This window comes from Salmo trutta, chromosome 29 (assembly GCF_901001165.1).
Source record: "Salmo trutta chromosome 29, fSalTru1.1, whole genome shotgun sequence".
Taxonomy (NCBI): Eukaryota; Metazoa; Chordata; class Actinopteri; order Salmoniformes; family Salmonidae; genus Salmo; species Salmo trutta.
Window position 1 is genome coordinate 31,001,343 of NC_042985.1, and position 141,974 is coordinate 31,143,316.

Genomic DNA, 141,974 nt, shown 5'->3' on the forward strand with positions numbered 1-141,974 from the left:
TGTTATCATGCTCACTTCGTCCATTTGTGACTCAACCATATAATGGCCTCAACCCTGGGCTCATTCAGGTTAGTTGCCTGTCTTTGTTTCCACCATGACAATAGCTGACTGTCATTCATATCACACATAAGTACATATCCTCTGTTATGTACTTAGCTACTGTAACTGTGAGCAACAGGAAAAGGTCCTAGTCTAATATTATGTTACCACTTCTTTCTCCAGCAACTGCTACACAGACCCATGAGTCCCGGATTGACTGCAGTAAGTAAGCTACTGATCAAGAACAGCTTGTTCAAAAACCCTGTTGGCCTGTGGAATATTTTAGGTAAGCAGCCACCCCCACCCACTCATTTGAAGATGATCTAATATTTCCCAGTCTGATGACACTGACTCGTAACCTATCATTGCAGGTTCCACAAATAATTTCAGCACATCTCAGTCTAAACAACAAGATCAAAAGAACAGTGATGGACCCAAGGGAAAAACTCCAGAGGAAGATGAAGGTCAGTAAGAAACCTCAACACAGCATTGCATTCAGGCTACAGTCCTTTATACTAGCTATCTTGTGCCATGATGACACAGGTGAGTTGTTAGCTGCCTCTCTTAGTTCCCCATTGTCTTTCAGAGGAGAAGAAGCGGCGGGAGCAAGAGGATCAGATGTACAGGGAACGTCTGCGGACTCTCTTCATCATCGCCCTCGTCATGAGCCTCCTCAACTCCATCAATACCAGCGGGGGAAACATCTCCTGGAATGACTTTGTCAATGAGATGCTGGCCAAGGGTGAGGTGTCTCGTGTGCAGGTGGTCCCGGAGAGCGACATCGTGGAAATCTACCTCCACCCTGGAGCAGTCATCTTCGGAAGGCCTGTACGCTCCTTTTCCTCATTCTGTAATCTGGACACTGATGTACAGTATACCACCAAGCAGAATCAAGGGGTTTGCCAGTTAGTTTTTTTAGAAAGATGAGCTTGGTCTAATGCGTTTTCATTTGTTGAATCAATATCTAAATTTAGCTTTTTAATTAATTAGAAAATCAATAGTTATTGCTGGTTGCTTATCAATGTTAGCTGGCTAACTCATTGATCCTACTTTGTAGTCTACCCCTCAGCTTTTAGAATCTTGATACATTCCATCCCCACTTTAATGTTGCGATGGCCATGTCACCTATTTATAAGCACAGGAATCTAGATGTTCAGTGAAATATGCCCCCCTTCACACGCTTCCTCCATCCATCTGTGTGCAGAGGCTGGCTCTGATGTACCGTATGCAGGTGGCCAACATTGACAAATTTGAGGAGAAGCTCAGAGCTGCAGAAGAGGAGCTGAACATTGACGCCAAGGACAGGATACCAGTCTCCTACAAGCGCACTGGCTTCTTTGGAAAGTGAGTACCTGACTCTCAACCAACAGATGTATCTGTGATGTGATCATGAAATAATGAATATCACATGGATGCCATGGTTAGGTAATATGTTTATACCGCAATAACATGTAATATGATTTTCCATGGCATTGGTACAATGCTGCTTTTGTCTCTGTGCACTTTACAGTGCACTTTATGCCCTTGGAATGGCTGCCATTGGGGTGGCAATCCTGTGGTATATTTTCCGCCTGGCCGGCATGGGTGGAAAAGAGGGCGGCTTCAGTGCATTTGTAAGTAGGGGCTGTTGAACAGTTTTTTTTTCTTTACTAGTGGTCTTAGCCATTTTGTTGTGTTTCTCATGCTCGTCTGTGACGTGCTCAACAGAACCAGCTGAAAATGGCCAAGTTCACTATTGTGAATGGCAAGTCTGGGAAGGGTGTGAGTTTCAAAGATGTGGCGGGCATGCACGAGGCAAAAATGGAGGTGAAGGAGTTTGTTGACTATTTGAAGGTAAGATGGAAAATGTAAAGAGGTGATATGTGTGACGGTATTAGCAATGTCAACAGGTACCTCAGTGTCTTGCTGACCCCTGATCTCTCTTGGCAGTGCCCAGACAGGTACCTCAACCTGGGGGCCAAAGTCCCTAAGGGCTCCCTGCTGCTAGGGCCCCCAGGCTGTGGAAAGACTCTGCTGGCCAAGGCTGTGGCCACAGAGGCACAGGTGCCCTTCCTGGCCATGGCAGGCTCTGAGTTTGTGGAAGTCATTGGGGGTAAGATTTGCACTGTTTCCAATCAGAAGTCATATCAGTAATCACTTAAGTTGTCCAAAGAAGACTGCAAGGTGGACAGAAAGTCAAAGCAATAATAAAGTATCTTTTGTCTGTAAGTGCAGGTCTTGGTGCTGCCAGGGTGAGGAGTCTGTTCAAAGAGGCGCGTGCTCGAGCCCCCTGCATCGTCTACATAGATGAGATTGATGCTGTGGGAAAGAAGCGCTCCAATAACATGTCTGGCTTCTCGAACACGGAGGAAGAGCAGACCCTCAATCAACTGCTGGTGGAGATGGACGGTGAGGAGGGGGTTTGTTCTGAGTTAACCCAGATTAGGGTTACACAAATGATAGTTTTCCGTTACTTCGTCACGGTTATCAATCTCTTTTATCATAACTGACATGTGAAGGTTTAAGTATTTTTTTTTTGGGGGGGGGACATAATATATGTATCTCATGTCTTTTTTTTTTTGGGCTATTCAACAACATTGTTTGCACTTATATACTGTTTATTACCGTTCTCCCAATAGGAATGGGCACTACTGACCATGTGATAGTCCTGGCCTCCACAAACCGGGCGGACATTTTGGACAATGCTCTCATGAGACCAGGGAGACTGGACAGGCACATATTTATCGACTTCCCCACTCTGCAGGTACAGTGCCCTGTCCTCTGAAGGTATCTATGTCCAGAAGATCTCCAACGTATTACCTGTGCATGAGCTGTTTCCTTCTTGTGCATTTCAGGAGAGGAAGGAGATCTACGAGCAGCACCTGAAGATACTCAAGCTCACCCACCCAGCCAGCAGCTATTCCCTGCGTCTGGCAGAGCTCACCCCAGGGTTCAGTGGTATGTACACACATGGCTGAAGTTAATCAGTGGGTCTCTCCCACACTCACAAATACAGACTATTATAATCTGGGTGGTTCGAGCCCTGAATGCTGATTGGCTGACAGCCATGGTATAGCAGACTGTATACCACGGGTATGACAAAACATTTACATTGGTAACCAATTTGTAATAGCAATAAAGCACCTCGGGGGTTTGTGATATATGGCCAATATACCACACCTCCTCGGCCTTATTGCTTAAATAGCACCCCTCTAAAATAACTGTATATTCACCTTCTTGTATGCTGTCACTGAACATAGGCTCACAGTTTTCAGAATACACTGATTTACTAACGGGATTGTGTATTACTCTCTCAGGGGCAGACATTGCCAATATCTGTAACGAAGCAGCCCTGCACGCTGCCAGGGAAGGTTACAAGTCCATCGACACCTTCAACTTTGAGTACGCTGTGGAGAGAGTCCTAGCCGGTACGAGTTCATTACGATGTCTATGAATGTCTGCCACCATGGAACTCACTCGCCAAATTTATTGTGGTAGAGATTGATTTCTGGTCCCTTATTGACTTTCTCCGTTTGTGTACAGGAAGTGTGAAGAAAAGTAAGATCCTGTCCAAAGAGGAGCAGAGGATTGTAGCGTTCCATGAGTCTGGCCATGCCCTGGTTGGATGGCTGTTAGAGCACACAGAGGCACTCATGAAGGTGACACCACCTCCATAGCTGTCTGTCCACTAATGTCAGTGTGCCTTTGCTCAATGCGATATTGTTGAATACTATGGAGAAATGAACAGGACCAAGAACATAGTAGATGGCCATATATTGTACAATAGTGATATATTCGCTGGTTGTCTTGTTTTCCAGGTGTCCATTGCCCCCAGGACCAACGCTGCCCTCGGCTTTGCCCAGATCCTGCCCAGAGACCAGTACCTGTTCTCCAAAGAACAGCTGTTTGAGAGGATGTGTATGGCTCTAGGAGGAAGAGCCTCGGAGGCCATCACCTTCAACAAGGTCACCACAGGTAGGCTGTCTGACCATTCATCACAACATACACACACCTATAGCATTCAGTCTGTGAGACGTTTTTCTCTGCACTAGGTGCCCAGGATGACCTGCGCAAGGTGACTCGTGTGGCCTACTCCATGGTGAAGCAGTATGGCATGTCCTCCAGTGTGGGTCAGATGTCCTTCCCTGAGACAGAGGAGCAGGGGGCTGTCGGACGCAGGCCCTTCAGCCAGGGCCTCCAGCAGCAGATGGACCACGTAAGTCTGCACCTGCGAAACAGTACGAGTAGAAGATGCCCCTGTTGTAAGTTGACCTGTAGTTCTGTTCACTGGAGATAACCTTGTGAAGGATGGCTTGTATTTTGGTTCTTGCAGGAAGCTAAACTGTTGATAGCACGTGCCTACAGACAGACCGAGAAACTGCTTCTGGATAACAGAGACAAGCTGATAATGGTAAGACCCTCATTCCACATTTGTTAGCCATATTTTTGTGTGGCGTGGTGTCTACATAGCTACCATCTTTAAACACTCATGCATTATATTCCATTGTCAAACATAACTTTGCGTTCACAGTTGGCTTTCTCTGTGTGTATTTTCAGTTGGCCAATGCTCTTCTGGAGCGGGAAGTGGTGAACTATGAGGACATCGAGGCTCTGCTGGGACCCCCTCCCCACGGGCCCAAGAAGATGATCGCCCCTCAAAGCTGGATCGAAGCGGAGAAGGACAAGCAGGACACAGGGGAGGATGATGAGCCACGCCCACGTCCTCGTAGGAAGGACGATAATGATGAACATCTGAACCTGAGGCCTGTATGACCCGGTCAGTCTCAACACTCCTCTGCAGGAATCTGTACACACACTCCTCCAGCAATATAATGTAGGAGGACCAGAGTGCCTCTCTGTGGGGCTGCAAGTTTCCAGTACACAAATCACTATAAACAGTTAAGTGCCACCTCACCTGCTTTTCCTGGTGGATATCAGTTCAGTTTGTTGATCAATGTCCATTCACTACAGTGAGGTGTGTCTGTTAGTGGTGAGGAACAGTGAACTCATAGACCTTTTGGGACCAAGGGTCCTTTTTCACTTCCTTGGTGGGCCTTTTTTTAGGTTTGAAGAGTATTTCAACCATACTCCGGGTAAGTGGCACTGAAAAGGATGCTTCTGTTTGATTAACTTGGTCTGGGTCAGCCTTAGCATGGCATAAATGGTGAACAACCTTTATTGGTACATTGCTGCAGTGGATATGCAGTTCATTGTATTATGGGCAGAATCCTACCTTGAGTTGTAAAAATGGTGATTTGCTCCAAAATCCCTGTGATGCTCAGGAGTGTTTAAATAAAGCTTCATTTCAACTGTCCTTGAGTTGCCAGCGCCATCTTGTGTTCTGTTTACCAGACTTCAATATGACTTCAAGACAATGTCCTCTATTTTGACTATTTATAAATGAATAGTAATATGAGACAACTGCTTTGAAACATTTTTATGTATTATGTAAAGATGTCAGTAAATAATTTATACATGTCAATCAAGAAAACAAAAGTGTCACATCCAAACCATTTGGGTCTCACAGGAGTTTGAGTATTGCATGATGTTGGAAGGAAAAGCGTCCACCAAGCCATATCTCCTCAAATGTAAAGGCGTCGGTTATTGGCTTCAAATGGTATAATTGTAGGTGTCAAACTGAAATGGCAGGAGAATTAACAAATTATCAAACAAGTGTATAGACCTCCCAAGTGGATTTTGTTTTAGGAGTTGAGGATTAATGTAATATTGTTAGGGGGAAAAAACTAAAAGAAGTGGAAAATATATGTACAGAAATATTTATAAAAAAGGAAAACATAACACTAACAGCATTTAGAAAATCAAAATGTTTTCAAATGGTAGTGGTCACATAAAGTATTTAAAAGTTAATACCAGACATGGGTATAATCCCACAGACGTTCTTTGTCCCTTAGCATGCTTAGCCCTTTCTGCTATCACTGTTCAAGTACATGGTCAACCTTTCTCTACATTCCTCCTACATATAAAGCTTTCTACAAAACACAAACCAAAAATGATTAGAGAAACCTCAAGACAACACACCTGACTGGTAAATCCACTGTGGTTTGAAGTGGCTCTATGGACTGACTGACTGGAGGACTACAGTGCATATTTCTCTCCTCATTGGTATGCTCTACCATGTTTCCTTCCCTCCCGTCGCCATTCACCCGCATACATACCACTCAGCACAAGGTGATCCATTCATATGCTGCAGAATGCTGTGTGGTTGTCTCATCAAACCTGTCAGAAACTCACTGAAATGTGAGGAGAATATCAACATTACCCATGATCGTCCTGAAAATGACAACGGTGACCTTTACAGTTGCAAACAGAGGGATTGGAGGAGGACAATATGTAGTGTCAAAAGAGCCTAAAGAATTGAGCTAATGCACTGCTGGAGACCATTGGAAACATGAAGGAATAGGAACACAGAGATCTGCTCTAACCTTCTGCCAATCAGTCAAAATCCTACCCTGTCCTTCACCGAGGGGATGATATCAGGTTCTAGCTTCAAGAAGAAGAGGGAGGATGTATGATGAAGAATAGGGAGTTGGGGGGAGTTTAGGAGAAAATAGATGGCATCTGAGGATAAAGCTACGGTGAAGTGTACTGGTCGCTAAATAACCAGGCAGTCTCCTTAGCGTGGGTCGTACATGTTGGCCAGTTTCTTAAAGCGTGGTCCCCAGTCGTTGAGGTAGTCATAGTCCTGGTCGCCGTCTGAGCTGGCTGAGGCGATGGAGCTCAGGCTGCCTGCCAGGGAGCCATCACCCTCGTAGTCATAGATCAGAGCTGTGTCGTAGGGCGGGATGTTGGGGTCATGGTCTGCTGCCTCCAGGCCCTGTGGAGACACAAATAGGCAAGAAATACATTTGTTTCTCTCTGGGGATTTGGACCGTTCTTATTTCAACTGACTAAAACAATAGGCCAGGGCCATGATGGAATCCTTTCTCACATCATTGATGAAGTCCTCAATGTCAGTGGGGTCCGCTGGGGGTTTCCGTGGATACGAGGGGGAGGGCAGGTTGTCTGGGTAGTCTTTCCTGAGTGGCTGCTTTCCCCTGGGGATGCCAGAGACGGGAGGGTAGAAGGATATTGGGAGTGGTCCCACATCCGCTGGGTTCCTCAGTAGGTCAATGTTGAAGGCATTCTAGTGAGAGTAAAGGATGAGGAATATGAAGTGTCTACAGGACAGAGGTGATATTGTCACCAGATAACTTGGTTCTGCCAGCTGTAACATGTTATAATGTCTGACCTCATCCTCCTCTCCACCACCCTGCTCGTCGTAGTTCAGGACGTTGTCACGAATGTCTTCGTCTGAATCCCCCACCAGCAGCCCCTCTCCTTTCTTCATATGATGCCGTCTGCAGTTACCCACGGCTACAGCCAGGAGCAGCAACACTGAGAACACAGAGACCCGTCTCACTGCACAGAAACATTTGGGAAAATGTGTGTGTTCGTGTAGCGATGTGCTTTGTTCAGGTGTTGTTCAGGTTTACATGAGGTATAGCTTACAGAGCAGGAGTGCGATGCTGGCCATGATGACCAGTAAGGCGATGAAGCTGACACCAACTCGTGTTCCAAATATGGCAGCAGCTTCGGCCTTACATTCACCGTCTTTCCCACACGGACACACCGTCACATTGACCTGAGCGTATGCACTGAGACTTGGGGTGCCAGAGTCAGTCACCAACACAGTGACAGCATACTCCCCTGTCTCCAGCTCTACCAGGGGTCGCAGCACTGCATGAGTCTCTAGAGAGAGAACAACACAAACACCGAGAGAGAGAGAGGGAGTTGGAATGAGAAGACATAACATATCCTGCGTGGACTATAGGAGTGTCTAATTCTGTCCTTACCATTGACCTGTATGATGGTCCAGTTGGCAGACACATTGATGTCTTGCAGGTGGAAGGTGAAGGGTTCAGCATGAGGGGGCAGGTCCTCATCCACAGCAGTCAGGAACAGACCAGATGTCTTCCGGCCTGACTCGCTGCACACCGTCCCCATCAGGGGGAACAGCTGAGGGAAGAAGTCATTGGTCTCCCGCAACGTGATCACCAGAGACGCTGTGGTCGAGATTCCACCAGCATCTAGGAGGAAATGGCATCATTATTCACTGTCACTTCCTGCTTGACCTGATGTCTCATGTTATGTGAGGTGAAGCAGTGGCTAACTCGGGATACTCACCTGTGTCTGTGACTCTGATGACTGCATTGTAAATGTTGTTCTTGACGTGAGGGGAGCGGACATTGAACGGTTTCCTGGCTGCGATTTCTCCAGTCTCGTGATTGATTATAAGCCATCCCTCAGGATCTCTGAGTATGTCATACCTGATTGATATGACAGCAATGTTTTCATTTCCTTATAGATGCAGATAGTATATAAACTTATATTCTTATATATTCAGTGTAAACACAAATGAAAGAGTTCTCCAGTGCACCAATCTTACTTGAGTTTTGCATTATCAGGATCGTAGGCGATGTTACTGGCCAGCACGGTGCCAGGGACCACAGACTCAGGAACCAAGATCTCTATGGGGTCTTTAATAAAGCGTGGGGCCTCGTTCTCATTCACCACGGTCACCACCACTGTGGCACTGCTTACGGGGTTCTTGGGGGCCTTGATGCTGAGAGGGTTCACATTCTCCACTGTCAGAGTCAGAGTATACACCTCTTGGGACTCGTAGTCCAGAGCCTGCAATAATAAAAAAAAGGCAGAGGTTTTGAAAGACAGCTTGGATAGTTAGTCACCACTAGATGGGGTAACAGTGTCATGTATCAAGGCCTGGCTCTGACCACTGTGTGTGAACACATGCTCTATACTCTATATAGGATCTATATAAACTGGATTAACTGATTGTCATGTTTGTCATTCTAACATGGAGCCAGAATGTCTCCCCACACAATCCCTCCCGTCCTCCTGCCGGATGGAGAATAACTTACCTTCACCACTGACAGAATACCCTCATTGGTCACAGGGTCTGTGCGAATGGCAAAGTTCCTAGAGGGGTTGCCCTTGGCGATGGTGTATTTTGTCTCCCAGTTTCCTGTCCCTGGCTCATCATTGTCTGTGGCGTTGACCCAGCCAATCACGAAATCTACTTTGTTCTCCACAGCTGACATAGTGTACTGTATTCAGGAAACAGAGACACAAAGGAGTTGTGTTTAGTTTATATAAACACATGTGAATGTGCATGTCTATATTTTGAAGCTGGTCTGAATGATGTGTCCATATCGTTTATATCATCTGATAAAAGTCAATTGATGGAAGGGAGCTAACAGTTTCTGAGATTAAACAGTGAAACTCACCAGGTATGGGGAGAATCGTGGGGGATTGTTGTTGATGTCAATCACATGTATGACAGCATTGGCAAAACTGGTTAACCCCATGCCTGACATGTCAGCAACCTGCAGTATCAACCTAAAACCTTTAACCACCTGTACGGAATGCACAGACGTTCACAGTCATTTATGGTATATTATTTCACATGAATTAGTTTTTCCTTTCAAACACCTTTCAAAATATTGTGCTTCTGTTGAACCAGAAAGGGCATGACCTAAATAATGGGTCAATGAAAAGGCAAAGGAAGAGCCCCTACCTCCCAGTCTAGCCCCACGTCTCGTGTGTAAATGGCCCCTGTCTCGTTGTTGATGCCAAACATGGTCTTATTGATGCGGAGAGGCGGGATGCTCTCCTGGCCAATGATGGAGTAGCTCAGGATAGCGTTGTCTGTGGTTGGGTCGTCAGCATCAGTCGCAGTCACAGACATCACAGATGTGCCTGTTAAAACAACATCAATCACTCTCTCAGTTCACTACCCAATCAGTTGACATTTTGTGTACCGACTGCGTGTACATCCACCGTGTGTGTAGGTGATGCATCTGTTTACCTGGTACGGAGAATTCATAAACGGATCCAGCAAACTCTTTCTGGGAGAAGTTGGGCCGGTTATCATTTTGATCCAGTACTACGATCTCAATGGTGGAGGGATTCTCCAGTCTCTCTCCACTGGGCGACAGGGCAAAGGCTTTCAGCTATAGAGAACAGAAACAGGACATTACTCACATGTTTCTCGACATCCTCTTTTCATTCATAGTGTTTGCTGCTCTTACACGATTCTCAGTTTATTGACTGTGATTTGATTTGGGTCGATATTCAGCTGCTCATGTATACCTGCGAAGAAAACAACCCACTATAGTAACCTACTTCCTTCCTTCCTCACTCAACCAAGACAGTCAATTTAATAAAATCGCAGTGGTAGATGTTTAGTTGAAAAACATTGAATGACATGCTAACATTGAATAACATGCTATTATGTCATGTGACATTCCTTGTTACCCAAACAAAAGAAGGGTTCTGGCTGACCTGCAGCGACATAGTATAATTTACGTGTCAAAGGCAATAGTGCTAATGTCTCTCCTGTGAGTTGTACCGTGAAGCTTCTGTATTTCTCTCTGTCCAGGGGAATCATGCTCCTGATCCAGCCCGTTTTATCGTCTATCTCAAACAGGTTCTTAGGGTCCTGGTCAACCCCTGGTCCTTCCAGCTTGTAGATCACTTCTCCGGTGAAAATCTTGTCTGATTTGATCTGGAGGAACAAACAACACAGGAGGATGTCTGGGTGAGAATCTCCTTGGAAGGGTGAGAGGAGAGTGAACTGAACAGAACAGCACATAGAGTACCAGATGTGAGTGTGGTCACTGATGGGAACAGAGAGGGAGAGCAACAGCACATAACTGGTTAGTGGTTCTGCAGGTCAGAGAGGCCAGCGTGGCTCTTTCATGCTCAGTTTAAAGGGCTGTCTGTCTGGACAATAACCATGTTCACTTTAGTCTGAGAGCAGTGGGTTGTCTTGATCACGTGACTGATCTTACATACCGTGTTTGGTAAGATCACTTTCACTGGAATAAAGTGTCAGTGTTACCCTAACATTTACGTTGTAGTCACTTAGCCAACACTCTTATCAGTTAATGTGTACAATATAGAGGCCCTAACATCAGTATAGATGAGATGTCGTAATACAGTACCTGGACCAGGTTTTCAGGGACTTGCTTGCTGTTCTCCAGCACCCTGATTGGAGGGATGATCCAGTCCCTCTTCACCCTGCTCAGACCCCCACTGCTCCTCTGTCTCCATGGATACAGGACCGCTGGGTTCAGGTCCTCCCTGCCCGCTTGGCCGCTGCTCCCGACCTGGGGGCAACAGAATGGGATTCATTTAAGAGAGCCAGTATACCCAATTCATTCAATGACAACTTCCATTTAGATGGTCTGAGTGAGGGCCATACATTTCTGGATGAATGAAGTCATTGAAATCATGATTCACATTCTTCATGTCAAGGAGTACAGAACCCAAATACATTTGTATATTTTTGGTAGTCGTGTTGTGGCTACTAATATCAGTTGGTGAGGGGTGCAGCAGCTGGCCTCTCTCTGTGGCCTGGTGGTGGTTGAATGGTGACCCCCCCCCTGCCCCGTCCCTAAAGTGGGTGAGGGGGTGGAGAGGCATGCGTTCAGTTTTCACACACTACATCTCCAGCGCTTAATTTGTAAAGTGGGAGGTGCCGGAAACAAAAAGAGGGGGTGCTCTGGGGGGGTGCTCGGAAATACCAGAACGTATGAAAATAAATCACTTTTATAATAAAGCAAGGTGCTTGCATAAGTTGCACATATGGGGACAATTTTTTTGTAGCCTAGCATCCGGGGAAAAATGTGGCCTTTTATAAGCGCATTTCATGCAATTCTACATACCGTAAATTCCCGGACTATAAGCCGCAACTTTTTTCCCAGCTTTGAACCTCGCGGCTTAAACAATGACGCGGCTAATATATGGATTTTTCCCGTTTTCAATTTTTTTTTTTTTTTTTTTAAACACATTCTGTGACATGCTCAGTTTTTTGGCGGCATGAAGCTTTCATTAGACCAATGAAATTGTCGAACGGGTTAAAATTCAGTGGGTGCGGCTTATATTCAGGTGCGCTTAATAGTCCGAAAATTACGGTAATTTTAGATGACTGGAGACTTTACCGGAGACTTTACCTCACAAATGATCTAAATGACAGGCTACTTTTACAATGACAGACACAATCTGAGATCAATAAAAAAATGACATTGTCTTGAATCCCTCAATAGCCTAGGCCTAGGTGTGTGGAGACACACTGAGTATACCAAACATTAGGAATACATTCCTAATATTGAGTTGCACCCCACCCCCCTTTTGGACTCGATTCATCGGGCATGGACTCGACAAGGTGTTGAAAGTGTTCCACAGGGATGCTGGCCCATGTTGACGCTAATGCTTCCCAGAGTTGTGTCAAGTTGTCTGGATGTCCTTTGGGTGGTGGACCATTTTTGATACACACGGGAAACTGTTGAGCGTGAAAAACCCAGCAGTGTTGCAGTTCTTGACACAAACCAGTTTCTCCTGGCACCTACTATCCAGCCTGGTCTCATAGACTAGACGTAATATAGTAAATGTAAATCCTGGACACTCAAATTAGTATGATATGTTACGTTTGGCATATGGTTACTTAAGGCAAAAACGAAAGTAGAGTGGTTGGATAGGTGGAACAACCTTAGCATTTTAGCTAATTAGCAACTTTTCAACTACTTACTACTTTTTATCTACTTTACAACTACTTAGCATGTTAGCTAACCTTAACCTAACTCCTAAACTTAACCCTAACCCCTAGCCTATCTAATGTTAGTCAGCAAGCTAACATTGGCCACCTAGCTAGAATTCGTAATATAGCATACATTTTGCAAATTAGTAGTATATACAGTTGAAGTTGGAAGTTTACATACACCTTAGCCAAATACATTTAAACTCAGTTTTTTCGCAATTCCTGACATTTAATCCTAGTAAAAATTCCCTGTCTTAGGTCAGTTAGGATCACCACTTTATTTTAAGAATGTGAAATGTCAGGATAATAGTTGAGAGAGTGATATATTTCAGCTTTTATTTCTTTCATCACATTCCCAGTGGGTCAGAAGTTTACATACGCTCAATTAGTATTTGGTAGCATTGCCTTTAAATTGTTTAACTTGGGTCAAATGTTTCAGGTAGCCTTCCACAAGCTTTCCACAATAAGTTGGGTGAATTTTGTCCCATTCCTCCTGACGGAGCTGGTGTAACTGAGTCAGGTTTGTAGGCCTCCTTGCTCGCACACGCTTTTTCAGTTCTGCCCACACATTTTCTATGGGATTGAGGTCAGGGCTTTGTGATGGCCACTCCAATACCTTGACTTTGTTGTCCTTAAGCGATTTTGCCACAACTTTGGAAGTATGCTTGGGGTCATTGTCCATTTGGAAGACCCATTTGCAACCAAGCTTTAACTTCCTGATTGATGTCTTGAGATGTTGCTTTAATATATCCACATAAATTTCCTGCCTCATGATGCCATCTATTTTGTGAAGTGCACCACTCCCTCCTGCAGCAAAGCACCCACACAACATGATGCTGCCACCCCCGTGCTTCACGGTTGGGATGGTGTTCTTCGGCTTGCAAGCCTCCACCTTTTTCTTCCAAACATAACCATGGTCATTATGGCCAAACAGTTGTATTTTTGTTTCATCAGACCAGAGGACATTTCTCCAAAAAGTATGAACTTTGTCCCCATGTGCAGTTGCAAACCGTAGTCTGGCTTTTTTATGGCGGTTTTGGAGCAGTGGCTTCTTCCTTGCTGAGCGGCCTTTCAGGTTATGTCGACATAGGACTCATTTTACTGTGGATATAGATACTTTTGTACCTGTTTCCTCCAGCATCTTCACAAGGTCCTTTGCTATTGTTCTGGAATAGATTTGCACTTTTCGCACCAAAGTACGTTCATCTCTAGGAGACAGAATGCGTCTCCTTCCTGAGCGGTATGACGGCTACGTGGTCCCATGGTGTTTATACTTTCGTACTATCGTTTGTACAAATGAACGTGGTACATTCAGGCGTTTGGAAATTGCTCCCAAGGATGAGCCAGACTTGTGGAGGTCTAGAATTTTTTTTCTGAGGTCTTGGCTGATTTCTTTTGATTTTCCCATGATGTCAAGCAAAGAGGCACTGAGTTTGAAATACATCCACAGGTACACCTCCAATTGACTCAAATTATATCAATTAGCCTATCAGAAGCTTCTAAAGCCATGACATAATTTTCTGGAATTTTCCAAGCTGTTTAAAGGCACAGTCAACTTTGTGTATGTAAACTTCTGGCACACTGGAATTGTGATACAGTGAATTATAAGTGAAATAATATGTCTGTAAACAATTGTTGGAAAAATTACTTGTGTCATGCACAAAGTAGATGTCCTAACCGACTTGCCAAAACTATAGTTTGTTAACAAGAAATGTGTGGAGTGGTTGAAAAACAAGTTTTAATGACTCCAACCTAAGTGTATGTAAACTTCCAACTTCAACTGTGGTATGTTTTGCAAATTCATAACATATTGTACGTTTTTCAAATTCGTGTCATATAATACGAATTGTATTTCATAACATGTCATACGAAATAGGTGATGGACATCCACAAATAAATACATACCATACGAAACGTAATATACCATACTAAATGGAGTATACCATACTAAAAGCAGTATCTCGGATCACGTACAGAATAATACGAAATGGTCTGAGACCAGGTTGTACTACCATAACCCATTCAAAGGCACTTAAATCTGTTGTCTTCCCCATTCAGCCTTTGAATGGCACACACACAAGCCATGTCTCAAGGCTTAAAAATCCTTCTTTAACCTGTCTACTCCCCTTCATCCACACTGATTGAAGTGGATTTATTAAGTGACATCAATAACGGACCAATTCACCTGGTCACCTATGTCATGGAAAGAGCAGGTGTTCTTAAAGTTTTGTATACTCAGTGTATATTGTACACTGAACAAAAATATAAACGCAACATGCAACAATATCAAAGATGTTACTGAGTTACCTAATCTATGGATTTCACATCTAGGAATACAAATACAGTATGCATACAGTGCCGTGAAAAAGTATTAGCCCCCTTTCTGATTTTCTGTACTTTTGTATATTTTTGATACTGCATGTTATCAGATCTTCAACCAAAACCTAATATTAGACAAAAGGAACCTGAGTTTACAAATAACCCCAAAAATATTATACTTATTTTATTTATTTCATGAACAGCTATGCAACACCAAATTCCCCTGTGTGAAAAAGTAATTGCCCCCTTACACTAAATAACTGGTTGTGCCACCTTTAGCTGCAATGTCTGCAGCCAAACGCTTCCTGTAGTTGTTGATCAGTCTCTCACGTCGCTGTGGAGGAAATTTTTCCCACTCTTCCATGCAGAACTGCTTTAACTAAGCGACAGGGTTTTCAAGCATATACTGCTCGTTTCAAGTCCTGCCACGACATCTCAATTGGGATTAGGTCTGGACTTTGACTAGGCCATTCCAAAACCTCAAATTTGCTGCTTTTTAGATGTAGAACTTTTTTTTTCATGTAGAATTGATTGTGTTTTGGATCATTGTCTTACTGTATGACCCAGCTGCGCTTCAGCTTCAGCTCACAGATGGATGGCCTGACATTCTCCTGTAGAATTATCTGATACAGAGCAGAATTCATGGTTCCTTCTATTAAGACAAGTCATCCAAGTCCTGAGGCAGCAAATCATCCCCAAACCATCAGACTACTACCACCACCATGCTTGACCGTTGGTATGAGGTTCTTACTGTGGAATGCAGTGTTTGGTTTTCGTCAGATATAATGGGACCCATCTTGTCCAAAAAGTTGACTCAAGTTTGCCAAAAAGCACCTGGAAGCACCTGGATGATCATCAAGACTCTTGGAAGAATGTTCTATGAGTCAAAAGTATAACTTTTTGGACGACATGGGTCCCATTATGCCTGCCGAAAACAATTACTCTCATGTTCATTCTCATTCTCTATCACGCACGCTCTGCCTTTATCTCAAGCACACACTCAGACACACACACACCAGCTGTCACCTATAGATTTAGTTCCCATGCTTTCCCACCCTCTCTCTTTCTCACACTTACAGACTCCCCTTTATGTTCAACTTTGCACCTGACTAGGGGTTGGGGGTCACCTTACGAATCCGCTCTGACAGAATTCTTCACCCACACATTCAAACACACATTCCTTAAGAAAGACACCGCCTGTCATCACTCCTCAGAAGAAAAATCTCAGCATTTAGTGGTAACAAGATGATCACGGTCATTGGCAGATGTCTATATAAAAATTTGCTTGCTAAAAAGATACAGGAAAGATAACGCTTTTTGTTCTCATTCAGCTTTTCATCGTCAATCTTGAAGTCTGTAGTAACAACTTGTAATTACAGAGTAATAACATGCTAATACAACTAAACAGAATATGGAACATTGACCATAGCCCATTCCACATGTGACTCTTTCCATACATAAAGACACTGATATGCGAAATACATTATTAGATTGAATCACTATTGTGTATTGGGACATGGTGGCCCTTCCCTGTCTCTTAGGCCTGGAGACATGGCACACTGGCACTTTGTCACGCTGCTGTAACGTACAGTCTGAGGAGAATGTCAACTATGAGTGCCATGTGCAGGCTGAGTTAGGAGCAGACTATACTTAGAGTGCTCTATATTCCTGACCCCGACCCTAAGCCACTGGTGTAGCCTCCCTACGCTCATACAGAGATGTTTACACTCACATACCAGGCTAGACAGCAAAGCCTTCTCACCTTCCACTACCGCTCTGATCACAGATCAGAGATCAAGCTACGACCAGTCAGAGGCAAAAGGCCCTGTTCAATCAAAATCTGTAACTGGATGACGCGGTTAAGGCTGAAACTACATTCCTGTTGAATTCCTGATTCATCCGCTCTGCTCGGCAACTTATGAATTCAAACTGGCTTTTTTTGTTGTGGGGTTACTGGTTTTGATTGAATACAACAACAGCCCAGGAAGAATAACTCAAGTAATAGCATATACTATCAGAATTAGAGAAATAGATGTTGCGGGCTAGCCTTGTGAACCAGAACTGACCACTGTGATCCTGTTTAGTTTCGTGAGATCAGGTTGTTGAATGGGACTCGAGGTCTAATTTGGAAAGAGCCTGCGACATTCTGAAGAGGATCGGCAGACAGACCCAGTTAAAATCATTGTGTTATCTCCTGTGGTCTCCACTCCATCTGGGTGGCCAACAAACCCAGGAGGGCTCTGTAATGTTTCCACCTCTTTTCCAGTTCAGCAGGGACTGGGCTACACCTAGGAGTCATCTTACCAATTAGCACCAGTCACCTCTGACAGCTAGGGTGAAGGACAGCAGACCTTGTCTTTCTTCTCACCAACATTAACTGTTTTAGGGACTTTTTCCCGATACTTTTACACCTTGGCCTCTCACCCTGTGGCCAGCAGTTGCCTGGTGTCTCTTGGGGGTCAACACCCCCGTTAACACAGTGAGGAGTACTGCGCTCTGAAGTAGGTAGATAGAGTAAGGAACCTTCTATGAGTCTGCTGTTGACATAAAGTGTCTCGCGGTACCAAACCAGATCATACTTTATACACAACCTTTCATTTGTTTATTTGCTTTGATTTGCAGCCTGGTTAATGATGCGGCCAAGAGGAGGGAATAATCTGGCAAACGTATTGGGGAAGTTAAAGTATCAGAACAGATGTGTTATTGCAGTCAGTGTTGCTGAGATCAAGGTCAACACCAAGCTTGATATACAACTATGCAGAGTATCTCAATAAATTAGTATTTCAAAATCACTGTGTATTTCACAATCAAAACATCCAGGATGGTCCCGTGTGGCTCAGTTGGTAGAGCATGGTGTTTGCAACGCCAGGGTTGTGTGTTCGATTTGCACGGGGGACCAGTACGGAGAAAAAATGTATGAAATGTATGCATTCACTACTGTAAGTCGCTCTGGATAAGAGCGCCTGCTAAATGACTAAAATGTAAAAATGTAAATGTATTCGCGGTGTGTGATAACGTTGACAGTCAAAAGGTTTGCGGCAACGTTTCGACATAATAATCGGTTGCTGTGACGAAAATACTGCTCAGACTGACCCCACACTGAGGAGCTGAAGCGAGACGGTCACACTGTCATGGGTAGTGCCAGCAGCAAGGACCCTTGGCAACACTCTCGGGTTGTCTCTAAAAATAGCTTTGAAAGTGTGCCAATCTCTCAGACTCATTTAGATCCTGCATTTTGTGAATGAAACTTAGCTGCTAAGAGACCAACATCTGTCCCATGGAGTGGACAATTATTTACTGAGGCTTGGTAGATAGAACATTATGCCGTTGTCTACTATAGTATCAAGGATGAAATGATTCCAATTCATGCTGTTGAGTCAAGGATGCTCAGTTGGGGGAGGGATTTCAAATGATAAACAACAACAAAAAACAAGTGCCTTGAAAATGAGAGAGAGAAAAAGTTACACACACACACACCCATGGATGGGACATGGTGGGGGAGCATGACTGATGCCCTTCCCTTATGTTTTCAGAGCTATTACAAGCTTGCACCAACTGTATGAGGTATGTCATGAGAGTAGTAACTCTGTTTGAAATGTATATTTTTGGTTTACAGTAGTAGCTGCTGTGTGATAAAACACTTATTTTTGCTTAATTCACTCCATTTACCGCGGCTGGACATAGGGTCATAGTCAGTGCAAGAGACACAGATATTTGCCGTTACTCATACATATCTAGACAGAAACATAAGGCTTTTATAATTACAATATGATTTTGCTAGAGTTCCAATTCTATGTCTGCTTTGTTACAGATTCGAACAGTAAGTCATAGCTTTAGAGACTTGCCTCTCTAAAATAGAATAGAAAATAGACCCCTGAGTCAGCCATGTGCTAGCTGAGTGGAGGTACAGTCTGTGTATGGGAGCTGGCCAGAGTGCCACAGCATGAGCAGGAGGGGAAGAGGGAGAGAATGCAGGCAGCATGCCTGACAATCCCTCAGGCCATGGGGTGGAGGGTCAGACAGGTGCCCCTGTTCCCCTCATGGTCCCCCTTCGTCACTGTTCCACAGGCTCATTCATTGTCTTGTAATGAGCATCTACCTCGCTTCCCACCCCCTCAGCTATGGCTTCTTGGGCCTCCTATTTTTGGGGGTACGGGCCAGGGTTTCACAAAAGCAGATGTCTGAGCTTCATGAATGCTGACCTAATGGGAACGATGAGAGTTACTTAGGACTCCGCTCCCAGAGTGTGGGAGTGAAAATAGCGCTTGTTAATTTGGCGTGCAATTTTATTAAAACCTGGGAGGTTATACCAGGACCGAAACCACTTCCTCATCTCATGATGTCATCGTTATTTCTCTCTCCCAGCTCTGGCTCTGGAGTCTTCCCACCACCACCACCCTCACCACCACTCCTACCACCACCACTCCCACCACCACCACCCTCACCACCACTCCTACCACCACCACTCCTACCACCACCCCTACCACCACCACTACTACTACCACCACCACCACCCTCACCACCACTCCTAACACCACCACCCTCACCACCACCCCTACCACCACCACCACCCCTACCACCACCACCTCTACCACTACCCCTTCTTCGCTCCAGGGTCAGTCCTCTTTCAGAGGGTCATGATAGAAGTCCAAGGAGAGACCATTACTGTGCCCATTAACACTGCTGTTTTTGTTCCATCGGCCTTGTCTGCCACTGCCATGCCCTTATCTCATTCAAAAGAAAATACATTACCTTTTGTGTCAGAGAGAAAACATCCTTTGATGCAAGGCATCAGGTGCTCTGAATGAGATGGGATAACAAGTGTCCCATTTCAAAAATGTATTTTCCTGTTCCTTTCCATGTAATGTTTGTCACATCTGTTGTGAATGGAACATGAACACAAAGACTAAATGGAACCTGTTTTCTAACAACATGAAGAGAGAGACCCTATCCTTTGAAGGGTCACTAATTGGTCAATGACTCAGCTGGTGAAAATGGAGGTAACACCAAAGCCTGTTACAACATTGTCTCTTTCCTAATTTGTCTTTCCTTCATCTTCGTGCCCTTTCTCCTCACCTCACATTGGAGGGGAAGATCCAAGGCCTATCCACTCAGATCTTTGAGAAAGAGGTGAGGAGAGTGGATGCCAGCAATCAAGGAAATATGAATTGGGAAAGAGCCCTTGCGAAAGATAATCTCTGGTAACAGTGCACTGGCATAGTGGTTTTAATGTTGATTCTGCCCCTGTAGTGGAGTCCCTTCCTGTTCCTGAAACCCAAGTCTGTGTAAAACAGAAAGCATCCACACAGACAGAACAGGCCTGTGATTCAGACGCTGAGCAGCTGTACTGAGTGATTTCTTCCAATGAGCATGAACTCAGCACCGGCTGCTGCTTTATGGACGGATTTGTCCCTGATTTCATGGTTTAGGGAGTGGCCGACTCCTCTTTCCGCTGCGGGGATTACTGAGCAGGACAAATGGCATCAAGATCGCATCTGCGAACAGCTGCTGGCCAACATGACCGCCTCTATGAACAGAGCCCACGCTCTGTAGGCAACACAACCCTCTTTCCCAGGGATATTCTCAAAAACAACACAGCCTTCCTCCCATTGGGGTAGATGTAGTAGGTGTTTGTGAAATCTCACCAGCCACTTTCCACTCACTGGGTTGTAACACCTCAAACTCACATACAGTCGTATGAAAAAGTTTGGGCACCCCTCTGAGGCGGCATAATAATTTACTCTGTCGTCACAGAAAATGATCACAGTGGCATGCCATTCATTTTCTAATAAAAGCTGAGTACTGGGGTATTGTCCAGACAAAGATTTTTAGTGTAGCATTATTAAGTTGTATGAAATTAAATCAGATGTGAAAAATAGGCTATGCAAAAATGTGGGCACCCTTGTCATTCTGTTGATTTGAATACCTGTAACTACTTAGCACTGATTAATTGGAAAACACAATTGGTTTGGTGAGCTCATTAAAGCCTTGAACTTCATAGACAAGTGCATCCAATCATGAGAAAAGGTATTTAAGGTGGCCAATTGCAAGTTGTTGTTCTCTTTGACTTTCCTCTGAAGAGTGGCAACATGGGGGCCTCAAAACAACTCTCAAATGACCTGAAAACAAAGATTGTTCAACATTATGGTTTAGAGGAAGGCTACAAAAAGCTATCGCAGAGATGTAAGCTGTCAGTGTCCACTGTGAGGAACATAGTGAGGAAATGGAAGACCACAGGCACAGTTCTTGTTAAGGCCAGAAGTGGCAGGCCAAGTAAAATATCGGAGAGGCAAAGGCGAAGGATGGTGAGAACGGTCAAAAACAGCCCACAGACCACCTCCAAAGACCTACAACATCATCTTGCTGCAGATGGTGTCACTGTGCATCGTTCAACAATTCAGCGCACGTTGCACAAGGAGAAGCTGTATGGGAGAGTGATGCGGAAGAAGCCTTTTCTGCACACACGCCACAAACAGAGTCGCTTGAGGTATGCAAACGCACATTTGGACAAGCCAGCTTCATTTTGGAATAAGGTGCTGTGGACTGACGAAACAAAGATTGAGTTATTTGGTCATAACAAGGGACGATATGCATGGCGGCAAAAGAACACAGCGTTCCAAGAAAAACACTTGCGACCCACAGTAAAATTTGGTGGGGGTTCCATCATGCTGTGGGGCTGTGTGGCCAGTGCCGGTACTGGGAATCTTGTTAAAGTTGAGGGTTGCATGGATTCCACTCAATATCAGCAGATTCTTGGGAATAATGTTGAAGAATCAGTCACAAAGTTGAAGTTACGCCAGGGCTGGATATTTCAACAAGACAACGACCCAAAACACTGCTCAAAATCTACCCGGGCATTTATGCAGATGAACAAGTACAATGTTGTGGAATGGCCATCCCAGTCCCCAGACCTGAATATCATTGAGAATCTGTGGGATGATTTGAAGCGGGCTGTCCATGCTCGGCAACCATCAAACCTAACTGAACTGGAGATGTTTTGGAAGGAGGAATGGTCCAAAATACCTTCATCCAGAATCCAGACACTCATTAGAGTCTATAGGAAGCGTCTAGAGGCTGTTATTTTAGCAAAAGGAGGCTCTACTAAATATTGATGTGATTTTTCTATTGGGGTGCCCACATTTATGCACCTGTCTAATTTTGTTTTGATGCATATTGCACATTTTCTGTTAATCCAATAAACCTCATTTCACTACTGAAATATTACTGTGTCCATCAGTTATTTGGTAGATCAAAATGAAATTGCTGATCCAAACACCCAATTATTTATAAATGGAAATAATGGAAATTGTCAGGGGTGCCGAAACCTTTTCACACGACTGTAGGTTAAACTTACACACAGAGCTAAAATAGTTATCTGATGTGCTGTATGTAACCAGAGTAACTAGGATCCTCTGGTATGAAGGATCTTGTTCTGTGGTTTTAGGTCTCTCACATCGGTCCACTCACAGATAGATTACTGAAATAGATTACATAATTCTATTCTCCCGATTCCTGCTTGCCAGCAAAAATTAAAGCAGGAAGCACCAGTGACTCGTTCTATAAAAAAGTGGTCATATGAAGCAGATGCTAAGCTACAGGACTGTTTTGCTAGCACAAACTGGAATATGTTCAGGCATTCTTTCGATAGCATTGAGGAGTACACGACATCAGCCATTGGCTTCATCAATAAGTGCATTGATGACATTGTCCCCACAGTGACCGTACGTACATACCCCAACCAGAAGCCATGGATTACAGGCTACATCCGCACTGAGCTAAAGGCTAGAGCTGCAGCTTTCAAGGAGCGGGACTCTAACCCAGAAGCTTATAAGAAATCCCGCTATGCCCTCCGACGATCCATCAGCAAATAACACTGAAACATGCATGAGAGCACCAGCTGTTCTGTGTGATCACTCTCTCCGCAGCCGATGTGAGTAAAACCTTTAAACAGGTCAACATTCAAAAGGTCGCAGGGCCAGACTAATTACCAGGACATGTACTGCGAGCATTTGCTGACCAACTGGCAAGTGTCTTCACTGACATTTTCAACCTCTCCCTGTCCGAGTCTGTAATACCAACATGTTTTAAGCAGACCACCATAGTCCCTGTGCCCAAGATCACTAAAGTAACCTGCCTTAATGACTACCGAACCGTAGCACTCACGTCTGTAGCCATGAAGTGCTTTGAAAGGCTGGTCATGGCTCACATTAACACCATTATTCCCATAAACCCTAGACCCACTCCAATTTGCATACCACCCTAACAGATCCACAGATGATGCAATCTCTATTGCACTCCACACTGCCCATTCCCACCTGGACAAAAGGAACACCTATGTGAGAATGATATTCACTAACAACAGCTCAGCGTTCAACACCATAGTGCCCTCAAAGCTCATCAACAAGCTGAGGACCCTGGGACTAAACACCTCCCTCTACAGCTGGATCCTGGACTTCCTGACGGGCCGCCCCCAGGTGGTAAGGGTAGGTAACAACACATCTACCACGGTGATCCTTAACACAGGGGCCCCTCAGGGGTGCGTGCTCAGTCCCCTCTTATACTCCCTGTTCACTCATGACTGCACGGCCAGGCACGACTCCAACACCATCATTAAGTTTGCCGATGACACAACAGTGGTAGGCCTGATCACCGACAATGACGAGACAGCCTATAGGGAGGAGGTCAGAGACCTGGCCATGTGGTGCCAGGACAACAACCTCTCCCTCAACATGATCAAGACAAAGGAGATGATTGTGGACAACAGGAAAAGGAGGACTGAGCACGCCCCCATTCTCATCGACGGGGCTGTAGTGGAGCAGATTGAGAGCTTCAAGTTTCTTGGTGTTCACACCAACAACAAACTAGAATGGTCAAAGCACACCAAGACAGTTGTGAAAAGGGCACGACAAAACCTATTCCCCCTCACGAGTCTGAAAAGATTTGGCATGAGTCCTCAGATCTTCAAAAGGTTCTACAGCTGCACCATCGAGAGCATCCTGACTGGTTGCATCACTGCCTGGTATGGCAACTGCTCGGCCTCCGACGCAAGGCACTGCAGAGGGTAGTGCGTATGGCCCAGTATATCACTGGCGCTGAGCTTCCTGCCATCCAGGACCTCTATACCAGGCGGTGTCAGAGGAAGGCCCTAAAAATGTTCAAAGTCTCCAGCCGCCGTAGTCATAGACTGTTCTCTCTGCTACCACACGGCAAGCGGTACCGGTGTGCCAAGTCTAGGTCCAAGAGGCTTCTAAACAGCTTCTACCCCCAAGCCATAAGACTCCTGAACATCTAATCAAACGGCTACCCAGACTATTTGCATTGCCCCCCCACCCCCTCTTTTATGCCGCTGCTACTCTCTGTTATTATCTATGCATAGTCACTTTAATAACTCTACCTACATGTACATATTACCTCAATTACCTCGACTAGCCGGTGCCCCCGCACATTGACTCTGTACCGGTACTCCCTGTATATAGTCTCATTATTGTTATTTTACTGTTGCTCTTTAATTACTTGTTCCTTTTATTTCTTATTCATATTTTTTAAACTGCATTGTTGTTTAGGGGCTTGTAAGTAAGCATTTCACTGTAAGGTCTACACCTGTTGTACTCGGCACATGTGACTAATGACATTTGATTTGAAGTATATGGATAATTCAAATCATGAATATGTATGTATGGGCCTTCAGGTGTGGAGTGGGTATTGGGCTATAGTCCATTGTTGATGATCCTGGTGTTCATGTTCTTTGGTACGTGTTTGTACTTAGTGTATTACTTTCAGATTACACATTTTGTGATGCAAGCTAAACCCCATAGGTTGCGTCATCACATACCTGTTCCTCTAAATCACAGAAAGACACATGGCCGATGGCCGGCGGCAAACTGTAACTAACTGGCATTCCCCGCGGCTGTTTCAATGATCTATTACGACCATCTTCTACGGCTGATGTCATTTACCATGTGCTTCTCGAATTGGATACACTAATAAAGAAAATGTGACTCAGATAGTTGCCCTTACCCATTTCAGAACTTTGTCATTATACAAATATACAGTAGGCTACACACTCTGCCATCATCAATTCAAAGTCATTGCTTAGAAAATAGTTTGAAGTGTTGCTATCCATACTTTTGGAAATGAATTAGCTGCAAACCTGCAACATCCATAATGATTTCAGGCCATTCAATAGAAGAGGTTACTGAGGGCCAATTGTCTAAGTCTCCAACCTGGGTTCCATTACATGTATAAACAGCCCTAGTGACTGAATGAGTTTTGAAGTTATGTTAGTAAAATGTCTGTTTACAATGTCATCCATTATGTGTCTTATAAATGGTGTTGATGACAAGCCTGCTAACAGTCGAGCCCTGATTTCCGCCTGATGTATAAAACATCAGCATTCGTTGGTCATTTACAAGAGTATTCATCATCTGATCTACAACGGTTCTGAAATGTTTAGATTAGCCAATAGCCACATTCACCTCTTCACATGATGTTTATCACTTCTATTGATGAAAATCAGTTTATGTTAAACAAAGCATATTTCATAAATTCAAACATAAACCATAGATTTACTAAATAAACAGCTAAAAGTTTGTCCCAGAACAGCTAACCCCTAACTGTGGAAATATAGAACAAACACAGCTAAAACGACTTAAATCACATTTAAACTGCAAGTCTGACAAGCAGACTGTGAGAAAATATCAAATGTAGCCCTTTGTAGCTCAGTTGGTAGAGCATGGAGCTTGTAACATCACGGTAGTGGGTTCGATTCCCAGGACCAGCCATATGTAAAATATATGCACGATGACTAAGTCGCTTTGGATAAGTGTCTGCTAAATGGCATATATATTATAGCCTGAAGTTGAAATGGTTCCAATTCTGTGTGATTTAAGAAAGTGTAGGCCATGAAGCCCATAGAGTGACACCACAGTACTCAGAGTAGTATGATGTTTCCTACCTGACCAAGGCCAGCCACCAGCACACACAGCACTGCCAACCCCCTTGATGCCATCTCCTGTGCCAGCATGCGATCTTCTCAACGAACCCCAAAACGTACTGTACCCAATGACCACGGTGGATCCTCTTTCTCAAACCAGTTTTAGGAGAAGCTCAGGGTTCCTGACAGTACTGGGCAATGGAACCAAATGTCTCAAATCCAAACCCCCTGTGTCTCTCCCTCTCTCTCTCTGGGCAGTGAGTGCAGAGGCGATTGAGTGACAGCACATGTGCGCTGGGGTGCATGGGAGGGCTGAAGTCTGAAATTCTAACCCCCTAGCCCTCCGAGTCTCCAACTGGGACACACCCCAGCTATGGGCAGGGAAATAGGGGGGTTCACTGGATGCAGAGAGAGAGATAGGGAGAGAGAAAAGGCAAGAGAGAGAAAGATGGATATATAGAGAGAGATTGAGATAGCAAGAAAGAGAGCGAGAGACAGAGAGAAAGAAAATGTAAAGAGAGGGACAGAGGGGAGAGAAAGAGTAAAGGAGAGATGGAGAGAAACATAAAGATAGAAAGAGAATGAGATAGTGAGGGAACGAGGGACAAAGAGGGAAATAAAGGAGTGTGGAGAGGAGTGTGGAAGAGCAGCTGGTGGCTGTACTGTGGAGAGAGCCCTGGGGAAGGTCAGTCCTCAGCAGAAGTGTTCAGTCTGTCACTGCTCTGCTCTGGCCTGCCTGCTGTCCCTTACCCTGGGCCACACAGCCCAGGAGGAGCCTCTACTGTATGTACACACTCGCACTTAACACTGCACTCACCCTCAATGTACTAATAAAATATTAATTGTCGCAAACAGAACACATGTCCACAACCACGTCATCTGACTGAACTCCCTCAATTCAGTTAGTGAAGGTCCTCTCTCTACCGTTCTGAACAGGTCATCTGCTTTTCACTAACTCTGGCACAGACACAAGCCTGTTGCCCAGCTGGAGGTAATTAAATGTCCTAAGAGTGCATATGGAACCTTTACTGTCCATGCAGTTCTGTTATGTGTATGTTGGGCCCTCAGAAATACAGACCATTTTCCCAACACCCTTTCATTTTCAGCTGTTTGGAGCACCATGTCAAAACAGCGGGTGAAGAAGATCTACTGCTCTCTGTGCATTATAGTATGGCACTTCTTTTATGGCAGTGGGGGATCTTTCAATGTGCTGAATCTCTCAAAAAGCATCCTTGAAGGGTGCCTGACTCTGCTGTTGTGAGGAGTCTTTAAAGAGCAGAGAGGAGGAGGTAGTGTTACGTTTGTGGAGCTAGGCCTCTCACCCAGTCCAGACTGTTGTTTTTCTCCTCAGAGAGTGCTGCTCACTTACTGATCTCTGTTTTTCACCCTGTGTGCTGACTGCTGATTGATATGAGGCGGCCAGAGGTGAGGAGAGGGGAGACTGAGGGGAGAGCGGGGGAGCCGCGAGGGATCTGAAAACCAGACTGTTCTCTACGCTACTCTCAATGTTCATCACCCCTGTCTCTGAGTGTTCTCTAGGGTCAGACGTTAAAATGAGTAGTTGGGAGTAAACACATTACACCTTTACACCAGGCACTTGCACAGATAGTAGTCAACCTGTGTCCAGCACATGCCCCCTTGTCCTCCCACTCATCCTTTTGGGTGGTGGTCTAATTTTTGTTGTATAAAGTTTTGTCGTTGTTGCTCTGAACCCATTGCCCACAAATCGTTGTGGCGTTGTCAAGTTCATAACCCCCCACCCCATCCATTGCTACCCAAGCCGGCTGGTCATTCGTTCTATCGGTTTGGTTGCTAGAGACGCGACCCAGTCGTTCAGTCTTTTTGTTCTGTATCTATGGACGCGACACAGTCGTTCGTTCTAAATGTTCCTTGCTATACTGGCTGGAAACGTTCTTATCCCTTTCTTGCTAGCTAGCCAACTACAGCTAATTTACAGTCACATCAAAAAGTGCAGCCGGAATAACAGCAAAGTAACTGCATTTGCATTTGTTTAAGCGGTTTTCTAGTGACATTTATTTGAATATATCCATAACAATGAGCTAATGAGGCGCGATTCCGCCTGGCATAGAAAATGTGCTCTCTCGTTAGGACACTGTTGTTCAGAGGAGTTAACCAACAACACAGCTAACACAATCACACAGACTGAAGCTGGAAAGACTGCAAACTAGCTGCACTTTGTTTTGTTTGACCTTTTTCAATTGACATTTATTTGTATATATTCATAAACATTATGCCAGGCTGAGAAATGCTGCCTGCCTGTCTGTCTCATCCCGACTCCCGACACATTCATTACTATGGGACAGCTGGAGATGGAATTTGAAAATTGAAACAATGTTGCAAATGTTGGAGAAACAGACAGCAAGGTTTACACAAATTCTCCACTGTTGAAAACTAAATGTTAGTCTAAAAGAAATGTGAGATAATGTCTAGATGCTTTTTATAGTGGAGATCATGTTTATAACTTCCCTGCCTGGGCTGATGAGACAGTGGATTGCACAATCAGATGGAACAGAGTCAATAGGCATTTTAACGTCATAGATTTAGCCGGCGGTAACTTGTGGAATAGACAGTCACCAGCTGGAATGTGGTTTTAACCAATCAGTATTCAGGATCAGACCCACCAGTTAGTTGTATAATATTTGATTAGCGCTTAATATACTGTACATCATCATGAATATTCGGTCTGATTCGCTGACATGTGCAGCAGAGAGAACCAGAGCGACCAGCCTGGTCTCATAGACTAGATGTAACATACTAAATGTAAATCTGGGACAGTCAAATTAGTATCATATGTTACGTTTGGTATGGTTATATACTAAGACAGAAGGTTACTTAATTTACTGCAGCAAGGTAAATCAGGGTCACACATTGTGTTTATTGGTAGTCTTAAACAAATCTACTTGGAAATAAAAGTAACACCTTACACTCAGGGTTATGGGCAACAACAACAAAAAAGAAGACACTTGTACCATGTCAGATGTAGAGTTGAAATGTATTCAATTTTGAGTTTGCATCCCAATATAACACTCTATATACATCACAGAAATATAACTAAACCGTTTGACATAGAAACACTGGATATTCAGAGTAAAAAAAAAAGAATGTTTATTAATTATGAAAAAATTCATAACATTCCACCAATGAGGCTAATAGAGGGTGATTTGTTAATTTGACTGCAAGAAAGGGCGACAGCAAAAATGAAAGGTGGGTGGTTGGCGGGGGTGGATTGGTGGGCATATAACGCAAACGTCTAGCAACCCATAGGTAAGCGTTAGCCACCTAGCTAACGTTAGCCACATCAAATTGGAATTCATGACATATGTATTGCAAATTCGTAACATATTGTACGAATTGTAATTCATTATATATCATACGAAATGGATGATGGACATCAGCGAATTAATACATAACACACAAAACGTAAAATATCAAACAAAATGGAGGCAGACAGATTTACATTTACTCTGTTACATTTACACCTGAGTCCAGGTTCCAGCGACAGAGGAGAGCGGCTGCATCAACGACCCTCCATCCGACCCAGCTCCATTCCTTCCTCAGTCGGCAGCAGCAACACAGGTAGGCCTAGTCTATACTAAAATATCCACACAAGACACTAACCAGCCAGCCATATATCTTGAGTTACAAGATTATGAATATTACATTCTGAAGTTAGAGAGAGAGCTTTGAAGATAAAGAGCTTTGAAGATAAATTACAAAAACAATAGGCGCATGCCCTTTTTTCAGTTTGAGTACCTGTCCCCTGAAATGTCTGTGCACGGCCCTGCATTACACCATGTTTCCCAATGTACTAAAGCTGTCCATCCAACATGGTTCTGGGAGGCAAGATCCACAGCTACACTGTGGTTTAAAGGTTGTTTAAATGTACTTGTTTGGGGTAGTGGAATTATTATGGAAATAATAAGGTGATTTGTAGCAAAAGTGTGAAACAGACTATTGAAACTAATGTAACAGTTGAAGTGTGTTAAAGTTGAAGTATATACCCACTGGGCACACACTGGTTGAATCAACGTTGTTTCCACAACATTTAAATGAAATTTCTTTGAACCAAAGTTGAACAGACGTTGAATTGACTTTTGTGCCCAGTGGGTACAGAAGGCCTATAACAAGAGTGAAAATAGCTGGTGTGTTTGTTGGCTAACCCTGGTATGTGCAATGAATGAATGTCTGTCCATGAATGTGTCTCTGTATGTGTGTCTGTGGAAGTTCCTGGGCTGACTGAGGAATGAATGTGCAGCACCTGTCTCTGTCACGTTAGGGGAGCAGCTGGCAGGAGCGTCCCATTCCCCGCTCCTCCGCCCCCGCATGCCCTTCATCATGCCCACAACACAAACTCTATCCCCCCATTCCTCAGCCAGACCACGGGGAGTGGAGAGGAAGTGGTTGGATTCCCCTCTGAACACAGGGAAATAGTCTACTGCCCACTTCTGGCCATCCATGGTCTCACGCCAACTCTACATTTCGCGTTAGATTCGCGAGTTCCATTGCTTTCTCATTGTACAAAGTATAACCCCAAAATGCCGGTTATTTTTTTGCAAGCAATACAAAAAGAAGCTGTTCTTGTCACAGATAATTTCAAAAATATACAGTACCAGTCTGAAGTTTGGACACACCTACTCATTCAGGAGTTTTCTTTATTTTTACTATTTTCTACATTGTAGAATACTATAAAAGACATCAAAACAATGAAATAACACATATGAAATCATGTAGTAACTAAAAAAGTGTTAAACAACAAACATATTTTAGATTCTTCAAAGTAGCCACACTTTGCCTTGATGACAGCTTTGCACACTCTTGGCATTCTCTCAAACAGCTTTACCTGGAATGCTTTTCCAACAGTCTTGAAGGATTTCCCACATATGCTGAGCACTTGTTGGCTGCTTTTCCTTCACTCTGCAGTCCAACTCATCCCAAACCACCTCGATTGGGTTGAGGTCGGGTGATTGTGGAGGCCAGGTCTTTTGATGCAGCACTCCATCACTCTCCTTCTTGGTCAGATAGCCCTTACACAGCCTGGAGGCGTGTTGGGTTATTGTCCTGCTGAAAAACAAATGATAGTCCCACTAAGCGCAAACCAGATGGAATGGTGTATCGCTGCAGAATGTTGTGGTAGCCATGCTGGTTAAGTGTGCCTTAAATTCTAAATAAACTACAGACAGTGTCACCAGCAAAGCACCATCACACCTCCTCCTCCATGCTTCACGGTGGGAACCACACATGCAGAGATCATCCGTTCACCTACTCTGCGTCTCACAAAGACATGGCGGTTGGAACCAAAAATCTCAAATTTGGACTCATCAGACCAAAGGACAAATTTCCACTGGTCTAATGTCCATTGCTCGTGGTTCTTGGCCTAAGCAAGTTTCTTCTTATTATTGGTGTCCTTTAGTAGTGGTTTCTTTGCAGCAATTCGACCATGAAGGCCTGATTCACGCAGTCTCCTCTGAACAGTTGATGTTGAGATGTGTCTGTTACTTGAATTCTGTGAAGCATTTATTTGGGCTGCAATCTGAGATGCAGTTAACTCTAATAAACTTATCCTCTGCAGCAGAGGTAACTCTGGGTCTTCCTTTCCTGTGGCGGTCCTCATGAGAGCCAGTTTCATCATAGTGCTTGATGGTTTTTGAAATTTCCCGTATTGACTGACCTTCATGTCTTAAAGTAATGATGCACTGTCGTTCCTTTTTCCTTTTTCAGCTGTTCTTGCCATAACATGGACTTGGTCAAATAGGGCTATCTTCTGTGTAGCACCCCTACCTTGTCACAACACAACTGATTGTCTCAAACACAACTGATTGTCTCAAATAAAGAAAGAAATTCCACAAAATAACAAGGCACACCTGTTAATTGAAATGCATTCCAGGTGACTACCTCATGAAGCTGGTTGAGAGAATGCCAAGAGTGTGCAAAGCTGTCATCAAGGCAAAGGGTGGCTTCTTTGAACAATCTCAAATATAAAATATATTTTGATTTGTTTATCACTTTGTTGGTTCCTACATGATTCCATATGAGTTATTTAATAGTTTTGATGTCTTCACTATTATTCTACAATGTAGAAAATTGCAAAAATAAAGAAAAACCCTGGAATGAGTACGTGTGTCCAAACTTTTGACTGGTACTGTATGTATTAAGGAAGAAGTAGTCGAGCATTTGAGAAGAACAGAAAAAGTCCATCAAAAAGCAATAGAGAAAATGTCCAGCAGCAACGATGAGAGCAGCCGTTTGTGGTGTTACTCATGCTAGAGAACTCTATTAAGAGTATGGCTCACCTCTACTCTCATCTGTCCTTGTGGAGCTCTTACATGCAATGCCCATGGAGGTGATAATAGTGAGAGCAGCCTGTGGTGGTTTGGGGCTCATTCTCTATGTCATTATACTCTACCGGGGTGACAGGTGGCTCTGACCATTCTGAAGCAGCAATAAGAACAGTAACAAGCATAGTAACCTTTCTCCGCGTCAGGTCCAGAGATAATGAGACAGACAGTACAGGGGTGTGTCATTAGGAACATACTCTGGATGTCCTCATTATAATTATACTGCCTTAGGTGGATACGATGGTGCTGGAAATAAGAAGGCTTTGTGAATGGACACCACGGTTTTGTGTCTGCTCTCTGGATTGATCTCTAGCAATTGTTCAATAAAACATAAAACATCTCTGTATATTTAATGTGTGACCAATTCATATTCTGTGTTGATATGATTAGGGGAGTTTGTTCTAGTTGGCATGTAAATAATAAAGGAGGAGTTCACACTCACCAGAAGAGGGCAGTAGAAGACTATCTAACAGACACATTGGGCTACAGAGATGCTCCTTCACTGGTCCTAACACATCTACTGCCTCCTATTGCTTATCAATAAACCATATATTTCACATGATCTTGATCTTCTTACTCCCCCCTCTCTTTCTCAGTGGCTATGAAGGATAACGTTAATCAGTGGTAATCTTCATCACCCCGTTTAGTTTCTGTATCACCTCAACTATGAGATACAATATCCAGGTTCAGCAAGCCCTATTTAGGATGAATGATGTGACCATTCATCCACAGCCTGTTGTAGGCATATAGCCTAATGATCCTATTTGCAATCAACTGTAGATACAATAGAGCAGGGTTACTCAAGTAGGGGAGACCGGAGATGGTCGTAACACTTTTAGATTTTTTTGGTCAATTTCTCCAAGATTGTTTGTTACTACCTTCAAAATGTGATAACCCCCACTTGCAGATTTAAAACCCATGTCCCACAACCTCCATCTGTCTACTACAAACTCGTATTGGTATTATCTCTCTAAATCAAACAGACACGGTGCGACTTTGTCTCAAATACAAGGAGTGAAATGTTACAATTTACCCCACCTCCCGGGTCAGTTGTGCTTGGGGTGAAATGTAACAGTTTAAAATCATGCTTAAATCATGACATGCAACAACATACTGAAAGCCTTTATTGAGAACACGAGAACAACACTGCCATGTTTGACATTTTGTGTTGCGTAAATGATGGTCAAAATACAAATCATTGTGTGAGTGAGTGAGTGAGTGAGTGAGTGAGTGAGTGAGTGAGTGAGTGAGCGAGCTGTGGTAAATGTGTGTGAATGTTGGACATGTTCACTCAATCAGAGTCACAGTTGTGACCGTGTAATGGTAGTCCTGGGGTACAGGCTTGGTGGGCCCACCATTTGTATTCCCAGCACTGCACCCAGACCTCATTAGGCTTGTTACAACTAAACCTGACCCTTGCAGCCATTAGCTAGCTTCAATTTTAGCTACATGTTAAAACTTTAGCATTGCTAACTTACATAAAATATATCTACACAAACTGTTTATAAACCTGAAATACGTTTGGTGAATCTAACTACAAACCAGGTGATGTCATCACAAAAACAAATTTAGCCCCCAAAATTACTTTTTTACTTCAAAATCAGATTTTTGTCAATAAAATCTGCAGTTTATCAAAGTTATCTTGCTTCTTCACATGAGGGTTGAGGACTAAACTGAGCATGTGCACAGTGAGTCACATGATTTTAGCTTGTTCCTGATTGGAGATATTGAGAGTGTTACAACTATTCCGTGTTACAACCATCCCGGTCTCGCCTACAGTACTATTTGAGAAGGTCCGGTCACACAGATTTTCTAGGTGGCAAAGGTCCGAATGGATATTGTCGTCTATCGGCATAGTAACAAACCCCCACCACACAACCCATGCGACCCCAAACTGTTCACACCTCTTTTGTTGGCAGAGAGAACAGCTTGCAGATTTAAAACCCATGTCCCGCAATTCTACACATTTTCCATGGGGCAGAGATTTCTTTTGCTGTTTTAAAGCTCATATCCGGCAATTCTACAAGTTTTTCCATGTCTTATGTGTGTTTATATGATACTAGGGGTCAAAGTCTGACCAAGTTTTTGTAGTCGGGAACAGCGGTTTGTATTGACCCCATTCAGCCAGTATGGAGGCAATAGAGATGTGATAGCTCACCAATAAATTCAGTTTGAGATTATTGGCATCAACCAACAGTTAAAAAAAGAACAATAAAGTGTTAGAATTCTGCAGTTTCATGTTGTTGAAGTTGAGTCCATTCTAAGGTTTCCAGGAAAATCTGCCCGTTGATACTTATCTTTGTTATGAGAGCCCATTTAGGTCTATGGTCCTGAACGAGCTCAGCCGAGGTGCTTTCAATGTCTTTGTTAGATTCCCTTTTAGAAATGAACAAACGTTACAACATCTGTCCGCATTATACATAATTATCATTATCAGCATTAAGAAAAATATGGTCTGTCATTAGATTTTTTTCCAATAATTGTATGATTTTATAACAGGATAATAAAGACTAAAAATGTACAAATAACAAAACATCATATGCCACAGATCTTCAAGTTAAAATATATTATTAATAACTAGAGGAGCCTCCAGTTATGGGGAATAATTCATAAACAAATTTCAAATCAATCCTGCTCTGTGAAGTGTCAAATCCAGTGTGGGTGTGGTGCAGAAAAAAATATGCTTTCTAGCAGTGATCAAAGTCTGTTTGTTCTGCTCCCTCTTTTTGATTCATCCTTTAATGACCTCCCTGAACAGGAGAAGAGCAGAGTGAGAAAGGAATAGAGACACCCAGACCCAGGAAAGATCAGTCCATTCTGACATGAATCACTACCCATCTGAATAAGATCAGTCCATTCTGACATGAATCACTACCCATCTGAATAAGATCAGTCCATTCTGACATGAATCACTACCCATCTGAATAAGATCAGTCCATTCTGACATGAATCACTACCCATCTGAATAAGATCAGTCAGGATCAGGAGGGTCAAACAGCTATGGGAATTAAACACATGTAAAACCAAACTATTAACAATGACATGGGATGAAGCTGTGGGTTTTGAAGAGGGAGCACTGTATTATTGAGAGACAGTGGTGGGCAGACAGACAGGGGAGGTTGAGCTAGCTGGAGCTCCACTAGCTAGAGCCAATTAAAGCTAACACGTATGACACACTTGACTCCCCCGTTTGAACCGTGGGCAGGGATAATGGGCCTCTTCCTGTAGCTCAATCGATGACACCGAGTCCCTGGGCGGACATCTACCTCACTACACCACCAACACACACAACACCGCCGCATCTACCGCCTGTCAGGAAGGCAAATGTCAGCTCTCTCTTGTACACGTGCACTCAATCAATCAAATGTATTTATAAAACCCTTTTTACATCAGCAGATGTCACAAAGTACTATACCAAAACCCAGCCTAAATCCCTGAACAGCAAGCAATGCGCACACACACACACACACACAATAAATTGCATGAAAACAGATGGACAGACAGACACACACAAATACATACTCACAGATAAACATACACAAATAAAACAAGAGCCTTTCAGAAAGTTGTTCCATTCTACAGCCAGCCATAAGCTACAAAGCATGCCTCCATCTATCCCCAGAGGGGGTTTCTGGACTGTCTGAGGGCAGCCGTGTCATGCGGATTACACACATATTAATGCATATGTAATATACTGTGTATATAAGCCCACTGCTATAGAAAGGCCTCTGTCTGTGAGATACTGTTACTGACTGGGATCAGATACCTCTCTGCTGTTATTAGTCAAGACGCCGTCATATGGTAATGTAGTACTATAGAATAACCATACCATGCATACTCATGAGTCATTTTGAAATAGGCAACATGAGAAGAAAACTAACCAAATCCAAGGTAAGTTTTTCCACAGTAACTCCAGTGCTGGCTAACAGTGTTGTGAGAGCAATGTGACAGAAGAGTTGATTTGTGACTGGGGGGTGGGGGGTATGTGTGTGTGTGTGTGTGTGTGTGTGTGTGTGTGTGTGTGTGTGTGTGTGTGTGTGTGTGTGTGTGTGTCAGTGGAGGACCATCCTCCTCAGTGAAAATCATAAGAATTAAAATAGTGAAACATTAAAAAAGATCAAACTAAATATATTCATATGTCACCAAATAATTGATTAAAACAAACTGTTTTGCAATGAAGGTCTACAGTAGCCTCAACAGCACTCTGGGTTTGCACCATGGTGTAGCCGGAGGACAGCTAGCTTCCGTCCTCCTCTGGGTACATTCACATTGACTTAAATACAAAACCTAGGAGGCTTATGGTTCTCACCCCTTTCCATAGACTTACACAGTAATTATGACAACTTCCGGAGGACATCTTCCAACCTATCAGAGCTCTTACAGCATGAACTGATATGTTGTCCACTCAATTAAAGGATCAGAGAATTAATCTAATACTGAAAGCATAAGCTACAGCTAGCTAGTACTGCAATGCATAAAATGTCATAAAATGTAGTAGTTGACTCAAAGAGAGAGAAAAACAATAGTTCAACAGTTTTCAACAAATTAATTTCTTCAAAAATGAAGGAGAAGCAAGAGAGAAAGAGAGTTAGCTATATTTCGTTGTACTTTTTTAAAAACTTTCACTTACTTAGCTAGGGAATGCAGCTAGCTCGTTTAGCCTACTCAAACACCCGGCTCAAACAGAGAGGGATGCTATGTTAGCTAGCTGGCTATGGCTATCCAACACTGGAACTTTTCTAAGTCAAGGTAAGCTTTTGGTTTTATAAATTTATTGCCACCGGGGTCCACTGATGTAACTGCTAAACTGCTTGCTGTACACTGTACTGCATGATTGTAGCGGGTTTACTAACATGTTAGTTCTAGTAGCTTTGTTGACTATGAGGTTAGCTAATATGGTGACAACGATGCAGGCTGTGTGTAGTGGCTAGCGGTTATGATATGAAGGTTTGACTTGGAAAGGTTTTTTCACCTGGTCACAGACAGCTGTTGTGTAGGGCAATTCAGTCCACAAGCGAAAGGAAAAGGTGAGAGGAGAGCGCGTAGATTCGAGAAGGAATTATACAACGAGCAAAGTGATCATCCTGTTTGTATGTGGCTGCTATGAAAGTGAACTGCATTTGCGGGTGATCAGGGGTGTATTCATTCCGCCGATTCTGTTGAAAAACGTTTCTTAAAGGGAAGCAAACGGAACGAAACAGGGATAAACATACTTGCATTTGTCCAATAGACAATAGACTCTTGTTTGCAACTGTTTTGACTAATGATTACACCCTAGATCAACTAGATGCAGGCAAAATTGTGCAAGACGGTATTGAATGTGTTACTGTCTGTTACCTTGACTACTACAATTTTTCTCTTGACCTGTGCACTTACATTGTAAACTTTTATTCTTATTGTAGCAACCTCATGATGGGTTTAGGGAAAATTAGAGTATCATGTAGTAGCCTAAACCTATCAATGTTAGATTGAGCTGGGTGAGTGGAATATGAATGACAGTCATCAAATATGCTATAATAGAAATAAGGCCATGCTCGTGTGTGTGTGTGTGTGTGTGTCATCAGTCACTGACTCTTGCGAGACTAGAGACTGCCAATTTACCTTATATTTAAATTATCAGCATGCCTTGTTATTTTGCCATCATCTCTATTTATGAGAGCCTTTCACTCAAGTGAGCTGTGTGTTACAATGATTGCATTTGCCTAATTTCTGACATCCTCACGTGTGAAATTGAATTGCATTAACTATTTGTTCACTTGCATGGTGTGCTGTGATCTCCCAGATAGACATAAACTACATTGACTTGAGTCTGCTTGTGCCAATTCCATATCACCTCCTCCCTCCCCAAACTAATTGCTAAACACGCCTCAGAACTATAGTTAAAAGGAACTGAAACTTACCTTCAGGCGTCATTCGAACGTCCACATCGTTTTGCTGCTGCTCATCTCCGTCTGCTGTGGGAAAAAGACACCAATTACAACGCTCTCTACAGCACTACTAAAGGAAAGTGCTTGTTTCAAACGTCTCAGCGTCACTCCAATTGTTGGCCAGTATATGCTGTTATTTGATGTTTTGTGTCCCCCATGGCTGTAAACACAGGGGAAATGCCTAATGGAGCTGCGAGAGACTACATCCAACACTACAACCCAGCAGGCCCGGCGCAAATCGAGAGACAGTTTTAAGAGCTCAACTCTTAAAACGCTCTCCATAGCACTGCTAAAGGAAAGGGCATATTTCCAGTGAGTGAGTGTGACTCAAATATTTGGCCAGTACATCCTCTAATTGTATGTTTTGTGTCCCTCGTCACTACACACCACACGCCCGACGCAGCTGCGAGATGTTACACCCAACACTACCACACAGCCGGGCTAGTGTGGAGCGAGGGACAGCCGGCGATCTGCCATTGACCACCGAACTAGCCATCGACTAACGACCCCTCTTCGGAAGGAATTACCGAACCCTGCTCCGGTAGAGCCGAATGAACTAACATTGGCCACCACTCAGTGAGTGAATCAACTGTTGCGTTAATTTTCCCCAGTGCTCATAGTTACCCTATAGCCCCAAATACTAGCCCCTTGACAAAGCAATACGGAGTGCCTGAATACAGCCCTTAGCCATAGTATATTGGCCATATACCACAAACCCCCGAGGTGCCTTATTGCTATTATAAAAGTGGTTACCAACGTAATTAGAGCAGTAAAAACAAAAGTATTGTCATATCCATGGTATATGGTCTGATATACCACGGCTGTCAGCCAATCAGAATTCAGGGCTCGAACCCCCCCAGTTTAAAATTGTATACAGTGCCTTCACACTCCTTGACTTTTTCCACATTTTGTTGTTACAACCAGAATTTAAATTGTATTAAATGTAGATTTTTGTTGGTCACTGGCCTACACACAATACCCCATAATGTCAAAGTGGAATGATGTTTGTTTGTAATGTTTACAAATTAATTAAATTTAAAGCTGAAATGTCTTGAGTCAATAAGTATTCAACCCCTTTGTTATGGCATGCCTAAATAAGTTCAGGAGTAAAAATTTGCTTAACAAGTCACATGAGTCTCATGCGCAATAATAGTGTTTAACATGATTTTTGAATGACTACCTCATCTCTGTACCCCACACATACAATTATCTGTAAGCTACCTCAGTCGAGCAGTGAATTTCACACAGATTCAACCACAAAGACCAGGGAGGTTTTCCAATGCCTCGCAAAGAAGGGCACCTATTGGTAGATGGGTAAACATTATTTATTTTTTAAAGCAAACACTGAATATCCCTTTTGAGCATGGTGAAGTAATTCATTGCACTTCGGATGGTGTATCAATACACCCAGCCACTACAAAGATACAGGTGTCCTTCCTAACTCCGTTGCCGGAGAGGAAGGAAACCACCCCAAGATTTCACCGTGAGGCCAATGGTGACTTAAACAGTTAGAGTTTAATCGCTGTGATAGGAAAAAACTGAGGATGGATCAACAACATTGTAGTTACTCATAATATCAAATCAAATGTATTTGTCACATACACATGGTTAGCAGATGTTAATGTAAGTGTAGCGAAATGCTTGTGCTTCTAGTTTCGACCATGCAGTAATATCTAACAAGTAATATAACCTAACAATTGCACAACAACTACTTTATACACACAAGTGTAAAGGAATGAATAAGAATATGTACATAAAAAAATATATGAATGAGTGATGGTATAGAACGGGATAGGCAAGATGCAGTAGATGGTATAGAGTACAGTATATACATATGAGATGAGTAATGTAGGATATGTAAACATTATATAAAGTGGCATTGTTTAAAGTGACTAGTGATACATTACATCAAGATGGCAAGATGCAGTAGATGGTATAGAGTACAGTATATACATATGAGATGAGTAATGTAGGGTATGAAACATATAAAGCAACATTGTTTAAAGTGGCTAGTGATACATTACATCAAGATGGCAAGATGCAGTAGATGGTATAGAGTACAGTATATACATATGAGATGAGTAATGTAGGGTATGAAACATATAAAGCAACATTGTTTAAAGTGGCTAGTGATACATTACATCAGGATGGCAAGATGCAGTAGATGGTATAGAGTACAGTATATACATATGAGATGAGTAATGTAGGGTATGAGAACATTATATGAAGTGGCATTGTTTAAAGTGGCTAGTAATACATTACATCAAGATGGCAAGATGCAGTAGATGGTATAGCGTACAGTATATACATATGAGATGAGTAATGTAGGGTATGAGAACATTATGGCCAAGGCTTTCGACCCTGTCAATCACCACTTCTGGCCCTTCTTTGGACACTGTGTTAACTAACCTCTAGACGAGCTTCAATGCCATTCAACTCTCCTTCCGTGGCCTCCAACTGCTCTTAAATACAAGTAAAACTAAATGCATGCTCTTCAACCGATCGCTGCCTGCACCTGCCCGCCCATCCAGCATCACTACTCTGGACGGTTCTGACTTAGAATATGTGGACAACTACAAATACCTAGGTGTCTGGTTAGACTGTAAACTTTCCTTCCAGACTCACATAAAACATCTCCAATCCAAAGTTAAATCTAGAATTGGCTTCCTATTTCACAACAAAGCATCCTTCACTCATGCTGCCAAACATACCCTCGTAAAACTGACCATCTTACCGATCCTCGACTTTGGCGATGTCATTTACAAAATAGCCTCCAACACCCTACTCAACAAATTGGATGCAGTCTATCACAGTGCCATCCGTTTTGTCACCAAAGCCCCATATACTACCCACCACTGCGACCTGTACGCTCTCGTTGGCTGGCTCTCGCTTCATACTCGTCGCCAAACCCACTGGCTCCAGGTCATCTACAAGACCCTACTAGGTAAAGTCCCGCCTTATCTCTGCTCGCTGGTCACCATAGCTGCACCCACCTGTAGCACACGTTCCAGCAGGTATATCTCACTTGTCACCCCCAAAGCCAATTCCTCCTTTGTCCGCCTCTCCTTCCAGTTCTCTGCTACCAATGACTGGAACGAACTACAAAAATCTCTGAAACTGGAAACACTTATCTCCCTCACTAGCTTTAAGCACCAGCTGTCAGAGCAGCTCACAGATCACTGCACCTGTACATAGCCCATCTATAAATAGCCCAAACAACTACCTCTTCCCCTACTGTATTTATTTATTTATTTTGCTCCTTTGCACCCCATTATTTCTACTTCACACACTCATCTACTGTCAAATCTACCATTCCATTGTTTTAATTGCTATATTGTATTTACTTTGCCACTATGGCCTATTTATTGCCTTTACCTCCCTTATCTCGCCTCATTTGCTCACATTGTATATAGACTTGTTTTTCTACTGTATTATTGACTGTATGTTTGTTTTACTCCATGTGTAACTTTGTGTTGTTTTATGTGTCGAACTGCTTTGCTTTATCTTGGCCAGGTCGCAGTTGTAAATGAGAACTTGTTCTCAACTTGCCTACCTGGTTAAATAAAAGTGAAATAAAAATAAATAAAATAAAAAATAATATAAAATGGCATTGTTTAAAGTGGCTAGTGATACATTTAATTACATCAAGATGGCAAGATGCAGTAGATGGTATAGTGTACAGTATATACATATGGGATGAGTAATGTAGGTTATGTAAACATTATATAAAGTGGCTAGTGATAAATTGATTACATCAATTTTTCCATTATTAAAGTGGCTGGAGTTGAGTCAGTATGTTGGCAGCAGCCACTCAATGTTAGTGATGGCTGTTTAACAGTCTGATGGCCTTGAGATAGAAGCTGTTTTTCAGTCTCTCGGTCCCCGCTTTGATGCACCTGTACTGACCTCGCCTTCTGGACGATAGCGGGATGAACAGGCAGTAGCTCGGGTGGTTGTTGTCCTTGATGATCTTTTTGGCCTTCCTGTGACATCAGGTGGTGTAGGTGTCCTGGAGGGCAGGTAGTTTGCACCCGGTGATGCGTTGTGCAGACCTCACTACCCTCTGGAGAGCCTTCCGGTTATGGGCGGAGCAGCTGTCGTACCAGGCGGTGATACAGCCCGACAGGATGCTCTCGATTGTGCATCTGTAAAAGTTTGTGAGTGTTTTTGGTGACAAGCTGAATTTCTTCAGCCTCCTGAGGTTGAAGAGACGCTGCTGCGCCTTCTTCACCACGCTGTCTGTGTGGGTGGACCATTTCATTTTGTCCGTGATGTGTACGCCGAGGAACTTAAAACTCTCCACCCTCTCCACTTGTCACGATCGTCAAAAGGAGTAGACCAAGGTGCAGCGTGGTAAGTGTTCATCCTTGTATTTATTTTAAATCAGAACACTAAACACAAAATAATAAACAATGATAACGACCGTCACGTCTTGCAGGCTTAACAAGCAGTACAAAAATAAGATCCCACAACTACAGGTGGGGAAAGGCTGCCTAAGTATGGTTCCTAATCAGAGACAACGATAGACAGCTGCCTCTGATTAGGAACCAAACTCGGCTCAACACAAAGAAATAGACACCATAGAATGCCCACCCCACACCCTGACCTAACCCCATAGAGAAACAAACCGTCTCTCTCAGGTCAGGGCATGACAGTACCCCCCCCCCCAAATGTGCGGAATCCCGGCCGCAAACCTGAACCTATAGGGGAGGGTCCGGGTGGGCATCTATACTTGGCGGCGGCTCTGGTTCAGGGCGTAGCCCCCACACCGCCCGCTGATCCCCCCGCTTCTGTGTCGCTGGAGGAACCAGACCGCGGATCATCGCCGGAGGCTCTGAACTGCCGACCGCCGCTGAAGACTCGGGGCTGCAGACCGTCGCTGAAGACTCGGGACTGCAGACCGTCGCTGAAGACTCGGGGCTGCGGACCGTCGCTGAAGACTCCGGACTGGGGAGCGTCGCTGGAGGTTCCGGACTGGGGAGCGTCGCTGGAGGCTCCGGACTGAGGAGCGTCGCTGGAGGCTCCGGACTGGGGAGCGTCGCTGGAGGCTCCGGACTGAGGAGCGTCGCTGGAGGCTCCGGACTGGGGAGCGTCGCTGGAGGCTCCGGACTGGAGAGCGTCGCTGGAGGCTCCGGACTGGAGAGCGTCGCTGGAGGCTTCGGACTGGAGAGCGTCTCTGTAGGTTCCGGACATGGGACCATTGCTGCAGGCTCCGTGCCATGGATCATCACTACAGGTTCTGCGCCATGGATCATCACTGGAGGCTCCGGGCCATGGATTATCACTGGAGGCTTCGTGCCATGGATCATCCCTACAGGCTCCGGGCCATGGATCATCACTGGAGGCTTTGTGCCATGGATCATCCCTACAGGCTTGTATTTATTTTGTATTTATTTTCATCCTTGTATTTATTTTAAATCAGAACACTAAACACAAAATAATAAACAATGATAACGACCGTAACGTCTTGCAGGCTTAACAAGCAGTACAAAAATAAGATCCCACAACTACAGGTGGGGAAAGGCTGCCTAAGTATGATTCCTAATCAGAGACAACGATAGACAGCTGCCTCTGATTAGGAACCATACTCGGCTCAACACAAAGAAATAGACACCATAGAATGCCCACCCCACACCCTGACCTAACCACATAGAGAAATAAACCGTCTCTCTCAGGTCAGGGCGTGACACCACTACTGTCCCGTCAATGTAGATAGGGGGCAGCTCCCTCTGCTGTTTCCTGAAGTCCACGATCATCTCCTTTGTTTTGTTGACATTGAGTGTGAGGTTATTTTCCTGACACCACACTCCGAGGGCTCTCACCTCCTCCCTGTAGGCTGTCTCGTCGTTGTTGGTAATCAAGCCTACCACTGTAGTGTCATCTGCAAACTTGATGATTGAGTTGGAGGCGTGCATGGCCACGCAGTCGTGGGTGAACAGGGAGTACAGGAGAGGGCTGAGAACGCACCCTTGTGGGGACCCAGTGTTGAGGATCAACAGGGTGGAGATGTTGTTACCAACCCTCACCACCTGGGGGCGGCCCGTCAGGAAGTCCAGGACCCAGTTGCACAGGGCGGGGTCGAGACCCAGGGTCTTGAGATTAATGATGAGTTTGGAGGGTACTATGGTGTTAAATGCTGAGCTGTAATCAATGAACAGCATTCTTACATAGGTATTCCTCTTGTCCAGATGGGTTAGGGAAGTGTGCAGTGTGATGGTGATTGCGTCGTCTGTGGACCTATTGGGGCGGTAAGCAAATTGGAGTGGGTCTAGGGTGTCAGGTAGGGTGGAGGTGATATGGTCCATGACTAGTCTCTCAAAGCACTTCATGATGACGGAAGTGAGTGCTACAGGGCGGTAGTAATTTAGCTCAGTTATCTTAGCTTTCTTGGGAACAGGAACAATGGTGGCCCTCTTGAAGCATGTGGGGACAGCAGACTGGGATAAGGATTGATTGAATATGTCTGTAAACACACCAGCCAGCTGGTCTGCGTATGCTCTGAGGACGCGGCCGGGGATGCTATCTGGGCCTGCAGCCTTGCGAGGGTTAACACGTTTAAATGTTTTACTCACGTTGGCTGCAGTGAAGGAGAGGCCGCAGGTTTTGGTAGCGGGCTGTGTCAGTGGCACTGTATTGTCCTCAAAGTTGTTTAGTCTGTCTGGGAGCAAGGCATCGTGATCTGCGACGGGGTTGATTCTTCTTTTGTAGTCCGTGATTGACTGTAGACCCTGCCACATACCTCTCGTGTTTGAGCCATTGAATTACTAACCTAATTAACAGTGAAAAGAAGGAAGCCTGTACAGAATAAAAAATATTCCATAACATGAATCCTGTTTGCAACTAAAGTAAAACTGACAAAAAAATTGACAAAGCAATTAACTTTTTGTCCTGAATACATAGTGTTATGTTTGGAGCAAATCCAACACATTACTGTGTACCCCTTTCCATATTTTCATGCATAGTGGTGGCTGCATCATGTTATGGGTATGCTTGTAATCAATAAATCTGGGGAGTTTTTCAGGATTAAAAAAATAATCGGAATGTAGCTAAGCGCAGGCAAGCCTGGTTCAGTGTGCTTTCCACCAGACACTGGGAGATGACTTCACCTTTCAGCAGGACATTAACCTAAAACACAAGGCCAAATCTAGACGAGTTGCTTGCCAAGAAGACAGTGAATGTTCCACTGAATGAGAGGCCGAGAAGAAGACAGTGAATGAGAGGCCGAGTTACAGTTTTGACTTAAATATACCTCAATCTATGGCAAGATCTGAAAATGGTTGTCTAGCAATGATCAACAACCAATTTGACAGAGTTTGAAGAATTTGGAAAAGAATAATGGGCGAATGTGGAAAGTTCTTAAAGACTTACCCAGAAAGACTCACAGCTGGAATCGCTGCCAAAGGTGCTTCTACAAAGTATTGACTCCGGGATGTGAATACTTATGTAAATGAGATTTCTGTATTTCGTTTTCAATACATTTGCAAAAATGATGGGGTATTGTGGGAGAAAAAAAATATCCTCTATTTAATCCATTTTGAATTCAGGCTGTAACACAAAATGTGGAATAAGTCAAGGGGTATGAATACTTTCTGAAGGCACTGTAAGTGTGTGGCTGCCTGCGGCTTTTTGGGGTTGACAGTTGCCAGCGAGCGTGAGCCTAATCTCCTCCATCAGCTGTCAGAGCATGGGACGTCAGGGCCAGGGAGGCTCCACTCCTCGCCTCTCCTCGCTCTCTCACTCCACCGGCAATGTCATGTTGTCAGCCCACATATGCTCGTCTGCACTGGGGGAGATGTGGGGGAGACATGGGGACACGGGCAGCTTCCGTCTTTCTCCTGTCGCTCCAAACTCATCTCTATGCTCCAACACGGCTGCTCGCTCTCGCCTTTAACCCCTACTACTCTCCCCCACTCATGTTCTATCTGCCTCTCTCTCCCACTCTCTGTCCAAAAACACATACATTCATGCTAGAATAGTTCCTCTGCCATTCATTTTACAGTGCTAAAGTAAAACAAAAAATGCATTTCAAAATCATCCTGATACCAGCTTTTCTGATAATAGTCCTAGGTTTTTCACACAATGTGAATAAACGGTAGGTCTGTGTCCTAAATAACAGGAAGGCCCATATGCCAATGACAGCAGAAGGGCATATGTCTGTGTTATTTGACTAAGGCTGACCCAGTGAACTGCCCCCCAGCACCAACCACAGGGGTGGTAAGGGAGGCAGTGTCAATCACACATAACACATGCAAGGCCCCTCCCTCAGTGCACAGGGCATTGGTGACTCATTATATATGAGCCTGGGATAGAGACACACATACAGTTAGGGAAAAAAGTATTTGATCCCCTGCTGATTTTGTACGTTTGCCCACTGACAAAGAAATTATCAGTCTATAATTTTAATGGTAGGTTTATTTGAACAGTGAGAGACAGAATAACAACAAAAAAATCCAGAAAAACGCATGTCAAAAATGTTATAAAATGATTTGCATTTTAATGAGGGAAATAAGTATTTGACCCCCTCTCAATCAGAAAGATTTCTGGCTCCCAGGTGTCTTTTATACAGGTAACGAGCTGAGATTAGGAGCACATTCTTAAAGGGAGTGCTCCTAATCTCAGTTTGTTACCTGTATAAAAGACATCTGTCCACAGAAGCAATCTATCAATCAGATTCCAAACTCTCCACCATGGCCAAGACCAAAGAGCTCTCCAAGGATGTCAGGGACAAGATTGTAGACCTACACAAGGCTGGAATGGGCTACAAGACCATCGCTGTTATTAGAAATGTATCTTTTTTTGGTATGGTATGTTAAGAATCCAATTCATACACAATTTTACTAATTTTCTGTGCTTAAGATGCCGGACGTCATTTTTAAAGGACCCCACCCCAGAGGAAGTTGCCGCCATTATTTCAACATAATTTCCTGTCCTAGAGATGAAATGCACGTTTAGGTTCCACCCCTCCGAAGAATGACAAAGGCTACTTATACATATTCAACAATTGGGTGTGAGAATTTCCACATGGTGTTGATGAACATCAACAAATAGGGCACTGACAGCTGTCAGTATAGCTAGCTAGCTATCTTGATAACCTTATTTAGCTAGCTAATGTTATCTGTAGTTGCTGTTGTACACTGTATTCAAAGGATTAGCCCGCTGGCTATGGCTGATTCTGGAGCTGGATTTGTTGTAAGCATTGATTTGGGAAAACTTCGACACAGATGGAAACCACTGGCCTATCTTTGACTTCGCCATCTATTGTTATCTCCAAAGTTTTGGCATCTTCCATAAATTGCGGCTGCAAATCCGCCATAGAAATAGTTAGAAAGAATAAGATGAAGCTCTGATAATATGGATAAGTATAAAGATGGCTGATATGCATTTTTTTTACATTGTAATGGGAAGGGTGCAAACTTTGGTAGGCTGCTGGCAGGCTTCGGCTGCTGTACAGCAAAGCCAAGTCAGCCTGTGCTCATGGTTTTCATAGGGGAAGTGAAATGATAGACTACAATGACTTTGCTCATGATCATGCCGCAAATGGCATGTAACTATAAGCAGTGATGTAAAGTACTTAAGTACAAATACTTTAAAGTACTACTTAAGTCATTTTTTGGTGTATCTGTACTTTACTATTTATATTTTTGCTACTTTTACTTCACTACATTCCTGATGCCCAAAAATACTCGTTACATTTTGACACGAAAATGTCACAATGGTACAGCGATGGGTGGGCCTGGGAGGGCATAGGCCCATCCACATCCACATAGGAACCAGGCCTAGGCAACCATAATTCGTTTTTAGAGTGGCCTTTTATTGTCCCCAGCACAAGGTGCAACTGTGTAATGATCATGCTATTGAATCAGCTTCTTGATATGCCACACCTGTCAGGTGGATGGATTATCTTGACAAATAATAAAATGCTCACTAACAGGGATGTAAACAAATTTGCAGTGGTGGAAAAAGTACCCAATTGTGATACTTGAGTAAAAGTATAGATACCTTTAATAGAAAGTATATTTACTTAAGTACTTTACACCACTACAAATCTGTGCCCAAAATTTGAAATAAGCTTTTTGTGTGTATGGAACATTTATTTTATTTCAGCTCATGAAACATGAGCACTTTATATGTTGTTTTTATATATTTGTTTAGTGTAGTTTTAGTCTTAGGGACAGAAAGAAACCTATGCGTGGGAAGCTCGGAGCCAGTTTTTGTTTTTTGGGATGTTACTTTTTGCCACTGTGGGGCAGTAATGCGTAAGGTGATGGGTCAGGCCATAGGATAGGTTCGGTTTAAAGAGTGACTGCCACTAACAACCAACTAATCCCTTTGAAAACGGCCCATGTGGCATTGATATGAGTTAGAAAAATGTATTATCAAAATAGACTACAAAGTGTAAATAGGATCATTTTGGTCACAAAGTCAGTCTTGTCTAAAATGGAGTTTGGAACCTGAGTGCGTCACAATTAGTAAATTAAGGTTCATACCTGTACATAGCCCATCTGTAAATAGCCCATCCAACTACCTCATCCCCATACTGTTATTTATTTATTTTTTGCTCCTTTGCACCCTCTACTTGCACATTCATCTTCTGCACATCTATCACTCCTGTGTTTAATTGCTAAATTGTAATTATTTCGCCACTATGGCCTATTTATTGCCTTACCTCATTTGCACACACTGTTTATAGACTTTTTCTCTATTGTGTTATTGACTGTATGTTTGTTTATTCCATGTGTAACTCTGTGTTGTTGTTTGTGTCGCACTGCTTTACTTTATCTTGGCCAGGTCGCAGTTGTAAATGAGAACTTGTTCTCAACTAGCCTACCTGGTTAAATAAAGGTGAAATAAAAATAAATTGAAAAAAGGTTGCGTTTAGTTAAAATGATGTCAACAAATCGCCCTTCCACGTGCAAATCGCCCCCTCCGCCCACATCACGTCCCTTCATTGAAAGGAACACGGTTGTTTCTTTGCCACCAACCAACGCTTTCAAAGGGGCCATTTGAGACTGAAAAGCCATACACAGATTGTTTTATGTAATTACATTTAAAAAAATTCCACCTTTGTTTGATCATGCAATGCATGCTTCCAGAAGGATACACAGCCAACAACTATGGCATGCCCTGCCAAAGGAACCTATCACGTGGAGTAGGTGGTTGGAGTTTGTTGGTCCCCAGTGGTGGTGAATCTACCAGTAGCTAGACCATAGATTGCTGGTTATGTATATTGATAATCATTATCACTAACATCGCTAGCATAGCTGACATTAGCTAGCTACCTAACTAGCTCACTAGCTAGCTGACTGTTAGCCTACCTCAATACAACTCGGATTTGGCTTGGAAACACGATAACATTTCAAAAGAAGGCAAATAATTAGTAGGAAAACTTGTTGTCATTGTGCTATGGTGGTACTAGCTAACTCATGTCTGAGTACAACAGTGTACTAACTAGCAGCAACAAACTCAAACCAACCCAGTGCCATAGCAAAACATGTCACAGTTGGTTGCATAGTGTAACGGCGTCACCGGACTGAATCTAATCCAATCTGGAACAAGTCAGTCTACATCTGTAAAGCATAGAATTAGCTTCCAAACAAGGTTACGTTATTTTTCGAGCTATGTTTATAATTGAGGGATGACAACAATCGTCAACCCCTGTTTTTCTGTTAGACAAAGTGCACAGTTGGGTGCCAGACCGATCTTCTGGTCATGAACAGATGCCAGGACCTACCAGAGGGAGCAAAGGTTGGCATCATAACATGTCCAGCAATGTGATTGCAGTGGTTTAGCGACCTTAAACTCCTTTCCTTTACTGTTCACTGGCTATTTTCACTGCTTGTCAGGCAAGACCTCAAAATAAAAGTTTGTCTTGCAACACAAGTACCCTTAACTCCTATGAAAGTCTCCCTCGACTTCTATTAAAAGGACATGCAATCATGAGGCCTCTGATAGTGACCCGAGTTAATGCCCTGATTACACAGATGGCTTCATCAACAATGACAGGTAATGTGTGTTATGTGAAAAGATATTTTTTTAAAACCTGGTTCATAAACTAGTAGGCTAATTCCCCAGCTAAGCAGATACAACTAGTAGAGTCATATTGGTTGGGAAGTGCATTAGCAAAAAGCTTTGTTTTTTCTTTAGAACAAAATGCAATTTACCACTTGGCTGCCTATTATATCACCCTGTTACAGGCCCTCCCAGTCAACACCACCTCGTAAGATTCCCAAGTGGCACAGTGGTCTAAGGCACTGCATCGCAGTGCTAGAGGTGTCACTACAGAGCCGGGTTTGATCCCGGGCTGTGTCGCAGCCATTTGCAACCGGGAGACCTGAGGCGGCGTATAATTGGCCCAGCATCGTCCGGGTTAGTGGAGGCTTTGGCTGGCCGGGATGTCCTTGTCTCATCGTGCTCAAGCGACTACTGTGGTGGGCTGGGCGCATGCACATGGTCGCCAGTTGGACGGTGTTGGATGGACAGTGTGTCAAAAAGCGGTGAGGCTTGGCAGGGTTGTGTTTCGGAGGACGCATGGCTCTCGAACTTCGCCTCTCCCGAGTCCGTACGGGAGTTGCAGCGATGGGACAACACTGTAACTACCAATTGGATTTAATGAAAATTGGGGAGGAAAAGGGGTATAAAAATGACATAATAAAAGATTGCCTGTTGAAGGTGTTTTGAGATATGACCAGTTTGAAGCCGAACATGCATTATAAAGAAGACCAGCAAGAGGGCCCTGTTCAGCATCATGCAGACAGGCCCTTGCTGTGAGTATTCCTTGAATAGAACAGTCAGCCACATGTTGGCAAGTATCCGGCCAGCAACCTTCACCTGTCAGCGGCAACAGCTTTCACAGGCTCATCATTTGTACAAATACAGAAGGTAACCCTCTTCATTACTTTGATACATTTGATAACCCAATTGTGAAACATAAATTATGTAACCTGATGTTATTTGTTGCTTATTTTCTACTTCTTAGTTGCATATAATGTCCAGGGCATTGTGTGTGTGTGTGTGTGTGTGTGTGTGCGTGTGTGTGTGTGTGCGTGTGTGCGTGTGTGCGTGCGTGCGTGCGTGCGTGCGTGCGTGCGGGCGGGCGGGCGTGCGTGTGCGCGAGTGTGAGAGACTGACAGACTGACCGGTATCTTTGAGGGGCCAGGAGCTGATTTGCGTTTCTATGCCCATGGCTCTGGCAAAGACCTCCCCTCCAGCCTCACCTATTGCCTGCTTACCAATGATTGTTGATGGAGAGAACAGAATTAGGTAGGTTTACTCTGACCTGTTCCAACTTCAATATAGTACCTGTTTGTGTGTCAGATATTATTGTACCTATCCTAACTGCCAATGGTAATAGAACAGTGACTATGTGTTCACAGAAACATGTATAGAGCCAGCACAGCCAAACTTGCAAGATGAAGTCCAGACTGACAGACAGGCTTGATACTGATGTCTCGGAATGGAGAGAGAGCTCGCACTCGGCATTAAAATTTTACTAGACACAACTTTTATTATTGAATGGTATCAGTCAATACGGGGAGGGAGAAACCCTGTGTATTCTGGATCAGGGAACTGCTGTTGTATATGGGACTCCACACATGTAGGTATGACCACTCTGACATGTTTGGCCAGCCTGGTCTCATAGACTAGACATAACATAGTAAATGTAAATCCGGGACGCTCAAATTATATGTTGTGTTTATTTAATTTTAGGCAAAAACGAAAGGAGGTTGGTTGGTCATGTTGGGTGGGCATATAAAGCGAACGTTTAGCAACCCAAAGGTTGCATGTTACAATCTCATCACGGACAACTTGAGCATTTTATATAATTATCTACTTTGCAACTACTTTACATGTTAGCTAACCCTTCCCCTAACATTAACTTTAACCTAACTCCTAACATTAACCCTAACCCCTAGCCTAGCTAATGTTAGCTACCTAGCTAGCATTAAGAACAACAAATTGGAATTCGTAACATATCATACGTTTTGCAAAATCGTAACATATTGTACAAATTGCAATTCATAACATATCATACGCATTGTAATTAGTAACATATTTTACAAAATGGATGTTGGACATCCACAAATGAATACATACTAAATGAGGTATCTAGGATATACGTACAGAATAATACGAAATGTTTTGAGACCAAGTTGGTTTGCCAAGGTAGCCCCATTACCACCAGACAAAATGCAGATAGGCACAGTACCTGTATCGGCTGGGAATGACAATGAAAGATGAACGGTGCACATTGTTATATTAGCAGAACACTGCTTCTTTGGTGTTATGAAAAGGGTTGTTTATTTTATATGGACCTGTTACTACATTTGAAAGTTATTAAAACACTTTGTTTGGAATATCTACAATACCAGTCAAAATTTGTACACACCTACTCATTCAGGGGTTTTTCTTTATTTTTACTATTTTCTACATCAGTTGTTTTGAACATGCATTCATCCTGCAGCCATCTCCTGCATTGTGGGAGGCTCTATTGTCAACCAATCATGAGGGTGTTTTGACCTATGTGAACGTGACCAAAGAGATGACAGAAACAGGAACTGTTGTGATTTATGTGCAGTGGTGGAAAAAGTACTCAATTCTCATAAATGACTCAAGTAAAAGTGAAAGTCACCCAGTAAAATACTACTTGAGTAAAAGTCTAAAAGTATTTGGTTTTAAATATACTTAAGTATCAAAAGTAAATGTAACTTCTAAAATGTACTTAAATATCAAAAGTAAAAATATTAATAATTTAAAATTCCTTATATTAAGCAAATCAGACAACACAATTTTATTTTATTTAGTGAGTCCGCCAGATCAGAGGCAGTAAGGATGATCAGGGATGTTCTCTGATGTGTGATTTGGACCATTTTCTGTCCTGCTAAGCATTCAAAATGTAACGAGTACTTTTGGGTGTCAGGGAAAATGTGTGGAGTAAAAAGTACACAATTTTCTTTAGGAATGTAGTGAAGTAAAAGTAGTCAAAAATATAAATAGTAAAGTAAAGTACAGATACCCCAAAAAACTACTTAAGTAGTACTTGAAAGTATTTTTACTTAAGTACTTTACACTACTGTTTATGTGTGCAGGTTGTCGAGATTTATGTGCAGGGGTGAAAGTAGAATTAATTTAAGGGACCTCCTATATGTACTTTTTATGGGCCTAATCATAGAATTACATATAGAATCCCTATGAATTCAATAGGATTTCCGTGGGCCTAGTCCTAAAGACTTGTCATTTAACTTTTAAAATGTCTTACCTTTTACAGTGGCATAAACACACCCAGTCACAATGTTTTTATCTGATTCTCAAACATTCACTTCAAAGGGCTAATTTACTAGGCTACCCATGAACATTTATCCACTCGCAACATATTTCCAGCCTCCAAACTGTGGTGAATGGGAAGAGACATACACAAAACAAGTGCAATGACATTTGGCTATTGTCATTAGGCCATAATGTATGCGTTCACTGCTGTCTCGGTGTCGCCACGCATCTCTGCCTTGGAAAAATGTCAGTGTTTTTGCGGAACCACATCTCATTTTGGAGCGTAGGCTATACCACCTGTTCAAGTCCATTCACACATTTTTCATGCCTCTGACATGTGGTAATGATAAAAAGTGGTGTAATAGGCTACAGTTTTCGTGACATTTTGTTTTAATTATTGTGATAGGATTCCACTTTTACCGATACAGCGTACCCCAACTATTTATTTTGCCGGGACGCCGTACCGGACCATACCGCCTTACTTTCACCCCTGTTTATGTGTGCTCTATCACTAATTCATTTTACAATGTACATACATAATATTATATTATGATTTCAGTTTGTGAGTGTGTAATATGGGGATTAGATACATGTTTATTTCAACATTATATAAACAATGGCAACACTGCCATGTTGATCTGAGTCTTGCTGTTGGAAAACCACATTGGTTTCCGACTTTCGTTCCAACTTCATTCCTCGACTTTGACTTTCGTCTACAGTCGGTCGCTTTAGCCTTACCACTGAAACACGCACAATATCTACAGGGCACCTCGTGCCATCGTCATCTCGCTGAGTCTACCTATATATTAAGTACATCTCAATGTGACCCGCCAGATTCAGAAGCTTGAAAACCCCATTGAAATACCCAATTTGATTTTTGCCCCCCCCTCAAATTTTTTTTTAACCTAAACATAATTCATGATGGTTTTTATTTTAGTTAGTTATGGAGTCAACGTTCATAGTTTCAGTATAGTTTTTCCAATGGGTTTGTTCATTATTTTATTTCGGTTTACTAAATTGTCATGATTCGTTTTTGTTTCAGTTTTCGTTTAATATAATAACCATAACACGCAGACAGAAACGTGCACACACACATGGATGGGCCCTATGAGTGCCCTTGCCCTGGGCCTGAAAACACTGCCTGCTACCTCCTGCAGCCCTTCTGCTCCCAGAGATAGTGGTCTCTTTGGTAGGGAGGCTGTCTAAATGCTTTATGTGTGCTATAACAGAGTAATCATTGTCAAAGGGAAAAAGATTTGTCAACATGGTGATACCCAAGGCAATTTTCCAGTATATATGGATATTGGCCCATCCTGGGCCTATTTGTGGTTTCCTTTCTGGGAAAAGATAGTACTCCTGTTGATTTCTCCCCCCTCTCTTAGATTGCCTCGGCTCTGTTTTATCCTCCTCCATGCGGTTTGAAAACAATAAAAGAAAAGTAATGTGTCTTGTTCAGCCACTAAATAGCTGTCTTGTTCCCCCCCCCCCTGAGGTGGCTGCACATCACTGCCTGCCCCATTTATCAGGTCCACGCAGGGCCCTCAAACTTCCAGGAATAAAGATGATAAATACCTCACCCACTTCTGCCTGTACAGAGGTAAAGGGCAAGGAGAGATGGAGGGAGAGAAGGAGAGTGGGAGGGAAAGAGAAATGGAGATAGAGAGAGACCCTGAAAGTGGAACTAAAATGTCCTTAAAGCACACCTGCCTCCCCAGCGCTCAGCCTCCCTCTTCCTCCCTCTTGCTCCCCCTCCTCCCCCTTTTGATTAAATAGCATTTTCTCACTCCTTATCTGTCGCTGTTCCTGCATGAGCGAGCTATCTGCAGCCTGACTGACAGACGCCTGGCTGCTTGCTCTGATAGGATTCCACTTTGGTTAGATAAATAGGAATTTAACTGAACTGAAACAATTTAAACAGTCTAAATGCAGAGATTAAAACTGGTCAAACAGTGACTGAGCACACGGCAGCATCATTTTCAGGGCGGTTGCAGCATTGCCCGAGAGAAACACAAACATAGATACACTCTGACAGAACCAAAACCAGAATAGCCTGGGAGACCTTGGATGTTTTTGAAGCCCTAGTGCCCCCTGATCCGGGTCCACTCCAGTTCATCCCCATGCCTGTCCATGTCCACAACCCCCATGCCTGACCATGTCCACCATCCCCATGCCTGTCCATGTCCACCACCCCCATGCCTGTCCATGTCCACCACCCCCATGCCTGTCCATGTCCACCACATCCCCATGCCTGTCCATGTCCACCACATCCCCATGCCTGTCCATGTCCACCATCCCCATGCCTGTCCATGTCCACCACCCCCATGCCTGTCCATGTCCACCACCCCCATGCCTGTCCATGTCCACCACCCCCATGCCTGTCCTTGTCCACCACCCCCATGCCTGTCCATGTCCACCACCCCCATGCCTGTCCATGTCCACCACCCCCATGCCTGTCCATGTCCACCACCCCCATGCCTGTCCTTGTCCACCACCCCCATGCCTGTCCATGTCCACCACCCCCATGCCTGTCCTTGTCCACCACCCCCATGCCTGTCCATGTCCACCACCCCCATGCCTGTCCATGTCCACCACCCCCATGCCTGTCCATGTCCACCACCCCCATGCCTGTCCATGTCCACCACCCCCCATGCCTGTCCATGTCCACCACCCCCATGCCTGTCCATGTCCACCACCCCCATGCCTGTCCATGTCCACCACATCCCCATGCCTGTCCATGTCCACCACCCCCCATGCCTGTCCATGTCCACCACCCCCATGTCTGTCCATGTCCACCACATCCCCATGCCTGTCCATGTCCACCACCCCCATGCCTGTCCATGTCCACCACCCCATGCCTGTCCATGTCCACCACCCCCATGTCTGTCCATGTCCACCACCCCCATGCCTGTCCATGTCCACCACCCCATGCCTGTCCATGTCCACCACCCCCATGTCTGTCCATGTCCACCACATCCCCATGCCTGTCCATGTCCACCACCCCCATGCCTGTCCATGTCCACCACCCCCATGCCTGTCCATGTCCACCACCCCCCATGCCTGTCCATGTCCACCACATCCCCATGCCTGTCCATGTCCACCACCCCCCATGCCTGTCCATGTCCACCACCCCCATGTCTGTCCATGTCCACCACATCCCCATGCCTGTCCATGTCCACCACCCCCATGCCCAAACACACAAAGGGAGAGGGGCAGGCAGGATGGACCACAAGACAAGTTTCCGCTTGGACGCCCCACCACAGCCAGCTCTACCCAGAGGCCTTCCCAGACAGCCCACTCGAGTGAGCGACCTACCCTGACTCTAACACTGTGTGGCAGGGGGACCGAAAGACAGATGTTCTCTGCCACTGGCATGGTACTGGAGAGGAGATTTCAGCATGTGTGAGTGTGTGTGTACATGTCTGTGTTGCTTGGCTTTGTGCTTGAATGGCAGTGTGGTGAAGGGGGATGGTGGTGGTATAAGCAGGAGAAATAAATCAAGTCAAAGCAATTTGTGCCCAGGACGGCTGCAGTGTCATTAGAAATCCTGTCATGCAGCCTTACTGACAGATCACGCTGCTTACGCAGGTCGACAGTGGGCCAAAGAGGAATTTTAATTTCCCCTCCAACACTGCCATTCCTCTGCATTAAAGATGTCATGGGCTAGATGGATGGGGTTGTGGAGACAGTGTTATTTAGAGATATGCATCTATATATCAAAGATTGATCTATTGTATATAACGCGTACGTACAAAAACCAACATACACAGATACAGGAATGCACATACACACGAACAGTACCGAAACACAGGAGATGAGATTTACCAAAACCTTTGTTCCATCGGTGCTCTGGTACTGTCTGTCTGTCTGTCTGTCTGTCTGTCTGTCTGTCTGTCTGTCTGTCTGTCTGTCTGTCTGTCTGTCTGTCTGTCTCTGTCTGTCTGTCTGTGTGTTCGTCCTGCATTGTGGAGGAGATTGTGGTAATGACCCTGGCCATTGCCGCACAATGCTGCATATTTCTCCTCCCAGCTGCCACTTTAATGAGCAGATAAAATGGGCGCCGCTGAATAATTAATACCCAGACCCATTAACGAGGCATTAGAATGCATTTTACCTCTTATTGATTTTCCTCTTCTTATTGAAAACTAAAAAACGTTGACGTGGTTCGTGGTACACTTTGGGTCTGGTGCTGGGCTGGAGAGGGTTGAAATATGGCTGGTCCTGTTTAAATGTCAGCTTTGTAATTACACATAGAGCCCCAGTGTGGCGATCTCAATGCCCCCTCTGATTTATGATCAGGACTAAACGACAACCCACCCGGCTCGGCACAGACACTCAGCTCAGCCTTAGTGGAGAGAACAGGCATGACATTACACATTAAGAGGCACAGCCCGTGACTCATAACCATGGACAGTCAAGCAGCCAATCTGCACTAAGGCCTTTTACATTGTGAGACCCCCATAATATCCTTGCAATTTTTGGGGGGAGATAATACTACTCATCCACATGCACCAATCCTCCATGTATCCCTTACCCCAGGCCTGCCTGAGCACCTTACTGAAGAGACTGTCCTGCCCCTGTCCTTACTGGCTGTATGTCTGAGGAACAGAACACGACCGTGCATCATGCTCTGAGAGCAGGACTCATCAGTCAGATACCCCGCACAGATAGCTGCACAGAAAATCAATCCATATCTGGATGGATGAGGACGAGAGGCCAGATCAATGTACAGATATTGATACACGCACCCATGCAAGGAGCTGCTACCTACATCCCCTGTACTCATTCTCCCTCCCTCAAATACAGATTGTGAATCTAGATTAACTGCTGAGTAAGGGAGGAACGGGTGTGAGAGAAGTAGAGAGAGAGAGAGACTCGTGGGAGATAGATGTTACCAACCCAGAGTTTAGTGTCAGAGCAAACGGGTCAATAATGAATAGCTCCCTCCCATTTCTCCAGTCAGTGTGTGCGGCGTTACTCCAGCACCTGCTGACTCCCAGATTTACCAGCAGATTTGTCCTGTATCTATTCATCAGCCAACAATGATCCTCACAGTGGGCCTCTCTGCTACACAGCAGCACACTCAGAGACCCAGCCACACAGCAGTCTAGCTTAACCACTAGAGAGAGAAACAAAATGACCGTTTCTTTCACACGCTAAAGGGATTCCACACCACAGCCATCTGCCCAGCAGGTTGGTCTGATAGAGACGCCTGTTTGTTTGTGAGGAGTTTTGATTGGACTGAAGAGGATACCGAGAGGAGAGGAGCATCTCTGACCAGGATAACTCACCTTGGGGCTGGGGCTGAGGCTGGGGATGACGGGACGGCCAGGTGTTTTATAGTATTTGTGGCTGTGATCATCCATCAGAGCGATCGATCACGCTCCCAGCAGCTTTTATTAATGATCTTGTCAGCCGCCCAGCTCCTGGGTGCATGCGCTTGTCCAGAATGATAGATCATTAGCTAGTCTGCCTGCTATTTATTCTCCCATGACCTTGTCTCTCCCCATTGTTGAGAAGACCGAGTTATGAGTGCTGGAACATGATAATTCAATATTGATCCGTTTTGCTCCTCAAAAAGTTTGCAGCCCAGATCCTCTGTCCATTACAGATAAAAAACTGCAACGACACACACAGACACATTCGGGCACAGAGGCACTTGCATACGCACACACCCACACACAGACATACAGACAGACAAACACACACACCCACTTGAATTCTCACGTATGCAGAAAGGAGAAATATGGAAATGGAAACAATTAACCTCTAGGAATGGACGATGAAGAAAACATCAAAAACAAGATAATACAATCACAGTATGTATTTTTCTTTACAGTATGTCTTTTCCTCTATCATTTTCAATCCCTTATAGAATTGATAGACAATTTCAAGACATTCTTAAATCAGTTAGGACACTTTATTATTGTAATAAAGTATACTTTACATCCAATCCCCATGAGAGCTGAGCCAGTTGTAACATTGTGTCAGTGGTGATGAAGAGTCGATCGCTCTCTGTCCCTTTAAAAGAGATCCCAAGTCAGCAAGAGTTTAATGAAAACCAAGCCTTGGGCAGAGCCACAGAGGTAGAACAAAATAAACATTAGCATGCAAACAGCAGCACTGTACTGCCTGAGTGAGCTGGCTTCCACAGCACATAGCCCAAGCAGACACTGGGGGGTGAGCGGGGAGGTGAGGGGTGTGTGCCCCCCACCGTGTCCTGTGGCTGGAACGAGGCTGAGGGACAACATGAGGCCTGTCATCCTTCCATCCCTCACTCCGCTACATTTTATTAGCTCTGTCACATGAATCAATTAGCCACCAGCTTGGCACTCGGGCACTGCAATGTTCTTTTGAACACAGCCTTTTGTTATTGTCAAAAGTGTGTACGTGTGCACGTTTGACTGTATATGTTTGCAGGCTGTTTTTTTCTCCTCCTCTCCCTCCCTCTCTCCCAGTACATACCATCTATGTACTATGTTTTTAATACATTTCATTCCCTGACTTATTCTTTGTTGTTTTCTGTATCTCACAATTACTTCAAACAGTCAGACCTGTTTACTCTGCAGTAGGACTGTTCAAAGAAGATCCAGCATGAACCTCTCTCTCTCTCTGAATCATTTATGATGGATCCCTTTTATGTGCCGAGTGACTTAGAAGACTCAGAAGAGAGAAGTTTGAAAAAAGAAACATGGAGGGGAAAATGAAGAAACACCTTGAGCTCAACAACTGAGTGGAAATACAAAAGCTCTCAATTAGCCAGGTATCAATACAAAGCAGCAGGGCATTCTCTTTGAAAGCCCACACTCTTTCAAATATTAAACCCCCCTCGCTCATTTCAATTCAGTGTTAGATTGCGATGGCATTTGGCTTGCTCTAGTCTCCTCCCTCTCTTTCTTCTCCCCGTGTGTTAGGGGAAAGGCTGTCTGTCTTTCTGCATGCAGCTATAGCAGTATTCATCGCAGGCAGGCAGGCGTGCAGAAGACGAGATGAGCCCAGTGAAACGCGGCAGAGGCGGGCGGCGCTTGCCATTCTCTCCGCCTTCTCTCCCTGGTGGCCCCTCCGGGCCCTGGAGCCCAATAAGCAGCCATCTGCAGACAACCTCCACCACCACGCTCCAGCGGCCACACAGCCAGTGGGGTGGGTGTGTGTATCTGTGTGTGTGTTTGGGAGAGGAGGGGGGAAAAGAGGAGGAAGTAGTCCAAGGGCACAAGCACTCCATCACGCCAGAGTCCTGGGAGTGACCTCCCACCACCTGAGTGCTGGGCCCACCCTGAGTGACTGCCATGCTGGCCAGGCCCAACCACGGTGTGGGCGCTGCGAGCATAGAGCCTGTCCACTGGTGCCCCAGCAATCCTCCCAGCACATCCATCCTGCCCTGCCAGCCCACAGATCGATAGACCTGCTCTTTTAATCAGGTCTCTGGTGACTGCGGGTAGAGGAGGAAGGCTAATTCCTTCCACTCTCTCTCCCCACCTCTTTACCACTCTCTTGTTTTCCTATTTTTTTCCTCCCTTCCTGTCCATTTACTCCATACTTGTTATATTCCTATTTCTCTCCTTCTCGTCCACCCTCTCCACACTGTACTGGACCTCTCTCTCCATGCTGTACTGTAGGTGTCTGTTGTCTTCCTCTCTGTACTGTACCTCTCTCTCCATGCTGTACTGTAGGTGTCTGTTGTCTTCCTCTCTGTACTGGACCTCTCTCTCCATGCTGTACTGTAGGTGTCTGTTGTCTTCCTCTCTGTACTGTACCTCTCTCTCCATGCTGTACTGTAGGTGTCTGTTGTCTTCCTCTCTGTATTGTACCTCTCTCCATGCTGTTGTAATCAGTGACGTCACTCGCTCTGAGACTTGAAGTAGGGTTTCCCCTTGCGTTGCAAGGGCCGCGGCTTTTGTGGCGCGATGGGTAACGATGCTTTGTGGGTGTCAGTTGTTGATGTGTGCAAGGGTCCCTGGTTCGAGCCCAGGTTGGGGCGAAGAGAGGGACGGAACCTACACTGTTACATTGATGCTGTTGACCCGGATCATTGGTTGCCGCGGCTTTTGTGGCGCGATGGGTAACGATGCTTCGTGGGGTGTCAGTTGTTGATGCGTGCAAGGGTTCCTGGTTCGTGCGAGGGTTGGGGCGAAGAGAGGGACGGAACCTACACTGTTACACTGTACTGTAGGTGTCTGTTGTCTTCCTCTCTGTACTGTACCTCTCTCTCCATGCTGTACTGTAGTGTGTGTCAGTGTTAGCAGGTTGCCAGGTTTCAGGGAGCCAGTATCCCAGGTTTGCCCAGCAGCACCACTGGCTCCCAGCCTGATGCTGCCATGCTCCAGCCCTGCCTGCCTGCTGCTTGGCACACACACTGTAATTGTGCTGATTTATTGATATGGAGCTGCGCCATACCGTAACATAATTTATACAAGATCATTCCCAAAGATGCAAACACAAAGAGAAGGAACGTTGGGGCTCTGATACATCAGCTAACTACACGGATCTCCCCCTGCCTTCGACACCAACTGAATTTTACTCTGCTATTTTCAAGGGTGTGTACAGACTATCAAATTGTATATTAAATGATATACAAACTCTATATTCAAATTGAACAGGATGTTGCCTCTGGCTGCCCTTAACAAGCCAACACATCAATGGAAGGAGTACTATTGAGTCTGTCTTCCTCAGAACCCATGGAGTCTTCGCGTACAAAAATATAACATGCAACAATTTCAAAAATGTTAAGTTACAGTTCATAGAAGGAAATGAGTCAATTGAAATAAATTAATTAGGCCCTAATCTATGGATTTCACATGACTGGGAATACAGATATGCATCTGTTGGTCACAGACACCTTAAAAAAAAGGTAGGGGCGTGGATCAGAAAACCAGTCAATATCTGGTGTGACCACCATTTGCCTCACACATCTCCTTTACATAGAGTTGATCAGGCCTGTGGAATGTTGTCCCACTCCTCTTCAATGGCTGTGCAAAGTTTCTGGATATTGGCGGGAACTGGAACACGCCGTCAGACACGTTGATCCAGAGCATCCCAAACATGCTCAATGGGTGATGTCTGTTGAGTATGCATGCCATGGAAGAACTGGGACATTTTCAAGCTTCCAGGAATTTTGTACAGATTGGGTCCATGTAACATGGTTCCGTGCATTATCATGCTGAAACATGAAGTGATGGCAGCGGATGAATGGCATGACAATGGGCCTCAGGATCTCGTCACGGTATCTCTGTGCATTCAAATTACCATAGATAACAAAAAATCTGTTCCTTGTCCGTAGCTTATGCCTGCCCATACCATAACCCCACCGCCACCATGGGGCACTCTGTTCACCACATTGACATCAGCAAACCGCTTGCCCACACGATGATACATGCTGTCTGCCCAGTAGAGTTGAAACCGGGATGCATCCCTGTAGAGCACTTCTCCAGTGTGCCAGTGGCCCTCGTAGGTGAGCATTTGCCCACTGAAGTCGTTTACGACACCAAACTGCAATCAGGTCAAGACCCTGGTGAGGACGAAGAGCACACAGATGAGCTACCCTGAGACGGTTTCTGACAGTGTGTTGAAATTATTTGGTTGTGCAAACCCAGTTTCATCAGCTGTCTGGGTGGCTGGTCTCAGACGATCCCGCAGGTGAAGAAGATGGATGTGAAGGTCCTGGGCCGGCGTAGATACATGTGGTCTGCGGTTGTGCAGCCGGTTGGACGTACTGCCAAATTCTCTAAAACGATGTTGGAGGTGGTTTATGGTAGAGAAATGAACATTACATTCTCTGGCAACAGCTCTGGTGGACATTCCTGCAGAGAGCATGCCTAATTAACGAGTCCTCAAAACGTGCACATTATAGAGCGGCCTTTTATTGTCCCCAGCACAAGATGCACCTGTGTAATGATCATGCTGTTTAATCAGCTTCTTGATATGCCACACCTGTCACATGGATGGATTATCTTGGTAAAGGAGAAATGCTCACTAACAGGGATGTAACCAAATTTATGCACAAAATCAGAGACATTTTTGTGCGTATGGAACACTTCTGAGATATTTTATTTCAGCTCATGAAACATGGGACCAACACTTTACATGATGCGTTTATATTTTTATTCAGTATAGTATATGAAATGTCACCATTCTGCTAAGGGGGAATGCTCATGTTATCCGTTCTTGACCCATGATGATGGTGTCAAACAACGAATGATGTAGTCACTGTCTCTCACAGTAGCCCGTGGGAGGAGAGATGAAAAGAGAGGAGGATGATGGAAAAGAGAGGAGGAGGAGGGTGGAGGATTTCCAGCTGTGGGAGACTTCTCTATCTAGACTCCTTCCTCTCTGCCTCTAGGCTCTCATCACACCTGTGTACCCACAGCTGCACACACCTACCTACACACACCTACACACACCTACACACACACACACACACACATACACGATATGTCAACCTTACAAGGTAGCTGAATATTAAGCAAGGCTGCAAGTCAATAAGCCAAACACCAAAAACGGCATGTCCATACATCACCCATTTTATTACATTAAAATAAACTTCATTGCCAATTCAAGGGCATCCATCTGGATTGTAATTATGAACAATTTAACAATGCCCTGTATTCCCTTCTTCTTCTTCTGTGTATAATGTCAAGGATCTCTTGCTGCTCTTATCATTTTCAAGGATTCTTAATGTACTTGTGTGTTGGCATAATTATTCATGTCCTGATCCCCAGTCATGCTAATGATCGCAGCACTCAGTCTTTAAAGAAGGCACCGCAGCCTTATCGTCTTAAATCAGTTCTCTGTCACAGCAGCCAAACTAAATATATCTCCACAGCAGTTGAATCACGTGTAAGACAGCACTGAGCTCAGTGCCTCCAGGCCCAGCAGTGAACAGTCCGACGGTAACTCAGAGCTGAGTGGGGTCAGTGGTGTAGTTAGTGGGATCCTCAGTGAGGTCTCTTCATTCTTCCCCAGACCACTGTCTGGTGAGTCAGTCACTTGGAGCTCATCTCGATGGTTCACTGTAGTATGAGGAGGGTCTCTGCTCCTGTTGGAGGAGAGGTGTCATGGAGGAGGTGGGCCGTGAAAGGAGGTGCAGGCTTCTCTACTAGTTAGCTGGGGAAGAAGTGCTTGACTAGGTCCTTCTTGTTGACCTTCCCCATCTGGTTCCTGGGCATCTCCTCCACAAGGACCAGGTCATGTGCTCTCAAAACACAACACATGACAATTAACACACAGGACTGAAACACCCTATAAAGGCACGTGCATATTAACTCTTCTACTGCTTAACACACAGACAGGCACACACAGGCACACACACACACAGGCACAAAGCCACGAGACACTACTTGAGCGTACACACAATAACAATTACAGTGGAACAAAGGCTGAGCCCCTGGTGTTGCAGTCAGTTTGAGAGATAAGAGAACGTCCTTCATACGCACTAGAGCGTCTCTCTCCCTCGGTAATATCCCCCAGACTGCTTCAAGACATTTCCTATTTGGTTAATACAAAACAACACAATCAGCATGAAGTAAAAACAAATAGTCAAGGCAAAAACACAAGGCTGAGCTAATTAAATGTCTGCCATTTTGAATGCATGGTTGTTATGTCGAGTCGTGAAGCCTGCAGCGTTTTTTATTATCTAATGGCTGTGTTGTGGCGATAGACAGAGAATAGTAAATCAACAAATCATATTGTAGCATAGCGTACTTCTGTCCCTCGTAGCAGATGGGTCTGTCTCTCTCTCTCTGCATTTCTCTCTATACATGTGCCTGCATGACTGTGTCAGACAACTATGTGTGTGTGTGTGTGTGTGTGTATGTATGTCTAATGGGGCTTGTTCACACACCCATCTCTCGGAGGCTCTGCCTGTTGTGTGTGTGTGTGTGTGTGTGTGTGTGTGTGTGTGTGTGTGTGTGTGTGTGTGTGTGTGTGTGTGTGTGTGTGTGTGTGTGTGTGTGTGTGTGTGTGTGTGTGTGTATGTATGTATGTATGTATGTATGTATGTATGTATGTATGTATGTATGTATGTATGTATGTATGTATGTATGTGTGTGTGTGTGTTAATGTTTGTATGCACTAGCTAGTGAGGAACACAGCGCTTGACACAGATACAGGGTGACAGCTGAAGCCGGGGCACTGAGGAGTGAGCATCCATGCACTTGTTTGCCCCCCCTCCTCCTCTGCCTCCCTTTCTGTTCATCCTCTCCATCTCCTTCACCCTGGCTGGCCCTGCCTTGGGCCTGTGCTTGCCCGTCCGCAGGCAGCACCTGTGGGTGGGGGGTGACAGGGTCATTGGCAGACAGGCAGCGCTGCTAATCCACCATGCAGGACCAGCAGGGCACAGCAGTAGGGCCTGCACACCCCCACACCATATGGAGCCCACAGCACACACACACACACACACACGCACACGCACACACGGGGTGGGCAGAGAGTGATAGAGAGAAAGACAAAGACAGATGGAGGGAGAGAGACTGAGAGGGAGACAGAAATATAGAATACAGACAGCGAGTAAGAGAGAGAGGGGGGGGCACAAGGAGGGAGAGAGAGAAGGGGAGAGACATGGCCTGAGCAATTCCACAGAAAAGGACGTGTCTTCTGCCAGTGTTGGGGGGCAAATAAAACCACAGTGACATTTAGAGAAAAAAAGAAGCCAAGACCAAAACACCAAAACAGCAACGGCTTGCCTGCCTGACAGACCTCCATCATCATCCCTGATTTCCTCATCCTCCCTCTCTCTCTATCCTCTCCTCAGCTCCCTTCATCAGTCCACATCTGCCCTTGGCCCCTTCAGTTAAATGAGAGTGGCCTCTATCTCCAGTAGTTAGGTTGCTATTGATTTTGAGGCTTCAGCAGCAGTTACTATAAACAAGTCTGGATGACTCCCCGGGGGACTGAGCAGTGAAGTCTTCCTCAAATTCAATAAATGCGGTGGACAAAATTCTATTTTCAAAAACACACAATATAAGGTTTTCGCATGTTCCCAAATAGTAAAGCCACTGAACCATGAACACAAACTGGTTGATGGAATGGAGTAGCATGACAAAGCATAGCTAGCTAGCAGACATACCAACACATCTAATATACAGTAGATCTATGATTTACAAGCACCTTTATGGAGTGGTTTTGAAATAAATACCTCTACATTTATTGGGAGTTTTAATGTTTATATATATATATATATATATATATATATATATATTTTTACTAATGCTGCTTCATGGCGCTATACAGTGGGGGAAAAAAGTATTTGATCTCCTGCTGATTTTGTACGTTTGCCCACTGACAAAGAAAGGATCAGTCTATAATTTTAATGGTAGGTTTATTTGAACAGTGAGAGACAGAATAACAACAAAAATATCCAGAAAAACGCATGTCAGAAATGTTATAAATTGATTTGCATTTTAATGAGGGAAATAAGTATTTGACCCCCTCTCAATCAGAAAAAGATTTCTGGCTCCCAGGTGTCTTTTATACAGGTAACGAGCTGAGATTAGGAGCACACTCTTAAAGGGAGTGCTCCTAATCTCAGCTTGTTACCTGTAAAAAAGACACCTGTCCACAGAAGCAATCAATAAATCAGATTCCAAACTCTCCACCATGGCCAAGACCAAAGAGCTCTCCAAGGATGTCAGGGACAAGATTGTAGACCTACACAAGGCTGGAATGGGCTACAAGACCATCGCCAAGCAGCTTGGTGAGAAGGTGACAACATTTGGTGCGATTATTCGCAAATGGAAGAAACACAAAAGAACTGTCAATATCCCTCGGCCTGGGGCTCCATGCAACATCTCACCTTGTGGAGTTGCAATGATCATGAGAACGGTGAGGAATCAGCCCAGAACTACACGGGAGGATCTTGTCAATGATCTCAAGGCAGCTGGGACCATAGTCACCAAGAAAACAATTGGTAACACACTACGCCGTGAAGGAGGTCCCCCTGCTCAAGAATACATATACATGCCCGTCTGAAGTTTGCCAATGAACATCTGAATGACTCAGAGGACAACGGGTGAAAGTGTTGTGGTCAGATGAGACCAAAATGAAGCTCTTTGGCATCAACTCAACTCGCTGTGTTTGGAGGAGGAGGAATGCTGCCTATGACCCCAAGAACACCATCTCCACCGTCAAACATGGAGGTGGAAACATTATGCTTTGGGGGTGTTTTTCTGCTAAGGGGACAGGACAACTTCACCGCATCAAAGGGACGATGGACGGGGCCATGTACCGTCAAATCTTTGGTGAGAACCTCCTTCCCTCATCCAGGGCATTGAAAATGGGTCGTGGATGGGTACTCCAGCATGACAATGACCCAAAACACACGGCCAAGGCAACAAAGGAGTGGCTCAAGAAGAAGCACATTAAGGTCCTGGAGTGGCCTAGCCAGTCTCCAGACCTTAATCCCATAGAAAATCTGAGGAGGGAGCTGAAGGTTCGAGTTGCCAAACGTCAGCCTCGAAACCTTAGGGTTTCGATTTGCCACCAAGTACTAAGTCATGTTTTGCAGAGGGGTCAAATACTTATTTCCCTCATTAAAATTCAAATCATTTTATAACATTTCTGCCATGCGTTTTTCTGGATTTTTTGTTGTTGTTATTCTGTCTCTCACTGTTCAAACAAACCTACTATTAAAATTATAGACTGCTCATTTCTTTGTAAGTGGGCAAACGTACAAAATCAGCAGGGGATCAAATACTTTTTTTCCCCCACTGTAAAACTAGTGTGACAATAATGTCCTTTGTGTTGCCTGTTACCTGCCCCAGGTCTTCAGCTCTGACAGGGTCATGCTCCGTCCCCTCTTCAGCTGCACCACCGCTGTCACCTTCTGTTCCCAGGTGGCGTCCCGAGCGCCAATCACAGCCACATCTGAGAGGTCAGGGGTCACCACACATGGACAGCACCTTGAAATAAGATACACCCTGAAAGCTACTGTAATATGTCAACGAGTAAAATGATGAATGTTGTTTAAACCCACCAATCTAAAAATGGTGCTAATCTAATGGTGCCAGCCATGGAGTCTTTAGGCCAAGCACCAGTGTATGTCCCTGCAGTGGAAAAGCACCATGAAGGAGCCAATGGAGGGGGTGTTTACCTGTGGTATCAGGGTGGGCTAGCAGGTGTCGCTCCACCTCCAGAGCACTGATCTTATAGCCTCCACTCTTCATGATGTCCACAGAGGTGCGGCCCATGATCCAGGACACCCCATCCTTATAGACTGCTGTGTCCCCTGCAGGACACCATACAAACAAGGGATACTGGGCTTAGATAGGAGAAACACAGAAAAACAAGCCCACGCTAAACAAAAATTGCTTAACAGTCCTCATTTATCAAAGGCATGCACATCTACCATGTACGGAAAAACGCACACACTCCATCATTCAACCCCTACTCCCACCGGGTTGTCACATGACTTGGCATATTGTGTGTAATATAGGCTTGTGTGTGGAGGAGGGAGAGAGGGTGGGTGGCATAACAAAGCAGGCCTGCTCAGTGTGTTTGAGACTCACAGTACCACAACGCAGGCCTGCTTGATTAGTGTGTCAGAGAGTCAGAGGAACCACAGTAAACATGGCCAGCACAGTCCACAGTCCACAGTCCACAGCAGAACAGCTGAGACTGAGAGCTCCATCAATCAGCAGGTGAATGGCAATATCCTGGACGCTACACCCCAGGCATGAAAACACACACACACACCCAGGCTGCTGATGCATTCAACCTGCTTTGCCTCTATCTCTTGAGAGAGAGAGAGGGAAGAGAGAGAGAGCAGCTCAGCTGGAGTTCCCCTTAATTACCTCCCCCATGCCCACCACTGATTAGCAGCACAACGCCAAGACTCAGGTGTGCTGAGCTGTCTCAGTGGCACTGTAAGAACAACAGCCTATATAATATATAAAAACACAAACAACCGTGGACCATATCTGGGAGCTGGCTGACATCCAGGCCACCTGACACCTCATCACTAGGTAACACTTTCTCTCAGTGGAAACACCACACCTACCAGCCAGGGCTCAGAGAGGGGCTGAGGAGAGGAACACTGACTGTCTGTCATACTGTGACCTCAGACAGAAGAGCCATGCTAGACACCTACTGGTGTTACCCCGGGGGAGTACTGGAGGTGTGTGTGTGTGTGTGTGTGTGTGTGTGTGTGTGTGTGTGTGTGTGTGTGTGTGTGTGTGTGTGTGTGTGTGTGTGTGGGGGGCTGGTTATTGAGTGTGATAAGGTGCTGGTTATTGAGTGTGAGGGCTCAGCTGGGGCTGGGGGATGATGAGGAGGGGAAGTGGGTCATTGTGGTGGATGAGTGTGGGACTGAGAGAGGTAGAGAGGGCGAGGGGGAGGTGTGGAGAGAAGGCGAGAGTCCTGGTGGATCATTAGAGTCCCCAGCTGAGGCAGAGAAAGGGAAATGAAGGCTGTGTGAGAGGTTTGGGGGTGTATTGGGATATGTGAGAGGTGTGGGGATGTATTGGGCAGCGTGAGAGGTGTGGGGATGTATTGGGCAGCGTGAGAGGTGTGGGGATGTATTGGGCAGCGTGAGCAGCGTGAGAGGTGTGGGGATGTATTGGGCAGCGTGAGCAGCGTGAGAGGTGTGGGGATGTATTGGGCGGCGTGAGAGGTGTGGGGATGTATTGGGCAGCGTGAGCAGCGTGAGAGGTGTGGGGATGTATTGGGCTGTGTGAGCAGCGTGAGAGGTGTGGGGATGTATTGGGCAGCGTGAGAGGTGTGGGGATGTATTGGGCAGCGTGAGAGGTGTGGGGATGTATTGGGCAGCGTGAGCAGCGTGAGAGGTGTGGGGATGTATTGGGCGGCGTGAGAGGTGTGGGGATGTATTGGGCAGCGTGAGCAGCGTGAGAGGTGTGGGGATGTATTGGGCGGCGTGAGAGGTGTGGGGATGTATTGGGCAGCGTGAGCAGCGTGAGAGGTGTGGGGATGTATTGGGCAGCGTGAGAGGTGTGGGGATGTATTGGGCAGCGTGAGAGGTGTGGGGATGTATTGGGCAGCGTGAGAGGTGTGGGGATGTATTGGGCAGCGTGAGAGGTGTGGGGATGTATTGGGCAGCGTGAGCAGCGTGAGAGGTGTGGGGATGTATTGGGCAGCGTGAGAGTGGTGGGGATGGATTGGGCAGCGTGAGCAGCGTGAGAGGTGTGGGGATGTATTGGGCAGCGTGAGCAGTGTGAGAGGTGTGGGGATGGATTGGGCAGCCTGAGCAGCGTGAGAGGTGTGGGGATGTATTGGGCAGTGTGAGAGGTGTGGGGATGTATTGGGCAGCATGAGCAGCGTGAGAGGTGCGGGGATGTATTGGGCAGCGTGAGAGGTGTGGGGATGTATTGGGCAGCATGAGCAGCGTGAGAGGTGCGGGGATGTATTGGGCAGCGTGAGAGGTGTGGGGATGTATTGGGCAGCGTGAGAGTGGTGGGGATGGATTGGGCAGCGTGAGCAGCGTGAGAGGTGTGGGGATGTATTGGGCAGCGTGAGCAGTGTGAGAGGTGTGGGGATGGATTGGGCAGCCTGAGCAGCGTGAGAGGTGTGGGGATGTATTGGGCAGTGTGAGAGGTGCGGGGATGTATTGGGCAGCGTGAGAGGTGTGGGGACGTATTGGGCAGCGTGAGAGGTGCGGGGATGTATTGGGCAGCGTGAGAGGTGTGGGGATGTATTGGGCAGCGTGAGAGTGGTGGGGATGGATTGGGCAGCGTGAGAGGTGTGGGGATGTATTGGGCAGCGTGAGCAGCGTGAGAGGTGTGGGGATGTATTGGGCAGCGTGAGCAGTGTGAGAGATGTGGGGATGTATTGGGCAGCGTGAGAGGTGTGGGGATGTATTGGGCAGCGTGAGAGGTGTGGGGATGTATTGGGCTGTGTGAGCAGCGTGAGAGGTGTGGGGATGTATTGGGCAGCGTGAGCAGTGTGAGAGATGTGGGGATGTATTGGGCAGCGTGAGAGGTGTGGGGATCTATTGGGCAGCGTGAGAGTGGTGGGGATGGATTGGGCAGCGTGAGAGGTGTGGGGATGTATTGGGCGGCGTGAGAGGTGTGGGGATGTATTGGGCAGCGTGAGCAGCGTGAGAGGTGTGGGGATGTATTGGGCAGCGTGAGCAGTGTGAGAGGTGTGGGGATGGATTGGGCAGCCTGAGCAGCGTGAGAGGTGTGGGGATGTATTGGGCAGTGTGAGAGGTGTGGGGATGTATTGGGCAGCATGAGCAGCGTGAGAGGTGTGGGGATGTATTGGGCAGCGTGAGAGGTGTGGGGATGTATTGGGCAGCGTGAGAGTGGTGGGGATGGATTGGGCAGCGTGAGCAGCGTGAGAGGTGTGGGGATGTATTGGGCAGCGTGAGCAGCGTGAGAGGTGTGGGGATGTATTGGGCAGTGTGAGAGGTGTGGGGATGTATTGGGCAGCGTGAGCAGCGTGAGAGGTGTGGGGATGTATTGGGCAGCGTGAGCAGCGTGAGAGGTGTGGGGACGTATTGGGCAGCGTGAGAGGTGCGGGGATGTATTGGGCAGCGTGAGAGGTGCGGGGATGTATTGGGCAGCGTGAGAGGTGTGGGGATGTATTGGGCAGCGTGAGAGGTGTGGGGATGTATTGGGCAGCGTGAGCAGCGTGAGAGGTGTGGGGATGTATTGGGCAGCGTGAGCAGTGTGAGAGGTGTGGGGATGTATTGGGCAGCGTGAGAGTGGTGGGGATGGATTGGGCAGCGTGAGAGGTGTGGGGATGTATTGGGCAGCGTGAGCAGCGTGAGAGGTGTGGGGATGTATTGGGCAGCGTGAGAGTGGTGGGGATGGATTGGGCAGCGTGAGAGGTGTGGGGATGTATTGGGCAGCGTGAGCAGCGTGAGAGGTGTGGGGATGTATTGGGCAGCGTGAGCAGTGTGAGAGATGTGGTGATGTATTGGGCAGCGTGAGAGGTGGTGGGGATGTATTGGGCAGCGTGAGAGGTGTGGGGATGTATTGGGCTGTGTGAGCAGCGTGAGAGGTGTGGGGATGTATTGGGCAGCGTGAGCAGTGTGAGAGATGTGGGGATGTATTGGGCAGCGTGAGAGGTGTGGGGATGTATTGGGCAGCGTGAGAGTGGTGGGGATGGATTGGGCAGCGTGAGAGGTGTGGGGTTCTATTAGGATTTGTGAGGGGGTTAAGCAGGTGCTGGAGAACAGGGCCTGGCCCAGGACTGGTGGGTGGTGACTGGTGGAGGACAAGTGGAAGGTGCAGCAGGTGACAAATCCACAAGGTCATTCAGCCTCTCTCTCTCTCTCTCTCTCTCTGTCTCTCTCTGACTGCCTTCATTAGAGATCCAGCATCAGAAGAGAACTACGACATGACCTTCTATTCAGTCTCACTTCTACCAGACGATATAGTCACCTCTACCTTCTATGACTCAGATCATATCAGTGTACATTATCATATGCATAGTATACACTTGCCATCGTATATGGTATCAAGGTAAGGAAATACTAGATAAAGACTTGAGCATAAATCAAAACCAGTTTAGTTACAGTCTCTCATCTCCTCTCTATCATTCGGGCACTTAATCATCTCAAACTCCCAAAATACATTCATCTTTCCTCTCAACTCTTCTCTACATCCCTCTATCCATCCTGCCTCTTTCAGTACTGCGACTCCTCCATATCTCCCCTTTCTTGCTCTCTCTCTCCCCTCCCCTCTCCTTTCTACAGTGTCTCTTCCTCTCCCATTGCCTCCCTCCTCTCTCTCTCTCTCCTCCTCTCTCTCTCTCTCCTCCCTGCCTCCGCCGAGCACAGCATCAATAGAGGGCCCATCTGTTCCCATACATCACGCACTTCATTTCAGTTTATTAGCCGGGATAAATCATAAATATTTCATTATACATCACGGGCGGCTGTCGCAGGGACGCCGCAATTTATCACCGCTGCCCTCTCTCCCGGCTCCGCGCCGGAGCAATAAGCTTTCCAGTCTATTAAACAAGATTGATACAGTGTGTAAATTTAGATATTGGGAATTTCTTCACAGACCACTGCTCTGCACTGATAGGCCGGGGCAACGGGGGAGGAGAGGAACTGGATGGGTGTTAACATCAGTAATAGTGTATTTACAGTTTCCCCTTCCTTCCCTTCGGTTTTAAGGAAGAAAACCCCAAAAGCCTGGAATAATTTAGTCACAGGCGTGTAGCCCCGTTCTCATGTAAATAGAAAGTAGAATGAGAACATGTTTTACATGACTACAGATGCCTGGAATGCCATGGGGTTGGAGGGGAATATATGCATAGCTTTTCACTTCACCCCTCTTTACTGCTCAATGATGTCTGAGGGGAAAGCGGTCTACACTCACAGCAGACAGACATATTACTAACATACAGTACAGTCACACACACTTCAGCTGACTTTGAGACACTTGGTACTCACTTGACGATGGCTGTTGTGACCTTCTGTCTTTGAGGAAGGGGAAAATAAGGAGAGAGAAACAGCGCTTGTTTGGAATGAGGGACCACTGGGAATAGTGATTGGAGAAGAAACCGATAAAAATGGAGAGGGGGGGCTTTTGGAAGTGTGTTACCAGGACACACTGAAGAATACTTGTGATTTGGCATCCCAGTCTCAGTACTGTTGTGGAGGACAAGTGGAGGAGGAGGGAGATATGGACGAGTGGCTTTCTTAATTAAAACGATAAGAAGCCTAATTGCGCTGGGCTTTCATCTCCTTCGTAGGCATGGGGGGGAAAGCGATGGATGGAACAGAAGAAATGAAAAACAGTGGAATAGAATAGAAGATGGAGTGCGGAGAAAGTTCCTGGTCTGCAGTGGCATGTCTCCTCTCCACTCAGCACCTTCCCAGTGTCTGTCTCCCCCTGCCTGCCACCATGATCTCAAACCTGGCTGGAAGTCTGAGACAGGGAAAAGGGCAAGGAAGTGACAGTCAGCACTGCCTAAATCCAGAAAAAACACAGAGGAACAAACATCCACCCATACTTGTCTTTGGGTGCTCTGGTAAGGTTACACCGTAGGAGGGTTTGGTGTGTGTGTGTGTGGGGGGGGGGGGGGCTCTAGAAAGGGCAGAGTGAGACAAATGACAAAGGCCACGCTCAACGTCACACGCACTTCTGTCAACTCCAGGCGCCGCTGCTCTAGGTGTTAGAGAGGGACACATGGAACAACGTCTGTGCCAGTTGAAGGACATCCAAGTCGGTCCTGTATCCGTCAGCATTTTCACCTCACACAAGACGCCATCAACTAACTAAGTAACGCAGTGATGAAGATACGCCAGTAGCCATGTTCTCAGTGAGAACGTCCAGCATCGCAGTAAGAGGAGAAGGCCTTATCGGAGCTGGATGAATGGGGGGGAGGGGGGTCTGCTACTCTGTTCACAGCCATCTCTCTTTAAGAACAACAGTCAACACAAAGCAGGGAGACATTAATATTAATGCCAACATTAAAACCCAGGCGGCTAAATGGAACAGCTAATGAGGATGAATAACAGACAACCGCTGACAAAAATCACCAGCTCTGATGTTATTTATCATCCTTAACTTTTGTCACAGCTCCTTTTTGCGTAATTAATATCGTACAAGAAAGCGGCTTCGCACTTGGATGAGTGATCTAATTTGTTTAATACAATGCAATTAAAGGGAGAGAATTGCTTTATGTTAATGTTACTGACTATGTTGCTCGCGGTTGATTATCGTCTTGGCGAGATAGCAAACAAACTTTTACGATTGATAACCTCTCCCGGGAGATCTGGCGTGTACTTAAGCTAACTACTTGACTACAGTTTGCATGCAACTGTTCGCCATGTTTGACACGCAGAGCCGGTGCAGTAGCAAGCACCCTAGAATCTAAACCGAAACCATTTATACCAAGACATAGCAGAGATCAACATGGCAGCACACTGCCTACACTGTGGTGGTAATGCTGGTATGCCTATCAATGTACTGTTGGCATTTCCCTGCCTTATCAGCGAGTCTAAAAATATTTACAGCCTGTTCCATCCATCCTACTTATACCTCCATCCTGTCCTCTCATGGCCAACTCTATCAGAACAACACAAAGAGGTCCCTCCATCCCTGTCCATCTGCCATCAGCCACAGCATGCCTACAGTTGACAGCCAGCTCAGAAAATACTCACTACTTATCTATCAGTCTTTCCACTAAAAAGAGAAAATCAATGCCAAGACAAAAGTAGAGTAGGTCAATAAATCTAATGTGGGCCGTCCTCCTGGAGTCTTTGTTGCTTCTTTGGGCACACAGAATGTTTATAGCATTTCAATGTAGAACTGGTGGTTTACCACATATCCTGCAGACACAAGTGCTTACTGTGTTGAATTGCAATACCTGTACCAGAGTATTTGGATGCACACGAGTCCCGGATGTCAACACCTTGATTGGGACATATCATTAGAATGGACGTGTAGCCGTACCATAGGGGAAATGGAACAAGGGAAGGGTGAATGGTAGAGCCGTGAGGGGAACATGACATGGGAGGGGCACTGCATTGTGACCGGAGGTGAAATGTGACATTGGGGAGGGTGAGAGGGAAGGAATGCTTAAATCACTAGTGATGGCTGCCTGCCTGGAAAATAAGGCCCACTGCTGGCTGACTGTCTGTCTGTCTGTCTGTCTGACTGTCTGTCTGACTGTCTGTCTGTCTGTCTGTCTGTCTGTCTGTCTGTCTGTCTGTCTGTCCTGCAGACTCTAGTTTCACCTCAGCTGAGAGGTTAAGACTGACAAAACTTTAAAACCTAACACGCACTGAGCACACACACAAATGTTAAAAATATTTGCAGATTGAATGACAAATCCGGCCATCGAACAAACTTCACACAAAATCAACGGACCACAGACTGATTGTGGAAAGAAATCGATAAATGAGAGTATCGCAATATTATTTGGGACGATATTATATTGATTCTATAACTCCAAGTATCATAAATAAAAATCAAATATACAGTATATGAGGAAAGTATTCAGACCCATTGACTTTTTCCACATTTTATTACCTTACAGCCTTATTCTAAAATGTATTAAATAGTTTTTCCCTTCATCAATCTACACACAATACCCCATAATGACAAAGCAAAACAGGTTTTTAGTAATTTTTGGAAATGTAATCAGTACTTTGTTGAAGCACCTTTGGCAGCGATTACAACCTCGAGACTTCTTGGGTATGACGCTACAAGCTTCGCACACCCACTCTTTCTCCCATTCTTCTCTGCAGATCCTCTCAAGCTCTGTCAGGTTGGATGGGGAGCGTCGCTGCACAGCTATTTTTAGGTCTCTCCAGAGATGTTCGATCGGGTTCATGTCTGGGTTCTGGCTGGGCCACTCAAAGACATTCAGAGACTTGTCCCGAAGCCACTCCTGCGTTGTCTTGGCTGTATACTTAGGGTCATTGTCCTGTTGGAAGGTGAACCTTCGCCCCAGTCTGAGGTACTGAGGGCTCTGGAGCAGGTTTTCATCAAGGATCTCTCTGTACTTTGATCTGTTCATCTTTACCTCGATCCTGACTAGTCTCCCTGTCCCTGCAGCTGAAAAACATGCCAACAGCATGATGATCAATGGAAACAGGATGCACCTGAGATCAATTTTGAGTCGCATAGCAAAGGGTCTGAATACTTATATAAATAAGGAATCTGTTTTTTATTCTTAGTAAATTTGCAAACATTTCTAAAAACCTGTTTTCCCTTTGTCATTATGGGGTATTGTTTGTAGATTGATGAGGAATAAAATCAATTTTAGCATAAGGCTGTAACGTAACAAAATGTGGGAAAGGGGATTGAATACTTTCCGAATGCACTGTAGAGAGAGAGAGAGTGTGTGTGTGTTGTGTTGTGTTGTGTTGTGTTGTGTTGTGTTGTGTTGTGTTGTGTTGTGTTGTGTTGTGTTGTGTTTGTGTTTGTGTGTGTGTGTGTGTGTGTGTGTGTGTGTGTGTGTGTGTGTGTGTGTGTGTGGTAAAGTAATGGTAATGAGCCTGGCTCTGTGAGAGGTTCTGCTCTCCTCTCTGCCCTGAGATGAGCTGAGGGAGAATGAGCTCCACTCCTCTCCTCTCCTCCTAGTTAACATTCTCCCCTCTCCCTCCAGTGGCCTGCACACCCACATCCAAGCCTGCCTGTTATTTACGAGCACAGCAAGGCTAATGTGCAGTCCCCAAACAGTGCTTACCCGAGCACTGGCAACTTTTAGGATGCCTCCATTATTCATAAGTATGTGCACGCAGCATTTGGAAAATTGCTAATGCTTTCCCTCCCAGCCAGCTTTATTTATTGATATATTTATTTATTTATTGTTTTTCAGCGCATAATCCATTCCCGGGGAAAAAGAGTGAGCTGTCCTGCTAGAGCGCTGGAGACCAGCTGAACCCCACTTCTCCCAGTCTCTCCCTCTCCCTCTCCCCATTTCTATCTCTGTAGCGCTACCGCTAATAAAATGAATGGTCTTGTTTACGAGGGACAATCTTAAGGACTCCACTGGCACAATGGAAAAACCTTATTAGTAAGAGCCTAACCACACAGGCAGGCAGGCAGCCTGCACACAAACACCAGAGGCAGACGAAATCTGACCACAACAGTCAATATCTCATGGAGCGAGTCGAAGATAACGATCCATCCACAACATTGGTTATGAATGCATGATGGCGTTAGGCCTTGGCATGATTCCTCACACCGGCTGTGTGCTTGTGTGTCACCAGGTTGAAATGACGTTAAGATCCTGATAGAGGGATGAGACTAGTGGAGGCAAGGTTCCAGTTACTACGTCCAGAGACTGGCTCATCATTAGTGCTGTACACTTGGGAGGCCATTGGCATGGTAGACCCCAGTCAAACAGTCAGTAACTCTAAACCAGTGTGAATGATCTGCTCAAAAGGTGGCCTGGAGCCCCTGGCCAGTTAACGAGACTGACGCACACTGTCCCTCTCCTTGGTAGGTAATCTAGCAGACACAGACAGCTGAAAGGGAGCTACTGAGGAGTACGTTTGAAAGCAGGGCAGATTGGAGGAGAGGAGAGGCCCGAGTGAGTGAGTTGACACAAAGAGAAGTGAGGAAAATCAATGGGAACAAACGTGGTGTGGAGATGGGCGCAAAGTGAGCGCTCAACAGGGTGACAGCTTATCCATAGAGGTGTCAGTCAGGCTACAGCAGGGCCACACTTACCCAATTAAAGATACCGCCAGGCAAACAGAAACCATGTTGACCTCTTGGCTCTCCCTGTTCTTTTCTCTTCCTCCCTCTCTTCCTCTCTCCTCCTCTCTCCTTCTTCCCTCTCTCCTCCCCCCCCCTCTGTCTAAGGGAGTCTGTGTGTGTGGTAAAGGGTGAGCACACCGGGTCAAATCCAATAGGAGGATGAGAGGGTTAAGAGTTGAGATGGTGAGAGACAGACAGCTAGTTCAGGTGAGGGTAAAGAAAGGGAGGGAGGGAGGGAGGGAGGGAGGGATGGAGGAGTGTTAGATGGAGAAGTGAGCTGGCGGAGGGGGAGTAGGTGTGAGGGTGAAAAGGGTATGAGTGTGAGAGGACGTCGGTGGAAGTGAGGGAGAGTGTAAGTAGTGCTCGTCTTGAAACTCACACCTTTTCACCCTGCCAACCAACAGAGCCAAGATCACACACAGTGACAAACAAAGAACCATACACTGGATAGGGAATAGCATTGTGAAAACTGACACTGTGTCATGAGTTTAACATTACAGTAAGGCCCTCAGCGCACATTCTCCAGCCTCCCTATTCAAATACATGAACTGGCCACAAGCCTTCAGAGGAGGTGACATCAGATCTGACACTCCTAACACCTAGATGGGCAGCAGAATAGAGTGAACAGGCCTGGGCATATAGGGTATGTCAAAGTTAATGTAAAGTAGTGCTGTAGTGAGCAGAGGAGGCTACTGGGAGGAGCTATAGGAGGAAGGGGTCATTGTAATGGCTGGAATGGAATAAATGGAACAGTATCAAACAAATCCAACAAATGTTGGACTCCGTTCCATTCATTCCAGTCCAGCCATTACAATGTGCCCGTCCTCTTATAGCTCCTCCCACCAACCGCAGCTGGTAGTGAGGATATAGCTCCCAATGGAGCTGGTGGATGCAGGGTCGCCATGGCAAGCAGGCTGCCTGAGGTGATGGTGCGTGTGACTGTGTGTGTGTGTGTGTGTGTGTGTGTGTGCATGTGTATGTAGGATGGAGCAGGCAGGCGGGTGGGCAGGCAGGCAGGCAGGGTGCTTGGCAGTAGCAGTGGCTGGCTAGGGGACTGACTGGCTGGCTGGTCTGTCTGCTGGGAGCTGATTGTGCTGGCTCTCATTATCCGGCCAGTGGGCCTAATGGAGTGTGACAGCAGCGTGCGGCGCACTGGAACTCTGTCCTTCCAGCCCTAAAAGCCAATTAAACCCACTCCACCCTGCCAGCACCCGCCTTCCTCCCTGCCAGCTCTCCCTAACTCTCTCCCTCTCTGCCCCTGCAGCCCCCTCTCCTTCCTCCCTGCCAGCTCTCCCTGCCTCTCTCCCTCTCTGCCCCTGCAGCCCCCTCTCCTTCCTCCCTGCCAGCTCTCCCTGCCTCTCTCCCTCTCTGCCCCTGCAGCCCCCTCTCCTTCCTCCCTGCCAGCTCTCCCTGACTCTCTCCCTCTCTGCCCCTGCAGCCCCCTCTCCTTCCTCCCTGCCAGCTCTCCCTGCCTCTCTCCCTCTCTGCCCCTGCAACCCCCTCTCCATCTGTACCTCCCCCACTCTTTCTTGCCCACTTCTCTCCATCCTTTATCCCTGCCCATCTCTCTCTCTCTCTCTCTCTGAGCAGCTCCTCTCTCCCTGTAGCCCTGTTCTAAAGCAGGGCTCCTTGGGGGAATGTACTGGGCCAGAGAGGGCCTAGTCGGCCTCTGCACCACTGACAGCTCTGCTCTTCTTCTCCCCAACCCACAGAGGAGTCACAACCACTTAGAGAGGAGAAATGCCTCCCAGCACCAAAAACACACATCCTCCATTTATCACAAGCCAGTCACTGAAGGGGAGCGAGACGCCTTCTTCCTAAATGTTTAAATACAGCTCCTGGAGAAAGAGAGGTCATGACAAGCGTAGTTCTGACAATGTGCCTCATCCAGTGTTCTGGGTGTGATTGGTGAAGCAGAGAGAACATGGTGAACCCTAGCCAATATTTCACATGAGCTAGTGGTCATGTGAAATATTCACTAGTCTTTCACAGCCCTCTCGTAGTATTGTATCATCAGGCTGTCCCTCAAGTTATGAGCCTGTGTAGCTGCATACCAGTCAATAAATCATGAGATGACAGTGTGTTCCTGACAGACAGTGTACTGTACTGTACCCGTTTTGAACCAGCAGTCCTCAGTGAAAGACTCCCTGGTGGCCTCTGGTTTGTTCCAGTACTCTGTGAAGACCTGGTCTCCTCGCACCATCAGCTCCCCCTCCTTCCCCTCCAACGCACCTAAAGAGACACACACGCACGCACACACACACAACTCACACACACACACACGCACACACACACACACACACGCACACACAACTCACACACACACACACACACACACACACACGCACACACACACACACACGCACACACACAACTCACACACACACAAACACACACACACACACACACACACACACACACACCTCACACACACACTACAGTGGGTGGCTAAGACAGACAGGGTCCTGGACATGCTAACTGTATATGTTTTTAACAACATGAACATTCTCCTTAGACAGATCTTTTTTTCTACAGAATCTGGAAGTTCTACTGTATCTATGGATGTGAGTGTTTCTGACTGCTGAATACCTGAGTTTCTCTGCTGTTTCCCTCGGCGACGGTGCTGCTGGCTGCTTTTGTCATGACGATGCAAACCTCCACTCCTGGAAGAGGGACACCGACTGCACCTGCACACACACAAACAATGCTAAATACTCACATCATGCATACACAATGGAACTAATTACACTCTCACAATTAATGCAAATGGTTTTAAAGAAAACCATTTTCACGCCCAAAATATTTGCATCAACAAATACAACTGAAAATATAGTAATTTAATGACAATCCTTCTCCTACACATATGAATGCACACACATTCCCCTCTCCTGAGGCATTTTCTCCTTCTGTCTGACCTATAGAGCGATAAGCTCTAATGACTGCCTCCGCCAAAAGAGAAGGAAACCTTTGTGCAGCCTGCTCTCTCTCTCTCTCTCTCTGTGTGACACTGTGGGCCATGTCATTTCACAGGCCACTGCTCTCCCAATAAAGAGCAGGGCAGACAGGCCATGATTACAAAATAACTCCCTGCTTCATATTGATCTAATCAACTTTAGCCCTGATTGGCAATGCCAATCAAACACACTCCGTTTCCACTTCATCAGCAGAGCGAGAAGCACAGAGATACAAACTCTCTTCCCATCGTTTCAAAACCAGACCAGCCTAGTTTATCTCTGTCAAGTCAGTCTTCTCTCTAAAGCCACTTCCTGTCCTATCCCTCCTGCCACCGTCCCCTTAATTCAAGGGTTTTTTTTGTGTGAGAGGATGACGTCCATCTCAGTGCCTGTCTTTTTGTTTTTCTCCCAGGGTTGTTTCCCAGTGAGCTGGGTAATCGTCAGCGTGTCCTCATTCCTCCTCACCCTCCAAACACAGCAGAAAGCTGCCAACGACGGGGTGATAAAAAGAGCTTTCTCCCCTCAATCACAAAACTAACCAAAATCCATTTATACTTGAGCCCGAGCAATCTCTTGCTCTTCCCCTCTTGGTCTCCCTCACTTTTTCTCTCCATTCAGGAAGGAGGCCAGACATATTTTGGAGCCATGTAACATTCAGGTCACCGTTACTTTGCTGAGAATTGAGATTGACTGCCACTTCAAAGGCTACAGGCAGAACAGAAAGACTGGAGGGGAATTACAAAAAGGGGACGAGGGCTAAACGAGTGACTAGAAACTCTAAATAGAAGATAGAAATATTACAGAGCCGTGTTCTACCCACAATCCACACAGGGAACAATTACTAACCATGCAGGAGAATGAGGACAGCATTGAGAGGGACATAAGGTCGTTGAGTGACAGCTGGAAATGGCTAATGAACTGATACGGCCAACATCAGCCCTCTGCCGAAAATAGCAGAAATAATAAATTCAAACAATAACAACATTCCAGTGGTATTAGGAATAAGATAACATCTTATTATGCTGACGTCCTCATTACTGCCCTTTTCTTCATGCCTATTAAAGCAGAGTTGAATTAATATAGCTTTCTAGATATACAGTAAGTGTGTGTGTGTGTGTGTGTATGTGTAGTGGAATGTAGCCGGCCCTGTGGCGACAGCCCTGTCAGAAACACAATGGCTCCCCTGACTGCACAGAGGCCCATTAACAAGGCTCCATCAGTGGGCCCATCTGAACCTCTAATTACGACTGCAGCATCAGCCATGCCAGCCAGCCACACACTCAACCAGCCAGCTAGACTTTTCAAATGAGACCAGCCAGGCAGAGAGGAGGAGGAAAAGGAGAGGCGAGGAGGGAGGGAGGGAGGGAGGGAGGGGAGCAGAGAGCCGTGTGCGGTGCAGCTCCAAGCCTGCCTTCCCCATGCATAATTCAGCAGCCTTCCTTCACGCTGTGCTCTCTCTGGGCTGCCCTGGGGAGCTGACAGCCCTGCGCCCCCTGGAGCCCTGCTGGAGCACTGCTGCTCAAACCCCCCAACAACCTCCCCACAACCTCCCCCAAACACAAAGCACAGGGAAGGGAGAAAGTGAGATGGAGTGGGGAGAGAGAGGGGGAAAGGGGAGAGGAGAGAAGGGGGAGGGTGAAAGGGTGTGAAGTGAAAGGGTGGGGGTTGAGATGCTCAAAGTCATTCTGCTGAAAGGGGACATGTGTCTCCTGCCAGGGCTGGTGTTAGAGGGGGAAAACAAAAGAGGGAAAAAAAACAGAATGAAAGAAAAAAATACAAATGAGATGGAGATGAATAGATTAAGAGAGAGACATAGCTTTAGGGTATAGCCTACTCCTCAGTGTGAAGCCAAACATGAATCAAATTACAACCACCAACATGATACAAATATGACCACTATTCTTGTATTATCACACAACTGTGTGTATACTCACTCATAAAATAACGATACATGTCTTTAATAGATTGTCATAAATAAACTCATAATAAAACACAAGTTGATTAGTTAACAGTTGACAGTTGTTTTGAAGGGGTGGACTGCCGTGGAGGAAGGAGGGGGGGGGGGGGGGACAGGAGTGTTATTTTCTGAGAGCTCTATGGTTGTTATTGATTTGTTTTACCTACTTTAAAAGGAGACGGCATCGCACACGCTTTTCCACAAGTGTCTCATAGACTGCTGCTGGAAAGACGTCGATACGACCGCAACGTCTCAGAGCTGGTCTTAATAACCACCTCCCGGGATTAAATAGAACCTGCCTCTTTATTTCAATACAAGCGCTCACAACAACAGACACCGCATTAGCTGGGCTACTGACAGTCAAATTACCCTGCCTTGTCATACCGCTGCTTTGAAGATCCTCCACTCAAAAGACTAGAAGGGGAATGGAAAGACTAGAGAAAGGAACACAGCCCCCCAGTCACCTGAGGATCGAACCAGAAACAACAACAACAGCATAGAGCTTTGATACTAAACCACCTGGAATAAGAACATGGGTAAACCAGACAGAAATAGTCTGATCACAACCATGTTCCTCAGACAACTGAGACAACTGTCAGACAGGGCAAAAAGATAGCGCTCCAACAGAGCCTAATGACTATCTCTGCCTATCTCTGTCATGCCGTAGCGCTCCAACAGGGTGTGTCCTGTGATCTCCTCCCAGCGCAGCAGGGTGGGCTGAGGCAGGGCGGACGAGCCAGACAGCATCAGCCTGGGGTTAGAGTGGGCAGTCTGGGTCACACTCAGTAAAGGACCAGGCTCTGATGAAGTCATCTATTTTCAATGCCCTTAGCATTGACTGGAGTGGCTTCAGGTGGGAGTAGGGTTGCAAAGGGAGGGTATATTACTGTAAACTTTCTAAGTTTACCAGTGAAATACCAGAATTTTGGTGACTTTCAAGTTTTTGGGTGAATTTTACAAGATGACATCTAGTGGCCTTTTGGGGTATTTCAGATTATTACATGTGTCTAATTATCTCTGGCCCTGTGTGGCCTTATCAAATTATGACAAAGCTGTTAAACATTATCCTAAATCAGGATTCCCCAACTGGCGGCCCATGAGCCAAATTTGGCCCGTGGGTGGTTTTATTTGCCCCCCACAACCAAGGTTTAAAATTATTATGTTTTAGTGAAATATTATATCTTTTTGGGTTACTTGCGGTCAATTTGCAGTCTACAAATTATTTGTAATTATGTTTCGGCCCCCCAACCATCCACTAAAAAAAAAAAATATCGGCCTGTGGCCTAAATATAAACCATCAACTTAGTAAATACCATTGATGTTTGAAGAGCAACTGCCCCTGAAAAGCAACTTCTCGCTTTGAAAACAGCCTATGTGGCATCAATATGAGTTAAAAACATTTATTCTAGTGTCAAAATGTACTACAAAGTGTAAATAGGATAATTTTGGTCATAAAGTCAGTCTCATCTAAAACGAAGATTTGCGAGATGATAGGATAAAATGGTATGTTACAGAATGAAGGGTACCGTACGAGTTTTCCGTGGGTTAGATTTATTTTAATCCTGCCCACATGTCCACAGCTGGCAGGACCCAAGTAATCATCAATTCAGAGAACAGCTGCACGCGATCCAATCATAACGCCCATGGCCAATTTGGTTTGACGTTCAATATCCCTATGGGGCTAGTGAAGGAGCATCAATAAATTACATGGGACAATATTTTTAAATGACAAAAGCTCCAAATTTCAATTACTTAAAAACCTCAAACCAACTATAAATTATAGAAATAAATTTACAATATTGAAAGCATTTAATGTGCAACATGATAATATTGTCCTAATATTGTCCTATTTACATTGTCTTTTACATTGTACGTAGATGGAATATCTACCCCATATTAATGCAAACAAAATCATTACATCCCGATCACAATATGTAAAGCAGATGGAATAGGGTGCCATGGTATTGTGAGATCACAATATGTAAAGCAGATGGAATAGGGTGCCATGGTATTGTGAGATCACAATATGTAAAGCAGATGGAATAGGGTGCCATGGTATTGTGAGATCACAATATGTAAAGCAGATGGACAGGGTGCCATGGTATTGTGAGGTCACAATATGTAAAGCAGACGGAATAGGGTGCCATGGTATTGTGAGGTCACAATATGTAAAGCAGATGGACAGGGTGCCATGGTATTGTGAGATCACAATATGTAAAGCAGATGGACAGGGTGCCATGGTATTGTGAGATCACAATATGTAAAGCAGATGGACAGGGTGCCATGGTATTGTGTGTACATTATTTACAGTGAATGAGGAGCGAGGCGAGGGCCTGGCTGAAGATGAAAACTGTCAACAGGCTAGTTTATTCCAGAAACGTTGACAGGATCGGTAAAGGTCAGTCTAACAGCTTCCTAAAGAGGAATTCAACAGGAATGTTATTGAGGTCAGTCATAACGCTGGGGCACGTTGCCTTTTAAAAATACCTTTGGCCTGCTATTTTTTTTAATATATTTTTTATTTTTACAAAATGTGTTCCAAGAGCATTTGTGAAGGAGCCAAAAGCCAGTCGCCCTCCTCCTTCTCTTTCTCAGTCGTACACAGAGACGGTGGCACATAAACAGAGACTGACACATGGCTACACATTTATACATAAGCGCTTCGCATACACTCACGCAAGGACAAAGCTACTTACACAGTACCCACACATACAAACACACACAAACACACACACACACACATATTACGAGTCCCTCATACACACCCCCGGCACGCCTGGCTGCACCCCCAACACACTGTGGGAGGACAGTGTGAATTAATTGAAGGTGAACGACAGATTCTCCTTGGCTCCGTCCCCCCTGGGAGGCACGCGCACGTCTCTCCCTCCTAGAACCTCCTCCTTTATTCTCCCTCATCCTCTCTCACACACCCTCACTCTCTCCATTTCATAATTTCCTGCTTCACTGCCCCTACTCTTATCAGTCTTCCGCTGCCTGTCCCTCTCTCCATCACACCCCACACCGATTCCCTCCTCATCTGCTACCCATTCCTCAACTTCCCCTCCTCCCTGTCCTCTTAAATCACCCTCTTTTACTACCTACTCCCTTTAGCTTTCTTCCCATTCTCAATTGACCTGCTTCGTCATTTTATCAACCCCGCCCTTTCGCTCCTCTTCCCTTCATCAAGCTCTAAATATTGCAATATCAAAATAGATTAAGGTTTAAAAATGATGTGTCTATTAAATAAACAGGCAGAAGCGTGGACTATCCCACAGAGACCCATCTATTCACACAAACTCACAAAACTTTATCTATCTGCTCAGCCACACACATCCACAACCGCGCGCACACACGGACAGACTAGATAGCGGGGTTCAGAGGGGAATATTATTTCCTGTGTCTGTTCTGGGCATTCTGGGCCGTGTCTATCAAGCGCAGTGGAGCGCTTCCCCCAGCAGCCACTCAGGAGGGGGGAAAAGCCAATTTATGTCCGTCAAAGAGCTGCCCTCCACCTGGGGGAGTGTATGTTGGAGACCCTCGGCTGCAGCCTGCATCCCAAACAGCCCTTAACCCAGCAGCATCCAGCTACTCTCTACTAGCCCTGTAGCCAGTACCTTTTCTCCACCACCACACAATGATGCAGTTCAGTTCAGTTTTGTGAGGATGGATCATGAACTCCCAGCCATTAACCTCTGGTCCTCTGCTCTCCTGGCCTCTGGTCCGTGACTCCAGTCCTGGTATGTTATGTTATCTCTCCTACTGTACTCATGGACATTAAAACCAGTAGATAGTGATCGCGATGACGTCATCCACGTATTCCTATGGAAAACTCCCGATGACGCGTGAAGCTGGAAGTATTTGAAGCGCGCATTATTGCTGAATGAGACTGAATGGTACCCACCAAAAAATCGATAAGGATCATGGTTAAAGTGGCCATAACTAGCAAAGGATCATGGCCGATGTAATCGTTTTCGTCTTGCCGGAGAGAGTCAACCTTAATGTCTCCGGCATGAGGGCGCGAGCCTCCTCATAGCCTGCCAGCCCATAATTGGTCTGTCAGAACGTGATCCTGTGTGCTGACAAATGTAGACGTCAGAATAGAAATATATCTCGATTTCATACGAATTAAAAATATAAAATCACCATGGGGGTCGGAATTGTTTTTGTTTGGCCGTTCTGGCGATCGTAATTTACATAGGTTTTCTAAGGCAGACCAGGGCTTTTGGTACTGCTAGGTTGCTACACAGTAGCCGACCAGCATGAGATTTCACGCTCCAGACTGGACACTGGGGGCCTGCTGGAGCCACACACCCACTCCCCTGCTTGATCGACCGAACTGAGCATTCCTTCCTCTGGGGTCAGAGACAGTCATGCACAGGGACCTCCAACCAACCATCCCTCCATCCATCTCTTCATCAACTCACACAGACACACCAGGGTTTCCGTTAGGAACATGCTGCGCCGGACAACGTAACTGGGAATATTTTTATTTACCCACCATTTGAGAAATTTACCAAACCCATATGCATTTGTTGCGTAACCCATTAGGTCGTCCACCCACGGTGCGCAGAATGAAATAAATCACATTTAGATTATGGTAATTCATCCAAACAGAACATGCAACTCCTGTAATAAAGCAGCCAATGCAATTCGTGGGAAAACACCATTCTAAACAGTTCACCTGATGTGAGCTGTTCCGTATGTCTTAGAAACTTAGAAAGAGGGGGAATCTAAAGATGCAACAACTAGGATGGTTTGCTAATATGATTAGGATTGCACCTTTGGCTTCTGCATGGACAAGGAAAGAAGGTCGATATGAAAACAAATACATTTGCCAAAATTAGGCTATATAGGCCTAATTACTCCTGTCTATACAGAAATAAATAAAATCATTCAAAATCATTAGCTTCTTTAAAAAAATGTTTTATGTGAATTGTTTCAAATCACAAGCTTATAAGCCTATGCCTATTTGAGAAGCCCGCAATTTGGGCAGCGCACATGGCAATAGGCCAAGTTGATAAATGAGTTGCGGCTGTCAGTGAAATCATCTAAAATATGTGTGAAGATAATGTGTCTTGAGTATAATTTAAATGTTGAGACAAGAAGGGAGAAGTGTGTTGTGAAGATATAGGCGAGATCCTTTTAACACGTAAATTTGGATTGCCACACTTGTTTCACCCTCATATTGGTGCTAGCAAGCAGGCTAGGTAGTGCTAGGTATCAACAGCCAATCCAGTATTCTGGAATCTATAGTGAGCTTCGATTGGTCAATAGCAAGGCGATTTCTCTGAGTATTAGTATAAAGTTCAACATTCCCCAACTGTTGTCCCCCCAGTTTTATCAATGCAATATGATACAAAATGTGGCAAAGGTGTGCTTCAGGACCATGCGGACGCCTCACAGGGGTCGACTGGATTTCGGACCGTGTGGACACCACAGAGCAGGCTCGAGTAAAGTTCAGAGTGTATGTGTTGCGCTCTTTCACCAAGTTGTAAAAGCCTTAACCTGCCTTAATGACTACCGACCCGTAGCACTCACATCTGTAGCCATGAAGTGCTTTGAAAGGCTGGTCATGGCTCACATCAACACCATTATCCCAGAAACCCTAGACCCACTCCAATTTGCATACCGCCCCAACAGATCCACAGATGACGCAATCTCTATTGCACTCCACACTGCCCTTTCACACCTGGACAAAAGGAACACCTATGTGAGAATGCTAGTCATTGACTACAGCTCAGCGTTCAACACCATAGTGCCCTCAAAGCTCATCAACAAGCTGAGGACCCTGGGACTAAGCACCTCCCTCTGCAACTGGATCCTGGACTTCCTGACGGGCCGCCCCCAGGTAGGTAACAACACATCCGCTACGCTGATCCTTAACACGGGGGCCCCTCAGGGGTGCGTGCTCAGTCCCCTCTTGTACTCCCTGTTCACTCATGACTGCACGGCCAGGCACAACTCCAACACCATCATTAAGTTTGCCGATGACAACGAGACAGCATATAGGCAGGTCAGAGACCTCCTGGCCGTGTGGTGCCAGGACAACAACCTCTCCTTCAGCGTGATCAAGACTAAGGAGATGATTGTGGACTACAGGAAAAGGCGGACTGGGCACACCCCCATTCTCATCAACGGGGTTGCAGTGGAGCAGGTTGAGAGCTTCAAGTTCCTTGGTGTCCACATCACCAACAAACTAGCATGGTCAAAGCACACCAACACAGTCGTGAAGAGGGCATGACAAAACCTATTCCCCCTCAGGAGACTGAAAAGATTTGGCATTGGTCCTCAGATCCTCAAAAGGTTATACAGCTGCACCATCGAGAGCATCTTGACTGGTTGCATCACTGCCTGGTATGGCAAGTGCTCGGCCTCCGACCGCAAGGCACTACAGAGGGTAGTGCGTACGGCCCAGTATATCACTGGGGCCAAGCTTCCTGCCATCCAGGACCTCTATACCAGGCGTTGTGTCAGAGGAAGACCCTAAAAATTGCCAAAGACTCCAGCCACCCTAGTCATAGACTGTTCTCTCGGCTACCGCACGGCAAGCGGTACCAGAGCGCCACGTCTAGGTCCAAGAGGCTTCTAAACAGCTTCTACCCCCAAACCATAAGACTATTGAACATGTAATCAAATGGCTACCCAGACTACTTGCATTGCCCCCCCAGAACAACAGCAAAGGACCTTGTGAAGATGCCGGAGGAAACAGGTACAAAAGTATCTATATCCACAGTAAAACGAGTCCTATATCAACATAACATGAAAAGCCGCTCAGCAAGGAAGAAGCCACTGCTCCAAAACCTCCATAAAAAAAAGAGACTACGGTTTGCAACTGCACATGGGGACAAAGAAAAAGTACTTTTTGGAGAAATGTCCTATGTTCTGATGAAACAAAAATAGAACTGTTTGGCCATAATGACCATCGTTATGTTTGGAGGAAAAAGGGGGAGGCTTGCAAGCCGAAGAACATCATCCCAACCGTGAAGCACGGGGGTGGTGGCATCATGTTGTGGGGGTGCTTTGCTGCAGGAGGGACTGGTGCACTTCACAAAATAGATAGCATCATGAGGCAGGAAAATGATGTGGATATATTGAAGCAACATCTCAAGACATCAGTCAGGAAGTTAAAGCTTGGTAGCAAATGGGTCTTCCAAATGGACAATGACCCCAAGCATACTTCCAAAGTTGTGGCAAAATGGCTTAAGGACAAAAAAGTCAAGGTATTGGAGTGGCCATCACAAAGTCCTGACCTCAATCCTATAGAAAATTTGTGGGCAGAACTGAAAAAGCATGTGCGAGCAAGGAGGCCTACAAACCTGTCTCAGTTACACCAGCTCTGTCAGGAGGAATGGGACAAAATTCACCCAACTTATTGTGGGAAGCTTGTGGAAGGCTACCCAAAACGTTCGACCCAAGTTAAACAATTTCAAGGCAATGCTACCAAATACTAATTGAGTGTATGTAAACTTCTGACCCACTGGGAATGTGATGAAAGAAATAAAAGCTGAAATAAATCACTCTCTACTATTATTCTGACATTTCACATTCTTAAAATAAGGTGGTGATCCTAACTGACCTAAGACAGGGAATTTGTACTAGGATTAAATGTCAGGAATTGTGAAAAACTGAGTTGAAATGTATTTGGCTAAGGTGTATGTAAACTTCCAACTTCAACTGTATGTTGACGCTAATATGATGTACAATATTCCATTATGTTTCTATATGATAACAATAGCATAATATATTTAATATTAGAGGCCGGCCGATTATGATTTTTCAACGCCGATACTGATTATTGGAGGATCGACTAAAAGTCGATACTGATTAATTGGCCGATTTTTTTTTTGTAATAATGACAATTACAACAATACTGAATGAACACTTATTTTAACTTAATATAATACATCAATAAAATCAATTTAGCCTCAAATAAATAATGAAACATGTTCAATTTGGTTTAAATAATGGAAAAACAAAGTGTTGGAGAAGAAAGTAAAAGTGCAATATGTGCCATGTAAAAAAGCTAACGTTTAAGTTCCTTGCTCAGAACATGAGACCATATGAAAGCTGGTGGTTCCTTTTAACATGAGTCTTCAATATTCCCAGGTAAGAAGTTTTAGGTTGTTGTTATTATAGGAATTACAGGACTATTTCTCTCTATACGATTTGTATTTCATATACCTTTGACTATTGGATGTTCTTATAGGCACTTTAGTATTGCCAGTGTAACAGTATAGCTTCCGTCCCACTCCTTGCTCCTACCTGGGCTCGGCCCAGGAACACATCGACAACAGCCACCCTCGAAGCAGCGTTACCCATGTAGAGCAAGGGATACAACTACTCCAAGTCTCAGAGTGAGTGACGTTTGAAACGCTATTAGCGCGCACCCGGATAATTAGCTAGCCATTTCACATCGGTTACACCAGCCTAATCTTGGGAGTTGACAGGCTTGAAGTCATAAACAGCGCAATGCATTGCGAAGGGCTGCTGGCAAACGCACGAAAGTGCTGTTTCATTGAACGCTTACGAGCCTGCTGCTGCCTACCATCGCTCAGTCAGACTGCTCTATCAAATCATAGACTTAATTATAATATAATAACACACAGAAATACGAGCCTTAGGTCATTAATATGGTCGAATCCGGAAACTATCATCTCGAAAACAAAACGTTTTTCCTGTCAGTGAAATACGGAACCGTTCCGTATTTTATCTAACGGGTGGCATCCCTAAGTCTAAATATTCCTGTTACATTGCACAACCTTCAATGTTATGTCATAATTACGTAAAATTCTGGCAAATTAGTTCGCAACGAGCCAGGCGGCCCAAACTGTTGCATATACCCTGACTCTGCGTGCAATGAACGCAAAATGACACAATTTCACCTGGTTAATACTGCCTGCTAACCTGGATTTCTTTTAGCTAAATATGCAGGTTAAAAAATATATACTTCTGTGTATTGATTTTAAGAAAGGCATTGATGTTTATGGTTAGGTACAGTCGTGCAACGATTGTGCTTTTTTCGCAAATGCGCTTTTGTTAAATCATCCCCCGTTTGGTGAAGTCGGCTGTCTTTGTTAGGAAGAAATAGTCTTCACAGTTCGCAACGAGCCAGGCGGCCCAAACTGCTGCATATACCCTGACTCTGTTTGCAAGAGAAGTGACACATTTTCCCTAGTTAAAAGAAATTAATGTTAGCAGGCAATATTAACTAAATATGCAGGTTTAAAAATATATACTTGTATTGATTTTAAGAAAGGCATTGATGTTTATGGTTGGAGCAACGTGTACCTAAGCGATTATATGCAACGCAGGACAGGCTAGATAAACTAGTAATATCATCAACCATGTGTAGTTAACTAGTGATTATGATTGATTGATTGTTTTTTATAAGATAAGTTTAATGCTAGCTAGCAACTTACCTTGGCTTCTTACTGCATTCGCGTAACAGGCAGGCTCCTCGTGGAGTGCAATGTAAAGCAGGTGGTTAGAGCGTTGGACTAGTTAACCGTAAGGTTGCAAGATTGAATCCCCGAGCTGACAAGGTAAAAATCTTCGTTCTGCCCCTGAACAAGGCAGTTAACCCACCGTTCCTAGGCCGTCATTGAAAATAAGAATGTGTTCTTAACTGACTTGCCTAGTTAAATAAAGGTCTAAAAAAATCCAAAATAAAAGAAATAGTCCAAATCGGCCTCCAAAAATACCGATTTCCGATTGTTATGAAAACGTGAAATCGGCCCTAATTAATCGGCCATTCCGATTAATCGGTCGACCTCTATTTAATATGCAATATACTATTTTTTAACAGTTTCACTCATTAATTTTAATTAACTTAATCATTATGACACACCCCTCACCACTGTCATTGGTTACACTAATTGCGGTGTGTGTCTACATAACCTGGTTCAAGTATTTATGACATTACCCTGAGGAAGGCACAGTGATGCCGAAACATTGGTAAATATCCATTAAATTGCTGGGAGATTATACTTGGAGTGTGCGACTTTCTTTATTTTAATAGTTTATAGTTTATTCGCCGTTAGTCAGCACCTCCACACAAACTATTATTCTGGGTGGGCACCAGCTCATGTTTTTTTTAATCTACTTATGATAAGATAAAATGTTAATGTTTCTGTCTCCACATGATATTGTAAATATATCCAATGCAAAAAAACATCTACATTTAAATGGTATTAAATCAATTTGCATATATTTCCATATATTCCCATTAATTCCCGTTAATTCCCACGGAAAGGTTCTACCTCTGAATATTCCCTGAAATGTGCAACCCTTACACAGGTGCACCTTGTGCTGAGGACAATAAAAGGCCACTATAAAATGTGCAGTATTTCTGTCTGTAATAAAGCCCTTTTGTGGGGAAAAACTAATTCTGATTCCCTGGGCCTAGCTACCCAGTGAATGGGCCTATGACCTCCCAGGGCCACCCATGGCTGCGCCCCTGCCCAGTCATGTGAAATCCATAGATAAAGCCTAATTTATTTATTTAAATTACTGATTTCCTTATATGAACTGTAACTCAGTAAAATCGTTGAAATTGTTGCATTTATATTTTTGTTCAGTATATATCATTGTAATGGCTGGAATGGAATAAATGTGGTTTCCATATGTTTGATGCCGTTCCACTTATTCCATTCCAGCCATTAAAATGAGCGTGTCCTCCCATAACTCCTCCCACCAGCTCCAATAAAAATATTTATATTCGGGATGGGAAAATGCTTTCAGAGTAAACTTAAAACAACTAAAACCAAATATAAAAAAATAGAAAATATAATGGGCATATATATTTTTAAATAAGATCCTCTTTGAGAACGAACAATCACCAAAATAAAAGCTGGACAGAATCCAAAATGTTATGCAATTATGCATTCAGGAGTGTTTTTGTCATGGCATGGGGCCCCCAATGATTTTGTTATAATGTTTGAGTCACTCAGATAGCATAAGCCATGGCCAAATGTGTAGAATATCTGGAAATTAGCTTTAAAAATACAACTTTTCTCTCAACCCCATGGCAAGATGTGTAGAATTGCTGGAAATGTGCTTTAAAAATGCTAAAATAATTCTCAGCCTCATGGCAAAACGTGTAGAATTTCAGAAAATTTGATTTAAAACAGATACATTTTGTCACTGCGGCCTACATGAGGGCCTCTAAAATTTCCGATCAGTGACCACACCATTGGCCACGCCCCCGCAACACCCTCCACCTAAGCCCCATTATTATCCAGAAAAAACCCTGCACACACAAACACACACTACCTAGAGTCAGTCAGCACTCAATTTCCATGTCTATCCTCCCTTCTGTCTCCTTGTCTGTACTGGTTATCCTTCATCTAGTTCACTGGAGGATTCCAACCACAGGTATGTCCATTAAAAGCAATAATAAACGTATTTTTCAAAATTATCATCATACACTACATGACCAAAAGTATGTGGACACCTGCTCGTCGAACATCTCACTCCAAAATCATGGACATTAATATGGAGTTGGTCCTCCCTTTCCTGCTATAACAGCCTCCACTCTTCTGGGAAGGCTTTCCACTAGACATTGCTGCGGGAACTTTCTTCCATTCAGTCACAAGAGCATTAGTGAGGTCGGGCACTGATGTTGGGTGATTAGGCCTGGCTCGCAATCAACGTTCCAATTCATCCCAAAGGTGTTCGATGGGGTTAAGGTCAGGGCTGTGCAGGCCAGTAAAGTTCTTCCACACCGTTCTCGATAAACCATTTCTGTATCGACCTCGCTTTGTACACGGGGGTATTGTCATGCTGAAACAGTAAAGCGCCTTCCCCAAACTGTTGCCACAAAGTTGGAAGCACAGAACCATCTACAATGTCACTGTATGCTGTAGCATTAAGATTTCCCTTCACTGGAACTAAGGGGCCTAGTCTGAATCATGAAAAACAGTCCCAGACCATTATAATGTACCACCTCCACCAAACTTTACATTTGGCACTATGCATTGGGGAAGGTAGTGTTCTCCTGGCATCCGCCAAACCCAGATTCATCTGTCGGACTGCCAGATGGTGAAGCGTGATTCATCACTGCAGAGAACACATTTCCACTGCTCCAGAGTCCAATGGCGGCGAGCTTTACACCTTTCCAGCTGACGCTTGACATTGCACATGTTGATCTTAGGCTTGTGTGCAGCTGCTCAGCAATGGAAACCCATTTGATGAAGGTCCATACTAACATTTCTTGTGCGGATGTTGCGTCCAGAGGCAGTTTGGAACTCTGTAGCGAGTGTTGAAACAAAGGACAGACAATTTTAACGCGCTACATGCTTCAGCGGTTCTGTTCTGTGAGCTTGTGTGGCCTACCACTTCACAGCTGAGCCATTTTTGCTCTTAGATGTTGCCACTTAACAATAACAGCACTTACAGTTGACCGGGGCAGCTCTAGCAGGACAGAAATTTGACGAACTGACTTGTTGGAAAGGTGGCATCCTATGACGGTACCACGCTGAAAGTCACCGAGCTCTTCAGTAAGGCCATTCTACTGCCAATGCTTGTCTATGGAGATTGCATGGATGTGTGCTCGATTTTATACAATTTGAAGGGGTGTCCACATACTTTTGTATATACAGTGTACTCTCAGTACAATTTCCAACCGGTCTATTAGACAGTCACTCAGAAATAGCCTAGAGCTATATTAATATATTACAGTATATCGATTTATTTCTCATTATGACTTCAAGAAAATGAGAAAATAAATCTACAAGGCATTCTCAGGGGTGAGAGTAAAGCGTATGCTGTCTGTTTGGTACACAAGGTCAGGTTAGGTACAAAGAAAGTGAAATGCTCTGATACTACAGTAAACCTCTTTATTGGTTGTCCTCTACAGCCCTTACCTGTCAATCATACCCTTGACTCCCATTAAGTTCTCCTAGACCTTAAAACCCCTCTGACACCACCCCCCTTACCTACTCCACCACCACCTCTCCAAACAAGCACTATCATCCTTCAATGTCACCTCATCGATTGATCTGGCTCTAAAGCCTGTGCTGTGAGTTGGCGTGGTCAGATACAAAGCCACACAGGGCAATCCATCACCCAGCTCCAAACGCTTAGTGTGACAGTCTGGGGGGGGAGCACTGCCTGCCAACCTGGAGCACTGCCTGCCTGGCTGCCAACACCCATGACCCCCAGCGGCCCGGCGGGATGAGACAGAGGGGGCATCATGGACCTGTCCGTGTCAGCTCAGCTCCAGGCTCTGTTATTGACACCCCCGGCCCGGTGCTTTCAGCACAGCAACGCTGCCACAATTAGCGCCGATGGCTGACAACTTGCCGATAAGGTTGAACAGCAGCCCCCTTCTACTCCCCACCAGCCTCCCGCCCCGGTGTGTCTCCATTGTTCAGGTCTGTGGAGTGGATCCCCGCAAGAGGAGGATAGACAGCCTCCACTGAAGTCCCTTACAGAGCACTACTTACTGCTAACACACACAAGGCAGACTGCAGTAGAATACCTGACAGCACACAGACAGGACATGAGGTGGGAGTCAACTGAAACAGCATGTTACAAGTAGTAGCAGTAGTAGTGTACGATAGTTGTAATGTACCTTCTGAGGCTGGAAGGTAGGCAGCATGACGGTGGTGGCACCCACCCAGAGAGGTCAGAGCAGCTTGTTGACGATGCCATGGATGTGGTGCAGGGGCAAGGTGTGAAGGATGACATCATCTCTGGACCAGCCCCACTCTGACACCAGAACCTGAACCTGGGAGAGAGGGAGACAGGCCATGAGAGATCCACTGAGCTATTTGGTCATACAATGTGTTCCTACCAATTCTTTGGACATTTCCTTTCTATATAATGATGGGTAGCTCACTCAAAAGCGTTCATGGTGGTCCTGCCTGAAGGTTTCGTTCTGCCACTCCTTATCAAACATACTTAATGTAACCACCGTGCAAGAAGAGAGTAAACCCCTGTCTTTAGTGAGCAGGGCCAGACAGCTGCAAAGAGCAGAGGGAATGGATAGTGTTCCCAAGCCCTCAACCTTCCAGGAACCATCTCTTCTGTGTTCCCTCACCGAGCTCCCTCCCTGGGCTTGTCGTTTCCAAATTAATCTCCTTAATTGAGGGTGATCTAATTTTCCACTTTATTGGACATGCAGGTCAATTGTGGTTGAAAATGTACCCCCCCCCCAAAAAAATCCTCCATAGCCTGAAGTGCCCCATGTAATGAAATAATTTGGGTGATTATTCAGAAAGCTCACGCGGAAGAAAAGCAAAACGACACTCTGTCTGTCGTGTGTGTAACCCCCGCCAACCCACCCTTACATACTACCACTGGGCTACAGAAAACTGTCTCAACAGAACCTCTATTAATACCTCAAGAGAAAAACACTTCTGAAGTTCACAGTACCGACAGCAGGAAATCAAAAAATAACTATGTTTCCATCCAATTGAAACTATGTTTCCATCCAATTGGCGACAGGTTTTCATGCGAGTATTATAAAATCCTTATAAAAAACAATATGAGTTGTGTTTCCATCTAATTGACTTGTTGCAGATAAAAGGCTGTGCGTGAGGACGTAGTGCATATAAATATATTTTTTGCAGTTAAATTCCCATGTACCAAATAAAAAATTAAGTTAAATGGGTTTCCATCGCATTTTCAACTCTACTGACGGTCGTCTCAAAAAATGTTTCCTTCACGATGAGATTATGGAAAAAAGAGTGAGATTTATTTGGATTTGTCAAACGGCAGCCAAGCATCGATGATCATGTCACCAGAATAAGATCCTCGATATTTATTGGAAAGCAGCATCAAGATCATCACCTTGCACTTTCACCACCCTGTGAAGTTCAGCATCATTTATTTCATCTGTAGCCTAATAAACTGCATGCGAGTTGTAGTGGGAGGACCATACAACATGTCATCACGTGACTCCAAGTTTACTTTGATATGATGATTATTTATATCAGTATTTGCTCATAAAAGCATTTCCACCTTCATTTCTTGCATAATTCATTTTACGACACCTTTACCGAAAATAAATTATGTTTCCATCAGGACTGTCATGACATTTTATTATCCGATATGTACTTTACTCTAAAAAGGTTGGCTGGAAACCTGGTTAGCATCAGTAATGAAAAAAAGCTGAAGTTTAGCTTTCAAAATTCAGACTGATCAAATATTCAACATGCCTCAGTACATCATTATGATAAATAGCAGTGTACAGAATAATACCAGTATTCATCTTATGCTCACAATTCATGCATATAACAACTGAATAATCCATTTACCATGGCCTGGATGTTGCTGTGAGGATGGAGAAGCCCTTTGGGCCTGTCTGTGGTGCCGCTGGTGTAAATGATCATGGCAGGACGCTGGGCCCAGTCTGTGATGCCAGGCTCAGGCTGGGTCTCTGGGGCTTCCAGCAGACAGCTGAGGCTGGAGTTGGGGGGCAGCTGGACGCCCACTGGGCTACCGTGTACAAGGCATTGTTGGCACACAGGAAGGAGATGCACTTTCCCTGCAGGTCCCCAGAGGGACAGTCCAGAACTGCCTTGATACGCCCAGCCAGGCCCCTACTACTGCCATACAACACCCTGTAGCTGTGGCTCCCACTGTTGTCCACTATGGCCAGCTTGTCCCCGTACAGTCGGGCTCTGGAAAACACAGGGGCACTGTCCCATGCTGCAGCCTGCCTTGCTCTTGTGGAGGTGTAGGCTCTCCTCAAGACCTGGCCCAGCAGCCATTTCCCTGGCCCAGCAGCCATTTCCCTGGCCCTGCCTCACACTGTAACCAGCCAGCAGTCAAAGCAGAGAGCCAGAGGGACCAAGTGACATACTGCCCCTGACAACATGATGGGAGACTATGCTGCTCAAAGCTACCAATGTTATCCTCATAAAAAGTCCATCCTCATGATGTCAAGCCACACAATGGTCACATTGGAGTACCTGTTAATTTTGAGAGATTCATAATTAACATAGGCCAAGTTAAATTGTTATCATAAGAATAGGCGCTATCCCTGCTATAGTGATAAGACTGTATTTCTGACAGGCTTGCAGTTAGCCTTTATCTGCAGTGACACCTCTATGAATACTGTGCAGGCTAGACTGCTGGCAAATATTTTGCTATGCCACACTGTTTATTTTGAAAGGACAAATCATTCAGGGACAGGCAGTGGCACAGAATATAATCAGTTTGTGGTGTGAGCGCAGTGTTGGTTTTTGCTTCAAGTCACTTTGGTATAGTCAAGCTTTTACAGATACAGTGAAGTAGCTCTGTATCTTCAGCAAACAGTCTGTCACCTGACTTGATCTTTGGACTTGAGGGTTATGGTGCAGCTAACTAACGTAACACCAATCAATGAATATGCTCATAAATAGCAGCTAGCTAGTTCATGCCGGTGGCTGGTGAAGACTGATTTTAGCGAGAAACGCCGACTGTGGTTTACATTCTAACATGCGATGTTAGTATGCTTAAACGATATCCGTTTTCTCAAAGAGGGCAATGTTTGCTAACCTGGTAATTCAAACCTACTGCTAATGTAAATATTCACCTTACCCAAACACCGGTCATTCTTGTGACGGTGCGTCAAAATAAAATTACCGAATGGAAACTGGAGCTAGAGTTTAGGGTTCTGGTTGTGAAACACGGAACAAAGCAATCTGAGGCTGAAAATCCAGGCGAGTGAGTTTTGTTAAATTTGCAGGATATATAAACAATAGTACAAACAAGTAATTTTCATACTGCAATGCTTGACTACTTTAAAACACTGATGTATCTGTGCTTTATTATGATGTTAGGCTATACTTTCCAGGAAAAGATGTGGAGGAGGAGGAGATGCTACAAAAGAGTCAATAACCTCTTGCTAGATTGTTGTAGATTTAATTGATTTATGTTTATGCAATATGATAATTCTATTATTATGTTATTATTACTATTTTCCTGGATCAAGAGTGGTGAGGAATCAAGTGGTAGAAGACTTCACAGACCTCTTAATATAACCTCTATGACTGTGAGTAACCCATTCATTAATGTAAACTATGTCAAATCTCAATGTGTGGAGTTTGCAAACTTGAATCTCTTTCCACCTCCTCTTGCCTCAACCTGGTGGCATCTGTTGTTGAGAATCTCACTAAGACTTCTGTTGTGAACACGTGTCAATTCAAACCGAGACATGGGGCATGAGGGAGATGGAAGAGAGAGGAGAGAAAGTGGGATATGCACCACACAGAGTTGTTTTGGCATTAGATCACTCTATGCCACTTCTCCAGCGTGCCAACTAGCTTGGCATCATCTCACAGAGCCGGGCACATTCAGCCACCAGCTGGCAGTCGCGGGCCTCAGATAAGAATTGTTCAGAGATGGCACTCATTCAAAAAGTTTTCACTTCCCTGAACCCCTACATTACAAACGAGGATGGCATGTTCCTATGAAACTGGAGGCTTTGTCTCAGAAAAACTCCCCTCCAGTTTCAGAAGTAGTATCGTCAAAGGGAGAGCCATTCCATTCGCAGAGGAAACGCCAGTCGAGAAGATGCCACCAGCAGCTATATCATCTTCATAGAGCATCCCTTTATCAGAATATTGGCTCAGTAATTATTCATACAGATGACACCGCTATACTGATACTACCTAAACTGTCGAATGTGGATACATATTTTTGTTTTCTACGTTTGTACTTTGGTCACAAATACCATGTTTGTTTGGATTAAAACGGCTTATTTGCGGCTGTCGAGGTCAGCCATGTTGCTGACACATAGCATAAGGCAGATCTGGAATTCCAGCCACTCAGCACTAGATATGGAGCTGCTCTGGAGAGACATACTGGGATGGATACAATGGGGGGCATGGCGACCTAGCGAACAGACTCTTGGCACTCCGCTCTCCTCTCAGGATGCCAGCCAGTGCCTGCCATTTTGACGGAGCTCCGGAGCGGGCGTGCAACTTGGCCGGCAGCGGGCGACAACTCCCCTTTCGGTTGGCACAGGACAGACATATAAGACTTCAGACAGGAGAGAGCGCATGAGAGCGAGAGAGGACCCCCCCTCATATCTGAGGGAAGGAGAGGAGCGAGCTGGGAGAAGAAACCTTCGGGAGTGCCAGAACATGTGTCAGGTTGGCACCATGTGAGAATGATCTTGGCAAGCGCCTCTACTCTCCCCCTCTTGCCCCACTTGGAACACATGGTACGTCGGCAGTGGCATCTGGCCGCGTTGACTCTCAGCAGCTGCGCTTTGTCTTCGCCAGTTGGGACGCTTGGCACTGCCACTTCATCAACTACCTGTGGATCCTCCCGGCCGTGGAGGGGGTGATGAATTATTCCGTGCTGCAGCTGCAAACTTGACTTCCATCCAAGAGATGCAGCACTGTAAACATATGACTATCTCACGCCACCCACATACTACCCACCACGGCCGGGACCACTGCGTTTGGGCTGTACCCAAGCGTACTGGGATATGTCTCCTTGGGCGATGGTTTATTCTAGGCGAAAGACGGAGATACTGCTTTTTTTCTTGTTGGGAGAAGTTGTTGATGCTTTCAAAAGCCAGCTGAGGATTTTGCTGTACAAAGCGAACAAAATGCATTCAATCTTTTGCTATGGAATGATTACGAATGAATGGATGACCTTTCCACTCTCTTTTGAGTCTTCAAAATGATCGATGCGGAGGCACCGAGGTCATTTGTTAGAAAAGCTCTTAGAAATATTTTCAACGCAGAAAGGAAATAAATAACAGAACAAGAGACACTCTCTTTGGTTAACACAGTGTTTATCTTCCTGCAGAGCTGTCTGGAGAGGAATTGTATCACATTCTTTGCTATGACTGGATAGCTGTGCTCCATACACTCTTTGGAACTTGACTGGGACCTCACTGATGCCTAATGCTCCCCATCTGTGCAAAAACATGTTTGGTTTATGCTGAACCGTTAATTAAAATGTCTACTATGAAAGGCCCACATGCTAGCTTTCTGGGGCAATTCCCTGAGCTTTACTACTGTACCCTTTTCCAAAACGTCAGCACTTCCATCTCCTACAGTGATTAGAGTACTCACACCAGTTGTAAGGAAATACAGTGTCTCTTCTCAGGATAACTCGCCGTGTTCTTTCAAAGTAACATGAAAAGAAACCTCTCGAGTCTCGACTGTAGTGCAAAACAACTTTTTTTTCTCCTTCAGGATTTTGCATTAACCACGTATTTGAGATCTGACATCAGGTAGAGGATTTTGACAAAAGCACATCTTCTATTATATTTAAGAGATCCAGACATCCACATGACTTTGGAGCCTGGGGTTCGCCCCTAGCAAGATAGGTGACCTTATTTGGATTTCAAGTGCTTGTTTCGTTCTGGATTTTTTTTTTTTTTTTTTTACAGCGAAAAATACTTTGTAGCCGAACAGATCATTTCAGTCAAGATTCAAAGGCAGTTATTTTTCGTGTTCTGCTGATAGTGACCCACTGGGAGTTTGGCTCCATCTGTGTCGCTCTGACCCAGTTTAGCCCTCGGCCACGTCCAACTGTTCCGCATCCCAAACATATGTGCTGTGGCAGGGGGATAAGCGATCATCACCACTCGGGACTCTGAAACACACACTGCAGATATGACACTGGACCCATCTCCTGTCTGCCCATCTTCCCACAGCATATGTCATCAATGCTGGCCCCCAAGAATCACACTCACTCTGGGGGTGGATTTGGAAAAACCCTCCTCCTTCTGAGGGGTATTCCTTTGTGTGGCAATTGCTAAAATCAGGTTATGGTGTGCGTGTGGTGGTGGTGTATATGTGTCTTTGTTTGTACAGTATGTGTTTGTATGTTTGTGTGTGTGTTTTGCCAATCCAGTATCGGCTATAATGTGTGCATTGTCATTGGCCCAGCTGCTCAGTGCCTGACCTCTGACACCCCCCTGTCTCCCCACCCTCCAGTACTGAGCTGGCCAACAAACAACCATGGGGTTGGCAGACTAGCCATGCAGCTCACAAGCCAGGTCAGTGGCACTAGAGACTTTAAAAATGCCCTTTGATGGTAGACAAGCATGCAGACAGTATCATTGCACAGGGCTGAGGCCCACTGGGGACCTTGGTGTGTGAGGCACATATGGAGCACCAGGCTGGTGATGAGCTGCTTATGTGAGCTGCTGATGGCCTTGGAGAGCTGCTCCGTCTGCATGGGGGATTAATGGCTCTTTAGCCTACTACCTGTTTACTGTATATGAGCTTGGACTCAATCAAAGTACTTGCCGTAAGCTCTGGACCTTTGCAGCGGATCATCGCTGCTAGCTAGCTGCTACCGAGTGGCTATAGTGGCTAATGCCCCTGCCCCAAAGCTAGCACCAGTTAGAAGCGAGCCAGGCGCATCTCCCGGCTTACGAAATTACTACAACTACAATACCTCTTTCGCCATCTGGCCCGGACCCTTTGCCGACACGGTGCCCCGCCGTACCACCACGACTGGTCCGCAGACGTAATTCCATCCGCTGTGCCCTCAACCGGCCGCTGCCGGACGTCGGAGCAGGCGCTTCTACTTACCCCAGCCTGCTAACTTTAAACGCTGTGTTTCCCGCGTAGCAACGACTACCCCGCGGCTTCCCTGTTCCATCTATTGCTGGACCCTATGATCACTTGGCTACATAGCTGATGCCTGCTGGACTGTTCATTTATCACGGTACTCTATTTTGTTTATTTTTTGTTTATCTGTCGGCCCTAGCCCCGAACTCAGGCCCTGTATGTAGTTAACTGACCCTCTCTGCCCATTCATCGCCATTTTACCTGTTGTTGTTGTCTTAGCTGATTAGCTGTTGTTGTCTTACCCGTTGCTGTCTTAGCTAGCTCTCCCAATCAACACCTGTGATTGCTTTATGTCTCTCTCAAATGTCAATATACCTTGTATACTGTTGTTTAGGATAGTTATCATTGTTTTAGTTTACAGTGGAGCCCCTAGTCCCACTCTACATGCCTCAGATTCCTCCTTTGTCCCACCCCCCACACATGCGGTGACCTCACTCAGTATAACCAGCACGTCCAGAGATGCAATCTCTCATATGTGCAATCCGGTTTCACTCAGTGCCTGGGCTTACCTCCACTGTACCCGCACCCCACCATACCCCTGTCTGCACATTATTCCCTGAATCTATTCTACCACGCCCAGAAATCTGCTCCTTTTATTCTCTGTCCCCAATGCACTAGACAACCAGTTTTGATAGCCTTTAGCCTTAACCTCATCCTACTCCTCCTCTGTTCCACGGGCGATGTGGAGGTTAACTCAGGCCCTGCGTGTCCCCAGGCACTCTCATTTGTGGACTTCTGTAATCGAAAAAGCGTTGGTTTCATGCATGTTAACATCAGAAGCCTCCTCCCTAACTTTGTTTTACTCACTGCTTTAGCTCACTCCGCCAACCCTGATGTCCTTGCCGTGTCTGAATCCTGGCTTAGGAAGGCCACCAAAAATTCTGAGATCTCCATACCCAACTACAACATTTTCTGTCAAGATAGAACTGCCAAAGGGGGAGGAGTTAACTTGCAAAGTTCTGTCATACTTTCCAGGTCTATGCCCAAACAGTTCGAGCTTCTAATTTTAAAAAATTAATCTCTCCAGAAATAAGTCTCTCACTGTTGCCGCCTGTTATAGACCCCCATCAGCTCCCAGCTGTGCCCTGGACACCATATGTGAATTGATTGCCCCTTATCTATCTTCAGAGTTCGTTCTATTAGGTGACCTAAACTGGGATATGCTTAACACCCCGGCAGTCCTACAATCTAAGCTAGATGCCCTCAATCTCACACACATCATCAAGGAACCCACCAGGTACAACCCTAAATCTGTAAACATGGGCACCCTCATAGATATTATCCTGTTCAACTTGCCCTCCAAATACACCTCTGCTGTTTTCAATCAGGATCTCAGCGATCACTGCCTCATTGCCTGCATCCGCTATGGGTCCACGATCAAATGACCACCCCTCGTCACTGTCAAATGCTCCCTAAATCACTTCTGCGAGCAGGCCTTTCTAATCGACTTGGCCCAGGTAACCTGGAAGGATATTGACCTCATCCCGTCAGTCGAGGATGCCTGGTCGTTCTTTAAAAGTAATTTCCTCACCATTTTAAATAAGCATACCCCTTTCAAAAAATGTAGAACTAAGAACAGATATAGCCCTTGGTTCACACCAGACCTGACTGCCCTTGACCAGCACAAAAACATCCTGTGGCGGACTGTAATAGCATCGAATAGTCCCCGCGAAATGCAACTGTTCAAGGAAGTCAGGAAATCAAGAAAATCAGGAAGTCAAGAAATTTTCATCCTATAGCTCTAACTCCAAAAAGTTTTGGGACACTGTAAAGTCCATGGAGAACAAGAGCACCTCCTCCCACTGCCCACTGCACTGAGGCTAGGTCACCACCGAAAAATCCATGATAATCGAAAATTTCAACAAGCATTTCTCTACGGCTGGCCATGCTTTCCTCCTGGCTACCCAGGATGACCTGTATGCTCTAGTTGGCTGGCCCTCGCTACATATTCGTCGCCAGACCCACTGGCTCCAGGTCATCTATAAGTCTATGCTAGGTAAAGCTCCGCCTTATCTCAGCTCACTGGTCACGACAACAACACCCACCCGTAGCACGTGCTCCACCAGGTATATCTCACTGGTCATCCCCAAAGCCAACACCTCCTTTGGCCGCCTTTCCTTTCAGTTGTCTGCTGCCAGTGACTGGAACGAATTGCAAAAATCGCTGAAGCTGGAGACTTATATTTCCCTCACTAACTTTAAACATCAACTAACCGATCGCTACAGCTGTACATAGTCCATCTATAAATAGCCCACCCAATCTACCTACCTCATCCCCATATTGTAGAGATATTTACTTTTCTGCTCTTTTGCACACCAGTATCTCTACTTGCACATCATCATCTGCTCATTTATCACTCCAGTGTTAATCTGCTAAATTGTAATTACTTCGCTACTATGGCCTATTTATTGCCTACCTCCTCACGCCATTTGCACACACTGTATATAGACTTTATTTTTTTCTATTGTGTTATTGACTGTACGCTTGTTTATTCCATGTGTAACTCTGTGTTGTTTGTGTCGCTTTGCTTTATCTTGGCCAAGTTGCAGTTGTAAATGAGAACTTCTTCTCAACTAGCTTACCTGGTTAAATAAAGGTGAAATAAAAATAAACAAAGTGACCCAGGCCAGGCCAGGGCTGAAATGATAGCCTTGTGGCAAGTGGGAGCTGCTTCCTCCAGGTCACACAGTGACAGTATAGTGACTGTACAGTTAGGCACCAGGTAGAAAGAGTAAGAAATCTGATGAATAGGAGGAGTGTGATAACTAGTGAAGGTGCCTCCAGCAGGTATCCTCAACCAATCAGACACTGAGGGGCTTGCTCCACTGGCTTTATTATAAGCTTCATAGAGCAATGGACCGGCTGATGGTTTCCCACTAATGACTTATAGATTCCCTTCTTTCCCTTTCAACATCCTTCCAAGAAAATGGAAACAATTGAGCAGGACCGACAATCAGGACTTTTCCCAATTGTACTCCCAGACTAACTCTAACTTTCAAAGATATATGTCATTTAGCAGACGCTTTTAGAGACGAGGACTCACCGCAAGCCACCAAACAAAATGTCTTGCTCTGTTTGTGGTTTGCATTTGGAAACGTTAAAGTATTTCATTCATCTGAACGTGCTGTTATATTACATCCAGATGTCAACTTTGATTCTTTAATCTAATCCATATACGTCCTCTTTCACAATTTGTTCCCAATTGAAGTAAAATGACCAAATTCCTTCCTAAATTCAAATGGAGGGATTGTGTTTATTATGTCTAAGGCATTGCATGTGTTTGCAATACATGATGTTTATGGTTTATGTGGACATGAGAGAAATAAATCACCTGAAACATACATCCTCCTCTTTTAACACTGAGCACTGTTTTTATTTCCCCTATCCTATTTCTTTGCACAAAGCTTGACATCCGTCTGTCTTCCGCTTCACTCTTCTCTCATTACATTACCCACCTCCTCCCCTCTCTCTCCCCCTCTATCTGAGACTGGCACTCTGCTTGGGTGGTGTGTTCACAGAGAGACAGTACCATATGCTGTCTAGCCTCCCAGGGAGAACGTAACAGTACCAGCTCTGCTGCAGTGCTGTGGCTGGGGCTGTGGCTGTACATGGAAGAGTCTATCATCACAGAGCTTATAGGCTCTCTGAAGGCTCATACATGCTTAACAAGTAATCAAGCATTATAACGTTTTTACTGTAAAATGTTAACTCAAGGGTCTTTTTGTAAGGGGAAAAGTATAGTCAATATTTCTTGGTAATAATCTGACATCATCAGTCAGACATCGTTAACTTGTCCCTCCATTTAGAAACTTCACACACCGTATCTACAGAGCCCCTCTCTAATCCCACAGTGGATCTTCATCATTGTCCTCTAGTTTTGTGTCCTCACCTTCTCTCTGTGGCTGAGAGCAGACTCCTCTGTGTAGCTGTGCACTGTGACTGCACCCTCAGCTGTTATTGTCTTCATTCTGTGAGCTGCCAGCTCCTGACAGACCTGTCCCATTTTTCAACAAGGGGGCCTCAGAAAGCCCTCCATACTAGTGAACACTTCACGCCTGTCGTTAACAACCAGAGAGCTGTTGGGATTGATTCTTGAAAATGGTCGACCTTGTAGCGAGTGGACCTGCCAATGCCTCCCCACAGCTGCAAATATGAAGTCTTCAAAAATTCATCAGAGGCAGTGATGTGAAATGTGAAAAGCTTTTGTTCAGAGGCGCCGTATCTCAAGTCTTAAAGAGGCTCTGAACTTTTTTTTTCTTCTTCTTCCTCTGTGTACTTTGAGTGGTGGTGGTGGGGGAGGAGGGTGTGTAGGTAGAGGATGTGAGTTTGGGCGTTGAGGGGGATGCGTGTTCAGAATTCATCTTGTCTGTGTATTCATTACCACTTTGCATTTCAAGCAGAGGGGTTCAGTGCTCCACTAAATCGCAGGAAGGATTGTTAGGCACGCGTGTTATTAATTTTTTCAGGTCCCGTGGCGTCTGTATGAATCTTAATGCTGCTGACTGGGCTAGTGCGCTATCGACTTTCTTTAAAATATGAAGAAGCTTGCTGGAAGCGCCCAGGGTCATTAGCTGAAGAGTGGGCGCAAATCCCTCTCTGAGGCAGTCTGGCTTCACTGTGTTAAATGTGCTCTTAAAATATTCATAATCATACTCGTGCACACACACAATGCACTGGGGAAAAAGGGGGCGGTGAAAATCAATATTAAAATGTATTCATGTTTTCACGTCTGGTTAATTAGCTGTGGTTCTTAAGCCATGAAGTTTGTGAAGAGATTAAGAGTATCTATTTCAGTGACAAGATAATATGTATTCCATCAGAGCTGACCCTGTTGAATTGGATAGCAGCAGTTGTGTTGATCAAAACGGATGATAATATAAATGGTATGAATTATATAGTTTATAGCTTTTTTTTTGAAGTCTCTTCAGATAATAGGTAAAAACAAACTGTTTTCCACAGAATTATGCGTACACAGACACATTAGTGCGGTTTCTAATGCACTCGTTTGTTTTTGTCTGTTTTTGTGTAATTTGTAATGTACTGTAAAACTGCATGAAGTAATCACAGATTGGGTGTGTCTGTGACAAGCATACTTTATTATTTGTCCCTAGGATATGCCATCGTAAACTTAACAGAAAGGTATGTCATTCTGAAGAGGTGGAGACTTGTGTTGTCAGGTGAATGATCCTTTCAATGCTGATATGTGGCATGCTCCAAACTGTGCTGTAAATAATAACAATGATGCTCTTATCGTATGATGGTTATGGTCCTTTGTTGTTGCATCCTCCCCACATTGCACTTTTAGAAAAAAAAGGGTTTCATAGGGGTTCTTCGGCTGTCCCTATAAGATAACGATTTTGGGTTCCAGGTAGAACCCTCCTGTGGAAAGGGTTCTACCTCGACCCAAAAAGATTTCTACCAGGAACCAAAAAGGGTTCTAGCTGTAACCAAAAATGGTTCTACCTGTAGCCATAAAGGTTTTTTCAAAGGGTTCTCCTATGGGGACAGCTGAAGAACCCTTTTAGGTTCTAGAAAAAAAGGTGCCATCTAGGAGTAGGTACAATAAATCCTTTGGTGATAGCTTATCTTATTACATATTAATTAACCTTATGATGTGACAACAGTTGGATGGATATGGATATCTCTTAATACTGTATACCACTGGTTCAGTTATTTATTTATAGTCTCTAAAAGCACTGTGATGGCAAACAACAAGAAAACCCTTCGCTTTTCATGTGACATGCTTGTGTGTCAGCCACACGTTGTTACATCACACACACACACACACAGAAATATGCTCCCTTGAATTAACATGACATTCTTAGGCATGTCTTCCCCTCTATTTGCCGTCTGTCTGTTATTGTTAAAGGGCCAACATTCCGAAGTATCCCTTTATCTACTCCTCAACATCAGATGAACTCATGCATCTAGTATGAAGGAAGTTAGAGATTAGAGAGTCAGAGAGTTTTTAGTGAGCCAATGCTAACGAGCGTTAGTGCAATGACTGAAAGTCTATAGTATCTAGTAGCATGCTAACAGTTACCATAGACGTCCAGTCATTGTGCTAATGCTAGTTAGCAACTTCCTTCAAATTGCACGCAGAGACATAAAAATGGTATCCACGACCATGAGTTCATCTGACTCTGGGGAAGTAGAATCCTGAAATTAAGACGTTTGTGGTGGTGAGGCATTTGAAAGGGCCTAATGAATTGGCCATTAATGGGTCTTCGATGGGCTGGGTTAATGAGGTCACTTGTTTCATCTCACCACCCTACAGGCAACAGGGTCCCATGGTAACGGCCTAGTCACAGCACCGTGACATGTAGCAGCAACTGAGGGATCAGGGGTCACAGATTCAGTCCTACTGGTGAGAAAGGGTTCCAGCAGTGACTTACAGGAGAGGAGGGCTCATAGGTTCTCATATAGAGGTACATAATGACATTGCAATTCAGCAGTGTAGCATGTATTGTGTACTATTGTGTGTGAGTGCACATGACTCTTTCTGTGAATTTGGTGTGTGTGTGTGTGTGTGTGAGTGATTGTATATATGCATGTGTGTTTGTCCCTTGGTGAATTTGTGTTTGAGGAAGGGACTACCACATGGTTCCTCTTTAAGAAGATTGGATCCTTCCCACTGCCTGGCTTTCATTATGCAATCACCGCTCTGTACTTCCTGCATCCAACCCACAGACTGACTAACTAGCCGTTGGGGACTTCCACTTCCAGCCGCAGGACACCTGATGAACCAAGAGATGGACCGGCCACAGCCTGAACAACAATGCTCTTTTCTGGGATACAAACTTGGGGTGTAAGGCATGATGCTCCAGTCATGCCCTCTCTCATTAAAGATCCTCATTGAGGATCTAGAATGTCAAACGCAACAAAAGAGAGAGTGTCAGTTCCATCTTTCTATCTAACTGTTCATTTTAAGTATTCATGAGACGAGCCATTTTTTTCTTCTTCTAGGAACTAGGCGTGTGCGGCGTGTGCTATTTATATGGTAATAATTTGAGAGGGGTGAAGTTACAGGTCCATCAATGGGCTGAACATGTGTGAGACAGGTGCTGCGATGGAGATCTGGCCAAAACAATCCCGTTGCTACAGAAAGAACGTCTGCCTAATTGAGCTCTGATTGTGTGGCATGGCGCTGAACAATGGCTCATGGCTGGCAGATGCAACAGGGGGCCAGTAATATCGACAAAGCCCACAGAACAATACCAGCAGGAGGACAATGGAGGGTTACTGCAGAGAGCAGAGATGACAGGAGGAGAGGAGACGATACAGGAATTAAATAGGAAATGGCATTTCTAGTTTTTCACGACTGCCTTATCGCCAGTGATGGCCTGAAAACGGAAATCGACTAACAAAATTAAAAGCGAGAGTTTTGTCTGGACACCTCCCTGCAGCAATTTCTGAGATACTGGTATTCTGAGTTAATGTACCTGTCTGGCTCAAGGGGGAAAGTCGTGCCCTAGTTCTAGACTTTACTCACAGACTATGGGGGGGAAACATGTTCTCTTTCATTTGACGAATAAAGAAGGTCCGCAACTCTGGTATGCTCCCTTGGTGATTGTAACAGACGCACAAAAAAGACAACGTATTGATCCGAATTGAATCTTCGTCAGGTCATACGCCACTGTGAAACACACCTACTTAAATAACCTCTAGAGGCATGTACATCCGGTCTATTGAATACGTCAAAGTGACAATACATATTACACAGTAGACATATGGAAAAACCTGAATACATGTTGGTTTGTTTATCCATATCAAGTAACATAGGTGTGCAATAGTTTAAAATCAGGTGAGACAAATGTGTCAATCATTTTGTATTCAATACTGTATTATATAGGGAAAATGGAAACCCTGTGAGCGGTTTTGACTAGAATAGATACAGCTTATGTCAGAATTGACTTTTCATAGCAGGTTAGGAGAACTTACAAAGCAGGTTAGGAGAATTAACATGGCAGGTTAGGACAATTGGGTTAAGTTTAGGGTTAGCTAAAACGCCCCATAATTCTACTTTAGACGTCAAATTGACATAAGCTGTATCTTGTATAGCCATAAACCCTGTGAGCAGAACACATTTTATAGAAAGGGTTTTTGTATTTAGTTCCTCGTCTATACCTCTTGGAAACAGTGTTGAGGGAATGTATCCTAAAGGACTCTTGTCTCAGGAGGAAATTGTCACCTCGCTAGAGGTTATTTAAGTAGGTGTGTTTCATAGTGGTGTGTGACGTGACGAAGATCCAACACGGATCGAAACGTGGTCTTGTTTGTGCGTCTGATTAAATCACCATGCCAGAGTTGCGGCCATTTCTTTTTTTTCTTTGATACGTTCCTCTGTCTGCACCTGTTAAGTGCAGATTTTTCCTTTTTTTTCTCTACTGTTTCATTTGACCCCATCTACAGTATGGTGGAGTGGTGAACATGAGCACTTTGTTAGAACTCTACTCCCCGAGGCCAGCACTTACATCCCCCTCAAATTGTTTTATCTCGCTATGTATTGATCTAGGTGTATTTCTTTATGTTAGTCGTTATGGCGAGTTGCGGTCAGGCAGCCTTGTGAAGGACTACTTACTTACTCCAGGGCACTGCCATAACAACTTTATCAATCCATTACTTTAGATGTGTACTGAAACTGTGGTCACTTGCCCCTAATGATTATATATGGCTATAGATTGAACAATTTAATTTGCAAGGCAGTTATGGGATCATGTTAACCCCAGATAGAGATGAATGTCCCTTCTAGTCATTATGTGTTACTTCCATACATTAACATGAAAATGGGACATTAGGCTATGAGTCAATTAAAGACCATCCAAAACAGCCAGGGTGCGGAAGTCAGTGAGGGGATGTGTACGTGCCTGCCTGGCTGTATGTGTGTGTGTGTGTGTGTGTGTGTGTGTTCGCTCTCACACACAACTGGCTCAGAGCCTGGGAAAGAGGGAGCATGTTTGGTTTGGCCTCCTGTCTTCTGTTCCGGGGGACTGTGAAATCTGAAATTAAACGCATTGCCATGGTGAAGCAATTCAGCCTTATAAGTCATCCTCACTTGTAATTGTTTGTTTATTGGAGCTTGTTCAAAAGCAATATTGTTGAGGGAGCCAGTGTGTGAGTGTGCTGGAGGGAGGTCACGCTGTTTCAGTTAGAAAGGGGAGGATAGAAAGCAGGGATAGAGAGAGAGGACGTGAGACTGAACTAGACAGGCAGACCGTCAGGGATGGAAGCAGGGGGAGATGGGGAGTGCTGGGAGATGGGGGGGTGGGCGGCTGGTAGTCTAGTGGTTAAGAGCGTTGGACCAGTAAAGGTCACTGGTTCGAATCCCTGAGCCAACTAGGTGAAAAATGTATCTGTGTGCTTGAGCAAGGCACGTAACCCTAATTTCTCTGCTAAATGATGAAAATGTAAAATGTAAATATATGGCCTGGCGGGGCTGAGAGGTCGGGGGTCAGCTGTGTGTGGTCAGACCAGACAGATGTGAGAGGAGCTGACCAGCAGCCTCAGAGATGGTGCCTAGACAGGGCAGGTACATGCTAACTGGCAGATAAGGTCATGACCCCACTGACCCTCTTTTATGCCTGGTCTGTCTTTTCATTCTTACCAGTGCACACTGGGAGACATACAAAGACCCAAACCATGTAGAGACTTAACACCATGATTAATGAGTTGAAAGGGGTTGCGATCTGTTTCGATCAGTATAAATTACTGCTGCCTTCTCATGAGCAAAACACAAAGATCAAATGTTAGAAGTTGTAATATATTATTTTTGGTAGTTGGCAATATGGTTTATTTGAATAGGGACAGAAATCAACACATTGCCACACTAACAAAACATCATCAGATACGCTGTCGCGTCCCAGTGTGAATGCTTACGCTCACTTTCAACAGCCAATGCCTGTACAGTATGTGGCTTTATAGTGCAGAATGTACTGCTAGTGTGCCGTATTCTGACCCGTAACAGTAGAGTGACATGGTGAGAGGGGGACTGTGGCAGTAGGAGCTGGAGGGGGGAGTAATATGAACCATGAGATGGACCATCGCTGCTGAGGTATTCATCTGGTTAATGTAATCCCAGTCAGACTGCCCAGGCCCTGCCCAGCCAGGGGTATGGTCTATTTAAAAGCACCCCTGTCTCCCTCTGCCCTGACAGAACACGCTCCATATGCCATCTGTCAATCCCCTCCCTCCCTCCTCACCTCCCCCCTTTCCCCACGCAGTCTGTGAAGCCCAGTAATGAGAGGATTAACCGTGTGTGTGCTGGAGGAGGAAGCAGCACAGCCCTGGTAACTGTAAAGCAGGTCAGCGGTACTGTAGTCTTGTGAACAACAGATGGAGAGAGGGAGAGAGAAAGACTGGGGCAGAGAGAGAGATATGGATTTGATCCTCTGTATCGGGGCTCCATTGTTGCCTGGCGGGGGCAGCGTGTGTGTGTGTTGACAGGGCTGACTGACAGCTGCAGGGTTGGAGAGCAGGTGTGACGGCAGAGCAGATCAGGGGAGACGACGGGGCCCAATTTAGCCCTACACTTTTGGTGCTAACGAGGACGCGCCCACTGCTACCCGCCCTGCTCGCCACTATCATCTGTTTGTGTGTGTCCAAACCTCTGGCTCCTGCCTGTGTTGCTACATAAGGACACACCCAGAGAACTGTCACTCACAGCCTGGAGAGGATGTCAATGACACCATGAATACATCAACTGAAAAATGGTGTTTAGGGGCCTGATGATTAAACTGTAATCTGATTTTATACAGTGATCTGGCGTAGTACTGTACACATCTGAGAGATGGACACTCCGTCTGAATGTCCAGATTTTGGACAGGGGTATTTTCCCATTGTGTATTAACATTAGAAACTGATTTCACCCATACAGTATGTGAGAATGAAGCATTGCTCTGACAACTAGCATGTTTGTAAAACATGGATGATTCTCACAGATTATTTTGGTTGTGCAAAGCGTCATTTACACATCCTTTTGTTTTCACTTCCACATCCAACCATAACAGAATCGGTCTTTCATGGTTACAGAGGAGTCACAGAGAAAGATGTGTGAGACCAGGGAGCAATTTTCTTCCAAAAACAGATTCAAGGCAGCAGAGTGAGCAGATGTAGGGAAAACAATCTGTCCAAGTATTTCAAGTTTTCAATCAATGTTGAAAGTAATTGGCAATAAGTTGCCAAATTTGCTGTAATAGGAATAGAAAACCACTTCCCTCCATGATTGTGGCTGTATCAATGAAGCGTGTCTCCTGAATATCTCACTTGAATAAGCAATTTAACAAGCCAACAGTGAACTAAAGACCAGAATGCATATTGATGCAATAGATCAGCCAAAATAAATCAATGCCCTCTAATTATCTTGCAGTGTTAAAACCAATGCCATCCATATTCATTCAGTGTCATTCATAACACCCAAGGCCACGCATGTTAATTAGTTATTGTATCACACAGCCGCTGCCTTTTGAGCATTAAACCATATTGTTCTTGGGTCTGTGTTGGATAATGCTGTAGAAACCAGAGGAGCGAGGGAGACAGACAGACAGACAGACAGACAGACAGAATGAATGAATGAATGAATGAATGAATGAATGAATGAATGCCTGGCCCTGGGGCTGTGATCCCATAGAATACAAACAGGACTCAGTGAGCAGGAGAGGTGTTACACTGTAAACGCCCGCGTGTTTGTCACTGTGTGAACGTAGAGTTTGGCCATGTGTTTTACCATACGGCATCCATTGTGTTTATTTATGTGTTGTGGTTGGCAGTTGTTTGTGTGTTTGCTTGAATTTATGCAATGTGTGTTTCTGGGTGGTTGTGTTTAGATGAAGATGTGTGCGTATACAGTTGAAGTCGGAAGTTTACATACACCTTAGCCAAATACATTTAAACTCAGTTTTTCACAATTCCTGACATTTTAATCCTAGTAAAAATTACCTGTCTTAGGTCAGTTAGGATCACCACTTTTATTTTAAGAATGTGAAATATCAGAATAATAGTAGAGAGAATGATTTATTTCAGCTTTTATTTCTTTCATCACATTCCCATTGGGTCAGAAATGTACATACACTCAATTAGTATTTGGTGGCATTGTTTAACTTGGGTCAAACGTTTCAGGTAGCCTTCCACAAGCTTCCCACAATAAGTTGGGTGAATTTTGGCCCATTCCTCCTGACAGAGCTGGCGTAACTGAGTCAGGTTTGTAGGCCTCCTTGCTCACACACACTTTTAAGTTCTGCCCACAAATTGATGTCTTCAGATGTTGCTTCAATATATCCACATAATTTTCCTTCCACATGATGCCATCTATTTTGTGAAGTGCACCAGTCCTGCAGCAAAGCACCCCCACAACATGATGCTGCCACCCCCGTGCTTCACGGTTGGGATGGTGTTCTTTGGCTTGCAAGCCTCCCCCTTTTTCCTCCAAACATAACCATGGTCATTATGGCCAAACAGTTCTATTTTTGTTTCATCAGACCGGAGGACATTTCTCCAAAAAGTACGATCTTTGTCCCCATGTGCAGTTGCAAACCGTAGTCTGGCTTTTTTATGGCGGTTTTGGAGCAGTGGCTTCTTCCTTGCTGAGTGGCCTTTCAGGTTATGTCGATATAAGACTCATTTTACTGTGGATATAGATACTTTTGTACCTGTTTCCTCCAGCATCTTCACAAGGTCCTTTGCTGTTGTTTTGGGATTGATTTGCACTTTTCGCACCAAAGTACACTCATCTCTAGGAGACAGAACACGCCTCCTTCCTGAGCGGTATGACGGCTGCGTGGTCCCATGGTGTTTATACTTGCGTACTATTGTTTGTACAGATGAATGTGGTACCTTCAGGCATTTGGAAATTGTTCCCAAGGATGAACCAGACTTGTGGAGGTGTACAATTATTTTTCTGAGGTCTTGGCTGATCTCTTTTGATTTTCCCATGATGTCAAGCAAAGAGGCAGTGAGTTTGAAGGTAGGCCTTGGAATACATCCACAGGTACACCTCCAATTGACTCAAATGATGTCAATTAGCCTATCAGAAGCTTCTAAAGCCATGCCATCCTTTTCTGGAATTGTCCAAACTGTTTAAAGGCACAGTCAACTTAGTGTATGTAAACTTCTGACCCACTGGAATTGTGATACAGTGAATTATAAGTGAAATAATCTGTCTGTAAACAATTGTTGGAAAAATTAATTGTGTCATGCACAAAGTGGATGTCCTAACCGACTTGCCAAAACTATAGTTTGTTAACAAGACATTTGTGGAGTGGTTGAAAAACGAGTTTTAATGACTCCAACCTAAGTGTATGTAAACTTCCGACTTCAACTGTATGTGCGTTTTCCAGCCAGAGAGAACGCAGGGTGTGTGGGTGGGAGTAGGCAGTCTGTCAGAGAGGGTAGTGTAGTGAGTGGGCAGCAGATGTCAGACCTCTCAGCCCTCCCCCGCCCAGGGAGCACCTGTTGGGCCGGGGGCCATCTGGAGGTTGAGACCTATTACTCTGTGTGTGTGTGTGTGTGTGTGTGTGTGTGTGTGTGTGTGTGTGTGTGTGTGTGTGTGTGTGTGTGTGTGTGCGTGCGTGCGTGCGTGCGTGCGTGCGTGCGTGCGCACATGCGTGTGTGTGTGTGTGAAAAGGGGGTTGGAGGCGTTTTGTCCCGCAAGGCCACACCCCAGTGATACACTCTACACTGACCTGCATGACGCTGCACTTCTCCAGACCTCCACATCCCTCTCTCTTTTGCGTCATTTTCCATCAACCCCCAAAACATCTCTCTCTCTCTCTTGGTCTTTCCATCTAAAACATCTATCTTCCATTACATCTGGTCCTATCAGAACGCTTTGGAGGCGCTGCTGTACATACATGAACCATTCTCACACTGCCTAATAGAAGAGATAAGACATATAGATCAGACATAGCGTCAGTGACACCCCAGGTAGAGTGCAGCTGCAGCTCTGCCACACCTTGGATGGGGATACAGAGGTGTGTATCACTGGTAGGGTTGCAATTCTACCGGTAATTTTGGTAATTCACAGAAAATGTATGGCAATCTAGTTTAACTTTGGCAATTTAAACTTAAAGAAACAATTTTTTAATTATTAATATATAGTATTCATTTATTATATCTGTGTCCATGAGTTTCTAGTAGATAGACCATACGGTTCCAGAGAAAATAGTTTAATTAATGAAAAAAAAACTATGGCATTATTTTCAATTAACTCTGCAACTCTTCCAACTATTGACTTTTTTTACAACTGCCACAAGTTTGACGCCAAAACATTGACAACAAATACTTATTGACATAGTAAAATAAATAACTTAGTAAAATAAAAAAATAATATATATATATATATATAAAGGATAGTTCATGCTGAAACCCTCATAACCCTCACCTGGTTAAATAAAGGTGAAATAAAAAATAAATAAAATTTAACACCAATGGTATTCACTAAGTTGATATTTAGGATCATGTTTTACAGCTTTGTCATTCTATTTTTTTTATTTTTTATAATCTTATTAAATTACTTCATATATTTTACACGTGATACGGCCACACAGAGGGCCAGAGATCATAACAGACACCTGTGATCATCTGAAGTACCCAAAAGGGCCACATTGTGATAGATTACATCAAATCCTTTAAAGATTCTGATAGTTTACTGGTAAACTTTGAAAGTTTCCAGTAATATACCCTCCCTTTCCAACCCTAATCACTGGTTATTGTATCTCTGCTCTGGTCTGTATCAATGCTGCTGCATCTTCTCTCCTGCTCCAGCAGATGTGAATCCCCATGGTGACAGGAGAAAAACACCAGAGAGCACTGCAGATGGATGAGTTACACATCACAAAGAGGAGGAGACAGAATGACAGAGTATGTGTTAGTGTTGCTGTGTGTGTGGTGTGCATGTGAATGTGCGTTTGTAAAAGCAGGTGTGAGAGCACACATACAGAGTGTGCATGACTCCATGTAGTCAAATGTATATATCTGGGCCTGTATTTTCCTAATAGATGGGTGTCAGAGTGAGAGACAAACAGACAAAGGGAGAGAGAATGCTCTCAATTCAATATTTCTTAATTTTGCCATGTCTGCTGAACAAAAATATAAACGCAACGTACAACAATTTCAACGATTTGACTGAGTTACGGTTCATATAAGGAAATCTGTCAATTGAAATAAATAAATTAGGCCCTAAACTATGGATTTTACATGACTGGGCAGGGGCGCAGCCATGGGTGGGCCTGGGAGGGCATAGGCCCACCCACATGGGAGAAAGGCCCACTCACTGGAGGGCCACGCCCAGACAATCAGAATGGGTTTTCCCCCACAAAAGGGCTTTATTACAGACAGAAATAGTCCTCAGTTTCCTTAGCTGTCCGGGTGGCTGGTCTCAGACGATCCCACAGGTGAAGAAGCCGGATGTGGAGGTCCTGGGCTGGCGTGGTTACACGTGGTCTGGGGTTGTGAGGCCGGTTGGACTTACTGGCAAATTCTCTAAAATGACGTTGGTAGAGAAATTAACATTAAAATGAACATTCAATTATCTGGCAACAGCTCTGGTGGACATTCCTGCAGTCAGCATGCCAATTGCACGCTCCCTCAAAACATGAGACATCTGTGGCTTTGTGTTGTGTGACAAAACTGCACATTTTAGAGTGGCCTTTTATTGTCCCCCGCACAAGGAGCACCTGTGTAATGATCATGCAGTTTAATTATCTTCTTAATATGCCACACCTGTCAGGTGGATGGATTATCTTGGCAAAGGAGAAATCCTCACTAACAGGAATGTAAACACATTTGTGCACAAACTTTGAAAGAAATAAGCTTTTTGTGCAAATGGAACATTTCTGGGATCAAATTCAAGCAACACTTTGCATGTTGCGTTTATATTTTGTGTTCAGTAATAGTACGATAGGTCTCAACACCTAATAGCAATACTAGTGTCTATGTGAGAGGAAAATGGAAAACGTTACCGAGTATTGGTCGTCAAGGAAACCAAATTGTCGTAACGCCGTATGGCTGCCGGGAGAGGTGAATTATGAGATGTTAGGGAGATGTTGAGGGTGAGCCCATGGAAGGTCATGGATTTGCAGTAGTATGTACAGCCCTGAAGGTGGCGTTGTATTGTATGATAGGTACTATACATTACCAAGCCGATTATTCTGTCATATTTAGTCACTACACATAAACCAACAAATACTCTTTTCGATACTTTACTCTTTCTATTCACCCCTTTCCCTTTTCATCTGCACACAGCATGTGAGGATATCATAATGGTTGTAAACCATATGGTTTGAAAACGCAACAATACCATAGATTATCATCATCACTTTCGAGCCAGCGTGAGTGGCACAGAAATTAGACAGGCATGTCGTTATGTGAGTTTTATCTGAGCACACAGTCAAATGGAGAGTGAAGGGGCATCATTCTCACTGGGGCTTAATGTGTTTGGACTCACAGGGCTAAGAGTAATGACAGCTTCGCCAGACAACAGAATCCTCCAGCCGTGCCACGCCTGCTAAAACAACCCCGTCACATCATATCCTCGCAGCACCCAGGGCAAATAGACACGACTCTGTCAGAGGAGGAATTCATACCCACAAAGCACTGCTGCCAGACCCCCTCTCTTCCAGTCTCCCCCATCGCGCACAATCATCTTTAGGTGTCACCATGTCCACACACCCACTCAGGACTAGAGAGGGTGCGGTGGGGGCAGATGGGGGCGCTGGGGGAGGTAGGGGTGTGCAGAAGCCTGTCTATTTTGAGGTCATGTTTGATAAGCCCTTTCTATGAAGTGACGAGATGAAATGACAGTTTGCCAAAAGCGGGTCACGGGGCAGGGTGTAGGCAGCCTAGCATGGTCGTCTATGGACATAATTAGGCATTCATTATCATATCAGTTAATTACTGGACTACTGGGTGTTTTCTCTCAGGAAAGATCCCTTCTGGACACCAGCTCAAAATCGGGAACAGATTTCTGATGCATACATATTTTGTTCCTTTTTCTCTCCCGTTCCCTTATTATAATAGTTGTGATGGTAAAACAATGGCTTTGCTCTTATTCTAGCTGCAGGCGCCATCTGGGAGCGAGACGTGCATTACAGGAGCTATCCATATGGTCGGGGCATCATGACTTTGCTCATCTCATCTCCCGTCAACATCTCTTTCTGCTCAAGTCCTCTCTCAAATGATCCACATACACATTCTTAACAGAAAGACAACAACATGCTTGTGTTTATGTATTTTTGCAGAGATTATACGAATGTACACATATCAGTTGGTATTAGATTAAAATGTTAAACTCGTATCTTCAATACTCTTAAAATGTACATTTCCTCATTAATCAGGTGCCATAGATTAAGACTCTTCATACTATCTGATTATAACACATTTATTATAATACAGAAAATGATTTGCCACCTCAATATCATCCCCACCCCCAGTCGTTGTTCAGTGTCGGGAGCTGGGGGCTTTTTTAGACCCATCTGCTGTCTCGCACCTTCTAATCTGCCCCCCCCCCCCCTCATCCTGTCCCCATCCTACCCACCCATCACCCAGTGCATAACATATTCCCCCTGTAACCAAATACTACAGCTCACATTGTATTAAGCCACATTGCATATGCTTATAACACGCACACACACACAGTGATGTTTACAGACCTGTCATCTGGAATGTACTGTAGGCTAGATGTAAGATAAGTGTATCTATGTATATTTAGAAATAAAGAGTGTTGATATTAAATCAGTATAAACCTCTGTGTGTTTACTAATTAGGACAAATTCTTATTCTACTCAAAATAAACACTTATTCGTTCCAAGTACTTTTTTATTGTAATCTGTTTTGTTGATCAGCTTTCTTTATGTTTACAAATTGAAAACATTTTCTGTCCAGTGATACTTCTCAATGTGTATCTTTGAGAGAGAGAGAGAGAGAGAGAGAGAGAGAAGAAAGGAAACAGAGAGGCTGTCCTATGTTGAAACTCAACCTTGACTGTGTACATCAGACCTCCAAACAACCGATGCCCTCTTCCTATCGTGTGTGTGTGTCCACGGGCCAGCCGGGAGAGTGTCCTAATCCTTGTAATTCCACAGAGTGAGAGGCAGAGGGTATGAGCTGTTGAACAAGATAAAGAGGAGAGAGGGGATGGAGGAGAAGAAGAGGAGAAGATGAGAGGAGGAGAGCGAAGATTAGGCGAGGAAGGTGTGATAAGGAGATTCCGAGTAGATGCAGAAGCATGGAGAAATAAGAAAATAGAAAGGGGATGCAAGGACAGCAAGTGAATGAGAAAATCAATTTGCTTGTGGGAGATAGAGAGAGGGGAAGAGGACAAAGCTGAAGGCTGTGTGAGATAGGCTGGTTATCCCTCCTATCTCCATCTCTCCTAATCTCACTCTGCCTCCTCCATATCTCTCTCTCCATCTCTCCATCTTGCCAAATAGTCAGAAAATTCACCGCCAGTGTGGTTGTGGTTTAATTGGCTTTCAGTATTCATAATTAAAACAATGCCTTGACGTGCAGCTCCTACATTGTCTTCCATTAATTTCAGATTGCTCTTGTCATTTGCACATTACCCCATGCAAAAGCAAATTAAAGTGTTTCATTTTCCCCCTTCATATTCAGCGTCATCTTCCCCAGCTCTCTCTGATTAGACTGCTATTTACCAGACCGCTATCACACAATTCTACAGCACATAAAGCAAGCTCAGAATAGGACCCAGGGGATGCTGGGAATAAGGAAAACAAAGGACTCTGGGATGTCCAGGGCAGTTAATGACACTTTCATGAGGAAATCAAAATAGCTCTTTAAATCTGGATGCTATTTACCCTGGCAGCAGATCCTGTTGGCTGGTTGCTGATGGAGCAGAACAGAGCGGTCCTGGACCGTATGGACAGACTAGTGTTCAGCAGGCCAAGAGGGACCTTGATTGTTTACAGGATCAGCTGAACAAAAGAGAGGGGAATCATTTCCTTCTAGCCTCAGGCTGTGTGGAGGACCTTGGCCTCCTCCCCCTCCTCTTCTTGGCCAGGGACAGTTTCAGGGGAGGCTATCCTGGCTCCTACCCCTAATGCCAAGCCCAATCAACCCTCTGGCCCCCAGCCTCCTGGCCCCCATCCTTCTGGCCCCCCAGCCTCGAGCTGAGGAGAGCAGAGGGAATTCTGGACTGACAGTCGCCCCCAGGGCCGTTCTGACTGTGCCCCAATCACAGCCCAGAGTGACAGCTGGGCACTCTCTCACCTCCTGATCTGGCCTGGCCCTGCCTCATGGGGTCAGTCTCCGCATCAGCCAACCCAGGACCACAGGGCTGGAGGCTGGAGGACACTGCTGTTCTGGTGCTGCTGGGGGAAAGAGAACTCCACTGATCCAGCTCCACACACTGGGTTCTAATAACTACCCTTCTCCTTTTCCACTGCTAACTTTCTGAGAGCTTGAGTTAGAGTTGGGAATTTGACAGCAGTGGCTGTACGTCTTGTGCAGTTCCTTTTTTTATCATACTGGCTGAAAGGTGTAATTATTTGCCCCTAAATATCCTGACGTGTTCACTAGGCCTTCCACTCAGCACGTATAATTTAATTTGAATTCATTACTCCAGTCAGTTAATATATTCATGACTTCCAATTCCCTGCGCTATCCTGCCACCTGGAGTGTCCTCCCTTATCTGTGTCACGCTCCCCCCTCCTCTCCGCCGCTGTGTCCCTGGGGGGCCATGAAGGGGTGTTAGGGCTGGGGTCAGAGAGGCCCACTGGTCCCCACCGTCATTAGGCTGCAGTGGAATGTGTTAGAGCAACCAGCTGGGACCAGGTTGGCCCTCTCTGGGGGAGTGGTGGGGACAGGGGGGGCACCTGCACCGGAGCCTGACTGGATGGGCTGGCAGGGCAGAGGGGTGAGAGAGGGGGTCATATAAGTCTGGCAGCATTGGGAGAGGGAATGAGGAGTCAGACTAACAGATCAGAGAGACTGTGTTCTGAATTAGAGTGTGTGATTTTGGTAACACTTTATTTGGATAGTCCATCTGTAGATGCTCTGCAAACTATCAGTAAGATGTCTACAGATGGTGTGTTGAGCATCTATAGATGGACTATAGACTAACTTGTTGAAAATGATGAGATACAGTTGAAGTCTGAAGTTTACATACACTTAGGTTGGAGTCATTAAAACTTGTTTTTCAACCACTCCACAAATGTCTTGTTAACAAACTATAGTTTTGGCAAGTTGGTTAGGACATCTACTTTGTGCATGACACAATTATTTTTCCACCAATTGTTTACAGATTATTTCACTTATAATTCACTGTATCACAATTCCAGTAGGTTAGAAGTTTACATACACTAAGTTGACTGTGCCTTTAAACAGCTTGGAAAATTCCAGAAAATTATGTCAGTGCTTTAGAAGCTTCTGATGGGCTAATTGACATAATTTGAGTCAATTGGAGGTGTACCTGTGGATGTATTTCAAGGCCTACCTACAAACTCAGTGCCTCTGCTTGACATCATGGGAAAATCAAAAGAAATCAGCCAAGACCTCAGGAAAAATAATTGTAGACCTCCACAAGTCTGGTTCATCCTTGGGAGCAATTTCCAAATGCCTGAAGGTACCACGTTAATCTGTACAAACAATAGTACGCAAGTATAAACACCATGGGACCACGCAGCCGTCATACCGCTCAGGAAGGAGACGTGTTCTGTCTCCTAGAGATTAACGTACTTTGGTGCGAAAAGTGCAAATCAATCCCAGAACAACAGCAAAGGACCTTGTAAAGATTCTGGAGGAAACAGGTACAAAAGTATTTATATCCACAGTAAAACAAGTCCTATATCGACATAACCTGAAAGGCCGCTCAGCAAGAAGAAGCCACTGCTCCAAAACCTCCATAAAAAAGCCAGACTACGGTTTGCAACTGCACATGGGGACAAAGATAGTACTTTTTTGGAGAAATGTCCTCTAGCCTGATGAAACAAAAATAGAACTGTTTGGCCATAATGACCATCGTTATGTTTGGAGGAAAAGGAGGAGCCTTGCAAGCCGAAGAATATCATCACAACCGTGAAGCACGGGGGTGGCAGCATCATGTTGTGGGGGTGCTTTGCTGCAGGAGGGACTGGTGCACTTCAGAAAATAAATGGCATCATGAGGAAGGAGAATTATGTGGAAATATTGAAGCAACATCTCAAGACATCAGTCAGGAAGTTAAAGTTTGTCGCAAATGGGTCTCCCAAATGGACAATGACCGCAAGCATACTTCCAAAGTTGTGTCAAAATGGCTTAAAGACATCAAAGTCAAGGTATTGGAGTGGCCATCACAAAGCCCTGACCTCAATCCTATAGAAAATCTGTGGGCAGAACTGAAAAAGCATGTGCGAGCAAGAAGGCCTACAAACCTGACTCAGTTACACCAGCTCTGTCAGGAGGAATGGGCCAAAATTCACCCAACTTACTGTGGGAAGCTTGTGAAAGGCTACTCAAAATGTTTGACCCAAGTTAAACAATTTAAGGCAACGCTACCAAATACTAATTGTAGTGTATGTAAACTTATGACTCACTGGGATTGTGATGAAAGAAATAAAAGCTGAAATAAATCATTCTCTCTACTATTATTCTGACATTTCACATTCTTAAAATTAAGTGGTCATCCTAACTGACCTAAGACAGGTAATTTTTACTAGGATTAAAATGTCAGGAATTGTGAAACTGAGTTTAAATGTATTTGGCTAAGGTGTATGTAAACTTCTGACTTCAACTGTACACTGTTAAGATGCTACTGAAATGCTAAAGCCATGATGTTGAAATGCTGCTGATGGTCTACAGATAGTGTGTTGAACATCTATTGATGGACTACAGGTACATTCTTGTTGAAAGTCAACAGACAGATGTAGACCATCTCCAAATCATTTCTACCTCATGATGCTTGGCCACATAGCCAGACTCCAGAGGGGAGGCCCAAGGCAACGTCCCGACTGACTGACTGACTTGATGGGACTTCAACCAGGCAGAGGCACACATAGACACACTAATAATCTCCTCCAAAGTGTTGGTTGTTTGTGGTGTGCCTCATGGTAAAGTTATGCTTCAATCACACCGCATAGAAACAGAAACATGTTTGCCTTTAATCTAACAGTGCATTTGATCAAATAGCAATGACAGTATGGTTATAATCATTTTGGTGGGCAAATATATATTGCATGCTTGTTTTAAAGGGGCAATCTGCAGTTGCTTCATCAATTATTTGACTTATAAATGAATTACATGTTCCCATTGATTCTTGAAGAATACAACTTATAAATGTCTCATGCGCTTAGTTCAGGCAGAGGCTGTCGACCCCATCAGAACCTAAAATGCATGTTTGTTTTACTCCAATGTTTGTAAACAAACAGTATTGGTCACCTAATACCTTTTTTGCACTATTGGTTAGAGCCTGTAAGTAAGCCTTTCACTGTAAGGTCTACACCTGCTGTATTCGGCGCATGTGACAAATACACTTCGATTTGATTATATAGGCTCAAAACATGGTTAAAACTGTACTTTTGATATCAGTCCTTGCATCTATACCTCTGTCTAGGAATTTGAGTGTGGTTACATGTCTCCAACCCCATCTCTCAGCTTAGTTATTGTTTAAACTGCTGATTGACGCAGTTTAAATAAATATTGCATCTTTAAAATCAAAAAGCAGTATTATATTCTCTGTTATATGGAAATCTGACAGACACTGTGAAGCTGTTGTAGAGATAGGAACCACTATAACTCACACTGGGTTCAGAACAAGGATCAGAGACCCTCTCCTCTCCCTCCCATAACTCCTCTCCTCTCCCTCCCATAACTCCTCTCCCTCCCATAACTCCTCTCCTCTCCCTCCCATAACTCCTCTCCTCTCCTCTCCCTCCCATAACTCCTCTCCTCTCCCTCCCATAACTCCTCTCCTCTCCCTCCCATAACTCCTCTCCTCTTCTCTCCCTCCCATAACTCCTCTCCTCTCCTCTCCCTCCCATAACTCCTCTCCTCTTCTCTCCCTCCCATAACTCCTCTCCTCTCCCTCCCATAACTCCTCTCCTCTCCCTCCCATAACTCCTCTCCTCTTCTCTCCCTCCCATAACTCCTCTCCTCTCCCTCCCATAACTCCTCTCCTCTTCTCTCCCTCCCATAACTCCCTCTCCTCTCCTCTCCTCTCCTCTCCTCTCCTCTCCTCTCCTCTCCTCTCCTCTCCTCTCCCTCCCCTTTCCTCTACTCTCCCCTCTCCTCTCCCTCCCTCCCATAACCTCCTCTCCTCTCCTCTCCCTTCCATAACTCCCTCTCCCTCTTTCCTTGTTCTGCTCTTTTGTTTCCTTCCCGACTCCTGGCCCACATAGACTACTAGAATATGTCCTTTCTGTCTTTTCAATATTTCATATGAGGAGCAGCTCCAAGCTTGATCATTGCGGGGTGCCAGTGGAGGAGTTCAAAGGCATTGGAGGTCCCCTGACAACAGGCAGGAGCAGGGGTTGGGAGGGGGAGAGGTGGAGTGGGAACAGGGGATGGTGGCGGGTGAGAGGGGGTGTCAGCCATCAAACAGCCTGACTCTGACAGAAGCTCAGCCCAAAGCAGCCCTACTGTACACCTGCCCTGGAGCAGGAAGAACGAACAACTGGCTCCTGCAGGAGAGGAGCAGCATGGATTGATAGATGGGGGGAAGGACTGTCTACTCTACTGACTGCTGTAGGTAGATCACACAAAGAAATCCTATCTGTAAAGGGTTGGGTCACACATAAGACGGTAACTCTTGAAAGTGACTCATTTTGTGTTCAGCACCTCCATGCTGTGGACAGCTCCAGCTGCCTCTCTGCAACTGGATAAAACCAGACTAGTCTGTAGTAAACAGGAAGTGGAAGACAAAGGGCGCTACTGATTGGGCATTGTTCTCATGGAACAACTGGGACGGTTTTCTTTTCCCCCTTTCTCTTTGTCTTTAGCCCCTTCTTTTATCTGAATATATTCATTTTTAGAGTTGGGTATTTTGAATGTGATCGTGTATGGGATGAGCGTGTGTGTGTGTGTGTGTGTGTGCGTGTGTGTGTGTGTGTGCGTGTGTGTGTGTGTGTGTGTGCGTGTGTGTGTGTGTGTGTGTGCGTGTGTGTGCGTGTGTGTGTGCGTGTGTGTGTGTGTGTGTGCGTGTGTGTGCGTGTGTGTGTGCGTGTGTGTGTGTGTGTGCGTGTGTGTGCGTGTGTGTGTGCGTGTGTGTGTGTGTGTATTAGACAGGAGGGGGCTTCATTATTAATCAGGGCCCTTCCCTGTGTGAGTGCTGCTCTCTCTCTCCATAGTTTAATGACTGAAAATGAGCCATAATTATGGGTTGTCAGTCCGATGTACGGCTCCCCTCCGCTCCTCCATTTCAGAGGTCCATGTCATCTCCTCTGCTGCCTGGCTGCTCTCTCTGCTCCACCACGCCCAGACCCCATGCCCCCTCTGCTGCACACCCTGTGCCCATTACCCATCATCTCTTCTGTCCACCTCCACCATGGAAGGAACATGCTTTTCTGTCAGTGCACCTGAAAAATCCACTTTGTCCCTATGCGGAGGGAGGCAGGGGTAGTGGGTGTGGTCAAAAATGAAATACAACAATGATATGCCAGTTTCACCATGGAAACCTGAATATCCCACTTATTACATGCATGCTTTCTGTTACTACAACTATCCTTGCACCTTTCAGCATTTAAAAAAAAAAATCTCCACCTTACTCAGATTGAACTTCCCCTCTCCTTTGCTCTCTAACCCCTCTTTACTCTCCCTCCCTCCTTTCTTCCATCCCCCTTCTTCTTCCCTCCCTCTGCACTTAAGCTCATCTTTATGCGGTGCGTGGCTTGTCAGGCCTGATGATGAATCTGTTTATGAGTGGAGAGAGCTCATTTCCCCTGAGTGGCCTCTCTCTCTCTGCCTCAGCCCAGGGAGGATCCCTCCAGCTCTGCAGCCTGGGGTTGACTGGCCCTGCGGCCCTGCACCAGAGATCCCACTAACACCACGCCATCATCATTACAACCAATCACAGACTGGAGAGGCCAACACCAACACACCGTGTCACTGACCACTGACACTCACAGTGGGCCGGAGGAAAACAACGCCACACAGTAACATGGATCTTTATACCTCACTGACTGTGTTTAGAAGGAAGCAAATACACTGCCTTACTCCTCCACAGCAGCTGGTCCGTAATGCCTAAGGAGAAACAAAACATAGCATACATACATATAGCTTAGGTTTATGGTTATGAATGCCTTGTAGTTACCGGTTCTCTACTATAGTGGATGCTAACTTTTGAAACATCCACTGTAATTACGTGCAAGTTGAGAACAGATGCTATATATCTAACTTCCTTTTTTCAGATGCCGTATCTGAATTTGTCCATCCTGTTGCAGGAACTTTCCTGCACAGTAGTGTATTTGAGATTTCCAATTTAAAATGTCACACTTGATCTGCCCTATTGAAAACCGTATCAACCCCTACAACAACAATTCCATTAATTATAATCCACATAATTCCTGTTAGTGCATTATTTTCCTGCTGTAGAAACATTTCTCAAATTAAGATCCTACATATCTATCTATTTTCTTATCACATCTATTAGCAATACAGTATATGTAGAGGTGGGTGTGGTTCACAGGAGGCTGGTGGCACCTTAATTGGGGAGGACGGGCTCGTGGTAATGGCTGGAGCAGAATCAGTGGAATGGTATCAAATACATCAAATACGTGGTTTCCATGTGTTTGATGCCATTCCATTCGCTCCGTTCCAGCCATTATTATGAGCTGGCCTCCCCTCAGCAGCCTCCACTGGTGTGGTTCCATGCTTTGCACAGACACAGACAGACACACAGACACACAGACACAGACAGACACACAGACACATACATGTCCCACTGTGCTATGAGCGCTCACACTTTCTTTCCCTTTCTCTCTCTCTCACACGCGAGGGATTTGCTGCTTGTTTAAGTCTTCAGCATCACTTTCAATATGGAGAGCTTAACAAAATCAAGAAAGCAACGTTATCAACATAGAAACCATATTGTCTGGCACTGGCTGTTCCCTCCTGGGTTTTTGAGTATGAGCTCGCTGTTAAAATTCCACCAGCGTCTACAAACCCCTGTTGGAGGTGGTGAAGGAGCTAGCTATTATCAATTAATCTTTGCTTTTTTTCCCTCTTCCAGAGACTTGTACCATATGGTTCTCTGTCAGCGCCTGCTTTTAATTTACTCATTGTGTCTGCTGCGAAAACAGACCAACAATTTATCTGGATTGCTGATTTAATCAGGAGAGCGAGGAGCGATGGAGGAGAGAGCTACACTCTAGCAGTCCAACACACACGCACGCACGCACGCGCGCACACACACACACACACACACACACACACACACACACACACACACACACACACACACACACACACACACACACACACACACACACACACACACACACACACACACACACACACACACACACACACACACACACACACATACACACACACAAAGGCACACCAATACATACTGCTTACTCGCACACATACACAAAAACACAAAGGACTGCACTTTAGATTTCATAATTGAAACTACAGTATAACTGTTTACATGTTACATACAGTATATATTATGGCAACACTATCTACACAATGATACTAAGACACAGTCCTGCATACTTATCGTACCCTTTTGTGCACACACCCCTACAAAACCGCCTACACACACCCCTCCACTTGTGCACAAACCTGACCCCAGATGATAGTTATGTTGACACATGTAAAAGTCATTGGCTTTGGTTGTGCATCTGAGCAGTAAAAACCATTGTGTTCCGTTTGCTATTCCTCAGAAGATGCTGATATGCCTGTCGTGACCTTTAGAGGATGAAAGTGATTTGTCCAGCCAAAGAGACTGTCTGTCCAAGTCCACTTTCTAGAAGACCTAGCAGTTACACCTACTTCTTTATGTCAGCCGTTTCATCATCTAGGGATGCAAAGTGCCAATAATACAGGAGTACTACCTGTCTGCAGTAGATGAACATATGTTTCTTACAAGGCTGTGAAGCACCTTAGACTAACACATCGCCAGCAGAAGTCTGGGAAGGAAAATAATGTGTGTGAATGCTGTCTGCTCGCTGTTATGTTCACACCAAAAAAATGTGGTGTTAAAAACAACCCAATTTGGGCTATTTGGTAACCCAGCGCTGGGTAAATATTGGACAGAACACACGCTGGGTTGTGTGAATAAACCAACATGTTGGGTTGATGGAATTCCTTTAGCCATCATTTGGGTTGTTATATACTTTCATGCTGTTTTTTTTAAATGTAATTCTTAGGCGTGCCTTATTAGGGACGTAGCTTTCAGGTAGTTCTTTTTGACCACCTGTGAGAGTAAATGTAATTCCTATTCATCATGTTAAGTTTGTGCATTACAAATAAAATAAAAAATTGAATATTTCTGCACATTACATATTCTAATATAATAATAATAACATTATTATTTACATATTGTAACAAAGTGTTAATTATCCCAACATTGGGATTTACATATGCTTTTAAGGAACTCAAACACTTGTGTAAGCCTCATTGAAGCTTCAAACTGTCAGTGTTCAACCAAAACATGTGTTAACAATACAACAGAACAGGTGAACCGGAATGACACTGAAGTATCTGAACTATCTAGAGATAGAGAGAGAGAGAGAGAGAGAGAGAGAGACGTGGGTGGTATGGTTCATGTGCTGTATGTGAAGGTCTCAGGTGGAGAGTGTGTGTGTGTGTGTGTGTGTGTGTGTGTGTGTGTGTGTGTGTGTGTGTGTGTGTGTGTGTGTGTGTGTGTGTGTGTGTGTGTGTGTGTGTGTGTGTGCGTGGAGGGAGAGAGGTTGGATGATGGATGGAATGATCTCATGTGGTCTCTCACCACAGATTCTCAAATACATTATCCATCGTTGCGTTTTACAGCAGGGGATTCCTACACCCTGATCATTTCTCTGTACAGTACAATACTACACAGATCAGCATGTTTTACTGAGTCCTCTTACATAGACCACATATCTCATCTACATCGAAATAACTAAAACAGCTAATGCATTCAAACACACGCCTAGAAATTGGTGTTATATGCTCACAAGCAGCTGTTTCAGGGAGACCCTCGGATGCGTGCTATTGTCTGTATGAGGAGCTCTTAAAACACGCACAGGTGTCAGCTACTTATAGATGCCTGCCAATGAATTCATGCTGAGTCCCTGAAAAACCTGGCAACAGTGTGACACTGGGAGAGATACCCACACATTACACATCTCCTGTGGCAGCTGCGTCTGCTGAATTGGGTCTCCCAGAGTCACATCCGTACACATCAACCGCCTACCGTTTTATCAGAGGACGCCGAATAACGCTTTCAGTGAAACACAGACTGCGCAAATGAGCGTTTGGATTGGTGGGGCGGGATTTGACACGAGAGTGAAATGGAAAAGGAATGTTGTCCTTCTAACAGATAGTGTGTCTGTGTGTGTCGCTGTATGATAAACTGCTTTAGAATCAGCATTGTGCATAGGGACCAACCTACCTCCAGAGGGACTATTGGGTAGGTGCACGCGTGTGCAGTCAACTGTGCCTGTGCGTGCCTGTGCACATTGCCTCCAGTGGAGCTGGGCGCTGTGTTCAGTGTGGATGAGGGATGGGCAGCAGCTGTGTGGAGGAGAGAAGAGGAGAGTGGTGCTCAGGTGGTGGGTAGTGCAGGCTGATCATCACACCGTTGGGTCTGCCTAATGAGGGCACCTCTGTGAGCACACAGGCAGGACAGGCTGCCCTGACCTCCAATACCCAGAGCGATCCCTACCCCAGGCTTTCAGCAGCGCCTAGGCTCCTCTAGCACAGGCAGAGTAACCAGGGCAGTCTAAATGAGAGACTGTCCAGCCACGGTAAGATCCATTTTATGGACATAGATGACCCCACTGAACTCAGAAAATAGCCCCAAATACTGCGCCACTAGCTCTGTCACTTTATATAATATACTCACAAACAGGGCCATTACTCTTCATATAAAGATTGTACTGTATCATTGTACATGGACACCAATTAAACCAATCTAAATAAAACATCTTCCGCTTTATGAAAGCATTCCCCCAGAGTACAAGGTTGCCAACTTTGTTTTAATGTGAATCATGACATTATTTTGTTATTTGGCAGGGAAAATGGTTGACTGAATCGTACTACAGGCCTTGAGATGCTACTTACAACATAAGAAGGGCTCCATTCAGTTTAAAAGCTCTCTGACACAAAAGACTCAGAATTAACCTCACAAGGCTTGAAGATCTCCAGAGTGCAGAAATGGGTGAAGACAAGAACAAAAAACAATTGTCTTTGAAGAACAGAAGAATTCCACTGACAGGGGAAGACAAAACATCATTTGCTTAAGCAAATCCAATGCTTTTTAATGAGAGTGTAAAAACAATATTTTGAAATAGCCCCACAAAAATCCATTCTCCAATCCTCAAGCAGAAAACATTTTAAATAAACATTTCACCAAGTCAGACTAATTGCACATGCCCGCCGGCTGTATCTCAGTGTTTCAAAACAACCCTCTCTCCTGCTCCTATGAAGTTTATCTAAACTAACAAGCATCCCAACAACAGAGCATATGCTATCCCAACTCAGAGACTGTGCCAATAAAGAAAGGGAAAGGCAACGATATTTGGTCAGCCTCCCATATGTAACACTCAGGCATTCAAATAAACATTACACCAAATATCTTTTGCAATTTCAATCTACCGGAGATAATGAGAGAGAGATAGAGAGAGAGTGATATATGGAGGGAGGGAGGGAGGGAGGGAGGGAGGGAGGGAGGGAGGGAGGGAGGGAGGGAGGGAGGGGGAGGCACTGACAGCTGTGTGATTCTCATCCCTTGGCTCTTGGCAAATATAAGGTCATAGATTGAGGTGGCCAAGAAGCCACTCCACACACCCTCCATACACAAACAGCTCCATGCCTATATAACAATATCCCACTCTACATCTGTGCTGCCACCAGTCAACAGGAAGGGGGGTGGGGGAGGGGGGTGAACGAGGGGTGAGAGTGAGAGAGGGAAAAATAGAGAGACAGCAGTGCAGAAACAAAGAGAGGTGGATGGAAATAGAAAATAAAAGATGATTGGTTAGATTATGGTATGGAAGAAACAGAGAAGATGATTGGCTAGATTATGGTATGGAAGGAACAGAGACAGAGCGAATGCAACATACAGGGTATTTTGAGAATAGTGTCCTACCATCATGTTGACAGGGAACTAAATTCTAGTACTGATGGAAAAACTGCTGCTGTACCTTTTTCTGATCATTACAGCTCCATCCATTTGTTTAACAAGGTAGTCACGTTCTTATTGATCAAATCAAATGGAAATCAATAGCCTCAACGACTACCATTGTGCTCTCTGATTCTGCCCGTGTCTGTGTTGTGTGTGAGATTGAAACATCAGAAGACACCGTCCACAAAGTCAACCTCTTCCTCACCTCATATCCCTCCTTTTATCTCCCACTTTAAAGATGAAGACTTTGCCCGGATATAGGTGTGCTGTTCAGAGCGTTTCATCTTTAAATGGATGACCCTTGACTTCTGTCATCAATAGCCTGAGTTGCACCCACCCCTCTGAAACAGTCATTGAACCTGACACATTACTCCAACACAAGTGAACATGATGATGCTAGCTGGTCAGAAACTCAACGACCAACAACCAATAAATATCCAGTCAGACCCTGGCGTCCCAATTTAATCAGAGACGGAATGTTGAGATAATAGAAGCAGAATTAATTGATACTGTAAAATGTAGATTTTGTTGCAGAGGTAGACTATTTGCTTGCTGATTGAAGTACCTGAATACTGAGCACAGTTTTACCTTGTAGTAATAATTAGGGCCCCCTTAAACGTTCCACCTCAAGTCATAGTGTAGGGAGAGTGCTCTCAGCATGCGATACAGTGTACAGTATCTGAAAGCAAGTAGCGTTGACTAACAAATGAAGCGGAAAAGGACACATCTTCTTCTTCACCTTAATGCACTCTGTCACACTGATGTGTACTCAGATAAATGAGAAATCTTTCATGATCCAGTGCAATTATTCCATACTACAGTCAGTCTGGTCCCGTGTGGCTCAGTTGGTAGAGCATGGTGTTTGCAATGCCAGGGCCACAAGTTCAATTCCCACGGGGGACCAGTACGGGGAAAGAAATGTATGCATTCACTACTGTAAGTCGCTCTGGATAAGAGCATCTGCTAAATGACTAAAATGTAAATGTAAAATGTCAGTGACGTGTATTCATGGATGCCAAGGGAAGCCAGGCTTCTCCCAAAAATGTAGCAAAAAAAAAAAAAAAAAAACATACAAAATGATATATCTTTCGTCTCTCTGTGTTTCCTTCAATTCGCAAGAGGCTGAACGTAAATGTGTCTCAATGAAGAAAACATCAGAGTGAACGAAACAGCGCCCCTCTGTCTCAGTATGTGTAGAGTATCTATCTGATTCTGTCTGAACAGAAAGAGTATGACATTGTTGCTGCCCTAGCTTTGAATGCAAGGGAAGCCAGCAAGCATTTGGCCTCCCTTGATAAAAAAAAAAAGTATAATAGCCAATCAGCGTTGAGCTAAACTGAGTAAACTCAACTGTGAATGGTCCTGGCGCTACAGTGTCAAGGGAAACCAATTTGGATTTGGCTTCAGATCAATCAGTTAAATAAAGGTTAAATAAAAAAAGAATTAAAAAAAATCACGAGCAAAACAACAGAAAAAATATGGAATTGTTGCATCTCATTGTGTTGTTGTCTTCTGGTGGTTAGCTAGCTATAATCGGCCCTTTCCTAAATTAGCCATGGATGGCGATAGAGATTTGGGCTTGTGGTTTTACTTAATTCTCCGTACTGGCCAATGATTATAACTGCGATTCTGATCCAACTATAAATTCATACATTGTGCCCTTGGCCTGAGGGGATGGACGTTCAACATGTAGCTAGATGTAGTAGGCTAATGTTAACTAGCTGGCCTGGCGTATCATTACCTACGAAAGGAAGTTAGGCTAGCGAGCAAGTATTTTAGCCAGGTAGCCTAGGATGACAAAAATGAAAAGCGTATACTGTATGACATTGTCATAGACCATTTAAGCAACATGAAAGAGTAGGATGGCATTGGCATTTCTCTACAAGTAGGGTGAGTCAACATGTCTTTCTACTTGCACACACACACTAGTGGTGTAAAGTACTTCAGTAAAAATACTTTAAAGTACTACTTAAGTCATTTTTGGGGGTATCTGTACTTTACTTTGCTATTTATATTTTTGGCAACTTTTACTTTTACTTCACTACATTCCTGAAGAAAATAATGTACATTTTACTCCATACATTTTCCCTGACATCAAAAAGTACTTGTTACATTTTGAATGTAAAATGGTCCAAGAGAACAACCCTGGTCATCCCTACTGCCTCTGATCAGGTGGACTCACTAAACACAAATGCTTAATTTGTAAATGATGTCTGTGTTGGAGTGTCCCCCTGGCTATCAGTAAATAAAAAATTCATAAAAATGATGCCGTCTCTGAAATAATTTATACCTTTACTTTTGATACTTAAGTATATTTTAGCAATTACATGTACTTTTGATACTTAAGTATATTTAAAACCAAATACTTTTAGACTTTTACTCAAGTAGTATTTTACTGGGTGACTTACTTTTACTTGAGTCATTTTCTATTAAGGTATCTTTACTTTTACTCAAGTATGACAATTGGGTACTTTTTCCACCACTGACGCACGCACGCACGCACGCACGCACGCATGCGCACACACACACACACACACACACACACACACACACACACACACACACACACACACACACACACACACACACACATCAGAACCATGGCCAGCCACATCATATTTAGCTTACGTTGATTGGACTAAATCGTTTTTGCTATCTTTTAGTTGTCACTGTATTAGACCAAGCATACAGTCGTTGGTTAGATGATGTTGAAATGTTGAAGTTGAAATGGTGCTGGAATAGTGGAGGCAGCCCCTGTTTTCTCTGTGACTTGCGGTAACTCTGGTTCTAAATCAATAGTTGTTTAGTAGTCTGAAAATGTCCGAAACATTTCCTTGCTTGACCATGCTGTAGGTCACGTAACTGTTTGTTACATGCAATATGTTTTGTTTAGTTCACCGGACAGATGTTGCTCTCCGGTTTTGTAATGAAACAAAGGTGTGGTTGAATTTATTCTGCCACTGTGTCTTCTTATTGTCTCAGCCTTTAGGCCTATATATCACGGTGTCAAAGCATATGAAGTAGCAGGTTATAGAGCGAACAACACAATTATCACAACACATAGGTTATAATATGGCTTTTTTTTCTGGATTGGCATCCCCGGTGATTTTACCCACGCACCACTACAGACTACAGTAAGTGTGAATATGTCCCTGCAGTGTGCTTGTGTAAGCTTTAGTGTGAGATGGGAGTGTGTGTCTTTTGGTTCAATCACCCCCTGCTTTAAAGCTCCAGTGCCTGGACCTGGCCAGTTACAATGGGCCAGGTCTGTCTCCACACAGTAGCAGAAGTACAAGGCCGCTGTCATTGTACCCCGGTGCACTCTGCCGCATTCTGTCACCGTCCTTATGCTGATGACAGTCCCATTCTTTCCCTTCTCTCCCTTTATCTCTCTTTCTCCCACTTTCTCTGCTAACAGCGCTCCTCACACCTGAGTCAAGGCTATTGAGCTCCCTCGTCACAGTTCCCCACTGCCATCTCTGTCTCCCACACAAACTCTGTGGAGGTGGACAATAAGCCATTCAGCCATGGACTCCCATTACTCATACACTCATTGAGCCCATTCAATACGGCCCCTCGAGAAAGGCGGCAAAAACGCAATAAACCCTCCAATAGGCAGCTTAGGACTCCACACTAATTCTCAAAAACACCAATAGTATGATTATGAAGCTGTTTTTAAAGAAATAATGAAGCCTACACATAATGTTTTGCCTCATCGAGAATTTACCAACACAAGCTTAAAGAAACAATAGCATCGGTTGCCTTCCGTCGTTTTTATCAGCTTTTATCGTGGCTAGTGGTGTTAAAATCAAATTAGCAAAACAAATCAGCCATATGATGCAAAGGTCTGCTCATAGTTCTTTTTATTGGCAGTTTTTTTCTCCCGAAGTTGAAGCTTTCTCGCCACAAGGGTCCCTGTGGACCATACCAGATGTTCCAGGCAGCACACTTCCCCACTCGCCTCCTAATGTAATATTCATGGGCAACCAGGCACCGACTTATTTATTTATTTCGTCATTCTGCACAACAACAGGCCACGTACAAAGCATTTTCTCTCCCTCCTCTCACTTCCTCCTCTCTCTCTCACCCTCTTTGCATCCCCATTTCTTTTTTTCCCTGACATTATTCTAGCTTTTTTTCTAATTTCTTATTCCGTATCTGTAGCGTAGCCATCTCTCTCTCTCTCTCTCCTCTCTGTTTTCCTCTCAGTGTTTTATTAGGCAGATGGGTGGGGAGTGAATGGGAGTGTTGACTAACTGATTTCTGTCTGTGAAACTTAATGGTGGCTCTTAAATACATTGAGGCATAATTTACTACCTTCTCTAATGCATTGGAACACTTCACATTCTTTGTTTGGTCTTGATAATTGGGCTGGATGTTGTAATGCATTTCTACACACATCCTGTTTGGGTGCCAGCATTTCTATGACAGATTGGCTTGTTGTTTTGTTCAGGGTTGAAGCCTATTTCTTCTCAGACACACTCTGGAATTGGGCAGAATGCAACATGTCAGTTGATAGGTCAGACCAGTCCCTTTCCTACTCACCCACTCAACCCCACACCCTCAGGGTTCCATGTGTCCTCCTCTTGCTCTGTCCATAAATGGATCAAATACAGCCAAGGAACCACAGACCCTCATGTTAGTGCCTAGCTAGAGCGAGGAGGTAGTATGGAAATCTAATTTCTCAAAACATAACATCCTTGATTACGCTCTACCATGACAGATCTGTAGATAAACAAGAGCACCTTGTAAGTCCTCAGGGGGTCGAGGGCTGACAGTGAGATTATGTCACATTGTCTCTGAGCAGAGACCCGACCCAGCCTGGCTGTCTTCTCCACAGAGAGAAGAGGGCCGGTCCCCCTACGGACACACAGAGCCCTGCAGGGAGCTGAAACAAACAGCGTCGGCACTGAGGGAAACACACAGGGAAACACGGAGGCACAGAGCCACACTGCTCTCCTGCTCCACTTGACTACGGTCCAAGCCGACAGCTGATGGCAGCGGCGCTGAGCTCACATCATGGAGGAGCAGATGTGGAAGCGGCTTTCCAAGTGCAGCAGCACCGCCGTCCGCCACCACTCGCTTCCTCCCTCCACTTTGTAAACTTTCTCTCTACCGTCGCCATTCACTCTGTACAGGGTTGGAGTCAATTTGGGATTTCAGAATTGAATGAAATTCAAATAATTCATTGAAATTGAATTTGAATTGGCCACACCCCACGAGAAGCAGAATTTGAATTGAATTTGAGTTAAAGGAAGTAGAATTTAATTCAAATCAATTCAACTGAGACATGAAACATTAAAGTCTCTCGTTTGAAAACAATTTTATTAAAAGGATATGCCACTTATTTATGCAAAGAATACACATGCCATTTCAAATATTAGTTTGATTATAACTCAAATATGTCAAACAGTAATTTTCTTTGTCGTGAAACATTAGATCAGATGTTCCCACACTTTGATTGCACATGACCCTAAATTGACACCAGAATATGCTGGGGACCCAACTTGGAAAAATTGTTAATGCTGTGTGTTCATATTCACAACATTTTAGGTCCCGCCAGCTGTCCAGACACATAATAATGACATGAAAGCGAATTCTAATAGTGTAAGTGGTCCTTGGTTGACACTAAAAGCTTGTATTCTATACCCATTTGAAGAGAAAAAAGTTCTTAATTTGTTTCATATGATTACAGATTTTCTCAGGGGACCCCATTTCAGTCCCGACCCCAAGTTTGGGAACCACTGCGTTAGATTGTTCCCTTCCATACTGTAGTGTTTGATCGAATGCATTCTGGGACATGTATCTTATTCTGATATTTAGAAACATTATGAAAAATTATAGATAACCCACAACCTGATCTTAGAATACTTCCAGACCACTATAATTATTTAAAACTATTTTAGGAGAATGAATTTAAAAAATTTAATGATTCAACCTCATGCTACAGTGAGGGAAAAAAGTATTTGATCCCCTGCTGATTTTGTACGTTTGCCCACTGACAAAGAAATGATCAGTCTATCATTTTAATGGTAGGTTTATTTGAACAGTGAGAGACAGAATAACAACTAAAAAATCCTGAAAAACACATGTCAAAAATATTATAAATTGATTTGCATTTTAATGAGGGAAATAAGTATTTGACCCCCTCTCAATCAGAAGGATTTCTGGCTCCCAGCTGTCTTTTATACAGGTAACGAGCTGAGATTAGGAGCACACTCTTAAAGGGAGTGCTCCTAATCTCAGCTTGTTACCTGTATAAAAGACACCTGTCCACAGAAGCAATCAATCAATCAGATTCCAAACTCTCCACCATGGCCAAGACCAAAGATCTCTCCAAGGATGTCAGGGACAAGATTGTAGACCTACACAAGGCTGGAATGGGCTACAAGACCATCGCCAAGCAGCTTGGTGAGAAGGTGACAACAGTTGGTGCGATTATTCACAAATGGAAGAAACACAATCTCCCTCGGCCTGGGGCTCCATGCAAGATCTCACCTCGTGGAGTTGCAATGATCATGAGAATGGTGAGGAATCAGCCCAGAACTACACGGGAGGATCTTGTCAATGATCTCAAGACAGCTGGGACCATAGTCACCAAGAAAACAATTGGTAACACACTACGCCGTGAAGGACTGAAATCCTGCAGCGCCCGCAAGGTCCCCCTGCTCAAGAAAGCACATATACATGCCCGTCTGAAGTTTGCCAATGAACATCTGAATGATTCAGAGGACAACTGAGTGAAAGTGTTGTGGTCAGATGAGACCAAAATGGAGCTCTTTGGCATCAACTCAACTCGCCGTGTTTGGAGGAGGAGGAATGCTGCCTATGACCCCAAGAACACCATCCCCACCGTCAAACATGGAGGTGGAAACATTATGCTTTGGGGGTGTTTTTCTGCTAAGGGGACAGGACAACTTCACCTCATCAAAGGGACGATGGACGGGGCCATGTACCGCCAAATCTTGGGTGAGAACCTTCTTCCCTCAGCCAGGGCATTGAAAATGGGTCATGGATGGGTATTCCAGCATGACAATGACCCAAAACACACGGCCAAGGCAATAAAGGAGTGGCTCAAGAAGAAGCATATTAAGGTCCTGGAGTGGCCTAGCAAGTCTCCAGACCTTAATCCCATAGAAAATCTGTGGAGGGAGCTGAAGGTTCGAGTTGCCAAACGTCAGCCTCGAAACCTTAATGACTTGGAGAAGATCTGCAGAGAGGAGTGGGACAAAATCCCTCCTGAGATGTGTGCAAACCTGGTAGCCAACTACAAGAAACGTCTGACCTCTGTGATTGCCAACAAGGGTTTTGCCACCAAGTACTGTCATGTTTTGCAGATGGGTCAAATACTTATTTCCCTCATTAAAATGCAAATCATTTTATAACATTTTTGACATGGGTTTTTCAGGATTTTTTAGTTGTTATTCTGTCTCTCACTGTTCAAATAAACCTACCATTAAAATGATAGACTGATCATTTCTTTGTCAGTGGGCAAACGTACAAAATCAGCAGGGGATCAAATACATTTTTCCCTCACTGTACATGGCATTGGTAACCATAACTGATGTCAAAATAAACATTTCTATAGTGATGTGTAGAATAAATAAGCCATTTGAATTTTGTTGAATTTAATTCTACTTCTTTTTATTCAAATGCAATTCAAATTCTGCTTCCTCTGGGGAAATTCAATTGGAATTAACGTGCAATTAAAGAGCAATTCGCAAT

General features: G+C 44.8%; 3 protein-coding genes and 1 long non-coding RNA gene across 5 annotated transcripts in view; 2 read left to right on the plus strand and 2 right to left on the minus strand.

Annotated features, from left to right (window-relative positions):
* LOC115167374 (paraplegin) overlaps nt 1-5,332 on the plus strand; it is a 6,177-nt gene extending 845 nt beyond the window's left edge. The window contains exons 1-17 of the mRNA XM_029721755.1: nt 1-68; nt 223-325; nt 411-503; nt 626-867; nt 1,244-1,383; nt 1,550-1,652; nt 1,747-1,872; nt 1,969-2,131; nt 2,254-2,427; nt 2,658-2,782; nt 2,874-2,976; nt 3,336-3,446; nt 3,562-3,677; nt 3,837-3,993; nt 4,071-4,234; nt 4,352-4,429; nt 4,576-5,332. The exon at nt 1-68 is cut by the window's left edge and continues 845 nt beyond it. Of these exons, the coding sequence (XP_029577615.1) occupies nt 1-68; nt 223-325; nt 411-503; nt 626-867; nt 1,244-1,383; nt 1,550-1,652; nt 1,747-1,872; nt 1,969-2,131; nt 2,254-2,427; nt 2,658-2,782; nt 2,874-2,976; nt 3,336-3,446; nt 3,562-3,677; nt 3,837-3,993; nt 4,071-4,234; nt 4,352-4,429; nt 4,576-4,791 (2,282 nt within the window). The 3' untranslated portion in view covers nt 4,792-5,332. The remainder of the gene's footprint in view (nt 69-222; nt 326-410; nt 504-625; nt 868-1,243; nt 1,384-1,549; nt 1,653-1,746; nt 1,873-1,968; nt 2,132-2,253; nt 2,428-2,657; nt 2,783-2,873; nt 2,977-3,335; nt 3,447-3,561; nt 3,678-3,836; nt 3,994-4,070; nt 4,235-4,351; nt 4,430-4,575) is intronic.
* Nucleotides 5,333-6,544: 1,212 nt separating this feature from the next.
* Nucleotides 6,545-26,130, minus strand: cdh15 (cadherin 15, type 1, M-cadherin (myotubule)). Its single transcript, XM_029721756.1, has 14 exons — nt 25,911-26,130; nt 11,043-11,207; nt 10,448-10,603; nt 9,905-10,049; nt 9,614-9,795; nt 9,324-9,452; nt 8,958-9,143; nt 8,465-8,709; nt 8,203-8,345; nt 7,872-8,105; nt 7,528-7,767; nt 7,268-7,413; nt 6,968-7,162; nt 6,545-6,853 (listed from the first exon to the last, which is right to left on the minus strand). The coding sequence occupies exons 1-14, from the start codon at nt 25,977-25,979 to the stop codon at nt 6,653-6,655; spliced, it is 2,436 nt and encodes an 811-aa protein (XP_029577616.1). The 5' UTR covers nt 25,980-26,130; the 3' UTR covers nt 6,545-6,652.
* A 37,796-nt stretch (nt 26,131-63,926) lies between these two features.
* On the minus strand, nt 63,927-100,030 carry LOC115167376 (acyl-CoA synthetase family member 3, mitochondrial-like). Of its 2 annotated transcripts, XM_029721757.1 has the most exons (8): nt 99,990-100,030; nt 98,723-99,379; nt 97,036-97,191; nt 81,141-81,238; nt 80,664-80,783; nt 68,516-68,650; nt 68,178-68,289; nt 63,927-64,623 (listed from the first exon to the last, which is right to left on the minus strand). In XM_029721757.1, the coding sequence occupies exons 3-8, from the start codon at nt 97,152-97,154 to the stop codon at nt 64,530-64,532; spliced, it is 678 nt and encodes a 225-aa protein (XP_029577617.1). In that variant the 5' UTR covers nt 97,155-97,191; nt 98,723-99,379; nt 99,990-100,030; the 3' UTR covers nt 63,927-64,529. The 2 variants fall into 2 exon arrangements, with proteins under 2 accessions (XP_029577617.1, XP_029577618.1); XM_029721758.1 differs by lacking the exons at nt 97,036-97,191; nt 98,723-99,379; nt 99,990-100,030 and adding an exon at nt 87,077-87,163.
* Nucleotides 100,031-100,088: 58 nt separating this feature from the next.
* Nucleotides 100,089-121,500, plus strand: LOC115167377 (uncharacterized). Its single transcript, XR_003870481.1, has 4 exons — nt 100,089-100,115; nt 100,384-100,443; nt 118,754-118,846; nt 121,041-121,500. It is a non-coding gene; the product is annotated as an uncharacterized LOC115167377 (long non-coding RNA).
* The last annotated feature ends 20,474 nt before the right edge of the window (nt 121,501-141,974 follow it).

Excerpts from the sequence above, each read along its gene's own strand:
- LOC115167376 (XM_029721757.1), bottom strand. The coding sequence starts at position 97,154 with ATGATGTCATCCTTCACACCTTGCCCCTGCACCACATCCATGGCATCG. Across the intron at positions 80,784-81,140 it reads GAAACAGCAGAGAAACTCAG|GTGCGTTGGAGGGGAAGGAG; the intron begins GTATTCAGCAGT and ends GTGTCTCTTTAG. Across the intron at positions 68,290-68,515 it reads AGCCCACCCTGATACCACAG|ATGTGGCTGTGATTGGCGCT; the intron begins GTAAACACCCCC and ends CTGACCTCTCAG.
- cdh15 (XM_029721756.1), bottom strand. The coding sequence starts at position 25,979 with ATGCTGGCACAGGAGATGGCATCAAGGGGGTTGGCAGTGCTGTGTGTG. Across the intron at positions 8,346-8,464 it reads CCTGATAATGCAAAACTCAA|GTATGACATACTCAGAGATC; the intron begins GTAAGATTGGTG and ends CATATCAATCAG. Across the intron at positions 7,768-7,871 it reads GACCATCATACAGGTCAATG|AGACTCATGCAGTGCTGCGA; the intron begins GTAAGGACAGAA and ends TTCTCTCTCTAG.